Genomic DNA, 121896 nt, shown 5'->3' with positions numbered 1-121896 from the left:
CACACACACAAAATTCACCAGACACTGGAGAACACCCAACCTCGCTCAAACTCGACCTTTGAACTCTCCCATCCTAACAAAAATCCACCACTGGTCCCCGCACACAGTGTCTTCTGAAAATTCACCCAAAATCCACTGGAGAACGCTGCCTCGTTCTCCACCTCGCGGTGCTTTTCTTCGGAGGAAAACTCGTGGATCAAAACAGTGCGTTTTTCGAAACTCGTCGCTTTCTCTCGTTGCGATCGATGGACTGTGAACGTAACTCTTGCTAATTAGTGCGAGATCGAGATCCAGGATGTTGTTCAAGGGCAACAGTTCCAGGCTGGAATTGTTGATTGGGAAGATCCAGGCGCACAAGGAGCCCTCCCACGAGGAAGCCAGGAAGACCAAAGGTTCGACTTTTTTATCAGTTATCAAAGTTTTGGATCATGGTTTTTCAAAGTTGCTATATATATCCATCATCGCTTTTATAATATATATATATATATTTACACTCAGTGTCGAGATAAGCTAAGACTGTATTATTATAAGCAAACATCGAATGTTTATAAATCATTATATATACGTATACGTTGGAGATTAACGAAGGCGTTAAATGGTCCCTATTAATAAGAGTGTCGAATGCTATTATAAATAGCCGAGAGACGCCCGAGGTGACAGCTGACTGACTGGCATCGGTTAAGTGCGCCTATTTTCGCGTTCATGACACATCCTCCGATTGGCCCTGCTGAGTCGCCGAATTAAATCACCCGCTCCTACCGTGATGATATATCCTGTAGGAGGGCTCGTTATACGTGTATGTAATTAACGGGATATCTCAGAGGAATATGAGAATTTTATCTCACAGCTTTTTTCCATCGTTCCATCGAGAATCGATTGCATCTTTTCTTCGGTTGACAAATTAGATAAGACACACTGTACAGGCTGGTCCACTTTGCACCCCTGGCAGCTTAGTCATTCGCTGCTAAGCTCTAGGAAAATGAGTCAGAGCCGAGTTCCTCGCATGCGTTCGCCTCGTAGTAGTTGCACAATGTAAAGACGAGACACCTGATTGGCATTCCGATCCAGAAGCCCGCATCGTTTATATTTGTAACCTGAGGAGGAACGAAACAATTCGCTATTTCGCCCATGTAGCGTATCGTAGACTCTGTTGAAAATTGTTGAAGATTAAAAAGTAGGAATGTTTCATACCAGGGTGTTTACGTTTTAAAAGGATTTTTTGATGAAGAAATGGTAATTTTGGTGTTAAGGGGATCGTGGAGCTGGTCGTGGGGTAAATGAGTGAAAAACTGAGGATAAGTGGCAGAGTCAATCAGATGAGTCGAAAAACTGGACTATCGGCAAATTGGATCGAATAAATTGGTTGCTCGACGCTCGATGGATTCTTAAAGGTGCTTTGTCATAATTGATATATATATATATATATATATAAAGGAAGAAGGTCATTTATCCTTGAAAATCATTCGTGTTGGAGCGTAAGGGTAGAGTACTTGGATTAATAACTGCGTTGCTAAGGAGGAATCAGTGAAAAATGGGGGAGAGTTGAGGAGAAGCGATGAGTAACCAAGGTTTCCGGTGTGTCGAAAAACTGGAAGAGTCGAGGATTGGCTGGAAGAAATTATAACAGCTCGAAAATCGCAAGATCCGTAAACGTGCTGTATCACAATTGATACAAGTCTCGAAGATCCTACAGATCCTTATAAATCGTTGACGAAGAATAAAAAAAAGGCTGCATCTACAGTTTCCGGCGAGAGGAAAAACTATGGAAAATCGAGGATTTACGATTGCTCGAAATTGAAAGCAACTTTGCAAAAAAGTGATATATATATACACATAAAAATTGATACAAACCTCGAAGATCCTCGTCCTTAAGACGTTTCGTGACGAGGAGTAAAAGAAAGATGGGTGGATTAATTGTTGCATTCAAGAGGGAATGAGTGAAAAATGGGGGAGTCGAGAAGGCGATAAGTAGCCGGGGTTTCCGGTGAGTCGAAAAACTGGGGGAGGCGCTGATTGGATTGGAGCAACCAAAAATGACGCAATGTATAAACGGTGGAAATGACTCGGCTAGTTGGCCGTTTCCTCATTTGCTTCGACGACCGCGACACCCACCAGTCGCTTTGTCAGATTTTGCGGAATCTCGCGTGTCAGCCTCTCTCTCTCTCTCTCATAATATATATATATATATATATATATATACAGTATACATAATTTGATTTGGTCAACTTCCTCCAGTCGACTTCCCCGCATGCAGACAATTTCGTTTGAAAGCAGCACACACTCACCGCACCCAACCCCGGATACCCTCGAATTGTACGCATCCTACGCCCACGACTCCCCAACCACCAGGCGCCACACTTTACGATAAACTCGTGCAAAGCAATCATCGCCAATTACCAGCAACAGCATCACGAGTGACTTGTGCTTCAATTCTTCTTGTCTTCTCCTAAAATTAATTTGTCTGGCTCGACCCCAGCCCCCCTCTGCGACAAAAGAATTAATTTCCTCGCAGGATTTGCGTGACTCTATTATAGATCCTCCCCTCCCCTCTTTCGTGGTAATCATCGAGTTAACGAAACAGCGATGCGCTCGCAGGAAATTCGACGAGATTCGAAAAGCCTCGAGAGCGTTTCGCGGAAGAATTTTCGGGTGGAACTGGTTGAACGAGTGTCTTGAGCGTTGTAATACCAGTTCTTCGTGAAGAAGGAGGCTTCGAGGAGTAACGAGAGCACCGCGCCTTGCCTGGAAGTGCTCACCTTGCCCCGTTGCGACGCGATATTGTTTTCGTAACGAGCGACACGGTGAAACTCGTACCATTAACCCGAGCGAGCAAACGAGATCCAATTTGATTTCTGACCGCGTCGAGCGGCTCGCGCGAACCACCGAGGACACACGAAATTATTCCAAGCTTTCCCAATTCGAAACGTATATAAATGTTTTTGCGAAAACCTTCTTTGGATTAATAACGCTTATTTGTATATGTATAGGACTGTGTGGTATTTAGAAATGCTGTAGGATGGAGCAGTAATCGTGATCACACTGATAAGAAACTGGAAATTTGAGAGAAAAGTGCTCCGAATCGGTTTACTTCCGGTTTTTCGAGTGGTTTTGAGAAACCGGAAGTCTTCTATGGTACAGAAAGAACTTCTATGGATTCGTGAAGGATACCAAGTCCTATATATAATAATTATAAACAGTTTAGGAAGGAATAATTGTAACAACAAAACCGACAAAAAATAAAGATCGCAGCGGAAGTGGGAAGGACCGTTTGAATAAGATAACTTCCGGTTTTTTGCAGAGGTTCTGGGGACCGGAAGTTCCTCCTGGCACAGCGAGGATGGCGCGCGGACGTCTTCGCGTCGCACCGGAGGCGTCGAAACGCCGTCGAGTTGCGCGACGCCTACGTCCGCGAGCTTCCCGTCGGAACCGGAAGCTGACACGGATCTCGCAAACAACCCCACGGCTCCCTATCCCTGCCAATTCTGCGAGCGGACCTTCCCAAGACTCAGCTACCTGAAGAAACACGAGCAGGTATATATGCCTAATTATTTATTCGCTAACCGAACAGTATATATAATCGTTTCAAGTTGCACGAACAAATAAAAATACGCGGACGAGTTTTGCACGAGGTGTGAGAAGAAGTTAAACGAGATTCGTGTATATGTATATAATACGAGTTACGCGTGGTGGGTCAAATCCGTCCGTTTTGCATTGGTCGTCCTTCCGCGTGCGTGCGTGCGTGCGTGCGTACGTGCGTTCGGAGGTCATCTCCGGGTCACGATCTGTACCTCTGCTTCTAGTGTAACAGGTTGTACCGGTCAGGGTTTTCTCGTCGTCCAGGTGCAAGCCTTTTTTCTGAGCTTAGTTTCTCACCAATTATGTGGTCTCGCGAAATCAAGCATTTCTGCGAGGATTATATATGTGTAAAATGTTGAATTCAAGAATTTTGGAAATTGAGAAAAGTTTGGAGTAGCGATATAGAGATAAGGAGATTAATGTAATTCTTCTGTCTAAGATGGCGGTGCACCCATCGAGATTATCACGATCTAGGACAAGAGTGACCCGATATGAAATAACCACGTACTCTTGTCGGCTTCTTTGAGAAGACTATCCGGATCCACGTCATAATTGCCCCCCTCTCTCTCTCTCTCTCTCTCTGCGACTCGAATGTATCTCGAAGCTCCATCTCACATCTGATTTATTCGCCATTTATACGAGACTACCCTGTTGATAAGCGTATAGAAAATTTGACGCGAGACAAATTTCCCTTATCTCTTTTTTCATTCAATTGAATTTTTCAGAGCCACGGGGACCAAATGCCCTACAGATGCAGCTGGTGCGCGAGGTTGTTCAAGCACAAACGTAGCAGGGATCGTCACGTGAAACTTCATACTGGAGACAGGAGATACCGATGTTCGCATTGCGAGGCTGCCTTCTCCAGGAGGTACTTTCAATTTGAGTATCTCGTTTGAGAATGGAAGACTGATCGGAAGAAAGACTTTTAAGTCAATTGTGTATAGTTATAAGTCTGTTATTTTATTTTTTATATTAACGCTGAGCAATTAATTTCTTGTAAATTGCGTAATTTTGTTAGAATTTTAAGAGAACGGTTGAGAAAGAGGGGTTTAAGTTTCTGGTTGTTGATAGCTTTGCCCATTTCTTTTGTATTTTTTAAATGACGCCTGCAGTGGGAGTTTTCTCACGCATGGATTGAGTCGTATTGAAATGCTAAGTGGGGAGTGGAGGGTGTATGTTTCACGCACGGGCACACGCACAGGCGCACGCACTACACTTGTAAAACTGGACAGGTAGGCGCATTGGTGTTACGGGACAACAGGTAGAACATTAGTCAAGTGGCTCGTTGCGTTCTTCGGCTACTAAACCAGTCGCGTTCATGACTTTGACTTTTCAAAGAATATATCTATCTCTCTCTCTCTCTCTTTCTCTCTCGATGAAAAAATGAAAATATAATTTTAAGTTTTCGTAGTAACAGATAATTGCTTTAATGAGAAATTTTATATAAAAATTGTAAAAAGTTTTTTGGTAAAAGAGGAAAGTGCCCGATAGATTTCAAAGTACAATGACAAATTTCCTTGAATGGTAATTGATGATTCTTAGAGTCGTGACAGCTTCCTACTAGATCTCCGCTAAGGCGTTAATGCGATCCGAGAATCTTTTCGAGTCCACGTCTCTATTCGGTCACGACAACCAGCCTGGGTGAGCAAACAAAGGGGCAAAAGTTTCCTTCGAGCTCTTCCTTCGCTCAACGACGAAAAATTCAGTTTCTTTTTGAGCCACCCAACACGTAATGCCACTATTATGTAAAAATACTTTTGAAAAACGAAACCTTGTATATACGTACATGTGAAACAACGTTCGCTCGAGTGAGATTGTTAATAGAATCAGGAACGAGCATGTGGAAATTTTGGTAAATTGTATAAAAGCGAAAGACTGATTGATTAAAATGTCATGGAACGTACGACGATAAAAAAAGTAATTTAGCGTTAAAATATCAGTAAACAATGAAACCTTTTGAATGAGTTTGTTGGCGAGAATAGGGAAATGAAATCGGTAATTGGAAGCGGTGACATAATCGGTCGATAATCGTGAAGCGGAGACTCGAGGAGGCGAACTCTTGTGGCAGGACTTTAGGAATAATTCAGGGTGCAAAGTGCAAGAGTGACATCGGTGACCTGGCCTTATGCGAATCCGATTTTCCGGTCGATGAATTATTCATCGTCGCCGCGAGATCCGCCAATGTCCACCTACTATTTCTCTCTCACACATGTGTGCACACTCGCACATATTGCTACTATTGTTTCCTTTCAACGTCCTCTCCAGACATATTTGAATTTTCCATTGAAAAATATCACGACGTTACTATATTTTATAATTTATTAGAATATCTCGATTATACAATTTTCCTTGATTTTTAAAATAATCCTTCAGTCTCGTTTTAATTTGTACAAAATTATCGCGACTTTTCCTGCTTCCCGGTGCACGAATTGATAGAAACCTGTGCTTAAAATAAAGAGAGCATTGGCGAATATTTAAATGTTTAAACACAACTATGATACTTTTTCCAATAATCCAGAAGCGAATATGCACTGACACGTGAAACGCGATAAATATGGAATAAAGCTCACTCTCTTATCATCACAGAGCACACGTTTCTTTTATAATGATTCGCGCCGTTATAAGAAACATCCGGGCTTATATTAACCAACTGTGCATTCGGGGTAAAAAAGCTTCGGAACGAGCTGACAGTCAGTGCTTGGTATAATAGGCGCGAAATTTCGTTTCACGGATCATATCAATTCTGTCCTAATGCGACTAATTCTGACAGTGGCTGACCGCTCCAAATTGATTTCTTTCCAGACTCGCAAATAATGCTGTATGAAATGTTAATGTGTGCACGAACTTCGAAAATAGAAAAAAGAATATTTACTAAATTATCTTTCGCGATTGATCGCATCATACTTATTTATTATACATACGTACACAAGGAGAGAAAGATTATAATATCAATCAGTGGAAATTTCTAACTCGATTTATAATTTTCAGCGACCACCTCAAAATTCACATGAAGACACACGACACTCAGAAGCCATACCAGTGCACAGCTTGCTCTCGTGGATACAATACAGCAGCAGCGCTGACGTCACACATGCAGTCGCACAAGAAATCATCATCGGGGAAGGCAATGCAGGAGCAGGATTATGGCAGGAGAAGCGCCTCTTCGCACAGCACGTCATCGCCTCCAGTCGTGAGCTCGCCATCTCCCAGCTTGAACCTCAGTTTAGGGCTAAATCCCAAGGTCACTACGAAATCTCCTCATACCAGTAGACCTGCTGGACCAATACTGTGCTCTCCTTTGAAATTGGCCTGCATGTATTGCACGAGGGACTCTTTTAGTTGCATGCAACAGCTGCAATTGCACGTGCAAACGATGCACCAGACAATTCTGAGTGGAGAAGCTCTGTCACAGGCCAGCCTTGCTTGTGGGAAAATCTCGGATAGGCAGGAGGCTCAGGATTGTCAGGAGAAGAAACTTTATTGTGAGTATTGGTGAACTCGTATAGGTTGGTTGAATCTCGAGGAGAATATTAGGGTGGACGTTGAGTAATTTAATTTTTAACTTTCAAGTGCGATGAATTAACGTGGATTTATTTTTTGCAGCTAAAGATCAGAAGAAAAGCTCCCAGGATGAGGGAGATCGATACGATGGTTCGTTATCCTGTAGCCAATGCACGATGAAATTTTCAACGTTGAGCAGTTTGAAGGATCACTTGCTCTCCATTCATAGGACTGATCCCACAGGATTTGCCTCGACACTGATGATGTGTCCTTTGTGTGGAATACCATGCTCCTCGTCAGCAGCCTATGCCGAACACTACGTTCTCCAGCATTGCGATAATCGAATGGTCTCACCATCAGAGTCCAGAGAAACCAATGATAACGAGTCCAAGGACTCCTCTATTCGAAGGTCAAGATCTGACAAATCCAGTCAACAGGATTCAGCAATATCACTGGTACCAAACTCGACGAATCCTGTTTTCAACGAATCACAGAGTCTTCATCCTAGATCTTCAGGCTCGGAGATAAATGCGGGTTATTCCTCCTCCGCATTGCTCTGTGGTCAATGTGGAGCTGCCTTGAAAGACTTTGAGTCTTTTCGAGAACATCTGGCACGTCATTTGCAAGCTGATTATAGGAACGAAGTAGCTAGGTATCCTTGTCCCAAGTGCGAAGCTATGTTCCAGGATCGAGAAGACATGCTAGCACACTTGACCAAACATTATTTAGGACAAACCACCAAGGAATACGTTTGTGGCGCCTGCAAGCGTTTGTATCCACACCCTGATCTCCTCCAGAGACATTTATTGGACAGCCATGCTCATCACCTTTACAGATGTGCCCTCTGCAGAGACACTTTTGATTCCAAAGTAGCCATTCAGGTTCACTTTGCTGTTAAACATAGTCAGGAGTGCAGGGTGTTCAAATGCAACGGCTGTCCGAATTCTAATAATGAAAATCTGTCAGGAAATGCTCCTGCGGAAGGTAGGACTACGTTCAGAAGCGAAGCTGAAATTGCTAGCCACGTGAGGGCAGTCCATGCTCCAGCTTCTATGATGAGTGCGAGTCCAGTTGGTAGGAGTCCAGCATCCACGCCGGGCGTTCCTACCACTTCCGGTCCAAGATGCGTCTTCTGTGGAATTTGCTGTGGTTCCGAGCTGGAGCTTCAGCTTCACTTACCCAGTCACTCCATTAGTTTATATCGTTGTCCTATTTGTAGAGAAGGATTCGCTGTGGAATTTTTGCTGGACAGACACATCACACAGGTGCATCAAACTGGAGAACACAGAATCGGTCTGAGAAACAATCCAAGAGAAAATGGTAGAATCCACAGACCTGTCAGATCACAAGAAGAGGTACCAATGTTTCTATTTATTCTCAAGATCACTTTTCGCATTTATCTTTCACTACTACACAAATATCTATGCTTTCAGTCGCAGATAAAATCTCAGTCGCTGAAGAGAGGTCGTTCGCCAGCCTCCAGCAATAACAATTCTCTAAATCACAGGGATAACAATAACAAGAGATTTAATTATGGTTCAGGGCAGCAATGCGAGCTGTGCGATCATGGTGAGTTCGCCAACGAAGCTGAGCTACAGGCTCACAAGAAACTCGTTCATCCAATGTCCAAAGCTCCAAATAAATCTAGCTTATCCAGCCTCAGTATGAGCTGTGCATACTGCGGAGAGGTTTGTAGATCTCGCAGCGAGCTAGAATCTCATACAAAAATGCAACACGCTTCCAACGAGCCTGGTGGACGACACAAGTGCAACATTTGCGACGAGGTCTGTCCATCGGGTGGACTCCTAGCCGAGCACAAGCTCCAAAAACATTGCAAGATTCAGCTGAGCGACACTTGCGTCGTTTGTCGTGGGAATTTACCCAGCGAAGCCACTTTTCTGGAGCACGTGCAGAGGCACAGTTTGGAGAACGTGGATTCTCAGCAAAGACTGGACAGTTCCTTCCCACAACTTCCCGCAGCTTGCGTAGTTTGCAGACAAACTCTCACAAGCGAATTGGAGTGTCGGTTGCACGCCAAACACCACCTGCGACCTTCCACCAGAAACCAAAACTCTAGCTCCAGCCCGAGCCCTAACCCAAAGTCGCAGAGTTGCAGTTGTTGCCTTTGCATGAGGGATCTTTCCTCGGAAGATTACGTCAATGTACCCTCGAGCCATGCTAATGCGAGTGGCCATCCCCTCAGAGTGTGCAAACCGTGTTACGTTCGCCATTCCCAAGGTCATCCCATCCTTGGCTTACCATACGATCATCTTAGAGCCTATAAAACTGATCGCTCCTGGATCCCTGATAAAGATATTTCACACTGGGACTCGAATACCGAAACCTATGAAGATCCAAGCTACAAGATCGAAGATCCGGAAAAAGATTCTAATGATAAGGGAAATGAGGATTTTTCGGTTAAATATGAGGATTTGTCAGAGGCTGAAAAGCAAGCGACTGAGTACGATGAGAATACTAAGAGGAATGGGACTGATGCATACACTTGTATACAGTGCCAGGTAAAATAAAATAAAATTATAGTATTTGTGTTTGTTCATTGATATTTGTGGGTTTGACACTGTGCTTTATTTTTAGTTATCTTTCCCAAGCGAATCTAAAATTCGGCAGCATGTGAGAGAAGCACATTTGGTTCCTGGAAAAGGGATGATCGGATCTTTGCGCTGCCACTTGTGTCTTTTCGAGGCAGAAAGCCCGCTTCAACTTCAGAGTCATTTGATAGAGCATACTTTTGCAGGATGCACGGCTTTGAGCTGTTACATTTGCCAATCTTTATTCACAGCTCCTATTGGCCTTCAGGTAAAATACATGGAATTTAATATTTATTAGAAAATTTGTTCTATCCATCCTGCAACAACACGTTGATTTCTTTGCAGAACCACATGCTGCAAGAACATGGTCTAGGTGCTCGTCCTTACGATTGTTCTAAATGTACTTTGAAGTTCTTCTTCCGGGCGGAATTAGACCACCATGTGATAACGTTTCATCGAGTAACGGATAGCAAGCTCGAGAGGATGATTCGTGAAGAGAGAAGAAATTTTAAAGAAGGCAAGGACGAGTCGGATATTACGATAAAAAAAGAAGACGAGGATGAAGAAGTTAACGTGGACGTTCACGTTGAAGAGGAGAATAATGAAAAACGTACAGAAGAGACACCACTTAAAACCGAGATTGATGAAGAAAGCTCTGATAAAACCGAATCGTGATTTTTTATCCTTACGTAAAGCAAAATTTTCTGTAGATTATGTGACAAATGGTTCTTAGATTAAGATGGTTTTGCGGAAAATTAAATTTGACTAGTGCCTATTAAGCAAACAGCTATTCGTTTACATATTATCGACTAAAATTAATTATCTCAAGATTTATGATCTAAGTTTTATTTATATTTATGGTTTAATTATATGTTCAATTTATTTGTAGTATTACGTTATTTCAAAACATGTTTGTTGTAGGTGCTTGCTTGATTGTTATTTGTCATTTAACTATTGCGAGTATTTATTACGTATGTTATTAAAAATAACATTTAACTTACAAATTATATTTTAATTATTATATATATATAGGTATTACTGTTGCTATAATTAACGTGAAAGAAATATAATAATTGAGTTTTATTCTTCTTTCGTTATGTTACATTTGTTTATGATTAAATATTTTATTATCAACGTATATGTGTGGTTCAAATGGAATAAATGGTTTGCTGTCTCTCCAATTTAGCTACATATAATTAGTTTTTATCATGAATTTGTAAAATATATTCTTATCAAAAAAGAAAATTGTAAATAAATCGAATGCGTAAGCTAAGCTTTAAGCTTCTACTGTTTTTTTAAAACAATCAAAAATGCAATTTAAAGTTGTATTAATAATTAATCATTAATAAATTAAATTAACAGTGTGATTATTGCACAGAAACAACTCTTATCAAGTCTTATGTTTTTCTTCCTTTTATGAAAAGTGAAAAATACTTTTGTAAATCAAATTTCAACCATTATAATGTTTCGTTCTGGCTCTCAGAATGAGATGACGCCGACGTTGAAAATAATACTAAACTTCAAAGTTGTAGCCAGGCAACCTATAAAAGTTCAGTATCAACAATATACATTTAATATTTATTAATCAGTTCCACTGAATATAGACATGTTTCTGGATAAAATCCTTTTAGGTCAAATGCTGTATTTTAATTAATAGAGCATCAATAATCACTTAAAATTCGTATATCTGCAATAACCAATGATTGAAATATCCCTATCAATTGACAGTAGAACTCTTTGCTGTAGGATCTAAAAACTGGTGAGTAAAGGAAAAGCATGTTTTGAAACGTTAATATATTACTTAGAAAATATTTATTTTGTATCAAATTTTTTGTAACAAATTTATACATTTGTTCGTGATTTTGTAATATTAATAATTATTATATATTTTGGTCGAACTTCTAAAATACTTCTAAATAGTAATCTAAACGAGACTTCTTTCAAGTAGAAACGATCAGTTTCGGAATCAAGGTATTTGCTTATTGAAAAGAGAGATTTGTGAAACTGAAATTTCTTGAGAGAGCTCTGTCAATACGATTAATAATTTATCTTATACTACAAAGACGCTATCTTAACAATAATCTTGGATGTTCACATTTAAATTCTCGCTTGGTAATATTGACAGCCGTGTCTCCGAAATAGTATTTCTATTGAAGAAAAATAAAATGAGAATGATGCAACAATATACAAAGCACGAATATGTCATTTTTTTCCTTTCTCAACACGCCGCAGTCTTTGAGTAAATCTTGAAAGACCAAGAAAATACAGGTGTATGTTAAAAGAGGAGCAAATTTCATAAGGGTGAAAACACTTTTCATTAATCGTAAAGGTGCTAATCCTTTTCATTTCTTTTTAAATATTCGATGAAAAATGTTGTTCCTCACGATCGAACTATTGATTTTTTATGAGATCTGCTCCTGTTTCAATGACGCATAAATAAATAAATGAAAAACATATCTAAAAGTTACTTAATCAAATTAATTGGCTACTTAGAAAACACCATCAGCGATATAAAAAATAGATTGAGCAGTAAATATACTCGCCTACGCAATCTACAAAACACTTTGAGGTCTTGCTCGACTTTCCTAATTATTTGACAATTTCTTCAACAATTTTTTACACTATAAAATCAGCGCTTTCTCTCTTTCTCTCTCTCTCTCTCCCTCAATTCCAGAGGCAAGAAGAGAATCAGGGATACATTATCTTTTGATTCTTCACGACAAAAATAGATTTTTCTTTTATCCCTGTAGCTATATATATAATGGCTATGGTCCCTAGCGCTTACACTTCGGTGCGCATTCAACTTTTTTCCCAAAAAAATTTTCCTCGACTTTTCTCTCGCATTTCATACATCCTGAGTACGTGAAAGCTAAAGATTGTTAACAGATATTATTTGGTTGATCCATCCGATGAAGGCGGACACTTTGACGTACACACCAGGAACGTCCAGTCTCCCACAACCGAAGCCCCAGGAAACAAGCCCTGCGAGTTCATAAAATCCGTCGTCCTGACAGACCAGTGGACCACCTCCATCTCCCTGAATATTAAAAATTATAAATATAATCAGTGAGCTGTCAATTACAATAACCAAGACTAATCAATGTCATGCTAGGATTTTTTACCTGGCATGCGTCATTTCCCTGTTCTCCACCTGCGCAGAAGCTACTCGCAGGCAAGATAAATATTTTCTCCGTAACCGCATTCACTTTTCTTATGCACTCCGCATCACTGACGATCGGGATTTCAGCCTCTCTCACTCTTAAAGGTATGGGACCAGCTGAAATTAAATACAGAAGCATAAAATAACAATTTAGATATAACGAACACAAGGAGCCTTTGACAGAAAAATAAGGTAGTACCTTCTCCCATATATCCATAGCCAGTTACGGTGCACCTTTTGCCAGCCGTATGACTGACTCCACGTGCCGGTAGACAAACCAAACAAACGCCATCCTTGAGCTCCGCCTGTCCATGAAGCTTAAGCAGCGCTATATCGTTGTCCAACGTTTGGCTGTTATGATTATGGTGAATATACGTTGTGGCGACCCTCAATGTTTGAGCTCCAGGGTTTCCGTATTTCCTTGTCAGGTCATGGTCACCTACCCTCACGTAAATAGCGTCCCCTGATCTCACAATGCTGAAGAGAAATATTTATAATTACTTTTTCGGTTGGAATTACATCTTTATGCTTTTCAGCAATAAACAGAACGTACTTTGTGACGCAATGAGCAGCTGTGAGTACCCATTGTGTGCCTATCAGCGCTCCTCCACAAAAATATTGATTTAACGAGTTGATTAGGCCAACCTGCCAGCACCACTCGTTGGCATCCGCATCTTCCCCACCGACCACTCTAGCCCCCCTTTCTGCAGTACGGGCTTGAATAGGACCACGGGAAGTTCCCTTAACTCCACACACGTATTTACTGTACACGGGACTCCTTGTAGTTGTGGATATCGTGGTGGTTGTTTCATCTGTTCAAAACCAGACGAGAATTTTCCACATAAGAATACTTTAAATGAAAAAAATAAGAATTAAAGAAAATTAATCCTACACAACGTAGTTAAAGGAGTAGTATATGGTAGAGGAGTGACGTGAACGGTGTCGTTTCTGTTGGAGAACACAGGAGTCTCGTTGGTACTCGCACCGCTGAATTCTCTGATGAGAGATTTAGGCGCACAGCATTGGTGACCGGATTTCTTGCACTTGAAGAGATTCGTCAGCTCTGCATTTCCTGCAGTTCATAAAAAAGAATCAAATTTAGAATAGAGTCTTAGTAGAAGAAAGGAATTTAAATGGATAAGACAACGAATCAGGCAGACTCACTGAAGCAGGTAAACGACAAATATGAAACGATACAAGATCCAGGACAATCTGGCCTGGGATCAGGTGGCAGGGAAACTGTAGTGGTCGTGGCAGGTTTTGGTTGTGGCCTTGGGCGTGGCCTTGGAGTCTGAAGAAACAACAGAAATTCATTCCTAACGGTTATCTTACAACTGAGGTGGAGCTAGATAAATATAGATAAAAAATGTAGAAAATATAGAAACCTGTGGAGGACTTCTGGTGTTGTCACAGCAGAGAACTCCAGCTTGGCAAGTCGAGGTCTTTGGAATAATGACATGTTGAGGTTGTTTACAAAAGGCTATCATTATAGGTAGCATACAGAAGCCAGGACACGATGGTAGCTTTTGCTGTGGTTTCGTCGTTGCTGGTCTCAAGGTCGTCGTTGTATCCTGCAGTGTTCAAGCAATCATAAGAAAAGGGGAAGATACAACATATTTGTATAAAAAATAGAAACTAACGATTTTAACAGGAGGTTCAGTGATACAACAGGTCCCATCGCCAGGACAATCCGCCTCGATGTCGATATTGTCACAGAAAAGAGCGAACAGTCCATAAGTGCACTCGCCCTTGCAAGTCTTCCTCAGCACAGGTTTTGGCCTCTGGGACGTGCTACTTGTGCTCGTGAGAGTTGTCGTGGTTGAGGTCGAAGTCAAGGTCGAGGGCTTCTGCGTGGTTGTAGCTTGTTTAGTAGACGGTGTTGTTTTTTCCTCGAATCTACTCGAGTTCGTTCGGTCGATCACTTGCAGCTCTGGCGGCGGTTTGTCTCCAAACGCGTCCCTCGACACACAACACTTGTACTTCGGCTTGCAAAGCCCATCTATAGCCAAAACCGCGTCGCAGTAATCAGCGATCCTCTCGGCCATGCAAATCCCACTGCATGTCTTTTCTATATAGAAAATTAAATTCAGTTGTCAACGACAAACTCCTTTGATAAAAATGATAAATCCCTTCAAAATTCTCAAAAAGTGATCTTACCAGATGTTTTATCAGCTTCCTTTTGATTATCCTATGTTAACATAAATAAAAACATTTTTAACTCTATGAATATAAAAAAATAATTGTATTTATTGGACGTACCGTGATTGGCTGAACGGTAGTGGCTGTGGGACTCGAAGAAGCTGCAATTGTACTGACGGCAGTAGTGGTAGTGGTAGTAGTAGTGGTGGTGGCTGCAGTGGTAGTGGTTGTAGCGGCGCTCGTTGTGGAGTCTTGTACGGTGGTTTTTAGCGTTGGCGAAATGGTCGGTAAGGAGGAATTTTCCGGAACTTGGAAGGTCGTCGTGCTGTTTATCGGTGCCTCCACGCAGCACCTCATACTCGCTGTGGGACATTGCACGTCCTCGAGAACCTCGTAGCAAATCAGGGTTGCCAGAGCGTGCACGCATACTCCGGGACAGTCGGCGCTGTTGGCTGTGTTTGTCAATGAGTCTAATAAACCTGAAAAGTTCAATTTGTTTAGAACGTCGTATAGGCCACATAGTCAGGTTTTGTAGGTTTAGATCTATCTTGCTTTGAGTTTCGAGAGATGGATAGAGGGAAAGAGAGAAAAGGAAACTACGTGAGAGCAGGTCGTTGCTCCTGACTGTCACGATCAAGTTCAGTCATCCTTGACCACCTTGCGCGTCCCGGCTAAGGATTACGTATGCAGGAATTTCTCTGTTCAGGCGCCTGCACCTGATATACAGTTACGGTAAGACTAAATTTACGACGACGCGACGGGAGGGACATAGGCGGATTATCCGGGCCCCGTTTGGTGGAGGGGGGAGTCACGGTCGACTCAGTCAATGGGAATCTTCAAAGGACCGTTTTATTTTCTTTCTCGACTTCTTTTCTAACGGTGGAACCTACTCAAAAATCTCCCCATTCTGCGTTTTATGTTTTTTTTTAACTTTGCAATTGGAGACAAAGTAAAAGGGAAGTAATTTCGCGATCGATCCTTCGAGTATTTTGCACGAGATTTTCCCAGGCCGGCCGGTTTCACTTTGGCAGATATAACGTCCCGAATAAATATAACGGTACTTAATAAACCACTGTGTGGAGTGCCCGCGCAAGCCATTTTGGTATCACACGTGCCGGGTCTAGTGTAATCCTGGTCGCACACAACACGCGCGTTCGTACCTCTTTACCGGAACACTATGCGAACTTTAATTATAACGATGGGAGAAAAGTAAATTAAAACCGTGTAATTAAGGAATTTTTATTAATTAACTTTTATTTTCTGTAATTGCGTAGTTCGAACAACTGAAAGCTGCGCATCTTTTAGTAACAGTACTATAATATACATATATATATATATATATATATATATATATATAACGATGCATGTGTAGTTTTTAAAGTCAGCAATCGGCCTTCTTACTGCGTGAACGGATCGAGCGAGCGTCATCCGCATAGCGTTACAGCTTCTAAGTGGGACAGTCGCATCCTTCCAGATTCTACCTATAAAAGCGTGCGGCGCATACGTGTGCGTACGCCAATTTCTATTTCTCGAAACCTCGTCTTCCTCTACAGCGACACGCAAATGGCCAATGGGGCAGACTCTATACTCTTCTTCCGGGAAATATCACTCCTCTGCGTAGCTACAGTCTATTTTGTTCCATTACACAAAAACATCAGTCTCGTGCAACCGACGATCGCTTTTATTCTCTCATGGCTATATCTATATATACCTGATAAAAAACTTCCAGCGAGGGAGTCGTCGTCCTGAGCGGTAGCGGTTGCAGCGAGTACGAGGAGGACGATGCCCCCAGGTCTGAGGATCATCTTGAACTTGAACTCCCTCTGTCCGCGCGAGCGCGAAAACTGGCGTAGATCGAAGGTTCGACTTGTGCTGCTTGGTTTTCCAAGGAAAACAGCTGAGAACTCGATTCACCTTACGGTCCCCTTTCGACGGGGGATCGACACACGTGTTTTTCAACTTTTCTTCACCGGCTAATCGGCAACCCCGACGACAGCATGCGGACCCGCATCGCCTGCGTGCTTAACTGACTGACTGACTGACTGACTGACTGGGCTGGGGGACCGAGAAAGATCCACTTGTGGGTCAGAGTGTGCGGATGAGTCGTCGACCCCCTCCTCGAGACACCAGCTTCGAAAGGAGAACTCGCCCGCGGGACCTAAAGTCTCAGTGTTGCTATCCGGTGGGAGTTGCGTTCTGTCATTATGCTGCTAGGCGCCATGTTGGTCAGTGATGCAAGATTGCGAACTCTCTGACCCCCACTCTGACTCTTAGACCCATAGAGTTACGTGCATTCAGAGGTTAGAGTGGGGGGTCTAAGGATCTGCGATCTGGCATCACTGATGCTGGTGAATACTTGGGAGTTATGGTGGGGGAACGAAATTCCCATCGGATGGCAGCACTGCCTACAGGAAAAAGGAGGGAAAAGGGGGAGTGTTGTTATTGCACTTACATCTCGGTATATCGTGTCCTCTCCTCTCGGTAAAAACCTAATCTGCCTTTGCTCTGTATATTCTTCGAAATTCTTCCCTAATATATATTTCCCCACCCCCTTTTTTTCCCTCATAACCCCTCTCCGCGAATTTCCACGACGCCTGAGTTTTGGCGCCATTTGTCGACCTAATCAAATTCCTCTTTTTTCTTGTACGAACGATGAATTCCACGAGGGAAATATCGTACGGTATCGCGTACATTTACGGGTAAAGTACCGCTAGTCGTGCACGCAGACATTGCGAGGTGTGTATCGGTTTGTGATATTGTGTGTGAATGTATACAAGGAGCTGCTTTGATAGAGAAAGGTGGAAAAGAGAGAAGGAGATGGAGAGAGGAAGAGAAGGTCGAAGGAAAAGGCAAAAGAGGAAAAAGAGGGAAGGAGGTCCGTTTTACGAACGGTGGGGAATTCAGAAAAAGAAGATGAGCAACTCCGAGGTTTCCACCTGCTCGTTTATGCTCGTGTGTAACCTTGAATAGACCCCTCAGAGGTTATAGGTAATTCGGGATTTCATCACCAATCTTCCCCCCCCCCCCCCCCCCAATATGCATAATGCTGCTTCGTAGCTCGTAACAGAGTAGGAAAGAGGATGAGATAGATATGCTGACTGACTGAGAGATGTTAGAAGCCACTGGTAATCCTAGCAATTAATTATTAATTACATATCTTTGAATATATTTGTACATATATACCGTATAAATTACAGATCTTAGATTTACATCGATAAACAGCAATCGTTCAATAATTCACTCGACTCTAGACCATACGAGAATTCATCTAAATTAACCTCCTCTCGTATATTCGTGTACACAAAAAATCTACCCCTCTGTTAAGCCATCGCATTTAGGTATAAATCAATATGTTTTCTGCTACAAATTTGCATTCTGTAAGTATCAGTATGTATTACCGCCAATTATTAATTACGTTAACTGTACTTAACGAGTTTAAATTCTAGCTTACTCGAACCTGATTGTCGAACAACGTGGGCGACAGAAGAAAAAAATAGGGCAACCCAAACATGCAAAGCCAAAGTGAGAAAAAACTGGAGTGAGGTAAATACTGTGCTTATTTTTTTTTATAATAATAACGCGGAACGCGATATCTGGCGTTTTTATGCCATATACTGCGTGATGATGCTTCAATTGACACAACCAAAACAATCAATGAAAACAGATACGTCTATTAACTCATTCAATGCTCCCATTCTGTTTCATATACTGCTGCTAATTAGATCGATTGATCCAATTCATTGAACTTACGTGATCCATTGGGTGTTGGTTCTGCCATGTAATCTATTATCGAGCGCAACTTTTATACCCAGTATACAACACACTGGAACGATCGTGAAAGTCTCAAGCCCCCATTTGTCTGCGGAGATATGGCTCGACCAATAGATACTTGATGGATTTTCACGTTCGTGGAAAAGAGTCTTGGTGAGAAATCAAGTGGAACTATGAAAGTCGCATTGTTTATAAAAATATTCTTGCTCGATGATAAATGATACGAGAAAAAAATAAACAAAAAGAGCCGGCGAATCAGGAGCTCGGCAATTTTGTGCAATGGGCTATCACAGTGAAGTCGTATTTGCAATTTCTTATTGTACAGTGAGTCTCATTATGCTTTATTTCTAATCCTCTTACAGCGACGGCCAAAAGTTTAATTACAATCAATTCTCAAAGTTCGCTATTTATCCTTCTTTCTATTCATACCATTACATGGATGAATGATCAGAGTCACAATCACACCTTAATTTGAACCCAATTGTACACTTAACTTCAGCAAACAAAACAAATCAAGCTGCACTCATTTTTACAACGAAAGCCCAATAAAATTGTGTCGTGCTAAGTTTGTTCGTTCTATGTGCGTCGAATCGGAACCAAAGCCTAATAAACTTTTGGTCGCAACTCATTTCTGAAAATCTCGCAAAATATTATAAATGTGTATTAGTGTTTTCATTATGCGCGCGCGTGTCTGTGTATGTATGTGTGTGTGTAGATATATCAACATATCCTCTACATATATGCAATTCAATATACCTTGCAATGATTATTGTGCAAAGGATTCTTTTTTCCGTCTATCGGTCTTGTTTCTCTATTAATGCACTATTTAATCAATATACTATTTTATATGCATGTAGTAGAAAAATATTATGCTATGATTACGGTAACATAGCATGCAGCGCAAGGCATAAAAAAGCAAATATTTCGAAAAGAAGAAAAATTAAAAATCCCATTTTCTGTTCTTGCTTTCATTGATAACTTACGGGTAGATCCGGGGGACTGGGTAATTATTCAAATATCGATTGTTTTACAGTTAACTTGCTAGGTAAGAACGATTCTTGCCCGTGATCTAATTAATTCATTCGTCAAGTGGAATCGAACTTGTTGATTTACTTGACAGTGTTGAATTAATTGACGAAATAGGTATTTTTGTTTTTGTCTTCATTCTACATAGAGACCAATGAACTCTTCCATTCGTTTCCAAAGAAAAATATTCGTCAATTAGCTCCCCTCTTCGACACACGTCGATTTAGCCTGCTGTATATAAAATAAAAGACAAAAGAATAACAGAGAAATGAAATAGACGTTCGTTTAATAAAGTGTCTATTTACGCGTAATGAACCTTATGACTTTAACTAGTATCTGAAGTCATTACAAGAATTTACAATTAATTCATGTGTGTTATTCAGCCATGGTTTTCTCTCTAACAATTTTTCATGAAGCAGGGTCAAACTCAGTAACATAAAAAATGAGTATTACATTATTTAAGCGGTGAAAAATATTCTGCATGAAGAACAATAGTCGATAAAGACCTGTCACAAGTAAATCATCTCGTTTTTGTTTCAACTACTTCATGAAAATATGAGCAAATGGTCACTCACTTTAACCATCTATGTAGTATCATTATTTTGTTCATTACAATTATGCGACGGTAAGAAATTTTTTTTTAAAAACGATCCCACATAATCTTTTCTGTCGGCCAGTGGGAGCACAGCTCCAATAAATCTTATGCATTGTATCTCTATGATTTATTATATTTATAAGCAATGGATATTTTGGTACAATTAAATCTTTTTATTGTATACTTGCCCTTCATATTTCCTCTTTTTTTATTATTTAAAAAACAACATATACTTCTTTTCACGCCTTCTTCAATCGAGTCTTATCTTAATAAATTTTCAAGAACTCGGTCTATCTCTCTCTCTCTCTCTCTCTCTCTCTCTCTCTCTCTCTCTCTCTCTCTCTCTCTCTTTCTCTCTCTCGCTCTCACACTCTCTCGCGCGCGCTCTCTCTCCCTTTCTCTCACACTGTCGTGCCCAATTTAATTCATTCTTGAAAAAAGTTGCATGCATATCTCAGCAGGCATTCAATTATCAGTGTTAGTAGATTCGGTAGCACATGGGTCTTATACGTTACAACGTTACACGTGTTTCCTGCAACTTTAGTTTTGGTGTATTCGTGTTGTGTGTGAATGTAATTGTCTCGTATCATCAATATTACTATTTATTATAATATACTGTATTATATATATTTATATATATATTTATATATATATATATATATTTATATATTTACCTAATTTATTATGTTTTGTTATAGTTATCGTTATCGTTAATACGAATATATGATACATTTCAAACAACGCCCCTGCTAGCCAGGTAAAAGGCGACGATCAGAGTACGTGGGTCCTCCAGGATAGGATCTTCAACGAAGTGATCAAAGTTTCTAACATTATCACTGGACACCAACACGTTTTATCATCCATTCAAATTTACACCTTGATCATCCCCTCCCACCTAGCACAGCTGTACCTTAATTAAGAAGGGTCTAACATCCTCGTATTATGTGCTGACACTGATTACACCATACAACTTAAAATTGTTTCTGCCAAAATCTAAATTAATGTACAGTCCAAATCATCATAGATCATCAAACATGGCTTGAAAGAAGAATGTAGTCAATGTGCTTCTCACGATTTATTTGTTGTTAGCGTCGGTCCTCATCTGGGTCGAGAAAAGCTAACGAGGGAAATTGGTAATTACGCAAAGAATGCCACTGTGAGAAGTTCGTTTCACTAACAACGAGATTTTCCTTGCAAGTGTATGGACAATCCACGTTAACTAGGGGCTAATTATTGGGTAGCCTGGTAGGTATCCACCTAAAAATCGTATATAGTTTTAAATAGTGAAAGAAATCAATGATTAATCCTCTCTTCTCTCTATATAATTATCTATAATTTTACCAGCTCAGGGGCGGGGTCGTGTCGGCGGTGCAGTAGTGGCAGGAACTGGAGTATTCGAGGTAGGAGCAGTGACAGCACCACGTCGTTCCAACTCCAGTTCATTCAATCTCTTCCATAATTCGTCCCTTTCCTTTTCTCTTTTCTTCTCTCTGCAATTCGTTCGAAACGGTTATTAAACGAACGACTCGATATATTCCCAAACAAGAGAGCCAATACTCTAAAAACCTCACTTTTGCCTTTCAGACTTATAGCTGGCAGTAAGTTCATCAAAGAGCTTGCTGTTCATCTCCATAAAAGTCTTGAGAACATTATAAACAAGAGCTACTATTGTTTGGTTCCAATGCTCCTTACTAATTCTATACAACGCTGGGAACATAATCCCCATTATTACGTGATTGTTTTCTTCGATTAATGACATTATATATTCATTATTCCAAAAGTAAAGAGCTCTCTCAGCAACCTAAAAATACATGACAATGATATTACAATGTGATTATTTACACAAATTCTATTTTTTGCAGAACGACGATCCTGTTTTGATCGATTACCTGAAAATGAGGCGACGATACACAACGTGCAATTTGCCTGAACAAAGGTTCTTGGATTTTAACAAATTGGCTAGGTTCTATGACATCTAAAATTTCTTCGATTTCTCCGAGAAACATCACCTCCTTCTGGCTACAGGTTTTAGGCCAGAATTTCAAGAGGCCCCGAACAACTGGCTCCGTTAGAGTTGCGTCCTTTTCCAAAAATTGCACCACACAGTATGCCAACTGTGCATGATACAGCGACAAACATTTTACCTTATGCAAAGGCAGCAGCACCTAGCGAAAGAAACATATCGTTAGAGTCTTTCATCTGTGATATCGTGTATTCTATTTCACACAATTAGTAACATTATTTATAAAGTGATCAGTTTACCTTGACTAAAAACTGCTTATGCTCCACTTTCAAAGGAAGAGCGAATCCATTGATAATGCTACCCAAAATTTCAAGAAGCTCACCGACCCCATTAAAGTGCTCCGTCTCGTACACAAACCTGAGAAGATTAAAAAGAGTGAGGCTTAAAATAACAGCCGATTAAACTTGACACATATAATGCGATAATAAAACATGATACTCGTAGTAACACTATCAATAGAGGAACAAGACTATCTTTTATCAGACCCGGATTAAAAGTAAACTGATACCTGAGGAAAATGTTGTTGATTTGTTTGCGTATGAAGGCTCGCAAGCCAAGGAACTTGCCATAAATACGATGCAAGACAGTTTTCAGGAAATCTCTTTCCCTAGGATCCTCCGAGTCGAACAAATCCAACAACTGTGAAAACACAGAAACTTGTAGTTCAATATACGATGCAAGATATATAAGCACAGAGATACTTACCTGTAAAACAAATTTTTGGTCGATGACTTTTTTACCGATTTGTGGTTGAAAATCCGAGGATTCGAGAAAACGTAGAAAGAATTCGTAAACCAACTGAAGGTGGGGCCAGCTCGCCTCCAGTGTTGGATCATCCTCTTCCGGATCGAAATCTGGATTTTCACTAGGTGGTAACGTACGGAATAGGTTTGCAGAAATCTACAAAAATTGTTAATCGTTGATTTTTCATTGTTGCAGCGCACAATGGCACGTACACATAAGGAGGGAGGATGAATAAAAAAAACAATCAATACCATCTTAATGATCTCCGGGTATACGGGCTCGGTGAGGACACCACGTCCAGCAGTGATGTACTCAACGAGTTCATTGAGCGTGCTGCGTTTAATCTCCTTGCCTTTGAGGTCCGCCAACGGATCCATGAAGTCGAACGCCACGCAACACTGGCGCAGCTTTTTAATAAACAAGTCCTCCTGCTCCGATGGGTTGACATCTGCAATGGAATTCGTGGAAAATTAATATCCATGAAAGCAAAGAGGAACAAAGTCAGAAGAATGCAAGACTCTTGGTACAATGTATCTTCAACTTCGTTAAACAGTATTCACTACTATTTATATTACTAATCACTCGATCATTAATGATTTAGAGGTCGTCATACGTGTATATGTGTGTGTGTATGATATATAGAAGCTAACTATTAATGTTCGGTGTTGTGACGAGCACGCGGGCAAGCAGGACGTTTAGTTTGTTGGATAAACAATTTCCGGGCGCCAAAGTGATGAATAAATGATGGTCGCTGGCTTGATTATCGCGTCAGGCGGTTTGTTCGTGACATTAATCGCTCGATACCACCTACGAGGTGCATCAGTCCCGGTAGCGGGGTCAGCAGGCCGTTCGCTGTTATTTTTGTACGGCTTGGAACACTGTCCAACCACGCTAGAGTCAAGAGAACAACGAAACACGTACACACTGTGTTTTCCTAGCCATTCGAATCAACCCAGAAAACATTCTAGTGGGCTAACTAAGGTTACACTTTTTAATCAGCTTTTTTTGTGCTTTTCTTTCGAGCAAAACATTATGGTTGATCAACACGTGTTTTACGAAGTAACAGCTTGCTGCTGGAAATGAGAGAGACGCAGAAACGTTATAGTTATGATTTGGCATGAATTATTCATCGTTGGCTGCTTGAAAACGTCGAGAGCAAATATAATGTAGGATACATATATATATATATAGATACAATTCTGTAGTTACTTAAAGAGTTTATCAAGGGTTGTAAGAAGGAGAGAGGGAAACTCAGTTGTGTACTTGCATCGTTAATATTCTATTTAATATTTCATTCTGATATCTCTTATAGCATTGCAAAAATGACTTTCGATTTCAATTAAATATACTAATTTAAAGGATTAGCTAAATTAAAATTCTACATTTGTTTACTATATTAATTAATCGTTTTCATTTGTACACAATAATTCGTTGCATTAATTTAAAGAAGTGATAAGGTTGAAGAATGAAAGTGTCGATGAAAAAAGCTGTACTTGGGGTGAAAAATAAATGGGAGACAGCCAGAGAGAGAAAGAGAGAGAAGAAAATTCCCAGTTTACTCTTCTCACGCTTAGCTTTTCTATTACATCGTGTGTCCCCAAGCCAAACAAAGGTGGAATGGTTCTCCATCACTTGAATGATGTATGAATATAATTTACTGATTGAATAGATCAGTTAGCAGCAACAGCAGCATGAACAAACCTACATACGAGGGAAATAAAATTCAGACAACCTCTCTCTCTCCCTCTATCTACTCTGGTAGATAAATTTCCAAAATTATAACGTTTTCGCAGAACCGTCAGAAAAATTGCAAGAGCAATTTCATGAGATTGCGTCATCAGACAAATCACCGGAGTAATTTTCTGAAAATTGGATCACACAACGAGATTCGCATTAGAATTTTGTCAAGTTGTCTGGTCAAAATTTCTCGGAATCCGTTATAAATTAAGTGAAATAAAAAATCACGTGTTTCCAAGTCCTTTAATATATATATATATATATATAGATGCGCTATTCTGGTTTAATCTTTATTTAACCTGGATAAGAATTAAGATATGAATGAAGGAGGGAGAGAGAGGAAGAAGAAAAGATCACCTGGCGAATCAATAGGGGGTAGCAGGTGGATCGAGTTGGAGCGAGGCAAAAGGATGAGACACGAGGGTAGAAAAGGAGGGTAGAAGCGTTGGTTTACCTTCCGCCACTCTTTTTCTTGCCATGAATGAAAACTTGAGCGCCAATGGCAAAGCGATCGAGCGCTCCTTGGCCATCGAAGCACAATACGTGCAAGCCACAATTTATACGCTTTTACCCACATGCTCCCCCCTCCTCCCTATCTCTCCCGTTTCTCTGTATAACTTTGCAACGGCGGCACCGCCGCGCGTCAGTGCTTTATCCATACCAACCAACGGCCTTTATATTCCACCACACTCTGCTACTCCTGCTGCTCTACGAGCCCCGATTCAATTGAGCTGCATAAAAAACCTGTCCATCGTACGTTTATCAACTAATCCAAATACTTCTCTCTCAATGCTGCGCCTTCTTCGCGAATATTCATCCCGAAGGCTTTTGGCCGCAGTTTTAACGGTACACAAAAAAAGCCTTGAGAGAATGTTGACTATACAGTACAGTGGCACATTGAAAGCAAATCGATCGTAATCTTACGTGACATCCGAAGATGTCTTGGCGAGATGACGAGGGGGAGAAGCGAGATTTACCGATAGCCTCGCGCTCTCTCGCTGCTCGTTAAAGAGGATGCACGCGCCTTCCCTGCAGCTTTAACAGCGAATTAACAAACAAATTAATTACTCCAGCAGACATTTGTTTACACGCCTGCAACGAGGCAATAAAAACATTTATGGATCCGTATTCCAGCGAAAGTCCAGGCATTTCCAGTTTAACACTGAATAACGCCAAGATTTGTCGCAGATTCGTGAAGCGAGTCGTTGACGCATCTCCCCCCCCCCCTTGCCACCTAGCGGCGAGCGAAGAAAGTTATACCAGCGTTAATTATGTTAAGCTCGCAGCCTGCCTACTGCACAACACTAACCGGCCTCGTTAAAACGCTTTTAATGACACTTGGCCAATTCTCCTCGCTGTTGCTTCTCGACACTGAAATAACTTTTGCTTCGAAAGAATTAAATTATGTGTGAATTTCTATGCTGTGTGTATATATATACGGATATAGCCGTGAAAGGGGTAAAAAGAAGGTCGAGAAAAAGCTAGTTATTCGTTGGATAATTATAGGTAGAGCGTCGTTCAGTGTGGAGCTGTCGCGTGACCGGCAAAAGCGAGAGAGTTTCGCCATAATTCGATAAACCCATTGAGGCCGAGCGGGTAACTCTGGAAAAGCCAAGTTGCATCGAGTGTACAATGGCCAATATCGGCCTCGCCTTCACGCCGATTATTTTCTATTAGTAGCCTGCTTCGCCGATAACAACCTAATTATTCCGCCTAATACCTAATTCCAATCCAATCTATATATAATATCGAACCTTCTTCCTCGTCAAATTCTCCTCCTTCCATTCTCCTCCTTGCTACTTAACGGCCGCTACTGTTGCTACTGCAAGCCAATTTCTTTACTATTATTTTTAATTGTTTCGCTAGCGGCGCGTGATCTCGGCTATGCGATAATTAGTCAATCGGTGTGTGCACTTGCGTCGAAATTCTAATTAAGTTTTGGATCGGTTACAAAACTTTCATTATTACCGGGCACACTTTCAACTCGACCCGGGTGGAAGGAGGGGGGGGGGGGGCAGAACTTTTTACAGCTACGTAAGAAAGTAAACAAAAGAGATTTAACGTGAAAATGCAAGGACTCCGTGGCGTCATTGGGCGAGTTACGTGCACGAGGATCATCTAGCATGCAAGTATTTATAATTTCATTCATAAGTTGGCCATCCACTTTCACGTTCTTTCCCTCACCGTGCAGGGCCGTCTTCGCGACTCCGGCACCCCGGACTTCCAGCGCTTTTCGACGTCCCTTCGGGGGATTTAATGTTTCATCGTGAAAATGAGAGTGAAAAATTACTCGGTCAATTTGCGGGGATTTTTTTGTCGTTTAGAATCATTTTCGGGAGTCAAGAGTGAGAGGGGTGTGTGTGTGTGTGTGGAGAGGAGGGAGTATTTGGTTGGTATAACGTATAGGGGAGAGCGGGAAGGGGGAGGTAAAGGAATACTGGAGTGTTCCGGGCGGTCGCCGACATTCCGGATCAATACTCCCACCGTCGTCGCTTCTCCGGAGGTTCGTCGTATGTTCCCTTCGCCCCCCACTCTTCCACTCTCTCGTAGTATGCACGTGTCTCGCTAAATCCCCCCCCCCCCTCCCCCTCGCCACCTGCGAATCAACCAATTCGCGTGCACTATGCTCCAGAGCAACCGGCGACGACGCGAAAAACGAGAAAAACTGCGAGAATTTTTCCTCCATGCCTAGTTTGGTCCCCGTGCGCGTTGCGCTTGTTTGTCCGACGAATTAGGAAGATGAAGGAATTTCATTTGGAGCGAGACGTAAAACTTGTTACGTAATTCTCATTAGCGGAAGAACGGAACGTGTTGAGGCTGTCTCGCGTAGGAAGGTCGCCCTGCCGATGATGATGATGATGATGATGATGTCAGTGCGTTTGGTACAGAGAAACTCGACTCTAACCCCGCCCACTATTTTCAATCGACGTTTTTCAAACACACGGTTTATTATTGGAAATTTTAAACGTACGGAGGGTTGGCAAAACGGGGTGGAGGATTTTCTTCGAATAGGTCGGCTTTAACGTGGTTCCAATAAAGTACTCGAGAGGATCGATTAATAATAATGAAGCGAGAAGCTAATTAATTTGGTAAAGCAAGAATTGAGGGAGGGATTAGAAAAGTACTCGTTGTGTGCGATTTGACAGTAAATAATGAGCAGTTAGATCGATACGGAAGTACGTCACTGGTACGTTCCGTTATTGATCGGACATTTTTCTGAATTCTTACAAATTTTGTCAAATTAAGAAGCGAGAGTTTAGATATTGGGAATTATCTCTTCGATAATTACTCTTTAATTACGATCATTTGGATTTATTTGAAAGTACGTCACTGTCATTTTTTATCTTTGATCGGTATTCTTCTTGAATTCTTAAAAATTTGGTAAAATCAAGAATTTTAGGGGGGATAATGGAAAATATTGATCATTGCAAGAATTGGTGTTATTAAATAATGATCGCTTGGATCGATTTGAAAGTACGTCATTGGTAGGTTTGATTATTGATCAGCAATCTTGCCGAATCCCTAATACAGTAAGAGGCACCGCCACCGCTTTTGCATGGCATCAGTCGTGCATTGAAATTTACATAACGCAGTCAGGATTCACGGAAACACCGCGCAGTAATCGGCTTAACGAACGCTAATTGGGCCAAGATTCAAACTGGACAAACGTTTCGATTCCGAAATCATGCAATCGTCTTGTTTTTATATCCTCGTGCGACCAAATTTGTCTCGGACACAACTATGCACTTTTCTTGCTTGCAAATTAAGTCGATTTGCTTAAGTGAGAAACACGCATAGAAAAACGCTTATTCGTTATGACTTAAAATGCATTTAAAACTTGATTTTCCTATCGAAAATCACGCTTAGCTCCGGTGAATCAAGCTTGAATGATTTAGCTAAGACGAATTAATGGTAAATATTGTTTTTCAGGAGAGCAAAGATGACGTCACTCTTCCCACGGTAGCCAGTGCAAGTTTACATGGTTAGGAGAGAGAGAGAGAGAGAGAGAGAGAGGTTAATAATATATACATATATACCATCCTTGAGACATTCATCAGGGCCCTTCTTGATCTGACCAACGAAATTAGTGCACTATATATACGACGACAGAATCTCAAAGCGTTTCTAATTAGTGACAAAACTGGGTTACTTGACTAAACTGCATGTAGCAAATAAATTATCCATCGAAAATCTTCGATTCATTCAATTAGCTTATTTGTAGATCGATTAAGAAAGAGAAAATTGCATGGAAGTAATTATAAAATTCTTCAAGCCTCATTAAGTTTTACGAAGGTACCAATGACTTTTATTGCTACGATTCTCAGAAACGCAGCAGTGTCCCTACTTTGCGAGAAGTGCAATGTAAACACCAGTGGAAAAATAAAGTCTGATTTTTGGATCATTTTTGTCCAAGCGGAAGAAGACTTAATTTTTTTCACCTGAATTTAATTGAAATACACAGATTTTATTTTTTGATTCCAGAAAGAGTTGTACGAGGCTGAAGATAGTCACGAGTTTCGCCAGTGTGCAGCTTGAAGTTGGCGTGCCATCTGGTATACGGCGCACGTCTTAGTCCAGCTTTAGGTTAGATGTCTTTAATTTTTAAACTATACAGTCTCGTAGCAACTTCAGTTCTGAATACTTTGGTATCAACTTCATTGGGGACTGAAAATCCTCTAGTTTTTTTTTTTTTTTTTTTTTTTTTTTTTTTTTTTTTTTAATAAAATAAGCAAAAATACAGCAGAGATATAACTTTCTCAGTTCTTGGCGTGGCTCGTGAAAGCCTGTTAAAAGCTTGGCTAAGAGAGAGAGAGAGAGAGAGAGAGAGAGAGAGAGAGAGGAAGGGAATGCTCTCTACAATGTTATAACATAATAACAATGGACAAATACATAGGTGCTAAACAACGCAGCTTTGGACCCCACCTAAAGTGGGCTCCTGACCTTAAGAGGATCCTGAGGTCACCGAGTATTATCCGGGCCGCGTCAATAAACGTGACGAATGCAACGCCACGTGCCAATCCTTTCTCCTTCCCAAACTTAACCCAATTCACTAGTTTTATGCTCGTACCCCAACAATCAACAAAGTATTCTTCAAATTGAAACCAAACACAATTTTCAACGATTCTCTCCCCAGTGTCCTCCAGTCCAATTGCTTTGTTATTTCTTCCGTTGCAGTGGTGCACCGGTGATCTTGACATTGGCCACTGGCGATCAATGACATCATTAATTAGACGCGTTGTGTTGCACGGTGAAAATTTCGCGTGGCCACTGACGAACGAAAAATACTTGGCACGAGAAAAAGGGTAAAACGGGTGAAAATCAAACGGTGAACCGAGAAAAGCAAACTTTAAGAATTCCGAATGAAGAATAACATTAGATCTCTTTTGCTGTGTTTCGATTGAAACATTCCTGGGTGAAACTGACGTGGAATTCCTTGGTAGAATTCTGTAGAAATAGGAACAGTGTAGTGGAAAAAGCCAAAATATATATATATATATAGCGAGTGCACGTATAACTGAGGAGAACGAATATAGGGAAATTGGGAGAAAATAGTTGAAACAAGTTGGAAATTGATGAGTTTTGGCTATTTTTAGTAGCTGAGAGAATGTCCGACCGAGGTTTAATTGATCGACTAGTTTGGAAGACGCAAATTCGTCTGAAATTGTGGGTGCAAGTACACCTACGCTAGAGAGGCTAAAAATGTTTTGTGAAGCAGCGAGCGAGTACCTGGAACTGGTGACTAGACGAGTCTAGTGCTGACTCGATCCCGAGGACTAGGAGAGTTACGTCAATCGGTTAGAATCAAACATCTGGAAGCTCTCAGTGTATAGCAGATTATCGCTTTGCAGGAGTCTCGAAAACAAGCATCTTTCCTTCTTGTAATATTTCGTGAAAATTATGTGGTGGAAGGATGATAAATAAGTAAACAAATAACAGCTTATTTCGAATTTTAAAAGAGTAATATTTAATGCATTTGGTTTTTAGGAACATTCGAATCCAGAAGAGATCAATGCGAGAAATTGAGTCTTTTATGATTCAGCTAACTTCACTCTGTACTCTTTCTCGGTAAACTTTTGTATACTATACTGTAACAAGAAAATATTTAATTTATATACCATACGAATGTGCAATTTGGTGTTTTGTATCGAATATAGATTTTTAAATGTGTGTTCATACAATTGTCCGGTGTACAACACGGGTTTTTTAAGGTTATATGAATTGTGTAGAATGAAAGAAAGAGAGAGAAGGGAATATATGAGACCAACCTAAATAATATTTGTCCGTATCTCGTTTAAGAATCTGTACACCGAACATAGTCTGGAGAAACCATTCAACTATATATAAAAAACAGTTTCAGAATGTCTAAGAAAATTCTATTCTAATACCATGTAAAGATTCATAGGACGTATTTATTTATTTAGAATGTGTGGGGGGAATTTTCATCTTCAAAGCTGAACTCAATGGAAAATCTGTAATCAATTCAAGGTCTTATGAAGCTAGTAGCCTGTAGTACCTTGGCAAAGCTAAATATGTTGAGAGATTCTTCCAGTTGTACGCCAATGTTATGTTTTATTGCTAAGATCATAATCTATTTGTTCATATACTCCAAGAAAAAACTAATGTTAACGAAACTTTGAAAGAAAAACATATTTATATACGATAGAAAACTTAGTGATGCTTTATTGGAGAGAAGGGGGATTTTTAACTCTTGTCGATTAATTTATTTATTTCCTAAAGTATTTTATGTTTCATGTCTGGCTGAATTATACTTGTAAAAGACAACGAACTTATATACGTTACGTAAGAACATCGGTTGTACTTCAGAACATCACCATATCAAATTGACATTTGCAATGTTTGGTAAATCTATCTCATTCCAAGAGAATAAAATAAGTTTTAGAAATTCAGGCACAGATGGCTTTTTCGGTCATTGTCGGAGCTTGTACCAATTTCAGCAGAACCTAACCTCAAATTCGATCGATTGCTGACCTGGAACTCAGTCGGATCAAGTTTTCATTGCTATTAACAATTCAATGATATGATAAAATAGAATTTTTATCCCTTGCACATCTACATCTGACATGCATCATTATACTCTTTCAGCATACATTACATTCATTATTGATAAAATGATCTTGACTTTCAGATCTACCTGTTTTAAAACAACTTTCAAGTTTCATACTCCCCTTTGCAGTTTTTTATTAAAACTATGCATTACATTTTTAGCATTGACCACTGATTGTCAACTTCACCATATTTTGTACGAGAAAACTCACATTATTTAATGACTCTCTTTCGTCTCAGTTAAATTATTTTACAAAATGATTATTACTTTATCATATAACTAATAAAATATTTATGAACCACTTAATAAATGTATATAGTTGCAAATTCACAAAACTCTTGGTTCATACTTCTCGACAAAGTTATCAAATAGCAAAAGTTAAGGATTACTTCAGAAAATGTAATAAAGCAAGTAGTATATGTAAACCAAAAAATGTAATAATTACCAACAAATTATTTTTCCTATTCAAGTTTATTAAAACTTAATGCACATGCAATAATTGGGTTTCTTCGAAGAAGAAACAGCAAATGGTAAACAGCAATGATAATAGTGGTACAGAATAAGTATACCAACATCACTGCGATTCTTCAAAGCTAGCCTGAATGTCATAAAAGGCAGGTTGTACGAGTGGGATGATAAAATTAGGAAATAAGTGTTGAAACTTAAAAGTAATAGTAACATGAAAATAAGATGGAGGAAAATGGAGAAGATAGGTGAGCATAAACAAAAGTTAACTAACCTTTAAGTGGTGGAAGCTGTTGGAGCTCGACATCCTGTGAGTTTCTGTAGCGTGACGAGCCCTGGGACTTCTTGGTCTTCTTCTTGAGGGAACGCTTGGCAAAAGGGTCTATCCGGTCGACGAAAGTCCCAGACGACATGTTGGGTAAAACGGAGGCACTGTGGAACTGGAGGGAAGTCGAACACTAAGAGATACCCGGAGTTGCTAATCCTGCCGGCACTAGCCTAGACTAGAGACGATGTCGAGCACCTCTAGGAGGCCGCATACCGCGGAGAAGGGCTTACGGCGCCACAAGACCAAATGCTCGCACGTGGTTAGCTTCAAAGTTCCTTCCTGGGCAGCGTTGCCAAGTCCGCCATTTTGAATTATACTACACGGGAGATTGCTCACGGCTATACCCAGACTAAATTCGCTCCTTCTCCCACTCCTGCAAAATAAGATTTTTGACGTGAGCGCCAGAAGACGGAACGGAGAAGAGTAGAACTAATTCTCACAGACACGCTACTTGAATGGGACTGTGTCAAATGTATGCGCACATTGTGGGTAAGTGGGGAGTGTAAGTTGGAACGTTTGGAAAGAAGGAGCGAGAGAGAAAGGATACGTCTACTCGTTCGTCCTCTCATTCTCACTCACTTTCCTACACAACCAATTGCAATGTGTACACGGATGTATGCGCACACAAGCCTCTATTGCTGAACATTTTATTAAATTGAAACAGAATCTCAATAGAAATGCATAGAAAAAACATAAGTAATCGTTCTTAATACTGATAAATGATATCTTTTCTCATGTATCAAGTGCTGTGCATTAAAGATTTTTTAGATGATAATAAACAATAATATTAATTAACAAGGAATCCCAACCGCGAGAGACCGACGGAGTTTGGGATGTCCTTACTATTGATAAATTGCCCAATTTCAGCTTCCAATCTTCTCCCGTTTTCAAGAAAATTGCATTTAAATTTCCAAAATGCCTTAATAGTTTATATATATATACCTTAGATTTTTAATGCGTACACGGAGCGGCGAGTAGCCGAGCGGTTAGCGCGCTAGACTGCTGACCCTGTGGTCTCAGGTTCGATTCCTGGTTGCGGTGAATTATATCTGAAAAAACCGCTAGTACCAGTAGATTACGAACATAGGAGCGCCACTTTTAAAATGTGTAGCCACTTTGACCCGCCGTCAGCAGTCTCTCCCTTCATCTCTGGTATCAACAGAAATTGTAGCGTAGTATCCATTTGGATACTACGCTATAGGATATGATACTACGGTAGTAGAATCATCATACTACGCTTGGCAACGCTGTTCCTGGGCATAGCAAGTCCAGCTATGCGATTCCAAGGCTCCGAAACTCTTAGCTGCACCCGGCCACTGGTAGCTGACGAATTTTCGTGTTAGGCGTTGTCACATATGCACTGGACCCACCTACCCGAACTTCTCAGGTGCGCTTGTTCGCTATTCCAGGCCAAAAAAGCGCCTTCTCACCAAAATGAATTAAAGTGGATTTACTGATTCCTGGGAATTGTTACGGTGATATATCGAGATTTCGATGATCGCACACACTCACTTTAAACTCGACGAGAGCCTCGAAGAACAATCAGCCGCCATCAGCTGCTCGACTCTCCCAGTTTCCCTCATTTTCATCAAATTGATCGCCGGACACTTCTCAACAATCTCCCATTCTTTCAATTATTCTCTGTCGAAAGCTTACCCGATTTCCGTACTCTACCGTACGTAAATTTTAAATTAAAAAGAAAAAAGTCCTCCGTCGCCCTCTTCACTTATTGAAAACCCGTCAAGAGGTACCTTGTGTGCCTGAAAATAGTAATGCGCTCTCGGCAATCCTCGCTACCGGAGATTCCCGATTAAACCCGGAATACCACGAGCTGCCACGAGCACTCGATCAGAACTTTTTCAATATGGCGCATGCGTCCTATAAGCAAAAATTTTCTCAATCGAAATTTGTTTATAATTTCCTTAAGAAGTTCATAAAGCTTCTGTTATACTTAATATTTGTCTAGATAAGGATTTAACTTTTTCTATAAAAACGGTATTTTCTTGCTACGTTTGTTTATTATAAAAACATGACTTATAAAGACTACATAAAATAATTACAATCTCAGGGTGTTAAGTACTCAATTATTTTAAAAATAATGAAATTATAATTTTAATGCACATAGGTAATTAATTACAATGGTAAAAAAAGAATTACTTACAATGAAGCAATTGGGATTCTTGATGAAGTATATAATTTATTACTGCTTCGTTCAAAGTAAATACAAAGTCGATATATTCCTATGATACTTTGATATAATTATTTATTAACTTTATTACTTACTTTCCAATAGAATCTTATACAATATGTGCTGAAGACTTTTTTCACTGAGTACAATTTTAAAACTCCAAAGCGTAATTATTCGGAAAACTATGAGCAGGTAATAGGTAATAATTTAAGTACATATATAAGCGGAATTAATGATGATATTCCAAATGGAAAAGCCAATTTAAATTTTGATATTACCTTTATCTATTATGGTATTTCTAAGTCTATATAAAAATCAAAGAACGCTACGGACGACAAGTATAAACCATTTAGACCAAGTCAGATATTCATCAATATTGTAGAAAATATTAACTTCTGTCTAAAATTAAAATAAACTTTTAATTACTATAGAAATGAGCATAGAAAAATGTTGATAATGAAAATATTTAAAACTATATGCTTATCGTGTTCCATATTTATAGGTTGTAATGTAATCAAAGTGTTTCCTTACGAAAAGGAATCAGCATTTTTGCATGAGATTTTGACAGCGCGGCAGCGACAGCTGAGCGCCCGAGCTTAGCCGAGCCCGAGCCGCCCGCCGCTGATGACGTCGCGCAAGTGGCGTAACGCAGCTTGGAGAAACCGGGTGCCTCACGGGGAATCAGTAGATTATAATTCTTAGAAATTTTCCAACTATATTAGGATAGGCTAATTGGAAAAAATAAGGCTACCCGATTTAGCCAAATGCACTTGTTACTTAAATAAAACCAAGTAATTACTTGACAAACACTTACCGGTAGATCTGTGTAGACTACGTTGAGCTTTGCTACCTCATGTAAAATCCCACAAACAAATAAATTCACAAGACAGAGTAAATTGATCGAATTACTATTGACATGTGAAAAACACTTTTATTCACTAATATTCAATAAGTTGTGTCCAGAATCACTGAGTCGTACGTACGCACAGTCACCTATGTACACCGCGTTCAGAACGAAAACAAAGCACGTGCGAAACTGCGACGGACGAAGTGTTCACTGTTGTGTAAGTGATTAGTGTATCGACCGTGTTTCTCTCAAAATTCACTGTCGTGCAGTTGTATACTACTTCACTGGCATCACTGCCGTTCTTATAATAAGATGTGCAACATAGAATGTATATAGAATCTCAGTGCTTGCAGGTTAGTTGCAGTACTGATGGTAGTAAGTTTCGAAACGTATCCGATCGTCGTAACTAAAAAAATTTCCGGACAAATTATCATCCCTATTCCCCCACTTTACCTATAAAATAAAATATACATCAACTTTTCGAGGGTGCAATTTGCGTATAATTTCTTTAGAGCAATTAATGTCCAACTGTTATTAGTTGTATGTGGTTACCAATTATACTCTGCAAATGTGTGTGTATGATACTTTTTAAACAATTAGTCGAGAAAGTTTTCAGTGTATGTATTTCAGAATCTTCAACGAGTTTTATATACATTACACAGCATAGGAAATTAATTCCTTTACATTTCAGCTAACTTCACTCCGTACTTCCGACTTCCGAGGCAAAATTCATCTTTGAAAATTTATACTGCACTGTAGCATGAAAAGAACGATTCAATTTCCCATACCATACTACGTGCAGTTATTTTTAACCTTTTGTGGTGTAAGGCTTTTTAATCCATTGGTTTGCTTTCCGATGTTATTCTTTTAAAAAGGATATTTGTGTTTTCATTAATAGATTAAACCTTTGTTGAGGTTGATTATTCGAAAATGCATAAGTGTTGAGATTTATTACATTCCTTATCAATTACAATAATGGACGATTGTTAAATACATCTTGTGCTCTGTGCTCTTGCAAAATGCTCAGGGCTTATATGTATAATTCTCTTCTGTAATGTCGTCTAAAGCTATTTCTTGACATTAGACGTGAAGAATGAAAATTAAAATGCCACCTTTTAGGAGGAAAAAACCTGGAAAGTCCTTTCCAGTGAAAGTTTGCACTCTTGATGCAGAACTAGAGTTCAACCTAGAGGTTAGATCTGGCTCTAATTTATTGTTATATAAATAAGACCAATATAGAAACTTTAATTTTTTTAGTGGAGATCTACAGGAAGGGATTTGTTTGATCTAGTATGTAGAACTATAGGACTCAGGGAGACTTGGTATTTTGGGCTTCAATACGAAGATGCCAAAGGCTTTATTTCTTGGTTGAAGTTAGACAAAAAAGGTATAGAAATTGATACAAATTTTAATAATTTATAGATCATTTAACTGATAATAATCATTTTACCTTTTTAGTACAAGATCAAGGCATTTCACAGCAACCAACTACTCCTTTCATGTTTTTGGCAAAGTTTTATCCAGAAGATGTTGCAGAAGAGCTAGTGCAAGAAGTTACCCAGCACTTATTTTTCCTTCAAGTTAAACAAGCTATACTTTCTATGGATATTTATTGTCCTCCAGAAGCTTCTGTGTTATTAGCATCATATGCTGTTCAAGCAAAAGTATTTTGAAAAATCATTTACAACTATATTAATTAGGCTTTTCATTCCTTTAAAAAGTATTTAAGATTAATTTCTTAATTCGTAGTATGGGGATTATGATGAAATGTCTTATCGTCCAGGAATGTTAGCAAGCGAGGATTTACTTCCACAAAGAGTTATAGATCAATATCAGATGACACCAGAAATGTGGGAGGATAGAATAAAAATTTGGTATGCTGATCACAGAGGAATGTCTAGAGACGAGGCAGAAATGGAGTATCTTAAAATTGCTCAAGATCTGGACATGTATGGTGTAAATTATTTCCCAATTAGTGTAAGTTTGTGTCACAGAATAGATTTATGCACAAAAATTATTTAATAGAATTTGTAAATGAAGCAAAGAAAAAATATTATTATAGAATAAGAAAGAAACAGATCTATGGCTAGGTGTAACTGCAGTAGGACTGAATATTTATGAAAAGGAAAATAAACTAGCACCAAAAACAACTTTTACATGGTCAGAAATTCGTCATATTAGCTTTGATGATAAAAAGTTTGTCATTAAACCTGTGGAGAAGTCATCGCCAAACTTTGTATTCTTCTCGCAGAAGGCTCGCATGAATAAACTGGTAAAGAATAAGTCAAATGTTGATAAATAGGTGAAGGGTTTAATAGCTTTAGGGTTAGATGAATGTGAAAATGACAAAGCTACTAACGTGTTATTTGTTAAGATCCTGGATCTGTGCATCGGCAATCACGATCTATTCATGAGGAGACGTAAACCAGATTCCATGGAGGTACAGCAGATGAAAGCTCAAGCCAAGGAGGAAAAATCAAGGCAAGTTCTATTTAAAGGATGAAAAACATATGTTGATATTAATGTATTAATTTAAAGCAAGCGAGGAGAGCCAATTATGCAGGTAAAATTCATGCAGTTGAATAGTTAATTTAATACGGACAAATATTATTATTAGGAGACAAATTGAAAGAAATAAATTGGCTAAGGAGAAACAGCTTCGAGAGGCTGCAGAACGAGAGAAGGCTGCGATGGAGCAGAGACTTTTGCAGTATCAAGAAGAAATACGATTGGCGAACGAAGCTCTAGTAATATGATTAATCTGTACTTTTACCCGCTTCGTACATTTGAATACAAACATAATGAAATGAAAATTTATAGTTATACATAAGCTTACTACCAGTGCTCTCAGTAGCCGTCTCTTTTGTCATTTTGGGTTGATTTGTTTATATGTATATAAAATTATACGTTCTCACATCATTATGTTTGTTTTCAAATACACAGAACGAATAATTAGTTTTTTTAAGTCTACATATTGATGAAATAACATTGATGTGTAGAGAAGATCTGAGGAAACTGCAGATCTTTTAGCAGAGAAAAGCCGAGTCGCGGAAGAAGAAGCGATGCTGTTGAGCCAAAAAGCTTCAGAGGCAGAGCAAGAAATTACTCGTATACGATTAAATAATATGAAGACTGAAGAGGAAAAGGTTCACCTGGAGCGGAAGACGAGGGAAGCGGAGTTATTGACAGAAAGATTGGTCCAGGAATCCGAGAGAAGGGCTGCTGAAGCAGAAAAATTAAAAGACGAACTTTTGAGGGCACGAATCGCCGAGAAAGAAGCTAAAGAAAAATTATTGGAGTTTCTTAGTAGGAACGCATACACTGCTACTATTACTGTAAGTATAAAAACATTTGTAATTTATTTCTTGTCTGACTAGTTTTCAAAAAATTAAAAAAAAAATTTTAGCCCGTGCCAAATTTGTTTCCCTCAACCCAAGTACTTCCGTCCGATTTGCAAGCAGATTTGCAAACTTTACAGCTGGACGCGGAACCTTTACCTACGGATTTAACTTCGTACGATCTGATAGCTGATGGGGATGTAGACCAACTTTCACTGGAAATCGAAAAGGAACGTGTGGACTATTGGGAAAAAAGCAAACACCTTCAAGAACAATTGCGAGAGCTTCGTACAGAAATTGAAGTCATGAAAGTTGGCGAGAAACAGTGCGAGTTGGATCAACTGCATGAAGAACAGGTACGGCTTGGAGAAAATAAATATAGTACGCTAAAGAAAGTTAAATCTGGATCTACGAAAGCTCGAGTGGCCTTTTTTGAAGAATTATAACTTTGAGACAGAAGTAAATTAAGTAATAGAGAGAGAAACGATAAAGTCACAAAATATAAATCATAACGCATAAAAAGCTGCCGAATTTCGGAATCCTGCAATGTCTAAAATAATACAGTACATATTGTGCCTTAAGTTGACTAATTTTAAGCGTTTCTTCGCCAAAAATTTAAAGTAAATATATAAAATATTTGCCTTGCCGTATGATATTTATCTGTGATTTTAACATACGCAGCATATGATTTCTAGTAGTAAATATTAAGTATTCAATCAAATCAATAGTATACAAATTTTTACTATTACTCGGACCTTGCTTTTCTGCTCATAATCATAAACAGATTGATTTTCATTATTACACATAATAACTATGAAATTGGTTTAGAAAATAGCATAGAACTTTGTTATAAAATAGTCATTAGTAATTGCCATATATGATATAATTAAGCATTATACATACCATTGAGACATTATAAAGTTTATTAAAAATAAGCAATGGCAGCACAACAGTTTTTAATACAATTGTTCTTTTATGAACAGTTAAGTGCCTTATACATTTATATACATATATTTATATATATATGTATATATATAATCAGTCTGTTAAATTAAAATAGGCCATCATTTAATTCTGTTTTAAGAAAATTTTGCGAAGTATAAAAGTTACTTCTGTAAAGAAATGTGATTTGTGTATATGTAGTAGCTTGTAGTTGAATTTTTCTTTTTATATAAGGATTAGTTAACAGACTAGATAACAATAATATTGCTCCGGATTTTTTTCATACAAGTTTTGTATATTAATAGATTACTTTGACAGTATTGTTTATTATAATATATAAATTCCGTATCCTTTCATTACAAAAGGAGAGTTCAATTTCCACAAATTCGAACTTATTAGATATTACTTTATTAAAAATTTATTTTACCTGACCAATCCTAATTTTTGTTCACAATACTAATAAAGCTATTTAGCTATTAGTATGCACATTAAATTGTTTCATTTTAGAGATTCCTTTATTTTTATATACAATCATTATATAATCTTATGTATCAACCAACCAATAAAGATCACTGAATCTTTAAGTATGCAGTTTACTTATTTTACTTAGTCTATGTATAAACGAATTAAATCTTCCTCTATAGCTGGATAATTTGTCACTGGACATTTTTTGTTTTTTTTAATTATTGGTAAAATACATGGATAACAAAATACGTACCCAGATACCATAAGCGCTGTGCTTATTCTACGTTTTTTCATGCAAATTGGACATAAGCCTTTGTACTTCTTAGCTTCTTCAGGTATCTATAGTTTGTAATGAATAATTTTTATATTATTACATACAATACTTAGGATATTTTTCATTACCTTTGGAGATGGGGGTACAGGAAGAGACATAAGATTTGTATGCAAATTTTCCTGATGCCACCAATGAGCAAATTGGAGAAGAAATGCACTTAGTTCAAGAGACCTTGTAGCCACTCTTTCCAGAACATCCAATCCATCATTTATACCAAATGTATTAGTCTTAACTTTCCTTAGTATGTCATAAATTGAAATTGGAGCTTGCATTGTAGAGTATACAAGTGTTACAGATAGCAGATTGTATATTGGCATTGGATAGTTTGACCAACCAGAGGCATAAAGAATTAAATTTAATAAGACAATTGATTCATAAAATGTAAATCCTATTGTGTATCCTTTTATGATACAAGCACGTAATATTTTACTCCATTTCTGCTATAAGAAATGTAAGAAAAATTGAAAATTTTATGATAAAGCACTGAAGTACAAGATAATATTTACATTTCTTGGTATTTGGCCATCAGCTTCTTCTAACTGATATTGTTGACATAAGTCAGAGAGTTTGCTTTTGACGTAAGGAAAAAGGACTAAAAAAAGGAATGAGAGCCTTTTTTGTTTGTTTGTGAAACAATTTTGAAATTCATTTTTAACTAATGGAGAACGCTTTAGACTATAAAATGCTTCTGAAAACGATGCAGCTGAAAGTAGATATCATTGTTTATATTTCTCAGATATAACAAATTTAGAATAAAAAATAATATTTACAATACTTATTCAAGTAATAGCGCTGGACAAATATGTTAAAAACCAAAAATGCTTCATTGGACCATTTTAATAAATGACCATACCTGTCAAGGTTACAGGAAGCTAAGAACTGAAATTTTCATTCAGAAATTATTACTGGGAGAAATGCTTAAAAAATTATATAGTATTGTTTATATGTTTCTGCTTACAAAAAAAACCTTTTTAAATGCAGGCTCTAAAGTAGATGCTAATGATTCTTGTGCAATAATTTCAAAAATTGAAGGTTTTGCAAAAGCTGTTGCTGTTAAATGAGCCCCTTTTTCCGCCATCGTGAAAAATCTCAATTACTCAATTATTACAACTCTGTATAATAATTTTTATAAACCATTGTGACGACTGACGACTGTGTATGATGGTCATGAATCATAAATCCCATGATCACCTGATCACTGAATCGTCTGAATCATTGACAAGCAAGCACTGAAACTGATTAGTAACTACTGACTGAATACATAGTTGATTTGATGGACCAGTGGGCAGTGAGCAGTGATCACGAGTATTACGACCTATAAGCGATGACGAAAACTCATTACCTAACCTTAAAATCTAATGTCATCAAAGCGTTGTCTACATTGTCTTAATAATTTTTTTATTATCACAGAAGTTTACATCAAATAACATTTTTTATTTTCAAAAACAATTATTTTTACAAATAAATGTACAATATATATATATATATATATATATATGCATTTAATTTCGTACATTTGGTACCCTATACAAAAATTCCCCATCATAATCATAATAACAATCTTTAATCCTAATTTGTAAATGCTTCTTTCTCAAATGCTCTGGCACCTTGATAGGTTTTGTATATTTGTATGTAGTATCTATTTTTTTTCTCCATAATTTAATACCTGTTTCAGTACTGTCGTTATCTGGTAGTCCTGGAACATATTCTTCATAATTATTTTCAATAATTTCTAAATCATTTAACTCAGGTTTCGTTTTTAATGTATTTTCATTTTCTTCTCTAGCAATATCATTTTTTAACTCCTTTTCTTTTTTATATATATCTAATATTAATTTTTGAGAACCATCTGAAATACCCTCTTTAATTTGCTCAGACATTTCCTCTACATTTTCACTTAAAAACTCACTAAATGTCATATGTTTTTCAGATTTATTGTTGCTACTTCGATATCTATATTGCTTGTTTTCAAATTCTAAATCATGTTTTTCACAGCTTTCTCTAGAAATGTGAACTAAATCTATTTGATTTTCGATTTTGGAATTGTTTAATGTTTCAAATTTTAAAGGCTTGATTCCCATAGATTTTGCTTTCAATTGCAATTGTCTTTGATAATCATCTATATCTGTATCCTCTATACATGCTGTTTCTACATATTGATTTATGACTTTTACATGATCAGTTGCTTTTAATGCTACTGCTTCTTCAGATGTATAATTCGTATAAGCAACCAATTTATTTTTTTCTGATTTTGGAATATTCATTCCCATAGACTTGGCTTTTGCAGCCAATTGTGCTTCATAGTCTACTTTAGTATTTTCTTCCGACAATGTGTCTTCAGTTTTATCTACTTTTTTTATATTTTTAGGTTTAACCTTCACATTTGCACCCATTTTATTATAAGTTTCAGTGTTTTGAAACTTAGTGGTCTCATTTTTATGTTTAACTTTTACTTTAACACCAGTTTCTTCCACTATATTCTCAGACTTATCTTTATCTGAATGTAATATATTAGTCTCTTCTAATTTTAAACGATTTTCTTTTGCTTCAATGTAACTTTGTACTATATTAGAAAAATAAGTATTTCTTGGTTTGGGCAATTCAATTTTAGGTGGTACAAATTTTTCTGCCAATTGTACTCTATCTATTAAAACTATCTTTCTGTTTTGAAATTTTTTTAAATGCTCCTCTAACTGATCACTCAATACTAATTCTCCAGATTTAAATTTCTCCCAGTTTTTGGATACATAATTGTCATAATCAATGATTCTTTCAGCTGAATCTGGTGACCATTTGGATTTTAATATTTTCTTAATAGTTGTTGGTAAAGCTGGAAAACTTTTGCTTAATTCTTCAGGGGTCCATAGATTTGGATCATTTTTATGCAAAGATTTGATTTCTTCCTTTTCAACATAAGTAAGAAAACTAGGCTGATGCTCTTTGAATACCTTCTCAGCTGTGATTTGTTGTTTTAATTTATCCTTTGCTACCTGTTTTTCCCTAAAAATATAAATGAAATGTTTTATATCTATACAAAACAAAAAATATTTGTATTTTTTATCAAGACTTACTTTAGATGCATATTATAAGACTGACCAACTTGTGAGAAATCAGCTTCCTCTTGGTCTATATCATCAGGATCAATAGTTTCTAAATCTGTAATATCATCCACAGTCTCTAATAAAGTTCTCATTTGCCCATGAGAAACCCTATTTTTCCTTTGGTGAACTTGAGGACTCGAGATTCTTCTCGCATAACTTCTACGAGAAATATATAATATTGCATTGATTTTATTCATTTTTGATCAATCAAAAGTTAATGACACACAAAAAATCAATTAAACCGAAAACTTTTCGCACTGATGCAAAAAACATATAATGAATACCCTGTAGAGAGAATATAAATCATACATCAGGGCGGAGGGACATTAAGCCAAAGAAAAGCGTGGAAGAGCGAAGCCAAAGTGGTGGGGGAAAAGAAATTAGACGCCATCTTGATTTTAGTTTAGGAACCACGTTATAAAATCCCTCACCATTAGTACATATATAATAGCAGAGATGAAACGGTAATTACGTTTCTTTCCCTGCAAACGCATCCTTTTTGTTGGTATTGGTGTATGCGCATTAATCGAACAGCTCGATAAATACTGAATTTTTTTGATGCGTTTGGGAAAGCATGCCACTACTCTCCAAGATACTCCTTCCTTAATAGTTTCTAGAACACTCCTCAACTGCTAGATGTTTCTTGAGAAACATGGACGAACATCGTTCTGCTGATATAGTGAAGTATTGTATACAGAAGTTTTAAAAGTTATTTTGTATCGAAAAGCGAATTTAATCTTTAGAAAATGACTTCGATTCACTTTGTTGTTCATCCGTTACCTGGAACGGATGACCAGCTGAATGACAGGTAAGGGAAGCGCAACGGAATCTTGCCTTCATGTTAACGTATCATTTAACATGTCTGTCTCTGCTTATATTGAAAGCAACCCATTTTGTGCTATATCCGTGCAATCGTTATTTCCTTCATACATTTAATTGATTTCTCTTTCTTTATCGCGTGTTTTTTTTCATTTTCTCCATTCAATTCATTAAATCACACGAATTATTTTATAAAGAAATCTATGAAACCCCTGTCAAATAGTAATATTATTCCCCATTGAAATACAAGAATTTTCCAGTCCATTTCATAAAGCTGGTTAACTCCCTTATCTGTTCTCTATATCTTTTTTAATTCATTTAATAAATTGTTTATATATTCATCTTTTATCAAATTATTAATTATTATTGGTTTTCAGGAGTTTTTTTTCTTTGGTTATTCATATTTTGTATATTAATTATATATTACTCTACCTACTTAATAAATAAAAAAATCCACTTCCATGTTATTCTTATTAAAGCTTTTCCTTTGTTCATAAAAAAAACATGGAGATAATAGTGCTATATATGAGATCCTAATCTTTATTATTTTTTGTTAATAAAGATTTAATTGATTTATGGTTTTAAAATGAAATAAAATTTACGAATTAATCAAAATACTAATGTATAACATACGGATTTCTGATACTATAATATATGTAATTTTATTGATTATACACAGATGTGATTTTATAATAATATTATATTATGCTGATTTAAATTATAACCTTAATTTACATTAGTCTTCATGTATTTTTTTTATAGATTTCTGTGCATCATTACATTGTTATAAAAATAATTACATGTAGAAAATTCAATTAAGAATAAAGAAATTATAAAGTTTGTATGTTACTTTATAGATTAAAGGAAGTAGCTGAAAAAATAAATCGTTATGGATATTGTACTGTGCCAGCTTTTAATGGCTTAAAAATCACTGTTAGGCGTATTGTTATTGGACCAACGCATATTGCTTTGCTAACAGATGATAATAAAGTATGCCGAGTTGCATTTACAGTTCTTTCGGACAGATTGGATTTAAGTAAAAGTGAACCAAATAGAAAGTAAATATCAATGTATTATTTTTTATGTGTTATTGTAATTTTATATATATTAAATTTACCATGTTTTACTATTTGTCTATAGTACAAGCAAAAATCATGTTGGTAATACCAGCTCTGCTCCAAGTGGAAGTGGCAATAGCAATAGTAGCAGTAGAGCAGGAATATCTAGATCACGTACTAGAATTATGCGTAGTTCAGCAATTCGTGGTGGTGGTAATAGTAGCGGTGCTGGAGGTGGTGGTAGAATGGCAGGCCCTGCGGGTGTTATTATGGGTGGTGGCACAGGTAATAATTCTAGACCTATTGTGTCTGTACCTGCCCCATTTGTCCCAGAAGATCTTATATCGCAAGCTCAAGTTGTCTTGCAAGGAAAAAGCCGTAATTTAATCATTAGAGAGTTACAGGTTTGTTCTTATTAAATATTGATCATTCTCTCAACATGGTGGTAAAAATTAATGTCTTAATTATATGTCATATTATAGCGTACAAATCTTGATGTAAATTTAGCGGTAAACAATCTTTTATCTCGGGATGATGAAGAAGGTGATGATGCTGAGGATGCTGCAGATAGCTATGTGCCAGAAGATCTTATATCACTGCTTGATGGCGGCTTTAGCAATGAACATTCTGTTATAATAGATGCAGATTCTATGTTTTCAGAAGAGATGTTCGGATATACAGGAATGAGAAAGTAAATATTCATTTACTATATACATGTTTTTATTTTTACTAAAACTAACTGAAAATAAATTATAGTCGTGGAAGCTCTTCACGTAGATTGGGTAGTGATCGCGAGGGCGAGCGATCGTCAGAAAGAGATCGTGATCGTGACAGTTTTAGTAGATGGAGAGATCGGCAATATTACGGTCCACGGCGTTGGTTAGAAAATGCACTTAAAGATTCTTGGGAAAAGGATCCAGGTAATTTGAAGGCTGTCTAAGAAAAAAGAAAGTAAATCATCTATAATTGATTAATAATTTATGTGTAAATGAATATTTTTTAGACAACAAGAAAAAAGACTTGGCTTCTCAAAGTCCATTATGGATATCTGAAGAATTAGAATGGTGGCATGATAGAAGCAATAAGCAAACACCAAAGTTTGTACAAATTGCTGCTTTATATAGTGAATTGATTGCTGTTTCAGCATCAGGACAATTATACCAATGGAGATGGTCCGATGGAGAACCCTACAAACACCCTGAGGTAACTGAAAATTGTAATTTCTATAAGATGAAAATGTTAGTTACGATAAGTATATAATTTTTTTGTCCTTATATTTTAGAATCCAAATGTGCATCATCCAAAAACTGTTCCCCTAGCACTGGTTTCAGAAAAAATTATGAATATATCTGCCACAGCGATTCGCTGTTCTGTTAATACAGAAAGCGGCAAAGTAGCGACTTGGCTGGACGATCTTTTAGGACATGTTGCATCTAGACTCGAACATCCTGCTCAAGCGTTTTCCGAATTTACATTGGATAAAATTGTTTCGTTGCACACATGTGCTTTATATACAGTGGCTAAATTGGAAAGTGGTACACTTTATTGGTGGGGAGTGTTACCATTCGCACAGCGCAAGAAATTATGGGAAAAATATAAAGCTAAATCTCGTAAACATCGAACATCAACCGTATTGACAGCTGACATCAGTTATGGAACACATGTCTGTATGAAAAATAGTCCTATTTATCAACCGGGAGCTATTGGATTTACAATAGCAAATGGTGTTCCAAAAGTAGGCCAATTATTGTCGGCGGCTTGGAATTTAGATGCAACTTGTCGATTTAAAATTCTGCCTGCTAAAACTTTTTTGCCTAGTGCTACGTCTGATAAGCGTGAAACTAATGGCAATGGAAATACAACGCCAAGTAAAACTAACCACAAGGAAACTGCTGATCGTCTTGATATGCCTCCACCCCCATCGCCAGCTTCAAGCACTTGTAGTGATACTGGTAGCATTACGACTAGCCATAAACGTCAAAAAAGAGCGGCGCCTAGGAGCGAAGGAGATTCTGATAAGAAGGATGAGGAAGATTGGCAACTGAAAGATGTTATTTTTGTCGAAGACGTTAAGACCGTGCCCATTGGGAAAGTAATTAAAGTAGATGGCTGCTATGTGGCAGTGAAATTCTTTTCGAAGGATGCTAATGAAAAGGAAAAGGAAACCAAAGAAAAAGATTTTAATACATCTGATTTTAAAGATTTAACAGCAGAGGAATTAATTAAACTCATAGCAGATTGTAGACTTTTGAGAAAAGACGAATTGCAAGTGGTGAAATCATCCATGAATCCACGAGCGCCGGATTGTTTCCAAAGAACACCAAGAAGGGTTAACATTGTTGAAGGGTCGAACGATAGCATTTTAACTATAGCTACAGACGGTCAAGGAATTCATGCTATTTTAAAAAATGGAAATAAATTAAGTTATGTGGTTTATAATTTAAGTACTGGAAGATATGTACAAGATTCATACATACCATCTGATATCTCTTCGTTTTTGGGCCTGCAACCCCAGAATATTAATCTCACAAGTGCCGGTGAAAACGAGTGCTCAATGATTCTACGCGATGGTAATAATACAATTTATCCAATAGCAAAAGACTGTGCGGATGCTATCAGGGACCCGAATTGGCTAGATTTGGCTCCAGTTCTATGCATCGGTGCCTCGACCATTCCCATACCAATTTGTTCTAATTCCACAAATTTAAAGAATAAAGTAGCCCTTATTGCTCTGGCATTCGACAATTTGATGTTAATGCCACGTATACTAAGATGCGATTACGACCTTGTTAAGCAAGTCTTTGCTGGTCTTGAGCAAGACATGAAAGGCAACACTGCGCAACTCCAAGCTATTTTGTCAGAACGTTGCGATGGAAATCGTAATATTTTTCATGCTTGTGTCAATATGTGTTCACCCACCTCTAACAAAGAAAATGATCAAGGTATTTGCATGTTTATTAATGTAGCAATTAGTTATATCAAATTCTATATAAATCTGCTCTCTAAATTTTAGGCATCGAGCGTGAAATAGCAACAAATGCAGTTGATGGCACATCAGCACCTATTGAGGAGCCAATTCCAACTTTAAGCTGGCCTCCCGAAGCGTTTGATAATACATCAGGTGAGGAAGATAGTTTGCTCAGTATTGGAGCTGCTAGCGTGTCTATGACAAATAAAACAAATGCTGGAACGACACCTAACAACACATACATAACAGATTCAGTTGAAAGAAGAAACAACGCATTACTTATACTAAAGTTTCTGTGCGAGAGCCCAGTATTAGCACCGCATTTAAAGGAGCTTCTTGTCGCTAAGTATGACATTTTTCCCCGTAATTATATATTATTTGTAATATAATAACTTACGCCTTTATTTTACATTCTTAATTATCTTATTTAGGGATGCGCAAGGTCAAACACCTCTGATGTTAGCAGTTTCCGTTCGCGCATACCACGCTGCTTTGATTGTATTAGATACGATTCAACGAGTTGGTAAAGATTCCAAAGAATGCGCCAGCATGATTTTACCAGCCGATGCAAGCCCAGATTTATCGCCACTCTTCGTCACTTGCTGCAATGACACCTGTAGCTTTACTTGGACAGGCGAAAAGCACATTAACCAAGATATCTTTGAATGTAGAACTTGTGGACTCACCGGATCATTATGTTGTTGCACAGAGTGCGCTCGCGTTTGCCATAGAGGACATGACTGTAAACTGAAAATTACTTCGCCCACTGCTTACTGTGATTGCTGGGAAAAATGCAAATGTCGCGCTCTCATTGCTGGACATCAAGGTGCGCGTTATGATCTGCTTTGCCGTCTTGTGACTAATACAGATTTGGCTACTAAGATCAATTCACGCGGTGAAAGTATCTTGCTCTTTTTGGTACAAACAGTAGGCAGACAATTGGTGGAGCAACGTCAATTTAGATCTGTACCTCGACATTCAACATCTGCTAGCCGTAAACCACCTTCGTCAGATGGTACGTTTTTTTCTTTATCCATCTATATTTATTTAATCTTATCATTTAACTTTTATAAATAAAAACCGTGCTTCATGCAGCGCTTCTTACAGGTTTAAGCGCCGATTCGGATATGCCGGATCACGACTTAGAGCCTCCTCGCTTTAGTCGAAAGGCTTTCGAAAGGTTATTGAATGATTGGCCGGCTGTTCAGTGCATGATAATGTCAGGAGTCTCTGAAATCAATAACGAACAGCTATTTGGGGACCAGGTGCAAATAAGTCGACAAAGTGGAACAGCATTACTTGATAAATTTACACACTCCTTGCTCGTAAAATGCAGTGCTGAAGTAAGATTTTTTTAACTTATTACTCTTACGGCATTTCAATAAAAGACACAAATTTCGAAGTAGGTTTTTATTTGGTTGGTGACGGGTCAGCAGCGTAGTTTAATAAAACATATAATTCGTTAGGTCATAATTTCAGCAAGTGCCATAATTTTTATAAAAATTGCTTGCAATTACATTGCAAATCATTGCATGTCTGCGAATAGTTATGGATAAAAATATGATCACTGAGTGCAGCCACCCCGTTATTAATTATCGATTGAACACTTGCATAGAATGTTAAAATAAGCTAAAAATCCTTCTTTTTGACCACATTTCATTATTCTGCAATTAATTTCCAGTTATGAACTTCAAGAATGATTTAATTTTATTTTCTTGAAAGTGAGTTCTTTATAGTACGTTAATATTACAACAAAATTCTCTGAAATTTGTACGTTTTTATATGGAATGGCTGTTTTACACGAAAAATTTTATTTTTTTGTTACGCGTATGTAATACAAATAATTACATATTGTAGATGCTCGATACATTATTAACAACTTTGATACGAGAACTACAAAGCGATGTACCCGGACGACAAGAAGAAGCTAACAATGTTGCAAGACGATTTGTCAGATCTGTAGCACGAATATTTGTAATATTCACCATAGAATTAGCTCCTAATACGACAAAACGAAGAAAGTACGTGCATATTTTTATTACAGTTATGCTCATTAATAAATAGTGGAAATTTATTTGGCTATCTCTTTCGTTATTAGTAGCGCCAGTCAAGCCTCGCCCCGAATGAAATGTTGCAAAGTTTTCCAAGCCTTGATTAAACTGGCAGTAGAAGAATTATGCGAAACAGCTGATTCCCTTATCGCTCCTGTGAGATTGGGAGTTGCTCGACCAACTGCACCTTTCCAATTGACCAGTTCAGCTTTAGATGTTATAAATGGTTCCGAAGAGCTTTTCTCAATAGAGCCATTAATACCACACAGTGGTGTGAGCTCTCAAACATTGGATGCTGCTTTGCAAACTCAACAAGGCAATAACAACATCACGATTGCTAGAGATGTTTCTAATTTGGATGAAACGGAAGCGGGTGAAGGTATGAAAAATAATGCTATTTAATCGTAACATTGGTCGTGATAAAAAATTGGTAAATAATATATATATTTTTAGAAGTTCCGATGGACATGGATGGTGATATAAGTGAGCACGAGGAGCCTGGTGTGCCAGGAGCAGTAGTAGGTCAACCGTTGGGCGAAGTTGATAGTAATGCTGGCGGAGTGGGGGAAGAACAGGCAGGAGATGGCGAATCTGATGCTGAATTAGATCTTCTGGCTGAGGCTGAAACTGAATCAGACTCGGACGACAACCACAGCAACCAGGATGCAGCATCTGCTCAGCGCAGTGTACAAACTGGAGCCACTGCTGGCTCCGATGGTGGGATGGGTTCAATTCTTCTTTTCCCAGAAGATGAGTCGGGAGATTCCAGTCAACAAGAAGATGATGAAAGTGAAGCCGGAGAAACGGACGAACAGGATAATGAGGAATTCCAAATTGGCGATGAACAGTTGGAACGTAGAAGGTAGTATTTAATCTAAAAATGAGTTAATTAGCTATTTTAGTATGGTTTTAATACAATGTTAAATGGATTTTTTAGTGGAACATCTGGCCATTTGCATCGTAATAATCTTGCTCCAGTTTCAATGCAATGGGCAATAAGAAATCGAGAATTGAACACTCGTACTACAGGATTACGAGTAGCAGGTGGAAGCAATTTGGTTTTCATCGATCCAGCGTCTTTAAGACGTACAGCTACTACATCAGCTGTTGCAGCTGCCCAAGAGCCCATTACAATGGGAACGACTGCTAGCTGTTTAGCGAGAGCATTTGGAATTGTCATACGTCAAATAGCTGACTTATTAGTCATGATGCAAGACTATAAAACGCTTGCACCGACTTTACCACGATTAATGGAAATTACTTTCCAGGATGCAATTAATTTACAAGTAATTTTTTTATTAAACTTTGAAGAAATACGAAATATTTTAAGTTTATAACATTACTAAATTTATTTATTTCGTGGGTTTTTCCAGGCTTACTTAGAAGCACACTTAAAGCCTACTTGGGATTGGCTATTGACTGTTATGGATGCTACTGAAGCCCAGTTAAGATTTGGAGTATCCTTAACTCGCAGTGCAGATCCAGCCCACCCAGAACATCCATTGAATAATGCACCGTTATTAACTGCGAGTAACTTCACAGGGTTATTAAACAATGCTGCATTGTCGCTTACTTTACAAGGAACTACAGGTCGGAATCAACGCAATGGCATAGCAGCTAGTTCCAATATGTCGACACCTCAAACTTCCACAAGGCTTACTGTAGGCTTTGCTGGTGTCGGTGAACAACCAAGAAGTAGCAGAGAACGTGAGGGTTTGTGTCTTATAAATTTTTGCGCTTTAACAAATTATATTTGTATCTTAAATTTTAATTTACTTAGGTGGTGATGCAAACGCGGCTAGACGAGAATTTTTATCATACTGTTTATCACTCATGCGCGCCCATAATGGAGAACACAGAGATAGCTTGCCAGTTTTGGATGTTTCTGCTCTAAGGCATGTTGCTTACGTTTTTGATGCTCTTGTCTATTACATGCGCTCTCTATCTGAACCAATAACTTCAAGGAATGAAGCACAGAAAGAATCAACTAGTTATTCCAATTGGTTTGAGGTATGTTTTATTCTATAAATTGTTTTTATCTTCTGATAAAAATTAGGGTCATATTTTTCTTAATATTTTTAATTTTTTATTTAGGATGAGAATGATAATGAAGAAGGAGAAGAAGAAAATTCACCAGCTCCTACACCAATGGAAACTGATTCGGTTGATTATCCAGATTTATTGCAAGTTTTGGGCTCCAGTAATAGCAGCAGCTCCACGCAAAAAGGAAGAAAACATCCATTCTTGCAAAGATCGGATTCAACTCTGTGCCTTGGTTGCCCGCCTCTTGATCCATTTGACACTGTGATGAGCGAAGCATTGCCATTAGCTGATCAGCCGCATTTATTACAGCCACATTCAAGACGTGAAGATCTTTTTGGCATTCCAAGGCAATCAGCCGCTTCTAGTACATTTGCTAATCAAAATCCTTTGGAAGGCTTACCAACTAGACTGAGTTTATCCGCACGAAATACAGACAATCAAAATAATGCTGCACAGCCAACATTTAGCCAAGTTGTACAAGGCCCATCTGCATCGGCTGATGTTAGACGCAATTCTGTTTCGGTTGGAGAACCTGGCTCTAGCAAACATGCGGTATAAATATGTTTTTTCTCTTTATTCTGTACATTTTAAATTAAACGAAACGTAAAATAACTAAAACTAAGTTTTTGTATTTAGGAAAAAACAAAAGTTTTTAGTAATCTTGGAGAAAATCATGCGTCATCAGTGAGTGATCAATCTGATAGAGCTCCGATAATAGTTTCTACAAATAATCAAACAGATTCAGGAACTGTAAAAAATAAGGAATCTTGTAAAAGTAATAGAAGTGTTATAGTTCGAGCTGGTTCAGCTGCAGTAAGTATAATGGTTTTTTATATTATTTTCTTAAAGGACGACCTAAATTATGTGTTTAAGATTAAAAGCACTAATAGCTTCTTTTATTCAAAAAGGACAATAATGTAAACAAAGCTAATGCGGTAGAAGTGCTAGTAGTTCAAACTGCTGAAAATCAAAATGTACCGGAAGAAATGGATCATGCAGCAAGCAGTCATGAAATATCTGCGCATGAGACTGTAGAAACGAGTCCAGTAGAGAACACAAGAGCTGTATCTTCAATTGGAACAAATATATCTCATAATATTTTATTGGGTAGATGGAGATTATCACTGGATTTATTTGGACGAGTTTTTATGGAAGATGTAGGGCTTGAAGCGGGCTCTATTGTATCTGAGCTAGGTGGTTTCCCAGTGAAAGAAGCTAAATTCCGTAGAGACATGGAAAAACTTAGAAATGCACAGCAAAAAGACATCACTTTGTTAAAAGTATGTATTTCAAATACAACTATCGTTTTTAAGCATAAAAAATTATTATAAAAAGTAATACGTATCACACACATTTTTTACAATCACAGGTTGAACGTGATAGAACCCAATTATTAGTGCAAACCATGAAAGAGTTAAATACACAGTATAATTTGTATAATAGAAGAGCTTCTAACACTCCTCCTTTGGCAGTGAATCGAGTAAAAGTGACATTTAAGGACGAACCTGGTGAAGGTACTGGTGTTGCAAGAAGTTTCTATACTGCGATCGCTGAGGTTTGTAAAAGATCCAAAAACAAATTAAGTATTTAAATACATAGCTGGTAGCTTATAGAATTTAGTATAAATAAATAAATATATATATATATATATATATATTTATTTATAAATAAAAAGCATCTATCAAGAACAAAATGAAAAAGAGACGAATATGAAAATGTAGTTAATTAACTGATTGCGTTGATCAAGTGAACTTTTTCATGGATAAGGTTGTAATCGTTATTAATACCGGTAAAAATTCTCCTATTCGTCTCTGTCAATTGTACAACGTGATCTTAATTTTACAGGCTCTACTTGCAAATGAGAAACTACCTAATCTCGAAGCAGCGCAAGTAGGATCCAAATATACACAGTATAATGTTTTGCAAAAGTTGAAAAGCCGAGACCGTGATAGAGATTTAAGACGACAGGTAAATAAATTTGTTTTATTATTATTTGTTTAGATAATTTAATAATTAAATATTAAAAAATAATTCATTAATTATAGCATCCAAAATCATCTGGAAAGCTTAGAGAAACTCGTAAAGTTTTATCTGTCGAAGCACGACTATTTCATCGCCCTGGCACTTCTGAAGGAAACAACGCTTCGGGATCAGGAAGTTCATCATCAAATGCTCATCCTCTACCCAGTGGTCATCCACATAACGATCATTTGACTTTACATCAACAACAGCTTGGAGATAGGCTCTACCCGAAGGTATGCATTTTGTTAAAATGAAGCACGATTTAATAAATCAATGAATTACACTTACAAATAAATTGAAACAGGTTAAAGCATTACGACCGACATTAGCAGAGAAAATAACTGGAATGCTTTTGGAATTAACGCCTGCTCAGCTTATGATGTTAATTGCATCTGAAGATACTTTAAGACAGAAGGTTGAAGAAGCATTTGAATTAATTCATAGTCACAATCAGGATCTAGCGAGCGAAGCTCTTTTAGATTTAGATGTATTTAGTTTAACCGAGCGTTGTGCAGGAAATAAGAAAAAATTGGATAGTAGTATATTAGATGATACAGAGGACAATGCTCCACTTTTTTATTCACCTGGTAAAAGAGGATTTTACACACCAAGGCAAGGAAGGGGTAGCTATGAAAGACTAAATGCCTTCAGAAATGTGGGCAGGTAAGCGTTTTTCTGTTTTGGTTGATTCTTTGTTTTTACTTTGAATGATGAACCTGATTAACAGATAACATTTTTACTTTTTTGTTTACAGATTAATAGGACTGTGTCTTTTGCAAAATGAATTATGTCCTATTTTCTTAAATCGTCATGTAATTAAATATATCTTGGCTAGACCGATAAGATTCCACGACTTGGCATTTTTCGATTCTGTTATTTATGAAAGTTTACGACAACTTGTAATTGATGCAGAAACTAAAGACAGTAACAGTTTATTTTCTGCGCTCGATCTTACATTCAGGTAAGTTGTTAAATTAATACATCTAATTTTCCTGACGAGGGAAAATTGAATCTGGTTTTCAGCAACTGATATAAAATTAAAATGTTTTTAGTATTGATTTATGCCCAGAAGAGGGTGGAGGTTCAATTGAGCTTATACCAAATGGTCGTGATAACGAGGTAACTGCAGCTAACGTTTATGATTACGTACGGAAATATGCAGAAGTTAGGATGATTAAAGTTCAGGAAAAAGCACTGCACGCTATGCGGGAAGGAGTATTCGATGTGCTCCCTGAAGGAGCTCTTGATGGCTTGACATCCGAAGATCTAAGATTACTTCTAAATGGAGTTGGAGATATCAATGTATCGGTATTGATATCTTATACGTCGTTTAACGACGAGTCGGGCGAATCTACCGAAAGATTAGTGAAATTTAAACGGTGGCTTTGGTCGATCGTTGAGAAAATGTCGCATGTTGAAAGGCAAGATCTGGTAAGAATTATTTTTTTCTTATCTCATTTTAACACTTTGTTGATTGGCAATTTTACAATGTATATACATGAAAACACAAGTCAACTCGTGGCCGGTTAACAATGTGTTAAGTAAGAAATGAAACTCTCTTATTTTTTAAGTAAGAATAATAAAAGTATTTTACGACTAAGATGCAAGTATAGCACAATGACACGCTTCTGTCTTTAGGTGTATTTCTGGACTGGATCTCCAGCACTTCCGGCGAGCGAGGACGGATTCCAACCAATGCCAACTGTAACTATTCGCCCAGCTGACGATGCCCACTTACCAACCGCAAATACGTGTATCTCACGTTTATACGTTCCATTGTACAGCTCTCGGCATGTTTTACGACACAAATTGCTACTTGCTATCAAAACAAAACACTTTGGTTTTGTATGAATTAATATGTCACATCAGATTTAATATCCCGCTTGAGCGCACTGAACGAAAGAACAGATCACATTATTCATTGTGAAATAAGGAAACAGTTATAAGTTGTTAATTTTTTTGCTGTGTAGAGAAATTTATAACATTTATAAATTTATAAGGTGTAATTATAAATTGATTTCTTTAATCGACAAAAAGTGGTCTTCATCGTGATAAGGTTTTACGTTAAAGTGTCATATTTAGTCTTTATAGTACTCCAATAAAATTTTCTCAAAAATTAAATTTACAGGTACGTTTCATTTTCAGTCAAATGTATGAAATAAAATATAGGAAACATTTTAAATGTCCATGCCCTCATAATTTATTTTTCTACATCTACTTTAAACTAAATTTTATTTTTAAATGATAGGAATTTTAACAGATTGTCGTACAATTCATTTTTTCTTTTATTAGGTATGTTCAAGATTTAACAAAAAGATGTTTGATAGGACATAATAGTTTTTCCAATGCACACCAGTAATAAATCTTTTTGTATACTGATTTTGTTAATTATACTTGACATCAAATTAAAAGCCAAATTACACATAAATTTCAGAAATAAAATACGAGACATGGTATTTAAAAATATGGAACGTTAGTGAACTAGGCACGAGTATCCGAGAATCTCCAAAATAAGGTAATATAGAACTTAAGTGAAATTTTGACGTCACTAATGCAGACGATAATTTAAAAGCTCAAGTAAAACTTCTATGAATGGATTTGAATTGATTTTATGTAGTGTAAAGTGACCAAGGTATTTCTAAAAAAATTGCAATTAAAATAGAAGCAATAGAACTGTTTTTATTGCCTACACTTTTTGCACTATTTATAAAGTGTATACTTTTGTGTAACATATACAATTTTTCTTTAAAATGCAGAGAGTATAGACAACAAAAAATGGCCTATAATCTAAGGATTTTAGGTACCTACTTCATATCATTAAATACTTTCTTTTAAATTTGATAAGCAGAATTTCAATAATTTCTAAAACAATAAAGATAATTCTGTTCATTCTTGGCATGCACTCACATGTTTTTCCTCCAAGGTAACAGTATACATTTCCAAAATGATACTACATTTTGGAACAAGAAAAAAAAAAGAGAACGGTTGAATTTACAGCTTTAAATATATTTCCTAAACAAATAAACTGAAATAGTAAAAAATAATCTATTATATTTAATTTACTTAAAAAAAAAAAAAACGCTATAACGCTAATATGTATAATATAATAAATCTCATTATTTATAAATTTCTAAAAATCGTAAAGTTATATACAATAATTATAGTATCCGTTTATACTTGACAAAGTATCGATAGAAACTTATGTACAATGGTTACCTATTGACCATTTCCTGAATTGTTTTGGGGTAATTTTGCTATCGTTTGGCTCAATTGAGCCAATGTCTCTGGGGTTGCATGTGCTTTTAAGATTGAATTTTCAGCTTCCAATTGATTGATTCGATCCATAAGCTCTGCTATTTTTTCTTTCAACACCTCTACTTCTTCCCTCACCGCAAACATTAAATGACTTTTTACTAAATCCTACAAAATAAAAATGAAATCTATATGTTTCCAATTTATGATTGATCTCATTTATTTGTTGCATATTACTGCTTACCATAGCTTGTTCAATCTTATTGTCAATAGCTACAGCATTTGCCCCTGACATACTGCAATAATAACAAAATATTAAGATGCTAAATAAAAGAATTACTACAATGATAATGATAGTGAAGAAAAAAACCTTTCATTGTCTTCAAGAGCATGATGTTCATCTGCAGCTTGAGTAACTTCTGCAAGCGATTCCAAGAGATTGGAATCTGTTGATTGTGCCACAGAAGTGGGAGCAATCCCTGACATAGAGTCCTGCTCCGTATCAGATTGATGAAACGTCATGTTTCCTGATTGCATTCCGGTGACTACATTTTGACAACCTCCAGATACTTGAGCGATTTGCACTTGAGCATTACTACTGGATGATTGCTGGGGTATTTGGCCTTGTGTTAAAGATGCAGAGGCATGAATGCCCGTTGAGGTTTGCTGGGTATTAGACTGAGGAACTTTATGAATGTTTTGAATGCCTTGCATACCCTGCATGGTAGTGATTGCCTCAGAAATAGGTGCCATTTGCTTTTGCGTTTGCAGAGGTGGTTGTTGTTGTTGCTGCTGTGTGACAAGAAGACTTGGTGCCTGAGGTGCCGAAGCAGAATTTTGTTGTACAGTTGATTGACAAACATTTTGACCTGGTAATGATTGATTTTGGGTATTCACTGTAATGTATGTATCCTCTGAAGAATGGGACATATTTTGTTGAGGGTTTACATTGCTATTACTAGTCTGTGTCAAAATAGGAATAGAACCTTGTGGCATACTCTGAGGTTGTCCTAAATTATTTGGATGAGAAGGCTGTAAATTAGTTGGTAATGTGGACCCTTGTTGTCCACCTGGTGGCTGCTGAGAATTTATTTGTTGAGTTGACGACTGGAAGTATTGTGGAATTTGTGAAGGAGCTTGTACTTGAGTTTGAGCCTGAACCTGTGTCTGATTATGCTGTACATTCGGAGGTATAGAAGTTTTGACTGTATAATTCACACTGGTAACAGATGCAGGAGTGTTCTGTACACCCAAAGAGGAATGCACATCGGCATGAGATGGTACATGTCCATTGGTTTCAATACTAACGCTCTTATCATCGGAAACTATTGACTGCTTATTTGCATCAGGTATCACAATGCCACTATCCGTCACTCCATAGGATATACATATCTCATTTGGATCTGATACTTTTGGCGTATTGATAGCTGTTGGTTGATTGACTGATGTATGGTCCAAATAATCCATGCAAGTCCATCGTCCCCTCTTAAAAGGTTCGGTACTTTCAATTTTAACTACCTTAAATCTCTCATTTCTTCCATGAGAGTGCACCTCACGCAAGTCTGCATCTTGCTTGGCATTGCTCGAAAATAAATTAATAATATTGTTATCTGTGACAGATGTTATGTCAAGAGTATTAATGCTGCTGTCATTAACAGAATTGCTAACATTGCTCCCCTCAGAAGGTACAATTGCTAATCCATACTGGGAGCTGGTTGGAATAACCGGTGCTGTGCTAAGGGCAGCATTACTGGTATTAAAAAAGACATCCTCTTTGGAGAAAGTGTCCTCCGAATAACTTGGTGTTTCAATATCAAGGTCGGTAATGCGAGAATGCTCAATGGAGTTATCCTCGGTGTGAGACTCGTCGAGATCATCGTTGGAGTCCTCACCAGCATCATTGCTCATGCGACAGCCAACAGTAACGCTGGTGATTTGGAAGGAAGAGGTCTTCTTTCGACATTGATTGCTGCCCGTCACGTTGTTAGAAACGGACAGGTTGACCGGTTGGTAAGGCTTATCTGGCTCGCCTAACCGGATCGTCTCAGTCGTTGTCCGATGTACTGGATTCGTAATTTTCCTGCTACCTTCCGACAACAACTTGTGAGATTTTCTGTGTTGTACATTGTCTGCCATTATTTATAGAAACTTAGCATTCGAGAGGCACGATCTTTGCTGCATCCGTTGTCCTTTTGCATATTAAAATCAACATCTCTTCCCACGCCCGGCTCCCGAGCCCCGACCCGACCTGATCCGACGACGACTCTTTCGCCGTTCGAGTTATCAGGCTATACCGTGCCTCCTATTCAATGCACTACTACCACTAGTACTACTACTACTACTACTATTACTACGACTATTACTACTACCTAATACACCACCTACACCCAATTCAATCATATTCCTTTCCGCTATTGCTATACTCTTGACAGTTCACCATTTCTACCTTTAATTCACGGGGAGAGCCACAGAGACTGACTTTCCTTCAGCTGTTTCGAGGCTAGCTGCTACTAGAGCTGCTAGCACTCACACACACTCTTTCTCTCACCCTGTTTTACTATCTCAATCCTTCTGTTCATGGATAATCACTCACTAGTATATAACGGTGATAAACTAATACGAATAATATAACAAGGAGATCGAATCGCGAGACCTCTTAATCTTAATCGCCACAGTTGCCTCTCCTCTTTGCCTGTCTGCTACCTTCTTAGTTCTTCTTGTTCTGACTCTTGTTGGCTCTCTCACTTGCCAAAACAAACCCTCCACTACCACCGCCGCCACCTCTTTACTTTTCACGGCCAATCACGCTTCATTTAAACTCATTCCTGCTGCTACTGCTGTATTCTTTCACATTATCCAATGCAATTTCCAAGTTTCCAACGCATGTCTATTTCTCTCTCCCTCTCTCTCACTCTTCCTTGTACTGTCTCCTTTTTTTCACGTCTTCTACCTTAATTATACCGCAGCTAGACATATACTATTACTGCCTGTCTGCCTATTTCCCTGCTTCTTCCCTACTTAGCCTTGCCGATGCCTCCTGTCCTGTCTGCTCCGACTGTTTCTATTATAGTTAAGTGAGCAGTTTAAAAATGGCTGCCAATTCACTCGAGGAATTACCATGTATTATATCATCTATTTAGAGTATCTTCTCCTTCTAACCACACAAAAAACTTCCCCCTCCAAATCTCTTTCTCCCTCCCCACTTGCCATTCCTCATTCTATTGTATAGCTCATTTCCCTTTTTCTCAACGTTTATCTATTTTATCAGACTTTATTTGATAATTTATAGAGATAAGCGGATATACTAATTACTAATTATAAAGCGATTAAAAATAAAATATTTTTATTTTTTAATATTAAACATGAATAAATAGATAGAATATCATGTTATTTTATATGCATATGCGCATAGCAAAGGCCGAAATTCTGAATGATTCTATTTTATGGAAGCATGCTGCATACATGTAATGTACATACATCCTATCTACAGAATTTTTTTCAATGGTTTTTCTCTAACAACAGCGAATGTATATGTATTACATACAGACCGGCATATGTAGGCGTCCCTTGATGCTTTTATTTTACGTGACATACATTGTAAAGTTTTAGTACTCGCAGCTAATAAATGAACGCAACCTAAGGCAGCATTATCTTAGGGCGTATTCCATTTAAGGCCCAAAACGCTCATAATGTCTCATAATGTAATAGTTCACGTTACACGTATTATATATTATGGGCGTTATTGGCCTTAAGTGGAATACGCCCTTAGCGGTAAGGTTTTTGAACATCACGATTTACTAATCAGAATCAGCCAATGAGCGACAAGTAATACGGCCGCGTTTACAAGTATAATAAATCAAGATGGTAGAGTTGGCAACACAGACCCAATAATCCATTAAATCCAGCATCGTGTGTCGCCGGCTTTAGCAATGGTCGTTATAATAGTATAGTTTAAATTTTCAATTTATGTCAATAAACATGTCAATATATAATAATATGTTGTATCAGGAATCGGCATTTTCGACCTTATACGGTCAAGATGATTACGAAATTGATGAGGAAAACGAAGAATATCTGGAAGAAGAAAAGGATATCGATGATCCGGATGAGAGCGATGAAGGTTTGAACGCTATTTATACACTATGTTATTAACATCAACAGTTAACATTTATCTATTTGCTATGATTTCAATAACTTTAAATTTAATGTTATCAATTCTGCTTGATATAATGTGGCATATTTAATTCAATAGCTATTAATAAATTAGTAGCGATACTGGTCACTTTGATGTCATTGAAACCAATTTTACTATTAGTAAAGAACTTGCCTACATTCACACTTAGTTTAATATTTTTGCAAAGAAAGTGAATGGTGTTATTTTTTTTTTGTTAAGCAATGTTAATTTCTGACTAATTTTTATTAAAACCAGACACAGAAGAAGCTAGTGAAACTGACATGGGAAAGTCAGAGAAGTACACCGAAGTGAAAGAACAGTAAGGATATATTTTCAGACCATGATAAATATAAATCATTAAATAATTATTAAATTTTAATTCTGTCATAGGGTTTATCAAGATAAATTAGCTATATTAAAAAAGCAGCTTCAACAACTTAAAGATGGTACTCATCCAGAGTATAATAGGAAATTAAAACGCTTAGAGATGCAATATAAAGAAAGGTACACAAATTATCATTTATATTTTTAGTATAGAATTAAATCTTTGTACAAACTTATTTTACAGATTACGCCTGAATATAATTTATCGAGATTACTTGACTGAATGGGTAGAAAGGGACTACATTTTAGAAAAGAAGGCTGCAGTTAAAGAATTTGAAGAGAAAAAAATTGACTTGAAAGAAAACTTATTAACAGATATGGAAGAAAAGAGAAAAATGATTGAATCTGATCGGCATACCATGGAGCTTACAGGAGATTCTATGGAGGTATTTTATATCGGTTTTTATCTAATTGATGACTGGTAATTATTTAACTTCTATAAGTATTATATTAATAATAATGTATTCAATAAAAAAAGGTAAAGCCAGTCATGACAAGGAAGTTACGTAGACGACCAAACGATCCTGTGCCAGAAAAGGTAGAGAAGCGTAGGAAACCTCCACCAGCTCAATTAAATTACCTTTTAGACGAGAAAGAAATCGAAAATGATCTGAAAGCTATCAGCCGTGTTAGGAAACCAGGTAAAAGTTTAAAACTTTTTTAAAAGGATTCTTCTAATAATAGAAAACCTAATTTTCCTCCTGATAGCATTACCACATTATAATGCAGTCAATCCTGTGTCCCAACATAGTTCACCATCATCTGAAGCAGCATTGGTTGAAGCAGTTGAAACAAAGATAGAAGATGGTAAATTATTGTATGAACGAAGATGGTAAGTTTATAAGCAGTAGTTCTTTTTTATAATCAATATCATTGCTGCTACAGTATTATTAAAATATTGCAGGTTTCATCGTGGACAGCCAGTATATGTGGAGGGCAAAGATTTATCAAAATTTGCCGCTAATATATCTGCAATTGGAACAGAAGCTGTAAATATCCTACAAATTTATTTACATATTTTGGAATGTACATGGGAATTATTTGCATAAAGCATATATGTATGTGTTACAGATATGGGTTAAAAAAGTATCTGATGGGAGCAAAGTAAGAATATATACATCACAACTAAGTAGGGGAAAAATATCTATTAAACGGAGAGCATCATAATTGTGGAAGTATTTAAAAAACTTTGTAAGATATTAAATTTGTGATATTATTAAGTTACACAACAATAAATTTATACTTTTTAACATTTTCCATGACTCCTCCTTTCAATTAAGTTATAGTATGGCCTCAGCAGCGGAACGATTGAAATTGTGAGGAATCTGATAATTGCATAAGTATTGGGTACCTGTTTATATTATGTCTCAATATTAAGCTGCTACAAATCTAACATGAATGTTCCAAATTGTCATTGGTATCACCATGCATTAAACGAGCGGCCTCAATCAAATTTGACTTACTTTAGTTGAAAGTAGTGCTTAGCAACAGTCTAAGTGATAATTTTATTATGCTTTCTAACAATTTGATTTCTTTTTAAAAATTAAATAATATTAAAAGAAATGAAACTTGATTTATATAATGTCAGAATATTCTATAAGATCATGCTCAATTAAAAGACATTTTAACAGAAAATGAACACAAGTTTATGCTGTGAATTAATATTTTATAAACAATTTGAATTCAAAGCATTGCAAAGAAATGAAAATATTATGATTATATATTTAAATTGTTTAATTATGAGGTAATTACATCTACCTAATTTATTATATTACATATATTAAATAATGATAGGTGTATTGTAAAAGATTATTTTTAATTAATACACATGATGTAATCTGTAATTAAAATATGAATTGCAACTAAAAAAAACTGATAATATTTTATTGCAAAGTTGAAAGGTTTTTAAAACTCTTTTAAATCAAACATAATATGCGTTTATGTGTATATAAAAATTCGTCTTATATTCCAATGAATACAAACAAAGTAGTCGATAAAATAATGTTAATGAAATATTGAAGTAGATGCAAAACGTACGTAATCATTATGTCAGAAGTTAATGTTTGTCACTCTGCCATCATATCCACACTTAAACAATCCTCACCCATATTGCTGGGAGAAGTTTCAAGCTCTCCAATTTCATTTGATTCGCTGTAAGAACAGTATAAGCATAGTAATACAGTCAACATAATAAAAGACCAAAATAATTTTGTTTTTTTTGTATAAAAATTACCTATCTAGCGATGGATCATTACTAAACATTTCTGTAGGTACAGTTGGTGGTGCTTTTTCTGGTACAAGCTCCAGATACGTTTGGCGAGACTCTAAATGTCTTTCTACTTCCTCCGGTGTCATGTGGCCATCTGCCATTAAAGACATAGGTACCATATTATTTGAAACTTGTACCTATATGATAATATAAAATAATTAAGTGTACATTTGGCAAATACCTTTATTTTTTACTATTTTACTCACTGCAGGTGTGTTAGCTTTTGATACTTTTGGCATAGTCTTTTTCTTTTTACTTGTACTAAGAGGTTTTACAATGCCAGGTGAATGATGAGGAGTATGATTACTTATACTTATTTCAACTTTTTTTCTAAACAATTAAAAATTTAATAATTTCATTAATTATAAACTTCTTAGTTGATAACTCTAGTTACCTTTTTGAAGTATCCAGTCGCACAACTTCTTCATCAGATGATTCTGTTTCATCGCTTTCACTGAAAGAGGCATCCACTTTCTCATATTGAAGCAATCTATCCAATAAAAAACTTTTATCTCTGTTTACTTTGAGTAATTTTCTTTGTGTTGATCTTAAAGCTTCTTGAAAGCATTCATTCTCCTAGAAAAGTCAACAATTTGTTTATATTTATAAGCAAAACAATATGTATAAAAAAGAAATGATATATTTGTTACATACATAGATTAGAAATTTTAATTTTCTTTTGAGGTTTCGATATTGATCTTTGTAATTGGGCACTTCCTCTTCAGGACTGTCCTCATCATCTTCTGCATCTGCATTGTTGTTTGCAATAGAACGACAGTACCATCCTTCCAACATTGATCATTTGTAACTACAATAAACATGGTTATATGAGAAAATTTTTTAATAAAGCTCATATCGAGATTTATTATTTAAAAAATATTACAAATAAGATGTCTCTATTAACGGCCGTATTTATAGTCGTTACTCACACTCATCTCAAACTTGAGGGAGCCTCAAGTCGAGTCTACCCGAAATTCAGAGAACCTCGATCGTGTTTTAGTTTATACAAACGCTAAGTTGCGCTAAGTAAAATACTAAATATTATTGGTCGATTATTCAGCACTTCTTGAAATTGACCAATCATATTGAGTATATTACTTACTCAACTTAGCACAGCTCCAACAGACGCACCCTCTGTCGAGTTTACTCGAGATTTTTATACTTGAGAATACGCCTTAATTGCCTTTACACAAGGCTTGTTCACGGAGCACGTTATTTACAGCAGGCATCCCGCGTCGAGGGGGTCGTCGAGGGGGTCGAGGGACTTTATAACGCGGTCCCTAAATGCATCATGGACCGGTATATATGGGGTTTCTCGATGCATTTAGGAACCATAATGCGAAGACTCCCACTACATACCAACCAATGGTTGCGTTTCTAATCCTTAACGTTAAAGTAACACTGTATCATGATTGGTCGATTCAGTCAATTTGACCAATCATGAAACGTTCTTTGCATAGCGCTGCATAAGCGCTAAGGATTAGAAACGTAACCATAACTTAAGAAGGAAAGCGCGAGTAAGCAAACAATTTTTATTAAAAAAAACTTTAAATTTTATTATTCAAAGCTTTTTAATCAAAAATTGCTAACTCGCCCAACTGGCGATTTTTCGTCCTGAGTTATTGATGATGAACGGCCGGCCTTATAACAGGGTTCCTAAATACATCGAAATAATTAGAAAAAGCCATCCTGGCGACTGTAGCATAAATGCTTCTCGCAAAAATTGATTCATGTCCATCTCAATTCAAGTAATATTTTTCGCTGCATGTAGGAACATCTTTGAAAAGACACCAGCGTCGCTTACTTCTCGACTCGCGCGCCATGTATACTATGTACATATGTAATAATACATATGTATGTATGTACTGTATGTATTATGTATGCCAATTGCCAGTATAATGTGCACTTCTATATTGGACAAATAGTGGAAGCTAAGCTATTGGGAATTTACTGCCACTACAGCCATCACCCAGTTGATAAAGGAAGTTTTCCAATTTTCTAAAAAATTGACGTAATCAGACACATAATTTGCGTGGAATTTAACATATTATTCGTTTCTAATTATATGGATTTTAGACTAATTAGAAAGCATCTAAAGATAAAATAATGCTGAAATACTGACAGTAGATTCCTGAGCGCAGTTAATGTTAGCGACATCTGTAGATTACTTTTAAAAGGTGGGTAGGAAAATTACCTAAAGATAAAATGTCCTAACGATAAAATGACCTAAAAATGCTAACTTCATAGGTAGTATAACCCCCTATTTATCGACTAAGTAACCTTGTTGGCAATTATGAAGAATGTAAAAATGGAGAATTATCAAAATTGTTTTTAATTTATCACCGTTTACATAAAAATGTTAATAATGAAGAAATACCCCTGACATTGTAAACATGACATAATAAAATTTAATTCTTAAAAGATTGTTTCAAGCTTACATCAGTAGATGCCGCCACCTGTCGAATTAAAAGAATTATTGCTACTATCATTATCTTCTGATTGAGTTTGTGAAGCGATAAAATATAGATTAAGGCAATGTTCCCATCAGTATTTAATTGCACATTAAAATAAATATTAATTTATTTAGATACCAAATTAAGTTTAAAATGCGTTTAATAATTTGGCACACACACAAATGATTCTCATCTGCTCTTATTACATATAGTATCTTTATGAAAGAAATTGTACGAACCACTGCGCAAGTTTATCAAAAATTTAATAGAGCGTAATAACATAATATATAAATCAATTATTCTTTACTTTTTATTACTGCTTAATTTTAATAATTTTATTCAATATTTCGTTTATTCCCTGCTTATCACATGCCATTATATGCGGTATACTCATTTCGCTCACAGAGATGCTGCATAATAGACCAGTGGATCAATTTAGAAACAGGGAAATTAATGATAAATAAATTAAATCTAACGTGTATCATTCATCCGTATATTAGAGTAATTTGATTACATTATAATGTTTCTTAAAGAATCCTTATGCAGAATATTATAATATTTCGGATGGATTTAATGAGAGGCTGAAATTTTGAATCTACCGATAAGATCTTGGATCCCTCGTGAGATGATCTTTTAGGTTCATAAAAGCGCATTGCATCGGAATAAGGTTTGGTGGAAAGTTTGGCAGGAATCTGCGTACAAATTAAAGAACAAAAAGAAAGTAGAAAGAAGACGGGGCCATTAATTATGCTCGCACGCGTGTCCACAGCGGTGCCATCTTATATGCGGGTTCGCCCAAATACCGGAGAACCAAGATACTTCCGCGACGATAACGGCAACACTTGGTACATAACCATATCTCACTTCTTCCTTTCTTCGCGAATGTCATGTCCTCCTTGCGACCTCCTTCTCAGATTTTTCATCGCCAAATACCATCCCCGCCATCATCCTCCCCCGCGCGGCTCTCTTACATACCACGGCTTAACTTCGCGGACCAAAATCCACCCTTTTTTTACAAAAAAAAAAAAAAAAAAATCCTAAGTCTCGTCGTTCTCTTTATTGCAATAATGATAATAATTATTTATGTTATAGGTAGAATCTTGTCCGAACATAGCGGTGACCATTTTGAAAAATAAATAAAAGGAGGACGAAGATAACGGTATAAAGTGGGATTTGCCAGACGACTTAATCATTTTTCTACGACACTATATCCTTCACGTATTTAATATTGATAATTTATTTATACAAGTCCGATGGCTTTACGATCTATGACAAAGTTGAACTATTACCGGGCGATGGTGAGTCTAGCCCGTTTGATGTCGCGTGACGTTAGTTAGGTGAATTACGTTGTTGGAGGGATCGAAGCATCCTGAGAGACGATCGTAAACGCTTAGCCGTAATGTGTCCGTCGGTAAAGACAAGGAAAGTCCCCGGATAGAAGAACTCGTTATGTACTAAATAAATCTCAATACAAAGTCAATTACGCTTGGCAGCTACGACCACTACGGTAGGCGTGAACGGCTCGTGAGTAACTTACGCATTTGCATCATGCACGTCGTACTTCACTTTGATTTACAAATTCTAGCTAAGCGGTTGGGAAACTTGACTGACAGCTCCAGTTTCCCCACTCTAAATATTCTGCTGCTGCTGCTTTTATTCCCCCCCCCCCCCCCCCCCCACTCAACCTTCATGTCTTCTCTCGTTTTCTCTGATTATCTCGATACTCTCGATAAAAAAAAAAAAAAATCAGCAATTTCGCGCTCTTTCCTGTGCTTGAAATCGTGGTTTATACATGCACGCTCGTCGAGTATAGCACGGCTTCCTATACACATACATACGAATATACGCATTCGCGGGAGAAAGCATCGCCCACGCTTTCCGGAAACAGCTAAAATTTCAAGGAAAAAAAACCTCAACAATCATACGCTTTCTTGTTAGTTTTCAAGCATTATTGTTATATCCTAAGCAAGAACGTTACGCGTTAATTTCTTCGTCCGCCCGTTTCGTACAGTTTTCGATACATCCCGCCAATAATAGATTCCGTCTGACACTTTTCGCGAATATTTGCAATAATACCGATCGACACGCGTTTTAAAGTCGAGGAAGCGGAAGAGAGATTCTACCGCGACATATATATAGGAAGGTTCGACGCGCGCGGAGCGGTAGGCGCCGCTATATACGTGGTAGGATTAAGTCAATAATTTAAGGTGTTCGGCGTAGGCTAAAAATTTCCCGGTGCTTGCAAAAATGTTTTCCGCTCTGATAAATGGTGAGTCTGAAAATCAGCTGGATGATAATAAATCACGAAGTCGGAGTTAAATCGGTTCTCCAATGAACGATCGAGGAATCCTGCGTGGATAAACCTGTGTGGAGGTGGAAGGTACATACGTAGTATATAGCACATACACGTGGAACACGTTGGCGGTGTTCGATACAAACGGGAGACAAAACTAATTAGCGAGGATTATCGTGGACAATGTGGCAAATTGCGCTTATACTCATCGCTAGCGGCCGCGGCGGCGTTCCTCCCAGCGTCAACGGGGCGCGCGTTTGACGATTCATTAATTACTTTCTGCTATTACGAGATCTAATTGTAATTGCGCAATCATCGTTTCGATCCATGTATCATAAACCGAAGCGGGGATCCCCCCGGGCTCTCTACTCGATCCATCCAATATCTCAAGTGCGCATTTTACCGCGCGGCGGCGGAACACGATTCGCCATACGTCAGGGCCTTAATTAAATCGTACAAAATCTCGCGTGAAATCGACTAATTTATTAATTCCATCAGCCCGCGAGCCGCGCCTTATAATCGAGAGAAGAGAATATGAAGATTTCTCGCGAGGACCTGGTTATTCGATACTTGGCAAACTTGAAATTCAGGCGATCCGATCCAAAAGTGGATCGTATTACAGGTGTTGGCAGTCGTCGAGGCCGGAAAAAACGATCTGACATATCGCGTACAAAGTTGATACCACACTCTGCTGTTTTTATCATCAATCCCCCGTAGAAATTATCATTCCTATACCGATTTATGTTTATGTCTATAGAAATTGAACTATCAAGAGTGCAGGAATCGTGTGTGCAGGTTGTTTATCCGCTATGGGTCAATGACGAAAGGGAAACTCGTATACGTGGGCACAGGCCACGACGCGACGTTTCCTTATCGTCCCGAGCTAATCGTCTATGATCCAAGGATAATTGGCAAAAAAGCTCAGCTTTATTCTCGCAGGACGGCCAAGTAAAGCTTTATCGTCGAGGAAGAATGAAAGAGCTCGAGCGTTCGACACGCAACCTCGCGATGCTACGGGGATTACCCGTTGGCTCTATGGGGAAAGTGGGTCTCTTTTCCCTTGCTACAGAAAATCGCACGTAGGCTGCAGTAAGCGACTCGACGGACTCGACTCCGCAATACGGCGATTGGCTGCACGTTCAAAGCTTCTCGCGGAGGTTGGCTCGAATTTGCGTGGTCGACACTGATGAGGGATATCGGTGAGTCACGTTTGCTGTTTTACTGGCCAATGTTATACCTGCCGATATGTCGCTTGGACTACTCGCGATCGTGCACGCCGTATACCACGTGCGCGTGCTGGCACTTTGTGCACCGATCGAGCAACGCGCGCGCGATACTCGAGGATCTTATTCTCGCTGCTTTTGGAAATTCCCTGAAGAGGATGAGGAGGATCGAACAGGTACTGTAATATCTAATTCGAGAGTCGGAGAGAGAGAGAGAATATCTCGTAACAATTAATTGATCGAGAGAGGGAGATTGCGACAGGATGTGCAGCAGGGATGTAAATGTGGAGTATATTAAAGGTGCTAAAAGATCCAATTACGCGTACGATGGTGGAGGCACGCGTCTTTGGAGCCGCGGGCCCCCATTGGTGATTTGCATATTGCGATCGAGAAGGCAGGCCAACGTCGAGTCGCAGGAAAAAGCAGAAAGGCAGGCGCGAGCCACGTGGGCCTGTTTCGCCGTAAGGTACCGTAATCAGCTGCAGTCACTCTATATATATGCAACATATACGTGTGTATATATATAGGACAGAGTGACACCTTCACGGACAGCAGGATGAATCATTTTCCGTGACTCTCGTCGAGAAAATTCATTCCCCCTCCTTGACTCCCTCTTCATCTTTTATTAATTATTCTATTATATAGCTATATCACACTTTAATTATAGAAAAATCCTCATCCTTTCTCTTCTTATGTCAAGGTTTAATAATTCATTTTTTTCAATACACACCGCATCATGGCTTCGGTATGAAATTGATTTTCACCGTGTATATACTCCTTCCGTTCTTTATCGCTAGTATTACAGCGATTATATACCGCAGGTTATAAAAATCTCGTTTCTCATACATGGAGGTTTAATTGATTCTTCCCGTAACTCTGCTTTCATTATGAAATTGATTTTCTTGGCGGGGAGTTGCGAGTATTTGCTCCCGCTGAGTGAAGCAAGTGTCTAGCGGTGAGTATAGTTATTACATCTTGCAATTATGCGGGTTTCTATGGGCGACGCGTCAGGCCTCGATGACTCGGGTCGACATTTATTCGGTCTCCGTGAATGGGCGTTGCATTTTACAGCTTCTACATTATACAGAGGCTTATGCAGGCCGACCTACTGGTCTGGCTGGCTGGCTGGCAACCGATCGACAAGTGGGCATGCACGGCCCGAAGTGCACACATACTGCGTGACACACGGGAGGATCGGTAGATTATTAATTTATATCTTAACGGGCCACCCTGACCCGTGGCTCCACAAATTCCTCCCTCCACCCCTCCCTCTCAATCACTCCCGTTATTCACCGCGAGTTATACTCGCAATTACGCTCATTGAACATTTTTATACTTCCATAAATTGCGCACTGCCATTACACGGAGCTCACGTTCGTTAAATATCTTTTATTCTTTTCAACGAATCCGACGAATGGACGAGTGAAACTACCGTCGCTATAAAATAAGCCGTGAGCGGATTGGGTTCGATTGTCGAGAGTGCCATTGTGACTCTACGCTATAAAAATCATAAGCTTGCTTACAGAATCGAGATGACGAAATTGGACTGGCAGCGGAGTTTGAAGAATGATGGCGTTGACGTGGAAGGGAAGAATAGGGAGTGATAAGCACAGAGAGGAAGGTGAGGAGAGGGGGGGGGGGGGTGGGGTGGGGAGGGATATCGTTATTCTTATAAATAAGCTCTGGTGTATATATAGTACGTACTGTACAATATATATATACGCTAGCTCTCACCATTGCGATTGCACACTCGCTCATGAATGAATGTGGCGCCAAGTGAATGGAGTGCGTGTCTGCTCGTTCCCCCCTCTTCACCCCCTCAACGTATATACCTACGCACGTATCGATAGCGTAATCCTACAACGATTTCTCGCAAGAAACCCCCCTATGAATTATCCTACAGCGAGAGACTTGTTGACGGAAATCGCGCGAAAATATTCGCAACTCTATACCACCTGTCGAACCACTAATTATATATATATATATACACATACATGAGTGTATGTATATTCCAGCAAGAAGATAATTTATCTCGTCACGCGTTAAATTAATATTTGGGAGAGTATCGATGCTTAATGGCATTATTTTTAGTCGAAGTATTCGGAGAATGCGCGCACACAGGTATCTCCGAGCATAAAAGATCTTATCGGTGACTGATGAAGGATGACGGGCCAAAATTAGGCAATTACACGTTCCTTAATTTCTGGCTATTATATGGTAGTCTTGTATCCACAGCGTCTCTCCTCTCGAGCAACAAAGAGCACCCATGTCTCTATTACATAATTCGTGTTACTTGGAGTTATACTGCTAGGGGAAGGGGAGGAGTGTGCGTGCTGGTTCCTCCCCCCCCCCCCCTCCATCCCTCTTCTTTATAATTGAAGACTATCGTTCGAATCAACAGAAATAATCGAAATAATTGATCGATCAGCAGAGTCGGATATAGTATATAGAGGGATAGGGAGGGAGGGAGGGAGGAAGGGGTGGGGGCCCTGTAATTTCCGTGATTGGCCGCGCTTTTCAGCCGGGGTCGTTGAACTTTAGCGCTACCTCTTTGCAGGATGCACGAAGAAATGTCGAACGCGTTGTGCGTTAAAACCGATCATTCCCGATGATTTACAAGTCTCGCCGAAGATCGCCGATCTATCAACGATGAAATCTTACGCGCGCAAGTTATTATACATCTATATATATATATATATATATATATACGTATGTACTCGTCTTTACTTAGCTGTACCAAAGTAATTTATGCCGAGCCATGAATAGAAAGCTACTTATATCGTAATTTACTGCGCCCCAAATTCTATCTTTCTGCAATTTATTTGATTCAACTGGAATACTCGTGATTTATCTTTATAACGCATCAAGTTAAATCAGCGATTCGCATCTTATTTCGTCCTGTATTTTATTGTAAATAATACGAGGATACGAGTGGTGTAATGCGTGTCTCATCGACGTATAATCGCGAAAGAACAATGCAACGTAATTATGGCGTGTAATGGAAGACACTCTCTTTAACAGTCTCGTTGAAAATCGTAACCTCCCACGCGATTCATCGATACGAGTGGTGTTGGTGCACTTTGAACTGAAATTTACCGAAGAGCCTATACTACCGCCGAGTCGGATTCTGAAATTGCGATATGCCGAATAAACGAAAAAAAGGAACATGTATACGTTTCGTTTCGCAGAGCTTTATAATTGTTCGACTATAATTTCTTCGTATATTTTAAGCGCAAGATTGGGAGTCTCGTTCCTCCGCGGACAACGACGACCTTTTAACGTGTAAAAAATTGAATTTTCTGCTCCGACGAGATAACGATCTGGTGGTTGGCTCAACGTGGGGGAATGAATTTTTCCCGAGGGTCGGTAAAAATTTTGAAACGCCATTAAAATCGCCAGATGACCGGAAGATAAACGGTTAGCCAATTATCTTAGCGATTATCTTGACGCGATCGTAAACCTTATTGGGGGGTATTTGGAGCAGGTTGAAGGGGAGGGGGAGGGGGGGGGGGGGGAGAGGGCGCGCTACCATGGAAGCTCCCCGTTGAGCGAAACGAGCGCTCTGCTCCTGCTTTAACCAGGTAGAGGCAGCGGGAAAGGAGGCGAGGGGGCGATGGGGCAAAGGCAGAAAGGCAAGTAGGCGCCTCGAGGGCATTTTGGACCTTTCGCACCTGCTTCTCTTCTCCTTCCTTTTTATTTTTGCCCCGCCGAAACTCTGGCCAAATATTGATTTTTCTCCGAGAAGCAAACATCTTCTACGGGATACAGATCGATAGACCACCTGCCTTGCTCCTTAATGAATTATTATAGTGGGTGGATATGTGCCGGAGTATGATCTCGAGAAAATTCCAATCTGGTCCGATTACATTTTGCCCGTTTTGGTCAGAGAGAATTTTAATAACCTTGCATTGTGATGATTAAGATAAAACTTGACTATTGTTTACAGAATCGTCCGATGTCTTCTCTGTTATCTACGCGTATATAGTTGCCAACCGGTCTCGTCTCAGATTCCTGTTTTTCCGCGCGTGCTGCTGCTCTTGCTTTTGCTGACGAATAATGTGCCACACGTGAAGATTATTGGCACCTTCTGATCTCTGTCCAACGAAGACAGCACGATGTAGCATCGAATAACCACTACGTAGCATTCTTTGTAAGAACGTGGTCCATTACCATTTCAGTTGGAGCAACAAAATCCGCAAGTTATATATCCAATTCGTATATATATATATATATATACCCATTGCCCTAACAATTTCACGAGAAGACCGAGTAAAAATTAACTGTCGATGAATCGCATAATACTAAAGTACTTGATATAGTTCAAAAGCTACAAGGTTAAACATTTGGAAATTTTCACCCAAGCGGTTGTAATTCCAGTCTCTGATAATAATCATTTCGTGATGGCTGCAATCGAGAAGTTCGTAGACCGTTTGCTGACACTGCCACCGTTCTGATAAAATTCTTTCGAAGCGCGAGGTTGGCATCAAATAACGTACGTTGCTCGCACGATCTCTCCCGTATTGCGATTAACTTGATAAAATTTACAAATCTCCGACACATCGGGTTACCGAATTTTTCCTACCAGCTTTCGTTTCGATCCATCACAAACAGAGGGAAAGATGGCTGTGGCAAGAATAAAGAGAGAGAGAGAGAGAGAGAGAGAGAGAGAGAGAGAGAGAGAAGAGAAGAGAAATCTATTGACGCGATATCGATTTTAAAGAGGAAGGGTAGTGTCGGTCAAAAAATTGAGGAATTTTAGGGTCAGAGAAGTGGAGTAGTAGTTCGGGGCACAATTCGTTTGGGAGAAAAAAAAGCTGAATTGGGGGCGGATGAATATTGTTCGACAGGCTGTCGAATATATCGAGTGTCGGTTTTTGACGGAGCTACCGTTGTTGTTGCTGCTGCTTCGGCTGTTGTTGGATAGCATTGCGACGGTTAACGGTGCTTTTCTCTCGATCGTTTCGCCTGCAGATCGCGCGGCATCTGCATTCGAGGACCCAGGATACGCCAAAACCCACCCACTTATGAATTAATAATCTCCCCTTCTCGAAACGCCACGGGTCGCATCGATTGATCGAGCGTTCTCTTTTACCTTTCTTCCTCAATGCAAGATTTCCGCCTATAGCGGGACACCCATTACTGTTAGACGCGCTTCGTAACTTCCGGTGCATTCTAAAAATCGCCTCAGCTGATCGATTTGTTGCCCCAGTTATAGAACCACGCGTACAATGAGTCGCGAGCTGTTCCCGGAAAAGATTCAAGAGTCTCTCGAATCATCGCAATTTCAAACGATCTCATCTTTTTCAACATATACGTACATATATATATATATAAGTAATTGCCACGTCTGATGTAAAGCGGACAACGAGAGACTTCCGACGAATTTTTTCAGAGACGGCATAAAAAAGAGACGGAGGTAAATATAACGCTTGGCATTAATGAAATTAGAGCGCCACTTGGTTTTTACGAGTTTGACAAGCTGTCCGGGCGAGCTGTTCATTCAGTGCCATTTAGTTCCGCGTCTCCGTTTACTCGTTGAACCGACAACAGCGCCATGAAAAATCGCAAGTAGCCCGCAGCTGTCAAACTGTCAGCCTCGTAGGGTTCTTTGTAACACATCTGAATATGCGTATAATGTATATCGTTTTAATCTCCGTAAACTCTCCCTGTACGTGCATGCCCGAGACTGTGCATATACATACACACGCACCGTCTTTACGCGCGAATTACCTCAGAGAAATCGCACGCAGTGTAACATCGAGACCGTAAAATATATCAAATCTTTTCAGTGATTCAATGGCGACGCTAAACCAATTTTTCTCCATTTAAAAGGACAAGATTTCCATTGACCAAATGTACTCGTCGTTGAATCAATAAAACGCTCGGAAATAATTATATAGGTGGATCGGTATATGGGGAGAAGACTTTCAGACTCTGTTAAACTTTTTTCAGTGTTGTTATAGCGATGAGGGAGACTTGGGGAAGGCGTGAATCCAGAACGCAGATATCGTATATATATATATATATATATATATATATATATAAGTAAAGCCGGAGGGTGTCGGACAAAACCACAAGGTAGCAGGAATCAATTTGCGGCGTTATAAACGACGCTCGACCGTCATTAGGATAATTCCTGTCCCAAGGCGTGTGGGTGGTTGGCAGATGTATACGAGGAAGCGTTGCGCAACAGGATCATTGCGTAAATTGACCATTCGTATTGGACCATCCCTCGAAAACACCGCTGCGTTTACTATTTTTTCTTAACATCTACCTTAACCCCCCTCCCCCTTAATCTAATTTATCCAACAGTGTCACTGTTCAAAATTTCGCGATCAAGGTGTAGAAGTTTCGTCAAAAGAAACGTGTGTGAGAAATAAATACACTTGGTGGAACGAGGGTAAAAAGTTATCCAATTGCAATTGACGCGGTTAATATGTACGGGAAAATTAACGTAATATCTACGTGTGCACTAGCACCACGGATGCATATAGTCACATTAAGTAATGAGTTAATTACGAACACGTGTACGCGAGAGAACTCTCTTTAATTACGCTTTGGTAATGAGCGGTGTTTCTTCTCACTTTTGCATGTCTTTGCGTTCGTGCCGCGCGCGTTAAACACAAAAAACACATAATTTCTGATCGCGACCAATTCCCGTCGAGCCTCTCGAGTGTGGGGCGAAGGTGTTGTATATTCTTTAAGTCTTTTCACGATCGATGCCAACTACGACCATAAATATTTGTTTATCGTTGTACTATGCAAACGCGTTGATAATTGCGTGAAAAAAAAAAAAAAAATGATGATCCTCGGTAAACAAGAGAGGTAAAGTAGAAAATGATTTGGAAGGATCGTTTGGACTCTGACAATTAGAATGAGGGGAGACTGATGTTGATACGTGCGTGGATATCATCATGGTCAGGGATGAGATCTGTGTGGTTGTTGGAGTTGTTGGAAGAAGGAAGAGAGAGAGAGAGAGAGAGAGAGAGAGAGAGACTGGAGCTCGATGGCGGCTTTCAGCTCGTGGCGGGATCATTGTCGGTCGATTAGCGGCAAGGTATAACGACGCTAATCTCTCAGGAATCTCGCGCTTCGCTCCATTACGTGGTCAATTCGCTCGGATTGAAATGGTTCACCTGTCCAGCGCTCGGGCATCGGATAATAAATCACGTCTCTCGAGAATCATGCTACGACCGGTCGGAAAAAAACGCCAGTCACAATTCTCTAGGCGAAAAATCACCAGGACCGTTTATGGAAACAAATAACGGTGAGACGTTTGGCAATGTGGTTGAGAAGAAAGGTCCTTATTTGTATACAAATAAAATATATATAGGAGTGCGACGAGGCACGCACGATTATTGGTATAAGAGTATTGAGAAAGTATTTTTTTCACGGAACAAAAGGCGAATATTAAATAAAGGAAAGGAAAAGGGGGAAGAGTATCTCTCTCGCAGGAATACACAGAGCGAATAAAGTACTCGATGGATTTATGAATTGTTCCTCGTGATTTTTCTCCTATTGAAATGTTGAAGCTAACGAGTGGTTTTTCATCGACGTTATCTTCTATGCCGGTTTAATTACGATAAACTTTCGATTCATGGAGAGAAACGGAGAGTGAGGCCGGGGGGGGGGGGGATGTATAGTCGTATTGTGCATCAACTGCCGCCTTGCGAGATCATAAGCTATATACATATATATACGTAATATCCAAGTGTATAGTGAGGCTGGAAACTGGGTCCTTTCCCATGTCGCTTCTAATTACTGCTCGCCTCGAACGCGTAACAGATCCAATGTTATATCTGAAATCGTGTTGCGTTGACTTCCACGAACTCAAACTCCCTGCACGTATGACCCGAGAAAAGTCCATTATCGAAAAGGTATACATATAGGCATACTTTAAACCCGGGGTGGGGAAATTTATCATTGGAATGGAAAATTCTTATAGCGCGAGAAGGAAGAAACGGAAGCCACGCGAGTTATCGCGAGTGGAAACTGTGCAAAGCTGTCTCGCGTTAAATCAGCATTTACCGAGTTTTACAATTTAAGCCTGTATGTATATATAGTTACACGGTATTGTGCATGCATAAATTCGCGTTTTCATTTGGCCGAAGAGTAAACGTATATCCGGGTAGGAAATCTCTGATTGAATAATGGCGGTAATAATAAGGCTGTTCCATAGAGAATTTCTCGGCAAGTGTAACGCGTTTCTGAATACCCTGAAAAGAGTCTTCCTTCTCTCTGGCTGTCTTTCTCGGCGAAGATGGAGTGGAAAAATGGCGGGTGCCGCGCGCGAGAAAGCAGCGTATAATACACGGTTAATGATCACTGAGAGAGATCTGAATACAAAGTCTGTGAATCGTGGTGTGATCACCTCGCAGCATGAAGGATTAAACGAGTCTGGCTTAAATCATTCGGAGCTCGGCGCACGGATTTCACTGTATTCGGTCTGGCTGTATATTTTGTAGCGCTCGGTAGCAGCTTGGTGGTGGTGGTGGTCTGTGGCGCTACGAGAGCTTTGATTTTCTGGAAACGCGGGCGAGCGCTACGCGTTTCTCGTGGAAACGATTAACTCAGCCGCTGTAAAATGTTGGTCCAAGCGTCAGACTTTGCTTTGATCGGCGCCGGGCCCGATATAATTATTGCTCGCTTTTCGAGGGCTGAATATTTACGGGGCCCGAAGGGGTTGCTGCTATCGGCGCATCTGTCCCATAAACGGTTCGAGGATTTATGTCCGTGGCAACACGCGCCCAAAATCATTACCTCCGCTCTCATCCGATTATTTATACGTATACCTTCTTCACCTTCTCCTCCTCTTTCCTCTTTCCCGACCTATAAGCACCCTGTCATTAAAAGAGTGCGCGTTCTCTTCTCCCGCTCCTTTTACCCCAAATTTCCTCCATCTATATATACTATTATTATTATTATTATTATTACCAGGGACAACAGTTAATTTCGTCAAGCTCCGTTTCAAATTGTACCGACAAATTCTACTAAACTGAATATTTTCCACAAATGTGCATGTTGTAATTATTAAATTGTTATAATTACAGTTTTTTCTTTAATTACTTGCAGGGTGTACGACGAAGAAAGTATTTCATCGAGTATTCCAATTTCTATAGGTAAAAATGCGGAAATCCTGAGGTAAGGAGTAGAAAGTGGGGGGGGGGGGGGGGGAGTTTTTCCCATATGCGAGACTCGAAAAGAGGATTCGAGGCGTTGGGCCCTTAATACGGTAGCCGAGTTAGTGCCACGCCATCACGCGTAATTGCGTGTTTGCCGAGAGTGGCCGGACGTGTTGTTTCTGAGTTGCACGAGCTGCCGTTATTAGTTTCGCCGCTTCGATGCACGCGATCCCGCCCGGAAAAACTCGCTAATTTCCTGAAAGGCTATATAGAAAATTGAAAAATCGCTCGTCGCAAAACCTTGCAACGATTATTACCGAGAGAAATTCGACGCGTAAATATATAATATACTAATAGCAATATATATATATATATATATATATACATGTACCAGATACACGGATACACTTCGCGATGTTTTCGCGAGGTTAAAGAATAAAGTTGTCTCGTATATAGCTTCTTGGCTACAATGTTTCCGCGGATACGAGCACATATCGCGTGGGTTTAGCGCGTTGCATAACGCGTTGTATCGTCGCGCGCGCGGGCATTGCAGGTGACATCGCGCGCGGCCACATTTAATAGTCTCGTGTGAGAGTGTAGTGTCGCGTGCGTGTATGTCACGTCATTACCATGCTCCGCCACGGGGACCTCACACGCGTGTCTCTCGATCGCGCGTGGGCTCCAGCTATCTCCCCGAGATCCCCAGAATTTCACCCTGACCGAGCCTCGGCCATTTCCACCTTTCTCTCCCCCCCCCCCCCTCCTCCCCCTCCTCGTTTGTATCTCGCACCACCGATCAAACCCAATCTCGCAACAACTGGAAATATTTTATCGTTGCTTTCCCGGAAGATCATAGCACGACTCTAACTCATTCCCCCTCGCATTAAAACGTCTCACAGCGATCGCCTATTTTGTCCTACACATCCTACCATTATATATATATATATATATCTGTTATCTCGTATCGCTTGATTTGTTAATACGACAGCGAGGGCACCCATTAGTTACTTTTAATTCGTCCATTTCTTCGCTCAGTCTCGACCGCGCGCGCTGTCCGCACGATTTCTCTCTCCTGGCCATTTTATTGGTCCGTTCGCTCATACGTTAAAACAATAGACGATAATGGAGGATCATTGATCGTATTCGCATAAAATAACAAACGGGAGATCGCGGCATAACTTAATCCGCGATCGCGAACGCCCACGCTCCGGCGAGATTCGAGAGACGATCGCGAAGCATTTATTTCGCCGAGGCGAGGCGCCGCGCGGCCTCCTGCAGCCAACACGCAACGCGCGCGGCCTCTCGTTTTCTTCTTCCCCCCTCTAATTTTACTATATACATATATACGCGTGGATTTATCGAGTCACATGGATAAACAGCTTTTTTATCCCCCATCAAGTACCAATATGAAACTATCCATTACAGAGCTATCGTCCGGAGGATCTATCGGAATTAAGAATTTTTCATCGGACAACTGAATTATTGGGATTCGAAAAAGAGATAAGAAATGGCGTCTCGATTATACAGCGGCAGCAGCAGCAACACTGGCAAGACGCGAGGATCTAAAAACCGGACAAGTCTGGGATATATCATCGATCTCGAGTTACCTTTGGCTTTCGCCAGACGAGTGTGTCGCGTAGGTGTACCTGGGCTGCTGCCTCGTGCGTCGAATTTGCATGCGTGCGTGATAATACAAGCGACTGAACTTTTCCTGTCGCGACGCCCCATCGACGACCGATCATCTTCTCTCCCATTGGTTCTGCGTATATGGGAGAGAGGGCAAAAAATTCCACGGGGAAATCCTTACTAAAATTCCTGCATTAAAATTCAGTCGGTCCACTTTCGATCGAGAGAATATCTTATTGTCCCGCTTAGAGACCGACCGGTATAACTATTATGCGGCGCGTGCTTAATATTATAACGACGAATAATGGCGGTATTGATAAAATACTCGTCCATTGTTTTCACATCGGTTCGCGGGACACTCGACTGGAAAATGGGAAAAGAGTATCGGGGGAAAAAATGGAGGATTTGAGCAAGCGTCGAGTTCGCGCAGGGGAAGTATATATATATATATATATGGCTCGGCATTATGGAGCAGTTTGTTTATTGTTCCAGCGATACAAATTTAGCAATAGCTAAAGCAACGGACACTCGCGCGCCGAGTGGAAAATGATAGAAAATGCGAGATACGATCGCTGGACGAAAGTACTAATTATCGCTGCTGTTCGTATAAATGCGTGCTCCTTCGCGCACACGCCTTTCAATTTGTTTCGAGAGTTTCCACTCGTAGCCACCAGCTGTTCCGCTATTTTACACATCGCTATTATTTTCTCACGTTTCGCCACGTGACTCATTCAAGAATCATTTTCCTCCTGCTCCGGCGAAACGCACAAACGATCTGCTCACAATCATCAGCAGCGAGCAGCAACTACTTTGCTTCCAACGATAAATACTTCGGTAATTCCGACCACCTATATATATATATATATATATATATATATATACACGCGTGTATATAGGTTATTTCTTCCAGAGAGAGATTCTCTAGCGCTCCGAAGGCAGTCCTCGTCAAACTGCACGAGCATCTTCTACTACAATTATAGCTGCAGTAACGATCTCTTCGCCTCGGGTTTTACGACTCAATTATCGAAAATTTAAGGTTAGAAAAATTCCTCGAAAGTTCTAGCCTGTTTTGTTGAACGTGCATCTCGGCGTGGAGAGGATTTATATATTTCGAGCGATGCTTCGGCGACGTAGTGGCGATGGCCTTGAAAATCGGTTGAAGAGGAATCACGGTGGATCATGGAAATGGTACAATGCGTACGTGGATGAGCTCGAAATCTTTGTGAACGATTGGCAGAAAAATTGTGAGGTATTTTTCTCGTGACAGGGCGGAAGGTGGAGGGTGTCGTCGTGTATAAGGTGGTTTCCGCTAATAGCAGGTTAAATTCTCCGAGCCTTAACGACGTAATCGGCCGTGTAATGACGGGTTGGCCGTGTAACGCAGAGCCGCATAACCCCTGTCACCGCTCCGCTCTTTATTGAATCGCTTGATTACACAGTGGCAATATATATATATATATATATATATATATATATATATATATACGTATATATATACCACAGGCGAAATAAATTTTGGAAATTATCCCCTTTATTCATATCCCGCTCACCAGCCCCTTATTCATCCCGATGAAGACGTTATATTGCAATTTAAAAATATTAGGTCAGTGCTGCAGATTAACGAAAATGTTTCTCCGCTTCGTTCCGGCATACGTATAACCTCGGGATACCACTGCATGCATCAGAGTGGAGGAAGAAGAAACAAAACGGAATATACATGCACGAATCCTCGTAAAAAATCTTTCGAGATAATTTCAGAAATGGCCGAGGGTGACACCACTAATACGTTAACTATATTAACCGGCGGTTGTTTTACTTATTTGCTTCGCGATAGTAACGACCACGTATAGATTACACAAATAAATACACAAGAGCTAATCCATCAGAAATAATAGCAGTTATTACGCGTCGCGCGTTTGTCCATCTAATAACGCCTTAGCGTCGCTAATAGCGGCTAACTTTGCGAATAACACGCTCTTGCCGTGCGCGTGCAACTACATTGTGCATTATGCACGCGCGTATATACTGCAACCGGTTTATCCGTCTCCCTCTCTCTCTCTCTCTCTCTCTCTCTCTCTTTGTCTCCCTGTCTCGATATTTGCGAAAAACATGTATGAAAAAACACGAGCGTTAGCTTGAAAAATGGAAACTACAATCGAGGAAAAGAAAGCTTGAAGAGTGGAGAAGGAGGAGGAGGAGGAGGAGGAGCGATAAATCTATAAAGCGTTTCACAACGGAAAGTTAAAATAATTATGCAACGATTCATGTGTCGTTCTTGGACCGTACGGCTATTAATAATGCAAGTACGTATACTTGTACATATAGATACGGAAGGAAATGCAGGAGTGAATATTCATATTTTCACCGTGAGTGAAAAATTCGTCGCCAGGAATGGGCTCGAGTTTCATGGTGGCCGTCCGTAACGAGGCTACGTCGATACGATATAAATTTAATTACTGGCAATGCCGTTCATGCTCCACGGAGCAGAGCCAAACAATCGCTTTACGTGAAAGTATGAAAATCATTCTAAACCGCGGAGGAGGCAGAGAGGCTAGTTCGTTCGATATACTTGGTCATATATCCAAGTTTCATTTCGCGTTAATGTAATAAGCATTGCTATTTCTCTCGATTAATTATAGAAGGATTCCCAATTAACGCACTTGGAACGTTTATCAGTGAATGATAAAAAGGGAAGAGAGGGTGGGTGAGAGAGAGAGAGAGAGAGAGAGAGAGAGTATATCAGGTGATTTTAGCGTAAGGGAGGTAGTTTGAAAAATATCTCTATATTGGTACCGGAGGATTCTCCACACGGCGTTATCTCACTGGTTAATTGCGGCTGTCGACTCCGAGCGGTGATTTACGAGAGCGCACTACTTTACCCGATAGCGTTCAGTCCTAGTCTCTTATATATATATATATATATATACCGAGCAAGAACTGCCATTACCGATTCTTCCCGCGAAAGCAGTTAATTGCCAGCCGCAGGCTATTTTCTTATACTCGGACGAAATCAAGTAGTGGTGGACCCTCACCTTGAAAATTCCCTAATCTTATTTGCCTATATATATATATATATATATATATATAAACGTTAAAACGACCAGGAGATTTCAACTCCGATTAAACTTTTCTCATCTGTGATAAAAATGAATAAAAATTGTCGAGGCATGTAATCGGATGGAAGGATGCAAATTGAACCACGCGTAATTGTATATTGATAAATTAACGCGTTGTAACAGTATGTATATATTTAATATCCGTTTCCGCGTTTCTAAGATATTTCGATGAATGAATATATATGCGTGTCTGGAGAGTGCAGGCAGGTATATGTATAGGGGGCAATGACGGGTCAAGTTGTAGTACAATTACAAAATCGTCTGAATAAATTAGCGTGTTGTTCGTGAAGTTGGGTGTTTGGTAAACGCCGGTCCCCTGATATCGATCGTATATCAGTCACATCGAGGTCGCGAGAGGAGAGCCGCGCGCGCGCGCGCACAGTCACTGCCGCGCCGTTGAAATATTCCACGGCGTAATCGGCCATTTATTACATCGACCGGTCTCATTATGCACGATCTATGCGGCCAGCTCCCAACCCGCCACCCCGGATCACCTTACTTCCTATATATATATACCATGGTATATATGGGTACCCGCGATCCCAATGAGAAATCAACCAAAGAATCTTTCGAGTCTACGCGTTAGACTCGTACCGGTGGAGCATCGTTCAATTTTCCCAACGATATTTATCGTTAACGATTAAACCGAAAATAAAACCGATCGACGATATTGATACTTCCGAGCTGCGTGGAAGACATTGGGCTTTCCTGCAGTGTGCATAGACGAATATTGCCTGGTACACGATAATGGTAGTCGCGAGATAAATCACGAGTCCGATCGGAATAAAGCAATCGGTCCGCGTGAAACTCAATATGGCTGCTTTTTAAGGGATTTGCCGCCGCAACCGCCAACTCTCTGTTCTGTCTCGACTAGCTCGCCACTTATACGAACGCCTATAAATCTAGAGACACGCGAGTGCTTTTATGCAATTTTTCGCGTCTCGCGCACGCTCGCCTATTTTCGCACACTGTTAAATCGATTACGAGCTTCTAATAGCCGAAACTCTATCACTCGCTTCTCCGAGTATCCGTGCATGTTAAATGCTGAAAATCCAACCACATTTCTCTACTAATTACGTCTACTCGCAAACTCGTAATCGGTTCTCTCAATTACACGATTTACAAGGGAAAGAACGCGTCTAAAAATTTGTACACAAGCGCGGCGTGTACCACTGGTTTACTCGCTGTTACTTCTATTTGAAAAAAATTTGGATTTGCGGTGTTTGCAACGCGTCAGTGTTCTTTAAGAGCGAATATTTATGGTCTAGGGCGCGAGTTCGAGAAACGCCAATGTCGAGATATTTAAAAACCGTTCGATCTAGATTGGAGCGAGCATACAATAGAAAGCTCCAGGCGAAATTTACATAAATTATAGCGGCGCGTATCGCGTTACAAATTTCTATATCAGCGGCGTAAACAATGCTTCCAGTGTGCTCCGATTCGCCTCTCGCCTCTTGCGTATGAAGAATGAGAGTAAAAAAAAAAAAAAAAAAAAAAAATACAAAAATATAAGAATAAGACTGACATTGAAAAGGGGGGGGGGGGGGGGAACGCGGGAGAACCTTTGTAAATTTGTAAGATTGCAGCAAAGTTGTGGAATAAGCGCAGTTTGCGCCAAGTAATATAATTGAACGAGGCTCGGCGATCGGGAATTTTGGGTCACGTGCAACGAGACGCTGTATTGTATCTCGTGGGTAGAAGGGGGGGGGGGGGGGGAGTTGCAGCACGCCCCCACTCCTCCCCCCCGCACAAATTAGAGCGCTCGCAATCAACCATTCATGCCGGTAATTAGTCGGCCGGCGCCGATTGCGCGAGCAATAACAATCGACCGCGAATGCGATGCACGCCGAAAACTTTTCTGCTGCACATAGCACCGTTGCTCGCTCCCAGCCACGAAAAGGTGTACCCCCGCAACGGTTAATGAAACCGTTAATGAAGAGCTTTGATTACCCGCGATTTACGTAGTCCCGCAACGGAGCTCCCGCGAACCGTCGACACACCCCCGAGAACACGATAATTAATTACCGGCGACCTCGCTCGCAATTACCAGCGCAATTTATGTAAATCCTCCGAAACCCCAATTGACCCAATTTTTCGAAGGAACATTTTCTCCACTGATCCGCAACCTTTTTCCATCGGATTTATCTCCAGCGCGATATTTAATCGACCGGAATCAATTAGTCTGCGATCAATTATGAGGTATACCTCGCGGAGACAATTAATTAACGACAATCGCCATGGGAGAGAAATGGTCGTTCGCTGTATAGTTGCACGGGTATAAGGATCGTTGACTAATACGAAGTGGAGTTGAGAGGCGAGCTGGTATATGGAACGACACCACGTGTCTGTAAGGGGTATTTGACGAAAAACTTTGGAAACAATCGGGCAAAGCGTATTTGTATATATATATATATATATATATATATATATGTATACATTATATAGGAACGTTTGGAAACCAAGTCGAAACTGATTTATCAGCGAACCGCAGCACCGGGTCGAACTCTGTAATATCGCGTTTCACGCTAAGTGAATTCGAAAAATGATCGGTTTCCTCTTGCCAGCAACCTTGTATTAAATTGTGACGAAGAAAAAAAAAAGACCCATGAATTTGCTTTAGCCGAGCCTGCCCCGTCGGTTTCTCAAGTCCGCATGTGAAAATGCTCTAAATCCTTTTCCCCGTTTGCCTTAATTATTATTATATTATCGAGCCGAACCATCGGTTATCAATACGGATATCCCAAGAAATTACGCTTAAAATACTCGGCTCTTTCCCAACCTGTACATAATTTTTCAATCCCGCGGAGCAATAATAACCTAAAGCAGACACGGTACATAATAGACTTTGTTCCATTATATTATTATAACGAGTACACGATAAAGACGAAATTTTGCGGGCAGGACGGAAAGACTGTGAAACTTGAAGTATAATATGCGTATATATACCAAGTTATGCTGGAAATAGAAATAGAAGCTGGTCGGTGGATGAAGGCGGCGCGTAGACTGTACAGAGTCGAGAGCGTTTAGTCGAACAGATTGTGTCAAATTGATCAAGCTTGTAAGCCCGAGGTGGCCGCTATCGCAGAATCGCGCGCGCAGAATGCTATTCGGCGCTATCCGTGTTATCTGAAAACTCGATCGACTATCAAATAAATTGCTAGCCTCGCGGATACACGCCTCCCAGACTCTACAGACAGTACAGTGCACGTTCGCAACTTTATGCTTATCCGAGCTGCATACGCGACCGGTCAATCTTGAAACCCCTGCCTATATTTCCTAATTACTCGCGTGCCAATGACATAATACGTATATAGTATACCGATATCTTTGCTAAAAGCAGTGCAATCTTGTACGAATACGAAAATCGCGTGTGAAAGTTTATATATGTAGAGAGAGAGAGAGAGAGAGAGACGAGTGAGAAGATACGGACAGAAATAATGACAATAATATATGTCTTGTTAAATTGAGCAATCAAATCCGTTGCGGAGAATACGCGAAGCACCTATGAAAATAGAGCCGAGTGAGAATTATAGATATATGTAAGATAGAGGAAGGATAGATATATAGATATATGAATATAAATTCAAGGAGATGCGAATCTAAATCTGGATCTTTCCGCTCCGATCTTACCAGCTAATACTAGCTAGCCTCCGGTCAATCGTGTAACACCCGAGCCTATTTCCTAATTACTCGCGTGCCGATGACAAAAATCTACGGCTACACGAATATATCGAATTAAATAATCTAAAAAAAAAAAAAAAAAGAAAAAAAAATATGTAGGGACATACGAAAGTATAAACGCGACAGACGTATACGGTACAACAACTATCTAGATCTTCGTTTCTCGAATCGTGCAGCTATCCGAAAGAGTCAATCACAAATCAATTAAAGTATACTCGTCGAGCGAGAGAGGCAATTTCTAATCTACCTGGCGTTTAATCTCCGAAGAGTTCCCACTAATTAACAGCGGGCCCCATTAATATTGTCGTCCAACTGTTCGAATCGCTCCCGATAAATTAAACCTCGTCGAAAATCAACTACGGCCTGATAATCGCTCTCTGCTAATAATAATAATAATAATAGCGTAGAAAATAAGTTGCAATCTTTGCGCGTTTAACACATGTAAATTGGATCGTAGCAAGAAATCAAACTGACGCGAGGTATGATTTCGCAAGGATTGCTGTTAAAATGAATGGGGGAGCAGCACAAGGATAAGGAGCTGAGGAGGATGAGGAATCATTCTGCAAAGGATCGAGAGGAACTTTGAGGGACGAGGTGTTCAGGATGTTGAAAGTATAAGATTTGGCGAAGGCGCTCGAGCGGTGGATCGCTGGTCTTGCGATCTTAAGATATATGTACAGTCGTACAAGTAGTCCTGCGCGGTGGATTTCGCAAGTTGATGGTGATTGATCGACAAGCGAGAACTGAGATCGTTACATTTTTGCGAGTAGCAGCGAGCCGAAGAGTTTAACCTGTCCATTAGCTGGCTTCCCCGCTGATCGCGATGCGGAGACAGAGGACGCACGGAGATCCCTAATCGGATCTCGTCTCAAGTTCACCCTTATGGCGCACCAATAACTTTCTCCGATCTTAATCGAAGCCCGAACGTCATTAACCATTGTCTCGCTATGTTCAACACGCTCGATAAAACATAAAATACCGTAGATACCCCCCTGTGATAATTCGACTGATCGAAACTAAAATTTTTCTACTCTTAAGAACTTATCCATCTTTGGAGGAGCAGCATTTTTACATGTCAATTTTATAAAATGTTAAGTAAAGGTTGCAGAGTAAGCGAGTCTAAAATTATTCTTGATCGAACGCGCGTCGATGCTGGGCCGGAGTACGAACGTGTGTATACATGCAAAGTTTTTCATGAAATATTAATAAAGCAAGGCGTATAACAGTAAGCATTACAACGATGTACGACTGGTCGATGAGATACAATGAAGCCGAGAGGACCCCAACAAGTTGGTAAGTTAATACTAGCGCGAGCTACATTCGTGCGAGTTCTTAATTATGTGTTTCAACATCGGCCCCTATACCGTTGAATGATATATGAGCTTGGACCGATCGTGCCAGCATCGCCGCGTGCAATAACCAACAGAAAAATATTGGCAAACCCTTGACTCTTTCCCACTACCAACAATCTTTCTTATGCTAGATCTCATTTCAGATGTGCTACATCATTCTTTTTTTCAATTAACTATTAATTTTATACAAATACACTTTATACGGCGATCATAAGTTTCCTTCGAGTCTATCGTCTTTTTCAACATGATGAATGTTTGCCCGCCCACACCTCTATCGGTTCTCATGAGCCTAATGAGTTATTATCGCAGGTAGCCCCAGATCGTGCGACAAATAGAATTTGTTGTTTTCCAAACACTACGGGATTCACTTCAGGATTGATAATGGTACGATCGATTTTTTACCTATATATACCTTACCGCTTTTCCGATCTCGTTGCGAGTCGTGATCCTTGTTTTGTGCTGGGTAGAACGAAACGATGTGAAACGCTTGTGTGTCAGCGACACTGATGAATTAAACTCACCCCTCGATAGATACATATGCTGCGTGGGAGAGTCTAGTATCGGTTAGATACAATAGATGCGTGCGAAGTGCGTGGCCTGCACTTTATACTGTATCTTACACAATATGTGGTACTCCTCGAGCCAGGTGGAAATTTCTACGACGATAAAATGAAGTTTTTCTTTATTACTCCATAAATTTTGTCTTCTCATTTTGATATCGTTAGCTCTCGACGTTCGTTCGCTACGACAATGAACTCTGCTACTAGACGTGTAAGAGAGTTTTTAGAAAATTTATATATAAATAGAAGCAAAAGAACAAACCAAAGGATTTAAATTTGAATGTGTAAATTATTCGCCTGTTTCAAAAGAGAATTGCAAATTTATATATATATATAGAGCTAAATCGATCATCTTCGATATACTCGCAGTATCCAGGTGTGCAAAGAATATTGGCAGATAAAAATTGTGCAACAACGTAATTGGCCGGCAGTAATTAGCCATAACTCATGCTAATTGTGATCTCTTGGAATTTAACAAAGATCCTTGAATCGCAACAGATACGATCGAAGGACGAACGATCTTCTGAAAAACTTCATTTTAGAAGCTACAAGAATGCAACGTAGCTCGATGCATAAATTAAGATAAAATCTCATTAATGGACTATTCATCAAAACTGTTGGCATACTACTCGACGACAGAGGAGTAGCTGAAAAATCCTGATAAAAACACTAATGACGCTATTAAAAAATCACTGGAATAAGCAGAGCTAAGGCGCGGAGATGAGGATTATCGGGGGAGAATGAAGAAATGTTGTAGAGACATTGCGATGATGACGAAAAGAAGGACGTGGAAAGCAATAATGGTCATCTATTCTGTTCTATATATGAGAGGGTGAGAAACGTTCGTTACCTGGCGTTTCTTGCCAGGTTGAAAAGCGAGGATGCACTGTTTAGCAGATGGTTTCTCCGGTGAGCTTGGCGATTTCCGCATTGGCCGTGATCAATCATCGCCATCGCGAAAAGAGCCAAGCACTGATTCTCAGCCTCTGATTGGTCCCGCTAGTTTTCTCGCCCGTGCGTCATTAGCGTATCCAGCCTGTCCGTTCTAATTAATTGTTTCGCGCACTGTACTTTCGCACTCACCGCGGGTTGGTTTCCCATCGTATCGTTTCTTTAATCACGCCCCAGCTATATATATTTCTACTTTGTAAAATTTTGCACAATGATAAATATATAGTTTCGCGATAAATTAGAACGGACGAACGGACGGACGGAGTTGAACGACGAATACGCGCGGGAGGAGAATAAGGGGCAAGGAAAAATCAACACGGCTATTGGGTCCTTCGGAAGAAGAGTAAACAGCGAGATATCGCCAAGTAACAGGCATATTTTCACGACGTTAAAGCGCAAATAAAACTTAAGATTTAAAATGGCCACTTTCTCTTGCTCCGTTTTTGCTTGCCTCACCTCGCGCTTTTTTAAGCCTCGCACAGTGTTCCACGCCCACGCGTGTTCGCGCGTGCGCGATACACTCGTTTTTTTATGCTCTCGACGGAAGTTTTAAGCACGCCGTTAATATCGGATCGACGGCCAGCGTGGCTTCCTTCCTTGTCCAGCGGAGAAGCGAAAATTAATCGAATTCAATAAATACGTCTTCCCTCGATTCAACTTTCATCGACTCAATTTCTTTACACGATTTTACAGAAAACAAGATGGAACTTATCGAGCAAAAGTCAGCGAGTAAAATCAACGGAAAAAGGGATATAAGATGCTGAAAACATTCCGTCACATGTACCATTGAATAAATATATGTGTTTAAGGGTTCCTATATATATATATATATATATATTGAATTCCATTAACTTCCTTTGCTTCAAGGTACGCTGGATATTACGACTCGAGATGCAATTGGATCTCGTTAAGAGAACATTCCGATCAATTGTGCGTTCATTGAAATTATACGGGTTCTCCGGATCTTTATCGGGATAATTTCGGTAGTCGAAAACTCCATGGACCACACCTGGCATTATGCGGGCCAATTTTATAAAGGAATTAATTCGTCCTAATCGGGAGAACCCGCAGGTACTCATGCAGGTACCATTTCAGAACGGATCCTCCTCCTCGCGATGCACCGAATCTAATCGCGTTTATACAAAGTTTTACGACTGACCATCGTCAGCTTGAGACCCGTTCGCGCCGCCACTGCACTGCTGCACAGCATTCCCACGTTCAGCCTTTCCAAAAAACAAAACGAAGTAGACCGGTGGACATTTAAAAAGTATCGCGAGCGATCGGTAATCGTATTGCTTAAAATTAGTGAAAGTATTTGACTCACGGTACGTTGATGATGTAACAACGGGTTGGATTCACGCGGAGGAAAGAAGGGAGGCCGTGTATAGAGGGGGATGAGAAAATCGTCGACCAAGCTTATTGAGCGACCTGTTTAGCGTTGAGATCCACCCTTGGCAGGCACCAGCAGGGGGGAGGATGAGAATATGGTGCAGAGGGTGCACAATATGTCTCGTGCTAATATTGTCCTCTATACACCCCTCGCAGTTCGATTTTAACGAACGAGTACGCGTGGGTCCCACGCTGCTGGGTCACGTGCTCATTTCAGAACCTGCATCCGGCAATGGTCCGTGTGATTCTGCTGGAAATCGCTCTCCAAACAACCACCCTCGTTCCCCTCTCGCACGATTTGTCCGTTATCTTCTACAGGTTCAGTCATGAAAAGAAACAAATCATGTAGCTTTTTTATGGCTAAAAATTTGCTACGGTATCATGGTCAAGGGTATAAACCTCTTCTACATGTATACAGACTGTGCCGCGGGTACATATTCTTTTATAAAATAACAAATGGGATTTATATTTTTGAAAAATCTTGTTGGATCGTTGGACGTGTCGCGTCGAAGAGACTCAAGATCGAGATACATATCCGGCAAGCGACGCAGACACTCGAGTGATAAAGTGAATCGCAGTTAATTCATCAGTCATATCGTCGGAGGCTGAGGAAGGAGGAGGAGGAGGAGGAGGAGGAGGAGGAGAATGGCGAGAGAGAAAGAGAGAGAAGGGAAGAGGCGATGGTAGTAGTGGGTGGTGGAGGGTGGAGGGGTAAAGGGATGGAAAACAACGCGTTTCCGATTGGCACGGTTGTATATCTGTCGTCCCTTTCGCTCGTGCTCCCTCCCACCCACCCGTTAGCTTTTCTCCGAATCTCCGCGGGAGAGGCACCATCGACGGATGTGCGTCATCGAGGATTTCTAGACGATTGAATCAAGCCGGAATTGACCTCGCGCCATTAACCACCAGATACAGGGGCTTGTGTACGTATGCGCGAGCACAAAAAAAATCTTTCATTACGCTACGCTGGGTATTTTCCTTCTTTTTGGACTATGAAAAATTTCTGCTTTGTATATTTTTATTGAGATAAATAAATCATATTTTTCACGGTTCTAAGAGGTTTCGCGTCGAAATAATATCGCGCGTGTTTCTATCGATAACACTGCGTCGTTATATGACTATATGTACGATGGAAGCAACGCGTAATAATAGCGACGTTTAGAGAAATTATTATTGCCTTTTCCCAAGAGCTTTCAAATTAGAGAACAAGACATACGTTGCTAGATCCCAGTACGGTTTGCACACGGTGTACTATATAGTATATGGAACGGGTGGCATATGTTCCAGCATCCCGAATGGGGTTTGCCGGACAATAATGAATGAGAAGTTAGGAATATATACGTATGGGAAAGGCATATACGCACTGGTCTCTCGGTGGGGTGAAAGCTTCGTGGTTTGACCGATTGCCAAACTTTATTACCACGTTGACGAATACAGTGCTCAAATTACCTCGAGGGAATCTTATTATCAAATATCGCGTCGAGTTTACCAAAAGGGTTAGTATATAGTAGCCTCCCCTTCCTGGCTAGGTGAATTTTACGAAAAATTTACCAAGTTATATATCGTGCATTAAATTAGTTTCAATTTCTTATGAACTTTACACGGTTTTAATTATGACATTTTACATATATAAAAGGAACGAAGATTTTTTTTTTTTTTTTTTTTTTTGTGTAATTGATAGGAGGAGCTTGATCAAAGATTTTGGTCAATATTATTTTGCAAGTAAGATAATAAATCTGCTCGTAGCATATCTTACAGTGACAGTGGAGGATTTATCTGGTGCGTGCGTGCGTTACGGTGGGAATTAAATTATATGAATCTAGGCACTCGATGCCACGTGGCAGCGTACACTGTGCACGTGGATGCTGATGGTTACGGTCCATCGCTGAGCTCCTTCCGTTGTCAGTAAACAATGGAACGGCGTCCACGGTGAAAATGCACCTCCAATTATTGTGACGTTGATGCACTTCTTGCATTTCTTACCACTACTACCGTTGCCTATCATTATTATTGTACCAATCCACTGGAAATAACAATTTTCCACGCATTTCCTCGATTTCAGATCCGTCGGAATTCAAAGTTTCCTCGCGATCGAACGTTACCAGAAAGTTGATGCGAATATAGAGGTTAAGAAAATAAGAGGATCGAGACGAGATGGTTGCTGGGGATTTTTGCGAAGGCTCCGTCAAAGCTGAGTAAAAATACGAGAGATCCTGAGCTTCCTGGGAAAGATTTTATCGTGCCTTTTGCACGTACAATTTTTTCCACCATTATTGTACAATACACTTGTGAATTACTCGTTACGCTTCCCACGATCTTTGAGTGGCCATGGCGAATCGTCGGGCGTTGCTCAAGGTCGAAGGTTACAGGTCGAAGCGTCGCGGACTCGAAAGATTTTGGAACGAATTCTGATCTGCTCGATCTTGCCAGGTTCACGCTTCAACGAAGAATGAAAGCATAACTTGAATGACCGGAAAGTAATTCATGCCGAGACTACCGAGTCGATTCATAAAACGAGCTTCTTTGACGGACGTGTTTATCTTTGTGTCAAGGTTTACAGCGTTGCACCGTACGAGGGAATAAACGTCATCGCGATGACGAGGACTGCAATGTTGCTGCAGGTTAATTGTGCAACAGAATATGTATAACGTTTAAAATTCTATACAGGGTGGGGGGGGGGGGGCGATCGAGCCAATTAATGGAAGCTGGTGGAGCGCGGGCGGTTCACACGCGAAACCTACCCTCTTCGGGCATGACGATTACCTAATTCGATTCACCCTCTTGGATAAATCGAGCGGCAGTGGCACCGGCACACGATTCATCCCGCACGCGCACCCATGGGAACCGGTAATGAGCCGGTGGTCACGCTTTCCCACTCCACAAAGAAGCAGCCTCCTCCTCCCCAGCTCCGCTCTCCACGCTCCTAGATTCTATATATTTCCATTAACCATTTTCGCACAAGAAATATTTCCATTAGTACTCGCGACAGAAATGTCCCTATTATCTCTGTTACTCTCTTAACGTTCGACTGCCAATTATTATCCAGCCACACACAAATATCTATTATTCTCTACATTTTTCTCTGACCAATCATAATCATGATTAGCTCGCTTTCGAACGAAAGGATTAAAATGAAAAGTACAATTTCGTCGTTCAAAGATACTTGCTTAATTTATCGGTGGAAGATAAATAAAGGTATAAGTGTATATAGAGAGCGATTGATATATGTTTAACACAATGGGGAAAGAAACTTGTTCTCTGACTCGAGTGGTTAGTGCTTTTTATGTCAGTGGCAAGCTGGTGGGTGTCGAATTTGCGATAGTGGAGCAGTGAATGAAGAGGAGAGGCCGCAGGCTCGCACAGTCAGGGGTGTAGGTATAGGAGCAGCAATGTGGGAGAAAGGGGAAGGGGATGATTTTGATGATGGGGTGGACTATTGGATGGCCCACGGGTATTGTCAACAGGGGCAATATGCTGAAGGGAAAGTAGCGTGACAAGAGTGGACCTGTGGGAAAGGAGAATCTCTGCAGCCTCCGGTCGTTTATCGCTGCTTGGCAAAAACTTTACAATTGCATGGATCATACACGCCCGGCTTCCTGGACATGACATGGCAATCGCTTCCACATTATAACCTATACTTTTAACAAACATATCCTCCTCCCTCCTCTATTATCTTCTACTATACCAAGCAATCGTTGCTACGGCGAGTTTTGGAAAAAAACATTTTCAAATTTTTCTATTCGAGACAGGTAAATTAATGCCTCTTCTATGTGTATGCCTATAGATATATATATATATTTATTTATTGGTAGAACTCATTAGTAAAGTTTTGCGTTGCCGCAACTTCGTCATTAGGCTGATATCGCGTTCGCGATAGATGTTAATCTTTATTTCTCTTGTAGTTTTCGCCGAGAGAGAAAGAGGGAGGTAAACCGGACGAAGACCGGCTGTCTTCGAGAAAAAGAAGCACTGCGGGGGCGACTTGAACGAGGAGAAGTGAAGAATGGAAGAAAAGGAATTCTTGGCGCAAAAGGACGATGATGCGCGTTCGAGAAGAGGAAGGGAGAAAGGTAAAGGGTGCTGGCAGGTACTACGAAGAAACAGCACTCTCATTATGAGTTCTCGAAAAGTTGTTCTGCCACAACGGAATTCAATGAATATAAATTAATTCAGCTCGTTAGTGGCGTCTACCGCGCACCAGCACACACATACCCGTGCACTGTCTCTCTCTCTCTCTCTCTTGCAAACGCTCGAAAAATTTTGTTTCCCACGAAAACGCGAAATTTAGCCGAAAATTAAAGGCGCAAACAAATTACCATCGCGTAAAGAAAGCGAGTTTTGTTATCGATAATGAATGTTTATTTGGGATAATTATTCGCGCACGAGTTAATTAGCGGGGATATCGCGAGCAACTTGTAATCGGTGTAGCTTTGCTAATGGCGTCTCAGTGTCCTATCTATAACCGATACGCTATTAGCCGATCGTTATTCGATCCGTGCAGCGTAACACGCAACACGGGACTAATTAATCCGATAATATGACCCAGTTTATACGTGTTATTCCCTTCTTTATGATCCGTTCTTCTTACAATATATACGATATATAGATATACGTATAGTCTTACCCACGCGCTCCTATATACATATATGTTTGTATATTTACATTGGTCGTAATCTTGCCTCTCGCGTTGCTGCTGCTACTTGTTTCATCCTTGCGAGAGCATTCCTCTCGGGTCGAGAAGCAGAATTCGCGATAAAGAAGATACGAGGTGTATCGCTGGTTATATTAATTACTGAATTTATTGCGACAACGATTAATCAACGATAAACCATCACCGCATGAATAATCACGCGAGATTTACGCGATCCAGTGATATTTTCTTCTTAAATTACCCGGGAAAACCTCGGAATTAATTAATCATTATCGATATCCACACAGTGGACCAATTGGAAATACCATTTTCTTCCGGAGAACGTACGCCGAGGTGCACTGATAAATCATCAAAGCCGGCGGTAGCGCAATTGTTTATGTAACGCTAATGACGATTTATGGTTTAATTAGAGGGAGAGTTAATTAATGCTATAGCTGTTAGATTTAGTGGATCGTTAAGTTCATCGCGATTGCTCTTGCCTTTAATTGACTTTGCCAAACTCGATTGAGAGGAGGGGTCTTTTTTATGAATGCGAATTTTTAGGAATTTTCCGATTGGCTATCGCGAGCGAGCGGAATAATATCGTGGAATTCTCTCGACTGTATGCGCGATAACGATGATGATGATGATGATTAAGGGAAGGATGGTTTGATTTCTCAAGGAGGCAATTGGCTGGATGAAGGAATGAACGTTAAGGGAATGGTGAAAAGTTGATTGGCGCGTTGCGATGATCGCGTCACGTGCGTGCATGCCAGCAAGTCAACTGTCGCTGGCAGTCTGCCAGCACGCGAGAGCGCGTGTCACGTGTCGATTGTCTTCAGACACGAGGCGCGCTACACACGCTCTACCCTTTTGAGTCTGCATTGTCTGCAAATCAGCGCGGATCCCTGTGGGACGACGCCAAATCGACATTTGCCATCAATTCTGCGGCTTTCCGCCGAGATATCTATCTTTCCTCCATTCACTCTCTCTCTCTCTCTCTCGCTCCCTCCCTCCCTTCTCCTCTAGATTCACACACACACACACTTCTCGTAAAAATTTCTCTTGAAAAATAGTCGCTTTTCTAGATAGTCGAGAAAAGTTGACTCTTATTCCGGAAACAAATTTATTTCGAGTTATAGAGTGGAATAAACGTTCCTCCAATTTAACTGTACACAATTAAGGAGTTGGATGATTTGCTAAGGGAACCTTGAAGGGTGGGATACAATTTGTATTGGAATATTTGACGAGTGTACATGATGTGCTTGGGAGAAATGAGGGGAGGGGGGGGGGCGATAGATAATAATCAAAGCCCTCGACTCGAACGAGAGCCATGCGAGTGAGGAGGGTGAGCATGAATGCTGGTAGCAACAACGTATGCTACGGGTCCAGGACGAGGGAGAATCGTCGGAAAGGCGCGTCGGTGGCTTTACCTGTGGGAAAATACTGCCCCTAACTTGTTTCCTATGGGAAAAAATCGTTCGCCCGTTTATCGCTCTTCGTTCCACAGCCAAATTTCTCTAAAGCTTTTCCAACAATGACAAACCGTAATAATTAATTAACAATCGACGTTACGATTTATAGTATAATAAGGTAAGAATGTTGGAGGAAATATTTATGCAGGATTGGAAATAGTTTGTGGCATAAAGCGGAGAATATACGCGCAGCAGACCAAGTGGCACCCAGTGATGAATGCCATCGTGAAAATGATTGCATAAAGGAATGATCGCTGACCGATATCCGCGTATGTATACACATGCACACCTTTCACGTTTTGTATTCGCACTGCCTACACTTACCCACCTTCTGCCCTTTCTTAATACGTATACCCGCGAGTACCTGTTTTCGCGCCAATGCTATTCTCCCGTTTGCATTTATCTTTCTCTTTTTCTCTTACCGATATATGTTTAATAGGGGGAAAAAACTAACCGCGGTGATATAAAACCTGAAATCAAGATAAATTTTACAATATCCCGCGCGATCTTGATGTAACTTTACAACAGGCTGGTACACACACGGCGTACGTTATTTTATTACAAAGCAGAAGAAAATTTGCAAATCGAACAGTAAAACTATAGACTCGGGTCTATAGGACTCTATCTATTAATAAAGAATTAAAACGCTTGGTGAACTCGTAAGCGCGCACCGACCGTTAATTACGAATCCGTTGCTTCTTTTTGCGCACTGTCAGCAAGTGGACGTTGAATTATACGGCGTACAGGCCAGACACACAAATCTCGCTCCTTAAAACACATTCGCGCTGTTTGTCCGGTATTAATCTAGTAATTACGCAAGAATTAATCATCTCGGTGTCACCGCAATAATTTTCTCGCTAAATAATCGCGCGGCTCTCCTTTATTATTCTTAGCGTGAGGTCGTCGGATTTTTCTCGTCTCTCGCGCGAAGGAGAGGGAGAGGGAGAGAGAAATTGGAGAATACAAGGACCGAGCGAAAAATCGCGTAGATTGCGTGTAGCCGATTGAGAAACAACGAGCGAGTGGAAACGTAAGTTACAATGAGTCCGACAATGTGCGCGCGTATGGAATATTATTGTCTATATTACCGGTCGCGCGAGAGAGCCGGTCGCAGCTGAATTATTGCCCTTGCGAGCTATCGCGATCGGCTCTCGCAGTGGCGCCAACCTCGAACAACCGTTCTCCATAGTTACTTTACGACTCTAGCTGGCTCTATCGCTAATTTACAATTTCCCCCTGAAAAATTCCACTAATTTCACGAAAAGAAACGGCACTATTGTTCGATAAATATTTCCAAGGAGATAAACACAAGTAGCAGCCATGTGTATATAGCTAAAATCGTGTAGGCCGTAAAGCATCGTTTCACTCTCAATATCAACAGGCCGGATGAACTTTTCAAAGTCCGCATCCTGGAAGATTAACAGCCGTCATTTGTTAGACGGCAGGTCTAAATCAAGACTGTCCATACATTTAGAATAATACGTCCAGGCCTCTTTTGTCCGTCCTGATACACAACCGCCAGTCACGATAGAGCTTTTAATCTCTTCGGAAATAATAACTGAGCGACGTTGATTATGTTTCATCAATTATTATCATTATCCATTTTTTTTTTTTAGAAGATACACAGGCCTGGCAGGTTGTTCTTGAATTTCGATGAAGATATGTACAAGTGGGAAAATATAAGGAGATAGTATATAGAAGCAGGGGAGTTGGTACCGTGAGAAATTATGAGAAATAAATGGTGTTGATCGCTGGAGAGATAATAAATCGTGTGTAATGGGTATAGTTAAATGAGTTGGAAACTTGTCGTGATGGCGATGGAAAGTGTAATAGGTCTTCGCGCGAATACGGGTCGCTCTGTAAGGTTCAACGAGCGCCACCGCCATCGACATTCTCAATTGGGCAAAAATGGCGTCTGACTCAGAACTGGAAGCACTTTGCAAGAGAGCGAGAACGCGTGGCGTGCGCGACTTGAACATTTCGCGAATACGGAGCGATAAATTATGCGCTATCGGTAATCGACCCCCTCCGAGCCTCGCCACCCCCTCCTACACAAACACACTTACCTATATGTCGAAAAAGTCCCGCATGGAGAAATCCGTAAACAAAATTTTAAGGACTCTTTAGTATACGATTATAACTAATCTTGTATATCATCTCAGGGAAATGCATAAATAGTTGTTTTTATATACTTGCTCTCTTTAAAAGTAAAATTTCAATTCTTATAATAGTAATTCTATGCATGTAGAGAAGGAACTTTGTCGATTAAACATTGGAAAGGTTGTGTGATTTTCTCTATTGGGAATTTTCGCAGTTTAATTTTATTTTTATTAGTGTGGGGAAGCTGAGATTGCATCCCTAACGTTTACGATTTAAGGCTGTCAGAGAGGTACAGTCCCCTTTAAAATGGCCAAATGTTGAAATTTCATCGGCTGCCTACAGTTTCGGAGCGCGCCCGCGCTGGTGAGATACGCGTCTTCTCGCATCTTATAAGCTCCGGGACGTTTCAACCGGCGGACCCTGTATATTTATTGGTTTATACTAGTATATACTTAAGAGTAATAGATAACCGAGGATCACACACTCATTTATATGCATACGTACATCCAGTGCACGTCACGATGCTTTACACGCGACTATTAATCACTTTGCACCGCGAGATTGATAAATTATGTAAATCCGGCGTTAAGGGAACCGCGCCAAAAGTTGACACGACTATTCTAGTCTCGGTTTAACGCCTCTCATCAAATTTCGCAATCTGCCATTGTGATCCAATCTCGATAATGGATCGCACTTTAACGAGCGTGGTCCATATCGCGTCCAAATTAACCGACGCACCTATATATTACGCTTCGAGTCTCTACAATCATCCAATTTCAATCGCAATCAATTATTCATATTGTATAATATTATATACATGTACACGCGCATATATCCTCGGAGAGAGATCCTCCTGCACTATTTATAGCGCGCGAGGGTCGATTTCTTACATATATATTATAGTTCTTTTTAAATATAAAGTAAGGCAAACAATAAATCGAGGCAGACCAGCTTTAAATAGAAGTAGCAGGGTTTCCGAAGTGAAAACCAGGTAACGAGGAGTATTAATCTTGGAAGCGAGTTGCTGCTGCTCGGTAAAGAAATAAAGGGAGAGGGAGGAGGGTGGAGGTAGGGTGGCCGGGTGGGTGGAGAGAAGGAAATGCTGCAGTGCCGAGTCGTCGCTCTGCACGGGGACCATATAGGAAAAGACTCGGACTCGGATTATACTGGTAGTACCAGTCCCATTAGTAGTCGTCGACTGGAGGATCTCGCGAGCGGTCATAAGTTAGCCGGGCAGCTGCTGACTTGCTCCAGCGAGTATTACTCCACTCCCCCGCCCAGCCTCGCTTCTATATCTATCTACTCACCCGCGCGTACACTTTTCTCTTTTGCTTCAGCTTCGGCTTCAGCTTTTACTCCTGCAAATCTCCTCTTCCCATGTCCTTTTTCCCCTTCCCATCCGAATATAATCAACTCTTACCTACCACCTTACCGCCCCGACTATAAATATTTTTCAATCTATATACCCTAGCAATATTGTGAAACGTAATCTTCAAAGCGAGTCGTGTTACTGATATTATATGTATATATTTACTTCACCTTGTTCCTCGACTTTCCCGATAGAAAGTGTAGTATATATTGTTCACGTTTAACGAGCTACCGGAACTATTTAACCATTTCCACACATTATTAACCAGCGCTATACACCTCCTCTCTTGATTTTTCCTCGTTGTCGCGTTTTCCTGTCGTTATTGTTATTATTAGAGTATATATATATATATATAGTCTCACGAAGCTGTATCGCGCGCGGCGTGTACCATTCCTCATCAGCTCTCGCACCTTATCCTCTCTTATCCTGCCCTTTCCATCTGACCCCTACATAGGGACAGTTTCCATGTTGGGCCAGAGACTCCTTTTCCTCTCACCTTGCAGCCTCAAACATTTTTCCCTTTCCAGCTAAATTGTAACGCCATCCGTTGAAATTTATTATCTCATACTCGCGGTAAACAATTTCAACTCGACTTAAAAATGACGAGGGTGGACTTTCAAGCTGGAGATTATATAGTAATGTATATATATATACAGCGTCCATTAATAATTAGCTGATTTAATTCATCGAGATGGAGATATTCGAGGGTTTGTTTTTCTTTTTCGCACCAATCCGGGTTTAATTAACGCTCATTGGCCGAGGAGAGCGAGGTCAGTTTGTATCACACGTGCGCGCAGTAGGATCGTGCACCGCAACGTTATAGGCCGTAAATTCCGTTTGGACCAGCTGATCGGATCGGTCGATAAGTTATACTCGCGCCTCCAGCGTCTCTCGATCGATTAATCGATCGGTTAATCGATCGCCTCTTCCTTCCTTCCATCTACCCTTGTATATGCGCCATTATGCGTCAATTACATTCCAATTCGCCTATTAATTTCAACACCCCACTTAATCGTATACGGCTAATTCCAATTCGAAAGAAAATCCTCGATTATTTAGCACGATCAACTCGAGTCTCTCTTTAACTCCACATCCATCCACCACCTCTTTTCTAATATACTTCCACGCAATATCTCTATTACTATTTACCTTTTTTGTTTCTCGCAAACGATGTCTAATTATTAGGTTAATGTGTATACGAGTTTATTGTTCCGCGAATTATAGATAAGAACATTTCAGTTTATTGTTGGAGAAAATCAGGGCGTTGTGGAGCAACTTGATTAGTATATAGGGATACGTATTGTATACCTTATAGTATATATAATAGTATTTATATAGGTAACCAGCGTGCACATTATATCTACTTAACGTAATTATTAGTCTACCGTGATTTTTTTAAGCGAAATTGGCGCAGCAGATTTGAAATTAATTCTCTCGTGGGTGTATATGCCAGTAATAAGCTTATCTTTCATTTTTCTTCAATATATATATATGTATAGCAGCAGGCTATATTCCGGTTCATTGGCGAATCGTTGGAGAGAAGATTTTTCCAATGAAATTGTGAGTTTCTATAGAAGGGGAGACTAGGGAATAACAGTAAATGATTAAAATATATACGCGTGGCGGTAGAAAAGGCAAGTGGGCGGATAACAAATGTACAGGTTTGATAAAATTTAGGTATTACACGTTGAATCGCATGGGATTGTTCGTATTTTAAAGAAAGGTCGTGAGAGTAAATGGACGAAAGCTTGTGCTCGTGTGGCAAAGCTATTGGATAAATATTGGAAAGGGTTGTTGGGGGTAGGGAGAGGCGATAAAGTTTCCGCGGGGTTCAAGGGTCCGTGCTCCTTCCTGTACCCGTAATAATTCGCAGCATCCATCCAGATAGTATCTCGACAAATAGGAAAGCCTGCTACCTACTACCTATACCGACCGACCGATCGCACTGCCCCCGCACCTTCTCTCTTCTCTTCCCCTCCCCCCTCCCTTCCTTCTGCACCCGACAGCTTCCTACTTTATATCCACACCTCTGCCATCGACGTATATCGGAACATTACGTATATTCATGCTCGCAGTTACGTAAGCTTTGCCTTCAATCTCCCGCATTTTTTTCACTAAACTCCCCTGTGACCCCGCCACCAGTCGCGGTGGAGGAACGTTCCCTCTCTCGTCGTTTATTCCTAAGAACGCGATGAATTTAGTTCCAAAGCCGCGAAGAGGTGCTAAGATAAATAAATAAATTAATTGATCGCAACGAAGAGGGGGTGGAGGGGAATACGACAGGTCGCGCGGTATTTCAGCAAAGAAATGAAAGAGGTGGACATACCTATACTTTTTTCTCTAGCATAGTTGATAAAATGATACGGTACTTAAATTTTGGCTGCCAATTAAAGACGACGCTCACGCGCAACTTAAAAATATCATGCATGCTCTATAACAAATAATTAACGGACCTGTTCTGCCAGTTTCTTATGTTGCACTGCTCATTTTGTATGATGTAAACGTTACCCTTCAAATCAGCATTTGATACGAATTAAAGAAATCTAATAATAAATAAAAATGGATAATATTACATTTGTTTTATTCCTTTATTTTATAAGTAAACAATTTAGAAAATATTACGTAAGAAAAGAACAATTTAAACTATGTAATCTTAACATAGTAGTCTGCACAACATAAAAGAAAAGAAGCATCGACTCTTAGCAGACCTCTTCAGTCCGAAACAAAAATTTAAACTATAATCTTAAACGTACTTAAAATAATTTAATAGTAATAAACACCCCTGATAATAAAAATTTACTTTATCCATTCAATGTTGAGGTAAGCCTCGATCGATTTTTGATCAAAAATCCCATAATTAGAACAGGCATCATCAGGCGCTTTAATGAAATCTAACTTGATAATTTGGTTCACAGAATGTTTAAAAGAAGAACCCGCTGCTTCGAAGCAGGAAATTCTATAATCATTCATACACTTAAAATCGCCTGTCTCAAAAGATAGAGCCTTCTTAATATCATAAATTAAATCAGAAACCCTTCCTAGCATTATATCCACAAATAAAGTGTATTTTGAATATTCATTACCGAACCGTGTAGTCATATTAAATTGGGGTTCAGCTTTTTTAAGAATTGCGTTTATCTCGCCCAATAGTACATTGCGTTGAGCTGCGCTCTCGAAGTTAGTATCCCACCGTGCCCTCTTTAACACCGACAAAATTGTACTATAAGGTACAAAAGGATGCATAGAAATTATTTCACAAGACGGACTCCACCGTTCGTACCGTGGTTTATCCAAAGAATCTGATAAGTCCGCATCACTCGACATTTATAGACCTTGGTGCTTTCACACTTTCTTCAGGGTGTGGACTACGACCACTTTCGAGCGGTTAGACACTGGACGATGGAATTGATGCTTTCTGCCCAATCTCTGCCCCTTCCTCGGCTCGTCTTCGTCAACTGCGAACCAAATATGAATATATTATTTATCGACGGCACGATTACAAGAGAGTAGAGAGAGAGAGAGAGAGAGAGATAGCGCGTCGCGACGACCAGAAAGCAACTTTTGCGTTTCGATTTCCGGATGTGTCAATGGTATGCCTGCAGCCTGCGGACCGATCGAGTTTATCTCGAGGAATCATCGACGCGGGGGGAATTCGATCCAGCGGTACCGGAGGGACAGCAGATCGATGGATGCTCGCGTAACGCCTATCTCGATTAGATCTCAGCTTCGAAATACTATCCGGACTCTGGACTCTCAATGCTCAAACGCACTCTACCTGTCGATACAACCGTAAAACTAGCTCGTGCCTGAAACTCTTTCAGCTAATCTTAACTTATGCAAACCATTTATTAGCCTTGCAAACTTCTCTATACAAAAGTTATAAACCGATGTAAAATTGTACGTTCATAATTTTCAGCAGCGGGCAACGAACAAATGATTAGCTGCGAGTTGACGACCGATTGTAAATTCTGTAACGGTGCCTGAGATCTCTTTAGCCACGGGCATTGGCACCCCCGCTGAACCTAGTATCACCCATACGCTATAGTCTTACAAGCTCCTATCTCTCATCTTCATCTCGTCGCGTTCATACGCGCCCGAGAGAAAATTAATCGACACGCCAACTTTCGAGCAACGATATCTTCCAGTTCACTTGACTCGAGAGTCTTATTTCTACATCCGATCTCGCCACTTTAATCACAATTATTCAGAAAAAAAAAACAAAGAAAACAGCGAAGACACGAGTTTCTGCGATTTTTAATGAAAATAAAAAGAAACAATATTCTTATCACACCGTCGAGGAATAATTCAGCGCGTATTTCCAGGAAGTCTACGAGTGACGGTGTGTTTGTCCAGAGAGGTAAACGACACGTATACAAAGATGTGTTATTGCTATATCCATAAATATATAGATCTCCGGTCGAAGCTGGAAGAGAAGAGAATGAAGGGAGAGTTTAAGCGAGAGAGAAGGAGGGAGGGAGGGGTGTGAGAGTGCATTGTTCGATAGACGCTGACTAGGCTTACTAAATCCCGTCAGCGTGGACAGACCGGGCGATTATATTCTCTCGCGGGGGACTCGAATTCCCAGACGCTGCTCCACTGTCCATGGCGCCCGCCTATCACGCGCTCGAGTCACTCGCGAGAATAACTTATTTCGAAATCGCCGAGGAAAGCCGCGCGACGACGACGACGTTGAAATCTCTCCGTGTGTGCACCGTGTACACCATGCGTCAATGGACATTTTAAAAGGCGCGCGAAAACTGGACAATAAAGCCCGGAGAGCACGATCGGAAATTCGACGCTCGATTAATCTACGATGAAAAATACCGCACAATTTATTTATAACACCGAACGTATATAGAGAACGAAAACGGGCGTGATTTATCGACAAGTTTGTATACGATCGCTGGATCGAACGCGCTAATTGAGAATCAAAGCAAACAGTGCCGCGTTCCGGATCCATAATAATAAATTACCACAAAGCTCGGCTGTATCCCGTATTAAATGAACATATTCTATATATGGAGGAAGAGGTGCAACGCTGTTTTTACACGATGCGGTGAGCGTGTACCAATGCGAGTTGCCGTAAAATGGTTTAATGCGAAAGAGATTTATCGTAATGCGGAGGATCGGACGGGCGTGAAAATTTGGAAAGGAAAATGGGAAGATAAGGGGGAGAATAATGGGAGAAAATGAAGGATTGGCGAGAGAGGAGGAGAGAGAGAGAGAGAAGAAATTGTGTGGCTGTGGCGCGCACGCGTGCACGCGGCACGAGATAGAAGCCGGTTCTTGCGTCACGCACAATGGCGCGTTGCGACACGACGCAACATATACGCGATTATATGGGCCCGACGCCGACACGTTTAACTGCCACGTTAATTTATTTCCAGCGAGCTGCATATCTGGGCTGACCGCACGCGAGCGATCGCGAAAAATCCCGACGAGTCATCGCGCGCGCCCATTGAAAAAAACCACCGTCAAAACCCATCTATCTAACGTGCACACAACCGAGAGACGCGTATACTATACACGTATATCCATTTCTCATTATTGGATCGAAGAATTAGCAGTGCAAATAACATATCGAAGGCGAGTAATGTGAATTTATGACGAGTCTAACGAGCTGGAAAAGTTATTTCTTGGGATGTAAAACGTCAAGAGGGATTTGAGAATCGAATTTCTATCCGAGACGACACGCATAGTCATGGCTGTAGCTGCGTCATAGCAGGTTCTCCGAGGGGTTATATGCGTGTTTTGTATCGCCACGCCACGCCACGCCACGTTACATTATATATAGGTTGTTTGCAATTTTCGCAAGTTACCGCCAGACAGACCGTCTTGCATAGATCCGATCGACCACGTGCCGACGCTGTGGTACTGGATACATCGTGCAGCAACTCGCTCCTCTATACCAATGCACTTATTGTCAACTGACACAATTATTCGCGCCTCGAACGATCCAACGTGCCACGCGACTATATATATATATATATATTGAATATCGTTCTCCTCGCTAGGACGCGATAATAAACGTCCATTCGACTCGGATGAATAATATACATTTCTTTCGAGCCCCTGTCAATTTTTCCAATAAACAATCTTCTATAGGCTGTATGCCACTATTAAATGGAATTACAAAACGCGTAACTTTTATCGAAACAACTACTTTGTCTCGTTGTCGAAGGAGAGCGAGAGGAAAATGCGTGTATGCATTTTATTTTTATAGCGTACATTTTCATTAGAGTCTCGCGTTATTAAAGGGGGATTACGAAAGTTACGATTTGAGTAAGAAAAAAAGGTGGTATAGTCCAAGCAACAAGGTAATGGAAGGAGAGTGCAAGGTTCCTGGGGAGAAGATAAGAGCCCGAGAGGCAAGTATTCCATTCGTCTTAGTCAGACATTCGCGTTAAGATCGCGTCTCCGCTTCTTTCTCGTCTTGCGAGATCGCACCGATGCATAAGCGATTTATTTGAATTAATGAGCTCGGTCGAACATCCTCCGAAACTTGCCGATTCCATCTCTCCTACCTTCCTCAACTTTTATAAATGCCTTTTCGCGCCACCCCAAAGATGCCGGTATATACATATATACACACGGCGCGTGAAACGCGTACGGACGGACGCGATACGCGCTCTCAACCCCAAAGTCCGCGCTGCGCGCGTGTATTTCCGCGCCATGTACCCGCACGCACCTCAAACCCCTTCCCCGACCCCCTACCATCTTTCGTTACCCACTCGCGCCCCCTCCGCCTAATATATGTTGCCTAAAAATAGTAATCGGTAAAAATGACGAGATAAAATGACCGATGCGACGCGACGATACCTGGAATTTGCAAGCGTGGAAAAAATTGATAGAGCTGAATGAGATCGGATTACGCAGCCCCGAGATATTATGAACAATTTTCTGTCCGATTAACAGCGAAAGATACTCGTATTTCACAGGTCAGTTAATGTCGCCATGTATCAATGCTGTTTCCGCCCTCGTATAGAGCCGAAGGGCGGGTCAGCCGATTCTCTTTCGCGTTTTTCCAGCCTTCAATTAACACGCGGTTTCTTCTTATCGCGACGTTCTCTATATCGGAAAGCTAGTTTAATAGCCACCGTGTATTAGCCGAACATAATTTGTTGCATAAAAGCGCTAATAAACCGGCCTTTATAATCTTAATTATTACGCGTATCGTATATGAAGTCTTTTAAATGAGGTAATGGAAGTCGTGGTATAATAATATTGATATAAATGAGAATTATGTATACTTTTATGAAAACTCACCAGTATCCTTTTACTCCTTGCGGCTACCGTTCTGGCGTGTCCTGAAAAGAAATAATTTATGCGATATATAGAGCGTTCTCGTGTGAAATTAACAAGTTGTGCGAGCTTTAACGCATTAAGCAATAATCGCACCTTTTCGGATGTGCACAACACGTTTATCGTAGCACACGTATATATACGTACAATTTATTATTCGTATGACCCTGCACGTTTGGCATGGCTCAAACTTACAATAAAGGAGAGAGAGAGAGAGAGAGAGAGAGAGAGAGAAAATAAATTAGTTATGCAATGCTCGTCCAATTAAGACGAAGAAAAATTATAGTGTATCGAATAAGAAAGCGCAAAAGGAGAAATTTAATTGTGGTAAGACAAGGAGAACTTTGCGATTCTCGTTATTGTAAGCGAGAGGGCGAGGTACGGGTGATTCTCAAAGGTCAACGGGGTCAAGAAAGATAGAATCGGCGAGATTCGCAGCACGCCAGCCATAATTGGATCGATCGCTAAGTGACGAATGATCCGTCGATGCCCAAGTGTCCATTAATAGGGTTATTAGCAACTATAACAGACTAGCCAACTATCAATATCTCCCAAGACTCTACTGCGTTCAACGATACAAAACCATTTCCGATATTTCGTTACCGTTAAATCCATAAATCCAATCATGAATGGACGGCAAAGGTCAAAGAACATCTGACGTAATAATTTAGATCGATGCTTAATCGATCTACCTCCAATCTTTCATTAATCTCCAAAACAAATCCTGTCAAGGTCATTTTAACTCTTGCACAACAAACGATACCACGCGGTAAGAAAACACTGAAAAATTCTCGTGATAACAAAAGTGCATAATTCGAAACGTATGTCTGTCGACGAATAAAACGAAGGAAAACATTTTCATGCATTATACTTTTCATTATTATAATGGTTGCATTACGAATTAAAAGTCGTTCTCGACTGTTTTTTATCTCGAACAAAATCTATATGTTAATTCAGTGACACGAGTAAACTAGATTTTTCAGCAGGCGCAAAACGAAAGAGGTGGGAGGTGAAGAGAATTCCGATTATAAATTACAATTCACGAGCTGTCAGGTGCCAAGTGTTTTCGGATAGATTTTTCAGGATCAAAGCGATAAGGATCGACGTAAGAAGGATATCTATAAGGAACTCACCGTTCTGCTGGTTGAATGCTGTTGGAGATAAGAGGAACCGGCAACGTGTCGTTCGTGGGGGAGTCAATAGCGGTCAATGGCACCAGCGAGCACGATCAGGTCCCCAGGAGAGCAACGCCTCGCAACCTGGACGAGCACCGTTAATTTGCCTTCACGCCTAAAATTCTCTCTCTCTCTCTCGTTCTTTCCTCGTATCACACACTGCAATCATTATTTATCAATATAACACTTGTATAGAGAGAGATCTGTTGCAATACACTAGCTTCAGTTTACTTTGCTTAAAAGTTATATTTAATTTTCATTTCCTAAAGGACAAAAGCACTCACCGTAACTTCAAGAAACTTATGCTTATTCTTTAGCGAATTTCATATAAATTCTAATATTTCAATAAAGAGATTTTAATTTATTAATTCCTCTTTATACGTAAATAAGCAAGAGAAGTTAAGGAATGGACTATGGTAGAACAAGAATTCACACTGAATACGTAACCGATTTTTAACGCGCACACCGTAAGATGCTACTGCGCAGAAAGTAGTTTCAATACTAATGGAGCCGAGCGCGTAATAATACTTGCCCGGAAATTCGGCCAATCATATTTGACAATTGTGACGATATTTTAAAACCTCAATTGTTATTGGTTAAATGTTTACACGATACGTACCGTCCCAGCGACTACGTACAAGTGCTTCGCGCTTGTAAACAAAGCCTATGATCTCTAACTATGCTTTTTCTTTGTATATTTGAATCAATAAATAGAAGCTACTAAATAGTATTCCCTGTTCAAGCGCTTTATTTTATGTGATTTAAATATCTCTTTTGAGATAGAAAGAATCTACTTTTATTTTCATAAAAAAACTTCTTTTTTTATTGTTTCTTTCGTTAATAATTAAGCATCGATCTATTTTACTTTAATATCGTTCATACAATTTAATAGTTTATTCTCATTACTGCTGTACATACAGTGTGCATATTTTTTTTTTGAATTCTAAAGTATAAATTTTAAACTATAATCCCTTTTTATTTATGTATATAATAAACTTTAAGTATAATGCTTGTTTAAAAAAGTGCGAAAGTAAAAATAAGTAAATTTATGAAATAACAATTGAAATAGAGAAAAATTACCAATTTAAATAAGTATTTAACATTTCAAGAGAATTGAATCATTGGGATGCATGATTAATAATATTTAGTCTCTCTGTCTCTATTTCTTGATCAAAGTCAAATAAAGCGATTAATAGAATTAAGAAACGATTCCTTCGTATTTCGTTAATAGATGTTGGAGGACAAAAGTGTAAATGTGTGAAAATCGTTGAAGGCAAATAGCAGTGATTTTGTAGGGCAACCCTTTTGGGCAAAAGGTAAAATGTATGGTTTTGTTTTGAGAAGACGGTTTTGGACGTTGACGAGGATCCAGTGGGCACGCGTGCTGGTTCCGGTTTCCGGGTCATCGTTTTTAACGTACATAGAAGAAGCCGAGAGGCAAAAATGATGGCAGCTGATGACGGCACGCTTACCGAAACAGGCGGTTCCTTAGGGGAGACTTTTCTTTATGCGTCAAATCTATTGTCCCCTATAGGAGCCACCCGGAGAACCAAAACGCGACACGTGATTTCTGCACCTGAGCTCTTCAGCCATTTTTGCCTTGAAAACATCTCGAAGCATACTCTCGCATATGTGCTCCCTACAAAATTGTTTCCCTCCTATTTTTCCATTATTCAAGAATATAACATTTCCTTTTCCAACACTCTATACTAACTCCGATAGATCAACACAGGCTTACTTTGCAAAGTACATTTAGAAATTTGATAGAACGCGCACGAAAAAGAATCTTGATAGGGAATGTAAAATTTTAGTGGCGCAGACGCGCGCGAGATTAAAGGTAGGTGAGGTAGACGTATACCTGGAAGAGAGATCACGACGTAAGAAAATGTTTGAACGGTTAAGGTGCACGATCACGCATAGACGCATACCATTGCGGAGAAGGGATAAAAAGTAAAGCGCACCTCGCGTGCCTGGAGAACGCGCGCACACTGTTATGTCCATGAAATGCGTGAAAGGCGCAAGCTTGCTTTGGTATTCGGCGGATCCATTCAGGATCGTTGGTCCTGCAGGCACATTTTGAATTGCGACGGCACAATGAAGCTAGCCTAGTCGAAAGGTACCTGCTATGTCCTCACCGCTACCTTCATCATGTTCTTCTTCTTTTCCGTTCAACTTCTTCCTCCTAACCTTCCTAAACACCTGCGCGTACCAAGACTTTTGATTCTTATACTTTAGAAACGCCTCGGCAAATTTCTCTACCACCAATTCACGACGCAACGATACAAACTTTAAAACGTTCCTCTTTACTCTATAGGTGTATCAATCTGGCGACGAGGAGGCCCTAAAAATTACTGCCATAATCTTTACTTCCCCGTGTTCCTTTAAATTGGATATGATAATGCAGTAAACGGTAACGGTAAATAAGAATCTCATTTCCTGATTAAAATTCTCTGAACCAATTTATAACTCCAAATGGCAACGTCATATTTGTGTCACTTTGGTAGATATTTTACGAGCATAATGGAGAGGATGAAGAATCGGAGGAGGAGTAGGAGAATGATGAAGAAAAAGAAGAAAAGTGAGGCTATAAATATTATGAGTCGGACTGTTTAACAGTATATTCTTCGTGATGAAGGGTAGGACAAGGGAGTATAGGGGGGGGGGGGGGGGTGACATCAGGTTTTCCGCGTAGCACCGGTGGGTTCAGCACGAGTTTCATTGAAGAAAACGATATATACGCGTATGGTTTTTCGGCCTCCTTGTGCGTGCTTTTTATTTCGCGCAGCACCTTTTCGAGGGTCCTCAGCCAGGGTGGAAAGCCTGTTTAGGCCTTGTCGAGAGAGAGAGAGAGAGAGAGACAGAGTGAGCGTGAGGAGAGGGAAGGGGAGTCCAGCTGGTTTCGGGGACCGTCGAGGATACCGGGACTCAATGTGTTTGTTCAGATTTGGTTAATGCACCACCGGTGCACATACGACTTTTTACCTACGTCACGCTTTGCCTCCCATTTTATTTTATATGCTCCTCTCGTCACGTAACCTTTAGATCTCTCGCGCTCTTCCGGCTTACCAGCGTCGCACCTCATCCTCCCCCTTTTCCTCCCTTTTCCACCACCTGCTAATCTTCCGTAAATTTAACAACAAATTTCGACCTTACAATCGAGCAATGGAAAACTTATAAAAATTCTACACTTTACTACGGCTTGATCACAAATATCCATTGCAATCATTAATTATGCATCATATATATATGTACTTAATGTACTCCGAGATGCCAACTTGCGTAGTTTAATTTTCCACATTTCAGACTAAAAATAACTACAACTCTAAACCTCTCAATTTATGCAAGAATTCTCTTTGCTTGTAAAAATATATTATTCATGTACCCACAAGTGTGATTGAGAAGAGCGCGACGATCAAGGCCACGATCTTTGCACGAGAAGAATAAGGTATAGCGAGAATTCAGGTCGACCCTGAATCACCCTGAGAGATCAAGGTAATCTAGAATTCTTACGGATGATAAACATATATCAGATTAAATTTTTTCCCCACAATTAATTGCTCTAATTTTCAACTATTAACTATAAAAATTCATTCTCCGCGTTCAATGTCAAGAAAATATATTGAAAAGCCGGGCGAGTAAACAAGCAATCGAGTTAAATTTACGGAAAGATTCGTTTAGTTATAACCGATGGATGGAAAAATGAGAGGAACGGAGTAAAGAGAGGAGGAAAGAAGCGATGTGCATTAATCTATTTACGAAGCAGGTCAGGAAGATAATCCTGACGTGCGTCGCTACGAGGTATTAGTGTCAGAGCGCCATTTTCTGCGGTAACCTGACGTCTCCTGGAGACGTTCCATGGAAGGCGAGGAAGATGAGGAAGTCGAGCGAGAAGAAGAGGCCTGTGTCGGCCTCGGCAACTTGATACCGATGCGGTTTTATGCACCGCCACTAAACACACGAGAAAGCTGCATAAATGCCAAGGCACTTGATCTTAGCCGCCGTTGAAAATCCACCGAGACAATCTGAATTTTCTTCGCGTGCAAAAAAGGAAAAACTGATTCCCCCTGGACTGTCGGTCAACTGACTCATCATCACCGAGAAGCGAAACTGCGGATTAACGAGCTCTAAAATTTCCCGTCTCTTTAGCAATACTAAAGTTGTCTATACATCTTGTAAATGCGAGTGTGTGTGTGTTAGTGGAGTTTAATTCTACAGATAAGACGAAATATATATACGAGCACGAGTCCCCATATTATATCGTACTACAGGGAGTGGGACGCTTAAGAATGGTGTAATAGGTGGATAATTATGGGAATGCTTGGTACGCGAGCCAAGATGTACATACCGTGGGTTCGTATGGGGAGAATAAGGTGAAGGTGAGTGGAATGTAGGGGGAGCGGTGGGGTGGGATGGGATTTGACGGTGTGTGGGGTGGTAGAGTGGGGGATTGGGAGACCAGGTGCTACCGCGAGGCGCGTGTCCAGGTTGGAGCAGGGGGCAGGTGGGCCCCCTGCATTGTCAATCTCTGCCTCTTTCTATGGGGCCCGAACGAGCCTGTGTGTGCGAGTGTAAAGCGAGAATGTGCACTCACGAGGGGTGCCTGCGGCATAATGGAAATGTACGCGACGAAAGAGGGGTGCTACGACCTCTCGGATACCAATAGGGATGGGGTACCTCACCTTGACTATATAGGCTTAGATTCTCTTACCTCTCTCTCTCTCTCTCTCTCTCCCTCCCTCCCTCCCTCCCTCCCTCGTTCCTTTCTTCTCTCTCCAACTAGAAGCTCTCCATCCTCCTTTTATACATTGTACGTACTGAAGCAGGTGATGAGAACGGTCGGTACCACGCGACTCTAGCCAATGGTTCTCATCTCATCATCCTAAGTATTTTATAACCAATCCTATCCTCTCGCCAGATACTCATTCTTCCAAAACTTTGAGCAGGACAAATAACGCAAAGCTATATCATATTTGTTTCTAGGAAATTTACTTGTGTTTGAATTTTTCTTTTCTCGCGAGGATCTGCATTTACCGCAAAATTGCACATGCGATGACTAAATTTGTACATTTAACGTGCGTACTCGTCGTTTAATTTGCGGGGATGAAGAAAAGCAATGGAATTTTGAAGACTGACGGGATGAGAACCTCTGTGTCTGGTTTGCAGTCTATGGCATTATGGCTTGGGTAGAGCATTGCATCATTGCACCATGGGATGTGGAGCGCGCAAAAGCTTCTTCTCCTGCCAGTCCCTTGAAGCGCGTATCGATACTCGGAGGAGAAGGCACGTGCCATCGGTTCTACGCCTACCCTGAACCGCACTAACAATAAACTTGTGGCACGAGCGTTCAGCTTCTTCGTAATTTACTACAAATCAAATTGAAGGCAAAAGTTGCTCTTGGGTCGAACCGGCAATAGAAAGAGTCCCCGAGCAATATACACAAATAAAGGAATGGCAGACTGACGTAGAATCAACAAATTATGGTATTTCGACGGCTTCGATTGTGAATTTCGAAAATAAGCAAAGTAAAAAAAAGTTGAAGGAAGCACAAAACTCGGGATTTGTGCGTATGCTTTCTGTAAGTTATAGAAACGATTGTTGAGGGGTGGAGGGGGGAGGGGGATGCATTGAATATCGTAACGGAAATCGTCCGACCACAAAAGCCACGCACGGCGACGATTGCGAATCTCGGTGCATCTCGAGTGCCCAGGTGCAGAGAGGACTCCCGTGACATAATAAGTTCTCCAGATCCAAATACACACGGCTCTCGCGATTTTTATATTAGCCCGTCGCGAGGAAGTGTTCCTTGCGTGAATGGGTCGTTCCTCGGCCACTCGATCAGCTGCGCCAAACGGAAATTCCCTTCAGAGGGCCCCTAATGAATTCCTTAACGAATTTGCGAACAACCGCGTGGCGAATAAAGGCTACAATTGAAAATGTTAATTAATGGAGAAGAGAAAACCGACTATGATACTTTTCGTATTATGCTAGCCGAAGACTCGAGACGGTTGCTGACGAGGGATGCAGCGAACGAAGCGAATTGAATACGAGAGCAAAGAGGACAGGAGAGAAATAAGAGGAGTTTGCTCCAGGAAACAGTTTGCAATTCAGGTTCTCGGGATAAGAGTCGATACGTGAGAATCTAATCGAGATATTCGAATCGGTTCAGTGACTCCGTACCGGCTTTATCCTAACAACGCTACTGCTTCTATTGAACCTATACGAATTCATTATCGTTTGCTATATCGCTATATAGTTCTGTTATATTATCTTCATTCTAAAATTTATTATAGAGTCGCGTTGATGAAAGTCTATCGTTATCTATAAAAATTCACCGATTAATTTGAAGGGTATATACATAGTCCGTTTGATTCTATTATTAAGACTCGGCTCGGAAAACAAAGGAGTGTTTGCAAAAATAGAAAAGAGAAAGGGGCAATTAATATGATTGATTTTATACCTGTCGAGGCGAGCGACGCGTGCTACTGGACCAGAAAAGGTGCAAAAGGTGCAAATGCATCTGCCGTCATTTTGCGTGTATCCACACCCCTCCTCACCCCTCGGATGTATTTCTACCGTGAAATCCTCCCCCTTAGCGCGGACGTCCCATTCTAAAACGCCCTTTAACCGTTAGAATCTTCCCTTGTGTGCATCTGACCTCAAAAATGAAGTGGAGGGGATGAACGAACGAGAGGGATGTTCATCTGTCGATGAAAGCTTCTCGATACCGAATAACAACCCTTCGACACACGACGCTTCAAATGCTCCTGAAAAATTGAACCGGTCTTTCGGAAACTTATTAATAATTCATATACTGCCTTCTCTCCAACACGGTGTACATTAATCAGAAATTTTATAATTATCCATGCTGTCTCTCTTGGGTCGAAGATTTCCAAGAGAAACGGAATATTTGCATCGCGTAGAATTATTTCCATAAAAGAGTAGCTATTGGCCAGGTAGTACCCGAAGACGACGCGATTTCTGCTTGCAAACTCCCAAAGTTTTATTACCGACGAATTATTTATTACGGAATAAGGATGGAAGCGATTGTGCGTACGTGAGCACGGATGAAAATACGGCACAGAAGCCGAAGAATGGCACTTCTCGTGCAAGATGCATATTCGATAGAGAGGGGGGATGAACGTACACACATGTTCGGGGGAGCATGTGGTGACTGAGGCCTCACAATGCCAATAATAACCTATCGGCCTCGTGGCGGCATCCCCCGTCAGAGATTCCAGCAGATGCTGGATGCAGTGCAGGATTCTTCGCGCATGGAGGGGGGCCTCGGCTAGTTTTGTCTACGAGGGGTTGCCACGCACAATGTGCCATGGCGGGGCAGGTGTGTACCCCCCTTCCCTCCCGACTCGACCCCTCACCTTCCATCTTCTTAGCGACGACGGGCGCGTGCCTCACACGAGCGGGGGCGGGGTACTTTTTCACCTCCTCGCTCGCTCTACCCTCCACATCCTCTCTCTCTCTCTCTCTCTCTCTCTCTCTCGTATACGCTTCACCCTCCACCCTCCCCTATATACCCTCTTACCTCATCTGCTCATCTCTTTCACTCTTTTCCACACTCGACCTCGGAATACACTCGTGTCTCGTCTCTCCCGCTACTCTCCCTCTTCATCTTCCTCCCCAACCGTTCTTTCATCCTTTCGACATATTTTTCCTTCCCATTCTTCGACCGCTTTTAACTTTCATCCCTTTCTGACTTTCAAACATATTCCACGACACCTTTGATTTTCATTATCATGCTAATGCCATATCCAATCTATCTGGCTTTTGCTCTTTCAACAAGATTTTTCATAGCTCACGCTTTTACGTGGATACATTGTGTACATTATTGTATCACGGTGTACTATACTTGGTAAACGACGGATATGATTTAAAATATATAACTGTTCAGTGTTCTATATCGCGAAGAGAGCGAGCGATGTTTATCTTTTCATCGGGGGTGCCCTTTTCTTTCTTTCCTATTATTTTGTTTTCTTTTTGCCCGGAGCTTTCATCGAGAGTTTTTCCAAGCACCCTCTTAAGAAGTTTTCGCAGCCTAATTATTTTCCACCGAGCCTCCCTCCCCCTATCCAAGACCGGAAGACGACGGACGTCGGTTGGCGTCGATCCTGCGTCCGATTACTCTCGCATGCAGACTCCCAGCTCGAAGGGGGTTGCAGATGGCTAGTTCGGTTATTCTTTCTGCCGGATGAGATTCGGTCACGCAGGAAGCTATCAAACCGTCGCGTTGCTCGCTCGCGCCATATACATATATAAACGACGAGTAAAGCAAAATTGCAGGGAACGAGAAAGGAGCAGTTTACTGGAAGAGTATATTATTGACATTGTTTCAAAGTCATAGAGTTTGGGGTATTGGCCGCTCGCTTCTCCAAAGAATTATTTGTTTGCTCTGCGGTAGAGTAAAAAAATGGCAGGCTCGTAGGGTCAAGTGGCTGCAACCGTTTTGAAGGGCACTTCGCTAATAAGGCCAGGTCCGTCAAATACGAGGCAACCGGTGCCGAAGATCGTGTTACGGGATCTTACCGAAACCAAAGAGACCTTTTCCGCCTCTCCTCCTCCTTCATCAATAACGGTTTCATCTCTTTTGTACTTTTCTCCCCGTTTCACCAATATTTCCGATCACACCCATATATGTATATATACACGAAGCTGCGCGCACGGTGGTAAAATTCACGAAATCTCCCCCTGAGCTGCTCCAAACATTTTGGATAAAAAGTTACGAGGATGGAGAAGAAAGAAAGCAGACTGTACGCGCGCGCGCTGGTTGCAGGGAAAAAGGTTAAATAATTTAAATTTACAAACACGCTGGAGAGAGGCTGAGATGTAAATTATTGAAATGCGACGAGGACAATATTACGAAGATGGGTCATTGAAATGAAAATTAGATGGCCAAAAAAATTGAACCCTTTGAAGGTTAGATTAACATAAATAATTCTCGAACAAGTTTGGCGAGGTTGGATCTAGCCTGACCTGAATATTTCTGAGCAGATTGCAGGAATATCGTTCGAAGGATGAGTATATACGCGTAGGGCGTGCAAGTGTGTGCGTGCTCCACCCCTCGAGGGGTCAGTACCTACACGCGGAAGAATAAGGGAAGAGAAGGAAGGAAGGAAGGAAGGAAGACGAGAGGGTAGCAAGGGGAGGAGGAAGGGGCAAGGGGGATAATCCGTGCAAGAACAAAGCTGATGAAGGCGCACGCTCGAGGATCGGGAAGGGGGTGGGGTGCTTCTCAGATGTCTGCATCCGGTCGGCCACTTCCGGCACGCGTTCAGACACGTGGCCCCATACCCCCTGCGTATTTTACCCTCCCTTACCACCCCCTTCGTAGGGTGTGTATTTTCTCTCAAGGTCCTAAGAGAAGTAGGGCTCGTCGGTCGTCCCACTTTGGCAGCCCTTGCTTGCTCGCGTGCGCCTAAACAGCGGCGAGAGTGCTTTTCCGGCCGCGTGCATGCACTCTATCTCTTCTATTTCTGGATCAAACTAGCTGTGGAACGCGTGCGCCAAGAAAATCCACAACTTTTCATCGTTCCTCGCCTTTTCCAGCTTCGTACTCTGATTTCACAGAGACAGGGAGAATCTCTCGTATACAGAAATGCATACAGCTATGCTGATCCTTCGGAGAAGCTCATTTCGATGCAGGAAAAAGGGAAAAGGTTTAAAAGTCCAGAAGCGCAGAAAAGCTTGTATATATATATATATACGGTTATACACGGTACACTTGTACGCTAAACCCCAAAGCGTTTACGTAAGGCATTCCGCACTTGCTGGCTGCGTGCCCTCGGCGTCGATGAATGGTCCTTGGACTTGAATAGAGAGGATTTTACAAGGTACCGTCCAAAGGCACCGACAAAGACCTCGGGACTTCTTTTGTCGAAGCAGTCGTGCTGGTGACACAGCCGACTTGCTGCCAGCAAAGTCTGCCGTTCAACTGCAGCGTAAAATTATCCCCCCGGAATCTCCGCGCGCAACGCGAACCTCGGAGATTATTTTTCCAACCTTATTTACAGAATAAATCTTGTTTATATCCGAGGAACATCGCGAGATCGATCATCGTCAACGTATCGAGTGATTTTGTCGAAGGCTAACTTACTCTGAAATGTGCAGTATCGTCGATATTTTTCAATAACGCGCGATTAATAGGACAAAACGACGAAAAAGAAAAGTTAGGAATTTCATGGCTAAGGATTTAAAGGATTTCGTATCCTGGATTTTATGTAAGGATGCGCGGAGACAGACGGGATAAACGTTTAAGTGTATGAACAGGTGTGTGGTAGCCGGGCATTGATTCTTCTATGAATTTCGCATCTGTCGGTGGGACGGTCCATGGTCCCAGTTTCCGAGAAACGCGTCGTGATACCCACCCACCTCCCTCGCCTTTTACAATCTTTCCCTTTTTACGACATTCCGGACACCCTCGAACATCCCATAAAACTGACTTTGCCTAATTACGGCTTCTCAAAAATTATATATACCGTATCCTTGCCATTATCCCGTTTCAACCCCAGTCAGAAATTAGTCTTTCATATTTTACATCAAGATTTATATACTCGTGTATACGCGTAAAATTGATTTTTCAACACTGCACTGTGACAGTAGAAACTGGAAGAGCGAGTAAGCTAAATGAAATTAGCTCTTCCCGAAAGATATAGAGAAGAAAGGGGAAAGGAACCATTTGGTCGTTGTTACTACGTGCCTTCGTGTCACTTAGGAATTTCTAAATTTCGATAAAATATCAATGCCAAAGGCTGTTTTTTCATGCGGCGACTTTGTGAAGATACGGAAAAGCACTTACTCACCAAGGAACACCGGGAACACGTGATCGTGGACCGTACGAAAATAGAAGGATGGGCGGCACGCGTATACGTCTTCCAGGACCCAAAATGTCGCATTCCTCGCCACTTTTATCCACGTGCAGGAAAATTCGGCTAAAAGTAAACAGAAGTATACATGGATCGAGAATGATTTACGAGTAATTTAACATTGGACGAGGTATAACAAGTAGAATTTAATTAAGATGGGCGATATTGTAGAAATTTCTGAGAAAAAAAATTAGATCGTAGTTGGAATAACGCTATATCAACGAAAATGATTAAATGAGTTTAGTAACGCTAGTATAACATTTGCTGGAG

At 40.0% G+C, this 121896-nt stretch overlaps 10 protein-coding genes across 21 annotated transcripts; 4 read left to right on the top strand and 6 right to left on the bottom strand.

Moving 5' to 3' along the window:
• The first annotated feature begins 214 nt into the window (after positions 1-214).
• Positions 215-10675, top strand: LOC136779559 (zinc finger protein 423 homolog). Its single transcript, XM_066737192.1, has 8 exons — positions 215-392; positions 3299-3531; positions 4302-4444; positions 6565-7058; positions 7180-8432; positions 8511-9596; positions 9673-9894; positions 9972-10675. Exons 1-8 carry the CDS (start codon positions 296-298, stop codon positions 10299-10301), a joined length of 3858 nt encoding a protein of 1285 aa, XP_066593289.1. The 5' UTR covers positions 215-295; the 3' UTR covers positions 10302-10675.
• An 810-nt stretch (positions 10676-11485) lies between these two features.
• Positions 11486-17040, bottom strand: LOC136779459 (protein masquerade-like). The gene is made up of 11 exons (XM_066737082.1): positions 16637-17040; positions 15046-15404; positions 14944-14974; positions 14427-14854; positions 14172-14357; positions 13951-14077; positions 13679-13858; positions 13340-13598; positions 12986-13263; positions 12749-12903; positions 11486-12663 (listed from the first exon to the last, which is right to left on the bottom strand). The coding sequence occupies exons 1-11, from the start codon at positions 16728-16730 to the stop codon at positions 12496-12498; spliced, it is 2265 nt and encodes a 754-aa protein (XP_066593179.1). The 5' UTR covers positions 16731-17040; the 3' UTR covers positions 11486-12495.
• A 3863-nt stretch (positions 17041-20903) lies between these two features.
• Positions 20904-35821, bottom strand: LOC136779603 (serine/threonine-protein phosphatase 2A 56 kDa regulatory subunit epsilon isoform-like). 3 transcript variants are annotated; one of them, XM_066737279.1, is made up of 11 exons: positions 34193-34450; positions 33623-34102; positions 32627-33053; positions 23336-23532; positions 23046-23240; positions 22849-22979; positions 22580-22697; positions 22207-22482; positions 21889-22118; positions 21659-21807; positions 20904-21574 (listed from the first exon to the last, which is right to left on the bottom strand). In XM_066737279.1, the coding sequence occupies exons 3-10, from the start codon at positions 32763-32765 to the stop codon at positions 21663-21665; spliced, it is 1431 nt and encodes a 476-aa protein (XP_066593376.1). In that variant the 5' UTR covers positions 32766-33053; positions 33623-34102; positions 34193-34450; the 3' UTR covers positions 20904-21574; positions 21659-21662. The 3 variants fall into 3 exon arrangements, with proteins under 3 accessions (XP_066593376.1, XP_066593377.1, XP_066593378.1); XM_066737280.1 differs by lacking the exons at positions 33623-34102; positions 34193-34450 and adding an exon at positions 35683-35821; XM_066737281.1 differs by lacking the exon at positions 33623-34102.
• A 332-nt stretch (positions 35822-36153) lies between these two features.
• On the top strand, positions 36154-40342 carry LOC136779601 (merlin-like). Of its 2 annotated transcripts, XM_066737276.1 has the most exons (11): positions 36154-36332; positions 36407-36907; positions 36973-37102; positions 37174-37379; positions 37465-37692; positions 37778-37987; positions 38090-38196; positions 38258-38278; positions 38333-38462; positions 38715-39050; positions 39122-40342. In XM_066737276.1, the coding sequence occupies exons 2-11, from the start codon at positions 36809-36811 to the stop codon at positions 39497-39499; spliced, it is 1845 nt and encodes a 614-aa protein (XP_066593373.1). In that variant the 5' UTR covers positions 36154-36332; positions 36407-36808; the 3' UTR covers positions 39500-40342. The 2 variants fall into 2 exon arrangements, with proteins under 2 accessions (XP_066593373.1, XP_066593374.1); XM_066737277.1 differs by lacking the exon at positions 38258-38278.
• Positions 40343-40488: 146 nt separating this feature from the next.
• LOC136779605 (peroxisome assembly protein 12-like) lies at positions 40489-42053 on the bottom strand. Of its 2 annotated transcripts, none has more exons than XM_066737283.1 (5): positions 41753-42053; positions 41565-41673; positions 41301-41497; positions 40863-41231; positions 40489-40799 (listed from the first exon to the last, which is right to left on the bottom strand). In XM_066737283.1, exons 1-5 carry the CDS (start codon positions 41870-41872, stop codon positions 40602-40604), a joined length of 993 nt encoding a protein of 330 aa, XP_066593380.1. In that variant the 5' UTR covers positions 41873-42053; the 3' UTR covers positions 40489-40601. The 2 variants fall into 2 exon arrangements, with proteins under 2 accessions (XP_066593380.1, XP_066593379.1); XM_066737282.1 differs by having other exon boundaries at positions 40863-41234; positions 41753-42052.
• Positions 42054-42182: 129 nt separating this feature from the next.
• Positions 42183-44220, bottom strand: LOC136779602 (DNA ligase 1-like). Its single transcript, XM_066737278.1, has 3 exons — positions 44205-44220; positions 43866-44054; positions 42183-43794 (listed from the first exon to the last, which is right to left on the bottom strand). The coding sequence occupies exons 2-3, from the start codon at positions 43985-43987 to the stop codon at positions 42297-42299; spliced, it is 1620 nt and encodes a 539-aa protein (XP_066593375.1). The 5' UTR covers positions 43988-44054; positions 44205-44220; the 3' UTR covers positions 42183-42296.
• Positions 44221-44528: 308 nt separating this feature from the next.
• Positions 44529-57042, top strand: LOC136779599 (E3 ubiquitin-protein ligase UBR5-like). 2 transcript variants are annotated; one of them, XM_066737274.1, is made up of 26 exons: positions 44529-44703; positions 45572-45772; positions 45855-46176; positions 46255-46463; positions 46529-46692; positions 46776-46975; positions 47055-48714; positions 48786-49086; positions 49172-49755; positions 49848-50083; positions 50598-50761; positions 50839-51170; positions 51245-51653; positions 51729-52077; positions 52165-52504; positions 52572-52801; positions 52886-53386; positions 53471-53647; positions 53743-54114; positions 54204-54389; positions 54680-54802; positions 54880-55089; positions 55161-55519; positions 55611-55817; positions 55909-56287; positions 56495-57042. In XM_066737274.1, the coding sequence occupies exons 1-26, from the start codon at positions 44642-44644 to the stop codon at positions 56705-56707; spliced, it is 8490 nt and encodes a 2829-aa protein (XP_066593371.1). In that variant the 5' UTR covers positions 44529-44641; the 3' UTR covers positions 56708-57042. The 2 variants fall into 2 exon arrangements, with proteins under 2 accessions (XP_066593371.1, XP_066593369.1); XM_066737272.1 differs by having other exon boundaries at positions 49836-50083.
• A 799-nt stretch (positions 57043-57841) lies between these two features.
• Positions 57842-61203, bottom strand: LOC136779600 (protein bunched, class 2/F/G isoform-like). The gene is made up of 3 exons (XM_066737275.1): positions 58479-61203; positions 58353-58404; positions 57842-58276 (listed from the first exon to the last, which is right to left on the bottom strand). Exons 1-3 carry the CDS (start codon positions 60242-60244, stop codon positions 58073-58075), a joined length of 2022 nt encoding a protein of 673 aa, XP_066593372.1. The 5' UTR covers positions 60245-61203; the 3' UTR covers positions 57842-58072.
• Positions 61204-61976: 773 nt separating this feature from the next.
• LOC136779386 (sin3 histone deacetylase corepressor complex component SDS3-like) lies at positions 61977-63916 on the top strand. 2 transcript variants are annotated; one of them, XM_066736944.1, is made up of 9 exons: positions 61977-62040; positions 62117-62228; positions 62538-62601; positions 62673-62786; positions 62851-63052; positions 63145-63307; positions 63375-63498; positions 63571-63655; positions 63738-63916. In XM_066736944.1, the coding sequence occupies exons 1-9, from the start codon at positions 62038-62040 to the stop codon at positions 63831-63833; spliced, it is 963 nt and encodes a 320-aa protein (XP_066593041.1). In that variant the 5' UTR covers positions 61977-62037; the 3' UTR covers positions 63834-63916. The 2 variants fall into 2 exon arrangements, with proteins under 2 accessions (XP_066593041.1, XP_066593039.1); XM_066736942.1 differs by having other exon boundaries at positions 62007-62228.
• LOC136779387 (uncharacterized) lies at positions 63498-111230 on the bottom strand. 6 transcript variants are annotated; one of them, XM_066736947.1, is made up of 11 exons: positions 111037-111228; positions 110711-110911; positions 109542-109582; positions 105556-105730; positions 92637-93013; positions 65590-65743; positions 65330-65511; positions 65142-65265; positions 64900-65072; positions 64704-64817; positions 63498-63635 (listed from the first exon to the last, which is right to left on the bottom strand). In XM_066736947.1, the coding sequence occupies exons 6-10, from the start codon at positions 65728-65730 to the stop codon at positions 64733-64735; spliced, it is 705 nt and encodes a 234-aa protein (XP_066593044.1). In that variant the 5' UTR covers positions 65731-65743; positions 92637-93013; positions 105556-105730; positions 109542-109582; positions 110711-110911; positions 111037-111228; the 3' UTR covers positions 63498-63635; positions 64704-64732. The 6 variants fall into 6 exon arrangements, with proteins under 6 accessions (XP_066593044.1, XP_066593047.1, XP_066593042.1 ...); XM_066736950.1 differs by lacking the exon at positions 63498-63635 and having other exon boundaries at positions 64588-64817; positions 64900-65029; positions 65117-65265; positions 111037-111230; XM_066736945.1 differs by lacking the exon at positions 63498-63635 and having other exon boundaries at positions 64588-64817; positions 111037-111227.
• Between the last annotated feature and the right edge of the window lie 10666 nt (positions 111231-121896).

This window comes from Prorops nasuta, unplaced genomic scaffold, assembly GCF_024137725.1.
Source record: "Prorops nasuta isolate Cenicafe-Biocafe unplaced genomic scaffold, Cenicafe_Pnas_1.2 PNAS00017, whole genome shotgun sequence".
Taxonomy (NCBI): domain Eukaryota; kingdom Metazoa; phylum Arthropoda; class Insecta; order Hymenoptera; family Bethylidae; genus Prorops; species Prorops nasuta.
This window is presented reverse-complemented; position numbering and strand designations above follow the sequence as displayed.

Coding starts and splice junctions, on each gene's coding strand:
- LOC136779386 (XM_066736942.1), top strand. CDS start 62,075: ATGTCAATAAACATGTCAATATATAATAATATGTTGTATCAGGAATCG. Junction 62,229..62,537: donor TCCGGATGAGAGCGATGAAG/GTTTGAACGCTA, acceptor TATTAAAACCAG/ACACAGAAGAAGCTAGTGAA. Junction 63,308..63,374: donor CAGCCGTGTTAGGAAACCAG/GTAAAAGTTTAA, acceptor TCCTCCTGATAG/CATTACCACATTATAATGCA.
- LOC136779600 (XM_066737275.1), bottom strand. CDS start 60,244: ATGGCAGACAATGTACAACACAGAAAATCTCACAAGTTGTTGTCGGAA. Junction 58,405..58,478: donor GCTCTTGAAGACAATGAAAG/GTTTTTTTCTTC, acceptor TTATTATTGCAG/TATGTCAGGGGCAAATGCTG. Junction 58,277..58,352: donor ATAAGATTGAACAAGCTATG/GTAAGCAGTAAT, acceptor TTTATTTTGTAG/GATTTAGTAAAAAGTCATTT.
- LOC136779387 (XM_066736947.1), bottom strand. CDS start 65,730: ATGTTGGAAGGATGGTACTGTCGTTCTATTGCAAACAACAATGCAGAT. Junction 65,512..65,589: donor AATTAAAATTTCTAATCTAT/GTATGTAACAAA, acceptor TGACTTTTCTAG/GAGAATGAATGCTTTCAAGA. Junction 65,266..65,329: donor CGACTGGATACTTCAAAAAG/GTAACTAGAGTT, acceptor TTAATTGTTTAG/AAAAAAAGTTGAAATAAGTA.
- LOC136779459 (XM_066737082.1), bottom strand. CDS start 16,730: ATGATCCTCAGACCTGGGGGCATCGTCCTCCTCGTACTCGCTGCAACC. Junction 15,405..16,636: donor CGCTGGAAGTTTTTTATCAG/GTATATATAGAT, acceptor TGAACTTTTCAG/GTTTATTAGACTCATTGACA. Junction 12,904..12,985: donor CTATGGATATATGGGAGAAG/GTACTACCTTAT, acceptor ATTTAATTTCAG/CTGGTCCCATACCTTTAAGA.
- LOC136779605 (XM_066737282.1), bottom strand. CDS start 41,872: ATGGCGGAAAAAGGGGCTCATTTAACAGCAACAGCTTTTGCAAAACCT. Junction 41,674..41,752: donor CATTTAAAAAGGTTTTTTTT/GTAAGCAGAAAC, acceptor TGAAAATTTCAG/TTCTTAGCTTCCTGTAACCT. Junction 41,498..41,564: donor CTATTACTTGAATAAGTATT/GTAAATATTATT, acceptor ATCTACTTTCAG/CTGCATCGTTTTCAGAAGCA.
- LOC136779602 (XM_066737278.1), bottom strand. CDS start 43,987: ATGAGAACTTTATTAGAGACTGTGGATGATATTACAGATTTAGAAACT. Junction 43,795..43,865: donor TCTTATAATATGCATCTAAA/GTAAGTCTTGAT, acceptor TTATATTTTTAG/GGAAAAACAGGTAGCAAAGG.
- LOC136779601 (XM_066737276.1), top strand. CDS start 36,809: ATGAAAATTAAAATGCCACCTTTTAGGAGGAAAAAACCTGGAAAGTCC. Junction 38,279..38,332: donor GAGGAGAGCCAATTATGCAG/GTAAAATTCATG, acceptor TATTATTATTAG/GAGACAAATTGAAAGAAATA. Junction 38,463..38,714: donor GATTGGCGAACGAAGCTCTA/GTAATATGATTA, acceptor ATTGATGTGTAG/AGAAGATCTGAGGAAACTGC.
- LOC136779599 (XM_066737272.1), top strand. CDS start 44,642: ATGACTTCGATTCACTTTGTTGTTCATCCGTTACCTGGAACGGATGAC. Junction 46,177..46,254: donor TAATCATTAGAGAGTTACAG/GTTTGTTCTTAT, acceptor GTCATATTATAG/CGTACAAATCTTGATGTAAA. Junction 51,654..51,728: donor GAACAGTTGGAACGTAGAAG/GTAGTATTTAAT, acceptor TGGATTTTTTAG/TGGAACATCTGGCCATTTGC.
- LOC136779559 (XM_066737192.1), top strand. CDS start 296: ATGTTGTTCAAGGGCAACAGTTCCAGGCTGGAATTGTTGATTGGGAAG. Junction 4,445..6,564: donor GAGGCTGCCTTCTCCAGGAG/GTACTTTCAATT, acceptor TATAATTTTCAG/CGACCACCTCAAAATTCACA. Junction 7,059..7,179: donor TCAGGAGAAGAAACTTTATT/GTGAGTATTGGT, acceptor TATTTTTTGCAG/CTAAAGATCAGAAGAAAAGC.
- LOC136779603 (XM_066737280.1), bottom strand. CDS start 32,765: ATGTCGTCTGGGACTTTCGTCGACCGGATAGACCCTTTTGCCAAGCGT. Junction 23,241..23,335: donor ACCCGGAGATCATTAAGATG/GTATTGATTGTT, acceptor CAATTTTTGTAG/ATTTCTGCAAACCTATTCCG. Junction 21,808..21,888: donor TATAAGTCTGAAAGGCAAAA/GTGAGGTTTTTA, acceptor AACGAATTGCAG/AGAGAAGAAAAGAGAAAAGG.